This window comes from Cnephaeus nilssonii (assembly GCF_951640355.1).
Source record: "Cnephaeus nilssonii genome assembly, chromosome: X".
NCBI classification, from domain to species: domain Eukaryota; kingdom Metazoa; phylum Chordata; class Mammalia; order Chiroptera; family Vespertilionidae; genus Cnephaeus; species Cnephaeus nilssonii.
Window position 1 is genome coordinate 74276942 of NC_137071.1, and position 144179 is coordinate 74421120.

The 144179-nt window shown below is 40.7% G+C and overlaps 1 protein-coding gene across 1 annotated transcript; it reads left to right on the plus strand.

Annotated features, from left to right (window-relative positions):
- Positions 1 to 17731: 17731 nt before the first annotated feature.
- On the plus strand, positions 17732 to 104010 carry DNAAF6 (dynein axonemal assembly factor 6; the record flags this gene model as incomplete). The annotated part of the gene is made up of 7 exons (XM_079764924.1): positions 17732 to 17804; positions 37245 to 37415; positions 41308 to 41380; positions 43199 to 43304; positions 45913 to 46009; positions 90222 to 90307; positions 103881 to 104010. The coding sequence occupies exons 2-7, from the start codon at positions 37248 to 37250 to the stop codon at positions 104008 to 104010; spliced, it is 660 nt and encodes a 219-aa protein (XP_079621050.1). The 5' UTR covers positions 17732 to 17804; positions 37245 to 37247.
- Positions 104011 to 144179: the final 40169 nt, after the last annotated feature.

Genomic DNA, 144179 nt, shown 5'->3' on the forward strand with positions numbered 1-144179 from the left:
TTTCTAATGGGAAAAAATGATTTGGGGTTTTTGAACAAAGCACATCCCGAACTGCTGTCAGGAACAAATTAAGTTCGAGAACCGGGTTCCACAGTATTTCTAACATCAAAAATTCATTTGCACACAATTAAAATGGTGTACCCCTAAAATAGGGACCAAATATTCTAGCATCATAATTATTTAAATGCTCCACCTTATCTTGCTATGACCTACAATGCCATATCAAACAATCAAAATTAGTCTTATTAGCACTACTACAAATTATAAATATGTTATTTCTATATTATCCATAATCTAAAAAATATTTTTCCTTGTGGTTATTTCTGAAAGTTCTAAAATTATTATGATGAATATCTAATTTAATAAAATACACTATAAAATAAAATGTATTACTATTTCAATGTTATTTTCCAAGTTCTAAAATATCTGAGACATCTATAATAAAACCAAGTTTGTATGTCTTATAAACCAGAACTATTTATTAACTGCATTTTGCTTTGGCAAGATCCTAAATATCTTCTGATTAATGTTCAATATAGGATAAATGAATTTTACTGAATAATAATTATTTGTTTTTCTTTTTTCCCCCGAATCTTAATTATTTGGGCACTGATAACACATGCAGATGTATGATGTATCTACCAGCCAAACTACCCTTTCCCAACTATGCCATATAACTGACTCATTATTGCATTATTATTTTAATATTCTCTAAAATTTTATACTACTCCAAAGGTATTCTTTCCTGTGCTATTATACCTTCTGATAAATTTCATTTCAGAAGTTTTATTTTTAAAAATGAAAATAGAACATATCAACAGATAGTGAATAAGAATGTATTTGCTAAATACAAGCATTTAATGACTGAATAAAACATTTCAATATAACTCTATTATTACTAAATGCCAATCTATATAGATTACTGGTTCTCAGAAGGTTGTAATTTTTTCCAAAACAAACACTCCTTGGTTCCTAACCTAAAAGTGCAAAACCAGAACCAGCAGTTTGGACTTAATTTCTATCACATTCATCAATGACACTAACCTCCAACAAGAGAAGTGAGTCGTACTTGGATGTGAAGCAATGAAACGAGAATCTCAAAATCAATCTTGAATACTGTGCTTCTCCATTAGAGAGTAAAGTTCGAACCTAGACTGTCTGCCAAGATTGAAAGGAGCAATTGGTTGTGCAGCAATTGTTCCACGATGCCTCAGAGGCAGGAATGAGGGATCATCCTGCAAACGCTGTTGCTTGAGCTTCCTTCCCTGTGGAGAAACTGGTGCTCCCAATCTGAGGTGCACTTGCCCCAATTAGTGAGAGACCTATGGCAGTTCCAGACTGAGTAGCAGCGGTGATATCAGAGCCAAAAGCAAAAGGAGTGAATGCTGTTACCAGGTGTGATGGGGCTATGCTTGCTTCAGCATTAGTAAGGGTTCTGGCACCCAGTCCAAAAGCCCCTGTAATCACTGTAGGTTGTATTCAAGCAGTATTGCCAAAGTTTAATTTTGGTACACTTATTTTAAGTAGACACATTAAATGGCAGTAAAGTTACATAGATCCTGTCAAATTATGTTTTAAATTTTAACAGTATACCTCCATAACCATTTATCCCCCTACATCATCCTCCACCTCCCCTCAACCCCTCTCTGCGCCCCCCCCCGCAACCAGTAAACACCACACTGTTCACTGTTGTCCAGGATGGAGACTTGACTTGGGGTGGTGAACACACAATACAGGGTACAAATGATGTGTTGTGAAACTACACCTGAACCTGTATAATTTTGTTAACCAGTGTCACTCCAATAAATTTAATAAAAAGGAAAAAAATAAATACTAACAGGTTATAAAAATGCTGTTCTATATATTATTTCATCTCAATACAGAACAAAAGATAACCAGATATTAAAACTTCAAGTTATTAGATAACTAAAAGAATAGGGGAGAATTACAGAAAGAATACTCCAGCTTTCATCAGGCTATCAGGTACTACTGAAAGAAATGGCTGGGTCCAACTAGATTTACATAGGAAGGCATTAAAAGAGTGCTCCCTTTAAAATTCTGAGATGCAGGAGGGAAGAATGTATAGTCAAGGTCATTATAATGACAAATAGATAAAGATCTCTCTAGAGAAAGACACTTAATAAGTCAGCAGCCTAATTCCAAGATGATATGTGTCCAAAATTCAGTGAGTACTCCTATGGCTCACATAAAAGGAAGAAAGACCACAAATCAGAATTCAGTGTGCCTTGTGCCTCAAATCTAAGATGGTTTCAATTTATAAGACTGTATTGGAAATGAGTGGTGTAATTTCTAATTGTTGACTTAGAAATAACATGCATCTCTTTATCCTTTCTGTACTCTAAACTGAAAGTTTGTCTTTGAAAGATGACTAGATCTGTATCCACCAAAAGAATCAAAGGGTATTGGTTTTACCCTAGGAAAATCTAGTTGCTACTGGGGCAGAAGCTGAATTTTGTAGTCTGGCACTGTGTACTGAATGACAACAGGCCATTAGATGTACTTGTAACTGGTTGGGATGGAATCCCAAAATTAAACCCTCCTATACCAGATGTAGAGAAGGTAAACCCGTAGCTGAAGTGGTGGTTGTTCCTTTTGTGGACTAAAGTGAACCCACCTGTAGGGGTACCAGTTCCTCCAAAATTAAACCTGTTCATGACCCCAAACCCTAAATGGGGGTAAGAGAGGAATGGAAGAAAAAAAGTTTAGAGATCTCAATGAGACCTCCAAAATGGTGGATCAAGACACATTGGAATCACTCTCTTGTACTCCAAACCCCTAAAAATAACCATTTAAAAGCACTTAATAAAAGTATTTTTTAAATGCCTGGCTGGTGTGGCTCAGTGGTTGAGCATTGACCTCTGAACCAGAAGGTCATGGTTCGATTCCCAGTCAGAGCACATGCCTGGATTGTGGGCTTGATCCCCAGTGGGGGCATACAGGAGACAGCTGGTCGATCTCTCTCTCTCTCTCTCTCTCTCTCTCTCTCTCTCTCTCTCTTCCTCCCTTCTTTCTGAAATCAATAAAAATATTTTTAAAAATATTTTGTAAAAATACAAAGCAGAGTTTTTGAAGAAAGAATATAATTTGTTAGGTGCCAGAAAGAGAGGGCATTTATGTCAATCAACAGAATTGAAGCTATTCTGTCCAAGGGGATGAATTGAATGAGGTGTGTGCCTTAATAAATGGAAATATGCTAAGTTGTGTGTACCATTTGAGGCCACAGGGTGAGGCCACAGGTTCCTAAATCAGCAGAGACCTAGTGAAGCTTAAATCTGGGAAACATCTATAGGACAACAGAAAAAGCAATGGAAACATGCAGGAACCCCAAGCTGGTACAGAAAATATACATAGGTGGCTCAAATTCCATTTACCTTTGTGGGGTGGAAACTTCAAGCTAAGATGCTAACATAAAAATTGGTTAGAAGCTGATGAAACCTTCAGGGCCTAGGCAGTTAACCCACTTCCTAGATCACACATGGTCATAAAAAACCCCAGAAGATCAACTCATACACAAGAATTACAAAACATCTAAGTAAGTAGTCTATAGACCTCCCAAAAAGAATTCTTATCCAAGGAGTTAGAGATAACAAAGCAATATGTATAGCACATTAAAATATATGTTTAATATGTTCAAAGAGCTCAAGAAAGAAAAACCATCCTTAAAGCAAACAAGTGAATATGAAAAAGAACCAAGAAGAAGTCCAAGAAATGGATATCAGTATTAGAAATAACAATGCTCAAGTGATAGATTTAAATAGTAGACTAGACACACTTTTAAAGAGAAAAAAAATCAATCCTATATAATAAAAGGGTAATATGCAAATTGACCCTAACAGCAGAATGACCAGAATGACTGCTGGACCAGTCACTATGAGGCACACTGACCACCTCTTGGTCCCTTTCCCCTTCCAGCAGGCTCTCATCACCTGATGGACACCTGCGGTGGGGGGCAGGGGCGGGGCTGGCGAGCAGGCAGGAACAGCTGACCTCTCCGTCCCTTCCCCTGGCCATCAGGCACCAATCACCCGATGGCAAACAGGGAACGAGGGGTGGGTGGTGGTGGGGGGAGGGGCGGGGCTGGCGTGCATGCAGGAACAGCTGACCTCTCGGTCCCTTCCCCCGGCCGTCAGGCACCAATCACCCGGTGGCAAACAGGGAACAAGGAGTGGGTGGCGGTGGGGGGGGGGTGGCAGGGCTGGCTGTGGGCAGCTGGGGAAGATGGCCCTGATCGCAGGCTAGGCTTAGGAACTGTACCCGTGCATGAATTTCATGCGCCAGGCCTCTAGTAAATTATAAGAGAGAACAGAAGAACCCTGCCAGAACACAAGATAGACAAAATGATAGAAAGAAGAGAGAAATTAAGAGATAAGGCAAAAACAAAAGGTAAGCTTCAATATATATCCAGAATGAATATCAGAAGGAAAAAATAGAATGGCAGAGATAATATTCAAAGAATTAATAAGGGAGTTTTCTAGAACTGAAGAAAAATGAGTCCTCACATTAAAAAAGCCACCAATGCAAGAAGGCAACCCCTCCCCACCACTATATACACATGCATACCTTTTATATACAATACTCTAGGCCCGGTGCATGAAAATTCATGCACTGGAGGGGGGGTCCCTCAACCTGGCCTGCCCCCTCTCACAGTTCGGGAACCCACAGGGGCAGGAGGTGACCCAGCTATCAGGAGAAGGCAATGCCCCCATCACACCTCTGCTGCTGCCACTGCCAGCAGCGTAATCCTCGGCCGGCCCTGGTCACCTGAGCCTCAGGCGGCCCTGGGCGGCTGGGCAGCTGTCATCCGAGGCTTGCCTGTGCCTCAGGCGTTAGCTGGGCAGCTGCCATCCGAGGCTTGCCTGTGCCTTGGGCTGGCCCTGGGCGGCTGGGGGGCTGAGGTGACTGGAGGACTCCAGAGGCAGGCACGCGGAGAGGCCGTGCCATACACCTGCCACCCCAGTGGGGCTGAGGGGACTGGGTTCCACCATCTTGTGGCTGTGGGTGCCACCATCTTGGAGGGCGTGGCAGTCAACTAGCATATTCCCTCCTTATTGGCTGTGGGCACCGCCATCTTTGTGAGGGTGTAATGGTCAATTAGCATATTCCCTCTTTATTATACAGGATATTGAAACCCTAGAATATTAAGTATAAAGAAAAAATCTGAATATTACCAGAGGGAAAAAACACACAACATTTACCTAATAAGGAATAACAACCAGAATGACAGCAGGCTCTTCATTAGCAAAAATAAATGTTAAAAGATGATGGAATAATATCTTTAAAATGTTAAGGAAAAATCATTGTATATTTATAATTCTATCCCAATCAAGATTTATACAATGGGATGTGACTAAAGATCAGTTTTTACACAATAGCTCTGAAAGGCAATTCTAAGAAATCAGTTTCAAAAAACCATTTCTTCCATTTAAGAATCCCATTACTTTAATGCACCAGTAAGAAAAGAAGAAATATCAACCTGTCACAATTCCTTTCTATCACTTAAATTTTTTTATACTTTTGAAAGAGCTCTTTCCAATGTAGACATAGATTTTAACCAAACACGCATACATTAAAAAAAATATTCCAAATCCAATTTTCAATTCAAATTCCTTGAGAATTTCTGTGCTACCAGGCGCATTGTTGATGCAGTATTTCTTCAAAGAAGTTATAAGAGAACTAAATGGCATTTTCACTATCTTTCAAGCCAGCTTTGCAAATTTGTAGACTAGCCTCCTTTTTTCTCCCATTTTAGCATAATCAATAACTAAATCTAATTCACCATCTTCTCCATTTTTGCCCCACAATCATTGGTTTCTAGGAGCTAAAGGTGATCCTTTGTTAGCTCAGGGATTTTTCCCCCAAGCCACCCATTACACAAGTTTTCATTCTAGACATTATGATATTACAGGAACAACTATGATGTCACAACTGTCACCTGGCCAAAAGGGATTGCAAGATCCATCAATTATTAAGACTCATTTTAATTTCAGAGATGTTAAAATATGAGAAACTATACTTCTTAAAATTGAAACACATTATCTTGAGTAGAGTTAGTATCAAGGGTATAAGTGAACACCTTCCCAAGGACAATATTTATCTGAATGTGTTAGTTATGACATACTTGTTAAGTCATACACACATTTTAAAACTTTAAACATGTAAGCTCTAAATGGTGATTTCAAGTGTAATAACTCAATCCTGGAAGGCACAAAAAGGGAGACATTCTGGGTAGAATAACAGTACTTTCTGTATTTAGTCTAATATTCCCAAGGGTAGCACTCTCCTGAGATTATGTTATTATAAACTAGAGGCCTGGTGCACAAACTCAAGCACGGGTGGGGGGTGTCCCTCAGCCCAGCCTGCACCCTCCCCAATCTGGGACCCCTTGAGGGATGTCTGACTGCCCGTTTAAGTCCGATCCCAAAAGGGCAGTTGGACATCCCTCTCACAATCCAGGACTGCTGGCTCCCAACTGCTCGCCTGCCTCTGCCTGATTGCCCCTAACTGTTTCTGCCTGCCAGTCTGATTACCCCCTAACCATTCCCCTGCCAGCCTGATCAATGGCTAACTGCTCCCCGGCTGGCCCGATTGCCCCTAACTGCCCTCCCCTGCCGGCCTGGTCACCCCAAACTGCCCCCAACTGCCCTCCCCTGCTGGCCATCTTGTGGTGGCCATCTTGTGTCCACATGGGGGTAGCCATTTTTGACCACATGGGAGTGGCCATCTTGTGTCTTGGAGTGATGGTCAATTTGCATATTACTCTTTTATTAGACAGGGTTATCCTATCTTATAAAAGCCTAATATGCTAAGTGTCCGGTCATTGGGTTGGCCATTCAACCAATCAAAGTATAAAATGCTAATGATATGCTAAGGCCACTCAACTACTCGCTATGACGTGCACTGACCACCAGGGGGCAGACGCTCTGGTTGGTAAGTTAGCTTGCTGCTGGGGTTCGGCCAATCAGGACTGAGCGAGACTGGCCGGACATGCCCTGGAGCCTTCCCACGGTCCCTCCCTGGCTGGCCAACCGCCCACATCCCTTTCCGGCCCCAATAGTGCACTGGTTGAGTCCCTCGGGCTGGCCTGCACCCTCTCGCAATCCAGCATCCCTCGGGCAATGTTGGAGAGCTGGTTTTGGCCCGATCCCGCAGGCCAGGCTGAGGGACCCCACTGGTGCACGAATTTGTGCACCGGACCTCTAGTCTATGTATATAAAAGCCTAAGCGACCGTTCAACCATTCAGCCAGTAGCTATGATGTGCACTGACCACCAGGGGGCAGACACTCAACACACAGGCATGGAAAGATAGAACAGACTGATGAATCTCAGAGGGAAAGGTGGCGGGGGGAAGGCAGGAAGAGATTAACTGAAGATCTTATATGCATAAGATCCGTGCACGAAACCATGCACCAGTGGGGTCCCTCGGTCTGGCCTGCAGGGATCAGGCCGAAACCGGCAGTCCGACATCCCCCAAGGGGTCCCGGATTGTGAGAGGGTGCAGGCCAGGCCGAGGGACCCCACCAGTGCACAAATTGTGCACTGAGCCTCTAGTATTATAATAATAGTATATTGTTGCATATATTACATAACATATAGTTTAACATACTTTATACTTAATAAATTTATAATATTTTTATATAATATTATAAATATTGGCAGAAAAACTTAGTATTGTCAAACCATGGATTGATACTGTAATAGTAATTGACACTTTGAGATTTAGGCATTGGCATCAATGCAAGCCAAAGGAAAGTCTTCTGGTAGCCATCAAAAGGTGGATTTTTTCCCCCTGTGCCTTTGCATTTATGGACTTCCTATTCTTTTGAAAGCAATTTAAGAAACTCCCTGTTAAATACAACATGAACCTTTAATTTTTTTAACCATATAAATTTGAGAAAATTACTTTTGGACTAAAAATGCATTTACACTAAGAATTTGAAATTAAAGATTCTGTCCATTACATGTCATTTAGATCTTAAATCTTTCATATCCTTATACTTTTTTATAAAAAAAAACAAAACTATTTTGCTTAACCATTTCTGACAGGTATTTAAAAAGTCTCCTATTTTTACCAGGGACTGTCAATTTCTCCTTATAATCCCATTGCTTTTGGCTTTATATATTTCAAGGCTATGTTGTTAGGGCATGAATTCATATTTGATAGTCTCTTGGCAGATTTCCTTCCTTTCATCAGTGTGAAATGTCACTTTTTTACTAAATTTCCTTAAATCACATTTTGTTTGACATTAATATTGCTTCAGCATTTTTCTTTTAGTTGATATGTGCCTTGTGTATTGTTTTCCATCACTTTGTTTTCAACATTTCTGTGTCATTTTATGTATGGTTTTGGTAAATAGCAAAGCTGAAAATTTTTAATCCAATCTAAGATTCTCTTAATGAGTTAGTTTAATTTATCCACATTTATAGTGACTACATGGTACAATAAGACTTATTTCTTTCATTTTATTGTTTTTAATTTGCCGTGTTGCATGTGTATCTTTTATCTCTTTCCGCATTTTTGGATTGCTGGAATTTACTCTATTCTCCTTAGTTTTTCAATGCTTTAAAGCTACATATTCTAATTATATTAATTGATATGAGTTTCTCTTGAACTCTTTCTTTTAAAATAGGAACAAATTCATGTTTTTCTAACAAAGCCTGAAATTAATCAGTATTCCCCTTCTTTTTTTTAACAAACAGGACCTTAGCACACTCTAACTCCCTATGCAGACATAGCATTACTTTATTAAAAATGGAAAACAAACCTATAAACAAATAAAATAAATTTATACTCCCTTTACGTGGCTATGAATAGGAATAACTGTCTCTATTTTTGTTGAGTTCCTCCAGGTAATCTCTATTTCTCTTCAAAATGATCTTTCCTTATCCATGCTGTCTGACTATAGGAGCTTAAAGTTGACAAAACTACAGATTTTTATGTTGACCCCAGCATACAGTTCTATCTTGGATGCCTTAATGCAAGCACACATGTTCAAAGAAAGAAATACTAGATGGTAAAAAGCTTCTGCAGAAAACCCACTACATCCAAAGAAATCATCAGAGCTCACTGAAAAGGCTCCTGGGAATGGGCAGATAGTTGTTCCCTGCCTGTTTATCCAATCTAAATGTGCCTTATTGAATTAGCTAAACAACTGTATAGAAAGAAAATAATCTTTTTAAGAAAGAAAACAATTGAATGAGTACCACTGCCATTAATGTTGCTTCATCATTTTTCTTTTGGTGATCAGACTGTGATAGTCACTTAAATAAATTGGAGTTTCAGTTTCCTCACCTCTAAAATTCTTGCAGTTCAATTAAATAACTAAAATATTTTTAAAATAAGTTTACAAAGGGCCCTTCACATATATTACTTTGTCTAATTTAATTTAATGTAAAATACTGTATGAAAACTTTCCAAAATATAAAGTTGGCATTCTTCTTGCTGTCAATGGAAGATCAACAAATCAGTTATAGATATTTATGTAGCACTCTCTTAGCTGGCACACAGAGTAAACATAAAATGGATTTCAAATTACAATTTTAAAAAATTACTACATATCTCATCAGCATGCAAATTATCTTATCTGTGTACTACCTATCGTAATTTATTATTTCAAGAAGTATTCTGAGTAGTAGGAAATCTGACCTAAATTCAATAAATGATGGCAGGTCATTTTAGTACATACCACTTTACCACTTAAATTCTTGAATCTCTTACATAATATAAAGGAAGAAAGATAAAATGTAACACTTACTAAATCAGAATTCCCTTATTTACCTTCAACAAATCAAAACTGGTTTTTGATCTTCATTCTATAGTTGAGGAAACTGATGCTCTGAAACACTAGTTTCCCAAGGACAAGCAAGTAGTTAAGTGAAGGAACATGACACAATACTTCCATTTTAATATTTGCTTAAGCAACACATTATGAGGAAGATAAATCTGCATCTCAAAAAGCAGAAACAAGGTAACTTCAAGACAGGATCCTTATTCTAAACCATTTCAACATAAATGTTTAGGGGTTTCTGTATCACACAGTATAAATGATTTTGGGGGAATCACTTTGCTACTATTCCCCTACAGATGCAAGCAGTGACTAGCATAGAAGCTCAGCTATATAATTTATTAATTTTTTCCCTACCTTCTTGGAAGCAAGTAGATTTTCCTTAGAGGTAACATTCTCTCTAACCTGCCCAGTTACTTGACAACCATTAGGTTCCATGAATTAACTTCAACTCCTCAAGAACATAATTACTAACTGATTTGGCCTAAAAATTCATGCAATCTGATTAGTCGTGTTATAGAACCATTCTGGTAAATAACAACTTCTGATAACACATATGATTCTTTGATACATTATTAATTATCCAAACTAAGGAGAGAGAAGAGAAGCAAAGGAAAGGTATAAATTCACTGAACAAAAACCCTTGTTCCATCAAGAAAGCCTTCTAGAAATGTTACTAGAGATGTTACTCAAGAAGAAAGTATTAACCTCAAAGTACAGTAGGATCCTTATTTGCACTGATAGTTACAAATGCCAGTTCTGGAATTGAAACTGAATTACTAATGTTTTATTCTAAATGTTTGAGCCCCTAGAGACATATTGACAGAGAGAGGTGAAATTAGCATAGCCATTTTTAAGGAAATTGAAAGGGATCAAACTTAACCATTTTATTTTATGCGAAAATAAAATATAAGGCTACTGAAAATGGTGCATTAGTTTGAGTTCATGTTAAATATCTTAAGCAGTATAACTTACTGATTACCTTTCACATTAAGTGCCTTTCTTCCCCTTTGTACTATAACATGTCAAAGCCATAAGGTCAGAATTTTATTTTAAGGGCTAGAAAAAAAATTTAATTTCCAAAATTAAGACCAACTTTCTAAATATTAGAAGTGTGACATTGCAGAAGACTGTAAATTGTCATGAAACAGGTCTCATTCTCAGTGAATGCCTTTAGCAGTTACAAAATTGGAAATACTAGGGGTGGGACCAAAGGGGAGGGTGGGTAGAAGTACTCAAGAGAGGAGAATTTCATAGATAGAGAGAACAAACTGTTGGTTGCCAAATGGAAGGGGGTTGGGAACTGATTGAAAAAGGTGAAATGATTAAAAATACAAGTTGGCAGTTACAAAATAGTCATGAGGATGTAAAGTACACCATAGGGACTCTATCTATATAAAAGCCTAAGTGACCATCACAACTGAACGGACGACCAAACAGGCTACATGGGGCGACCAGGCCAGCAGGAGGGTTAGTGAGGGGCGACCAAATGACCGAGCAGCAGGCTGCATGGGGCAACCAGGCCAGCAGGGGGGTTAGTGAGGGGCAACCAGGCCAGCAGGGGTGGGCAGTGAGGGGCGACCAGGCTGGCAGGGGGGGTTAGTGAGGGGCAACCAGGCCAGCAGGGGGGGCACCGAGGGGCAACCAGGCCAGCAGAGGGAGGCAGTTAGGGGTGACCAGGGCGGCAGGGGGGGGAAGTTGGGAGTGACCAGGTTGGCAGGGGGGGCAGTAAGGGGTGACCAGGCCAGTGGGGGGGGGCAGTTGGGGGCTATCAGGCAGGCAGGCAGGTGAGCAGTTAGGAACCAGTGGTCCCAGATTGTGAGAGGGATGTCTGACTGCTGGTTTAGGCCCGATCCCCAGGATCGGGCCTAAACCAGCAGTGGGACATCCCCTGACGGGTCCCGGATTAGAGAGGGTGCAGGCTGGGCTAAGGGGACCTCCCCTCCGTGCATGAATTTCATGCACCGGGCCTCTAGTATAATCAATAATATTGTAATAACTATGCATGGTGAAGGTGGTTACTAGATTTATGGGGGGGGGATTGTTTTGTAAGTTATATAAATGTCTATACCAGTATGCTGTACATTTGAATATAATATAATATTTAATGTCAACTGTAATTGAAAAATAAAATAATTTTTAAATCTAAATTTTAAAAAAACACAGAAAATAACAAGTGTAAGCAAGGATATGGAGAAATAGGAATCCTCATACATTTCTGGTGAAAATATAAAATGGAAAAAAAGGAGGGAGAATCTTGGAGGAGCAGAGATAGTGTGTGAGAGAAAAGGAGACTCAAGAGAGAATGGGTGTGGAGGACAGAGAGGCCCAAAGAGAAAGCATGGCTATGTGGAAAGCGGGCAAAGGGACCCAAGACAGCAGACGGGTAGAGAACAGTTAAGTTGAGGGGGAAGTAGAAAGAGAAGAGAGGAAAACTCTAGAGAGAACTAGTCAAAGAAATAACAAACAAAAAGAATAGCATTCAAATGCAAATGACAACCTACCTCAAAGACAAATCCACCTGTAGAAGAATCTTTACCAAAATGTTGGAGAAGTAGAGCAAACAAACAAAACTCTGGAGAATTATGAAGTATAGTATTCATAAAAGCTTTACACAAGCATACATTGCTTGTAATACATTGGTCTGGGCAACAATTTTTAGGATATAACACCAAAAGCAAATGCAATAAAATAAAACAAGGGGGACTATATCAAACCCAAACTCCTTTGCATAGCAAAGGAAACCACCAACAAAATAAAAAGGCAACCTACAAAATTGGAGAAAATATTTGCAAACCAAATATCTGATAAGGAGTTAATATCCAAAAATATAAGGAACTCAATAGCAAAAAAGCAAAGAATCAAATTAAAAAATGGACAGAAGACCTGAATGGACATTTTTTCAAAGAAGATATACAAAAGGCCAACAGGTACATATAAAAAGATGCTCAGCATCACTAATCACCAGGGAAATGCAAATAAAAACCATAAGGACATATCACCTCAGGCCTGGTAAAATTGCTATTATCCAAAAGAAAGAAATGACTAGTGTTGGCAAGGATGTGGAGAAAAGGGAGCCCTTGTCCACTGTTTGGTAAAAATGAAAATCAGTAAAGCCACTATAGAAAATAGTATGGAGATTCCTAAAAAAATTAAAAATATAACTACCTTATGACCCAGCAGTCCCACTTTTGATATTTATCTGAAATGAAATCATTATCCCAAAGAAATATCTGTAACCCATATTCATTGCAGCATTATTCACAATTGTCAGGACGTGGAAACAACCTGAGTGTTGTGGACGAAAGGAGCCACATGCTAACCTGACAAGCTCAGGGGAGGCCTGCGTGGCAGTCTTGCAAGCTCAGAGACCTGGAATAACCACAAAGGATGGTTTGAAAATTAAATATTTAACTACAAACAGGTTATGGTGGGCAGTCATTCCTAGGCTGCTATCTTCCCTGACAAAGATCAACTTGAATCTTCTTTACTGAGCCCATTTGCCTTTTTGCCTCTAAGATAACATATCTGTGAGATGTCTGGGTAACTTGTAACTTCCTTCTTTTGCTGGAGCCCCTGGGGCACAACCAAATGTGGTAGGCGCCAGGACAGATGCCTCAAATTCCTTCATTATCATGTTAACTGTTCCTGTACCCACCTAAGTATGTGTCCATCATTTTACTTTTTGTCCAATCCCAGGGGTTTCCCACCATTTGACTTTATCCAATGAATTTCATGTAGCCCACCTATGTCCCTCCTTTGATGGCAATGCATAAATACAGATGTAACCCACCATTCTTCGTAGCATAATCTCAATTCATTGAGGTTCTGCTTCCCGGCATATGTCGACAGTTTGGCTCAAATAAACTCACTAAAATTCTTTACAGGTTTCAATGGTTTTTTTCGTTAACAGTGTCAAAATGTGGCATATATGGTGGAGATATTATTCAGGCATGAAAATACAGGAAATCTTGTCATTTGCAACAACATGAATGGACTTTGAAGACATTATGTGAATGTACTTTGAGGGCATTATGGGTGAAAGAAGTCAGAGAAAGACAACTATGTTCTTTTTTTATTATTTTTGTTAACAAGACCCCTTTATTTTCATTTATTTATTTTTTAATCCTCACCCAAGTATATTTTCCCATTGATTTTGAGAGAGTGGAAGAGAGAGGGAAAGACAGAGAGAAATATCAATGTAAGAGAAACACATCAATTGGTTGCTTCCTGCAGGAGCCCGGCCAGGGCCCAGGCTAGAGAGGAGCCTGCAACCGAGGTACGTGCCCTTGACCAGAATCGAACCCAGGACCTTTTAGTCTGCAGGCTGACGCTCTATCCGCCGAGCCAAACTGGCTAGGGCTATATTCTTGCTTTCATGTGGAACCTAAAATACTTAAATCACAGAAACAAAGAGTAGAATGGTGGCTGCCAGGGGCTGGGGGAATGGAAAAATGTTGATCAAAGAGTGCAAACATCTCTTTGAGGTGAGAATTAAATGAGATAAATTTGCCATGGTATCTGGCACATAATAAACCTTTATCAAACAATAACTATTATTTATAAACAATAGATAATAAATAGCTAATTTTATAATAATATAATTACATAATATTAAAATAATACAATTCGCTAAATAAGACAAGTTCTGGGGATCTATTGTACAGCAGATGATTATAGTTAACAATACTGTATTATATACTTGAAAGTTGTTAAGAGATTAGATCTTAAATGTTATCACCACACACCAAAAATGTGATGAATGTGTTAGTGTGGTACTTGAATCTGCTATGACTCATATTTTTAAAAGAAATTATTTTGAAAATGTTTATACTTATTAGTTAAAATATACATTCAACCCAAGTCTCATATGTATAATGAATATTGTGGTTGATCACTGTTGCTCCAGCATATACAAACCTACATGGGCAAATTCATATATTCAAGGGTGGCAAAAACTCATAGCTCATGCCAACATCCTTGGCTTTCCTGTTAGGATTCCTCTTGAGTTTTATGGAAGGCGAAAGTTATATAAATGATTTTAAATAGCCAAGACTTCACAGTGTTAATGATAGCATGGAATAACTGGAAATAAATCTTCTATTGTTGGTTTAGTTAGGCCAAGTAAATTATGGTCATCCCACTCTATGAAATGTTAGGCTGCTATTAATAAAAAATATGAAGACTATCAACATATAAAAATTCCTGGAATAGAATCAAATAAAAGGAATAAAATTGTATAAACAAAAAGGGAGATTATGTAAAAATACGGGTACATATAGATAAAATCAGAGAACAGAAATATCAGTTACTAGAGGCCTGGTGCATGACATTTGTGCACTGGGGGTGGGGGGTTGTCCCTCAGCCTGGCCTGCACTGGGCCTAAGCTGTCAGTCAGACATCCCCTGAGGGCTCCTGGACTGCGAGAGGGACAAGGCCGGGCTGAGGGACCCCCCCCCCCCCCCAGCACACAAATTTCGTGCACCGGGCTTCTAGTATATTATAAAATAACTAGTAGCCCTGAACACGAATCTGCACCAGTAGCTCACCAGTAGCTCACTGCCACCCTCCAGTAGCTCTCAGCCCGCTGCCCCGCCCTCCTGTAGCTCCCCTGCCCCCCCTCATAGTTTGCTATCCTGCCCTCTCCTGTAGCTCTCCACCGCCCACTTGTAGCTTGCTGCCCCACGCTCCTGCTGATCCGTGACCTGGTGGTTACGCGATCGGTCATTATGCTTCATGGCGTAACGACTATTTGCATATTACATCTTTATTATATAGGATTAGCTAAACTATATTCCTTTTTCATAACTATATCCCATGGAAACTTTTAGGTGTATTTTACCTTTTAAATCTCTCAAGTTTCATTACTCTAAAGCGAACCTAGCCGTCAAAAGCCAGAAAATCTTTAGCCTCTGCTTCTGGGATAGGCAAAACAGGAAAGCCCTTTTCCTGTTTCAACTTCTGCCCCTAGATCTGACCTGCTAGTCAGAATGGACAAGAATATTAGACTCAATCAAGTGAGATCTATCTTACTGAACCTCTCTAATCTTTGTGTTCCTCAAGCCATAAGTTTCTGTATTTATGAAATTCTCCAAGGAGGTAAAATGCTTGAAGATTTCTCAGATCCAGGACTTATCCCCTACCTTCCTACCTCCTCAACCCTGGAGAATACAGTGCTTAACCATGGTCTCTACCTTGCCAGGGGCAGGCCAAACCTTGAAGAGGTGATTGTATCTCTAAAGATAAAAAGCATGTGTTCCCTAAGAAGAAAACTACTTTGTATTGAATACTTGTGCACCTGACACTGTACCAAGCACTTTATATATGCTATATGAAACACCGCAGACCCACCAAACCAGTTGCTGGAGTTAGCCAAGGAAATATGCATTTATAACATATGTACTAAGTGATTGAGAAAACACACACAAGTTTGAAAAACAATGGCCTAAGGTCAGTGTTTTTCAAACTGTGAATGACAATTTATTAGTGGAAAGAGAGTACATTGCATGTAGTTACGTACTTATTCTGCAAAACAGTTATCAGTTATATATCTGCATTATGTACTGAGTCATAATAAAATTTATTTCTTAACTGTGAGTCACAGCCAAAAGGTCTGAAAAGCACGAGCTAGACATTATGGACTTAGAATAATGCAAATTGGGGGTAGAATAGAAACAAAAAAAAAGCAAGCAAGAAGGAAACAGCATAACATACATAATTTAAGCTCCATAAGTATCATGCAAAATGAAACTGAAGAAACTTAAATTCTGATCATCTATAGGAATAAGGGACAAGAAACCAAAAATAAAAAAAGGAGGGAAGCATAAGGAGTATTATGGAAAAGCCAATAACTTAACTTTAGCGAATAACAAATATTCTACCTCTGTTTGTTGTTTGCTGCTGCTGTTGTTGTTTACCGTGGTAATAACAAGTAGAATAGGCAAATTACGTAAACTTCACTATCCCCTTCGCCAGATAGAGTGTAAGTTAGAAAAGCAATAGCAGAAAGGAGAGCAGTTTATTTAATTCATTATCTAATTCCAAACCCTGGATAACCAAAAGTAGCCATCTGTCAAAACCTTTCTATCTCTCCTTGTTTACAAAACTCAAATGAATGCACGGTCCCTCCAAGGAACACAGCTAATGAGTTCCGAATAATGCAAACATTTACTGAGCCATCTCTTTTTTTTTCTCTTTGTTTAAAACCAAACCACGGAATCTGTGGGAACCTAGGGTCACAACCTGTACCTCTAAGTGAAGTGAAGACTCAAATTGTCAAGCCGGCGAGGCTTGTGCGTTATCTCATCTGTAAGGCGGGGAAAGCTGGGCACCAGGTCCCGCGATGTCCCCGGGAGTGGGAGCCACCGGGAGCTCCAGCTGGTGCCTAACAGGCCACACGTGGCGGCCGATGGGATGCTCCCCCTTCGGCTGCAGACCCAGAAAACTTGCCCACAACAGCGGGGGGGAAAGCGCGATCCCGCTCTAAGTGCAGAACGCTGAGCCTGGACAGAACTCACCTCTGTCGTTGGGCAGAGAGGGGGCGTGGGAAGCGCGTATAGGCGGCAGCAAAACCTCCAACCCCCGCACCACTGAGCCCACACTTCCGCTCCCACTGCTCCGGAATTGTCAGATCTGGAATTCATGTAAGGGGAAAGCTTATGAAGAGCGAGCCTGTAGCAGGATGGCCAGGACAAACGAGAACCCCGCAAACAAAGTTCATGGCTTGCGCGGCTGCCGATCACTATCAGGGCCCCATAGTAACTAGGTAACGGACAGAGAGGCGGGCTGGGACCTACTTGGGCAGGAAAGAGCCGGACCGCACAGTGGACAAACTCCCGCTGGCGTGAAGCTGACAGGACAGGGGCTAACTCCTGGACATAGTTAAGTGAAAAGGGCAGCCATTGAACCTGACTGGCGCGCGCTCGGATTGGTTGATTTTGATATTGTTTCTAAGAAGATTCTTCTATGATTGGTCAGGAAAGTCAAGCGGGAACCCGGAGGTGAGGGGTGGAAAGGGGGTGGGAACAAAGTTGTTACCCAGGCAACAGAGGTACACAGAGCTCTGAGCGATTTTCGGAGCCTAGCCAGCGACCCGAAAACTGACCCAGGTGAGGAACCCATACATTACGTGGGGGAAATAAGGGATCCTCAGATTCCGTAGCTATTAGAGAAAGTAGGGAGGACTCTAGATACTTACAACGCTGAGAAATAATAATAAAACACCCACAAGTCGCAGATAGAAAAGAACCTAAATTCCCCTGCCCAAGACACTCTAAGCAAGAAGCTTTAACAAAACTCAGTTGATCAGGGTGTGAGTTAGAGTTTTATCATACAGAGGATGGGTGCTGATCGAATGTCAGAAAGCCAAAATGAACAAGTGTAGGTTGCCCAACGGCTTTTACTCCACTCTCACACTCCAAAGATTGTTAACACGAATTTGAGAGTGAAAACTACCTTTCCTTGTGGGTAGATTTGGGTGCTCCAAGTCAAAGTAGCCGCTGTACCTTGTTTTACACGGATAAACATGATTTATCCTGGACCAGTACGCTTAGGATGGAATATATTTTTTAGGGGGTATAACAATTGGCCTGTACCACTTGTTACTTGGACAATGTCCTGTGCACTAGAACGTGAACGCTGTGGGCCTGAGGGTTCCCAACGGACCTTGGTCAGATAAGATCCCTTGAAGAGTGAGAAACAGTCAGTCCACACTTAGTGGACTGGAGCGTAGTGTATAAAGACAATTTGTACCTACCAAACCTGCTACTCAAACAAGGAGTAATTGGGAAAGTACGTCGCTGTAATCAGGTGATAAAACTTATCAAAAAATGAAATATGAGTGAGGGGAGAGAATGGAATTTGACCAGAAGTAAGGGTCATTTCTCCTAAGAGTTTTCTGTTGTGAAAAGGATTCAGGACAGAGACTTTTTCCTAAACAAATGAAGAAAACAGGCCTCTTGACTTGAGGGAAAATTTTCAAACTACTGAAGGTAAATTTTCTGTCTCAGTTCTTTTTTTTAGATAGAGGTAGAGTATGAGAATGAGACAGAAAGACAGAAAAAAGTTACTGACAAGTGTGTTAAGTTTAGCTAAAATAAAGAATAAATAGACAGGGGAAATATTAAATTAAAAGAGGCTCATTAGTTTACTTTTAGGTTTATGAAAAATTCCATATACTTTCAAAAACCATCTTCCATTAAATATATTTTAAATTTGTAATGAAACTATGTTAAGTTCCCATAGTACTTCATGACTTGGTACATCATTGGATGGCAATGAAAGTTAGAGACCTAAAAAAGGAAATCATTCTTGGTTTTGTAAAAATAAAGTCAAAATGAATTATTTTTAATGAGCATGGAATTATTGATGTGTATAGTTGTCAAAAAATGTAAAAAAGGGGGAAACAATTAGCCCATACATTATAATTTAATTCAGACATAGGCAGAGATTGTTTACTTTTGCGTTTTCAGAAGAATTTTAATAAAGGTATTGCTAAATAAGGCATTATGGAAATAAAGTTGCAAAAGGAATGCCAAATTTATTTAGGAGAATAAATGGATTTTGACTACTTTGAAATCATTCAGCTATAAATAGTATTTTATGAAGGGGTATGGGTTTACCTATTAAACAAGTTCCCAAAGAATACTATTTGGTGATTCTTTATTATTCTGATTTTATTTACTATATATAGTTAAATTAATAAAATACCATTACTTTCTGAATAGTCTAAAAATCACAGTTTTAACTAATTTTATCTAGACTTCTCTCCAATTAGTTCAAGTAAAAAATCCACCCCTATTGACAATTTGAATGGAGGCAAATAAAATAGAAAACAAGACCCCAGCCCTCACAAGCAGGTTATTGATATTGCTTCAATACCATGGGTCTGGAGCTATCCTGGTTGATCTTGTTTAGTCCCTGGGTTTTGGTAATGACCTGGTTTTCTCTTTAGTTCATTGTGACTAGTACAAAGAGAGGTCCCCCAATCATACCTCTATCTATGAAGGCCGTAAGGGCTCAGGTTGGTGTGAGAAAATCAAAGATTTTGTCTAGAATATGCTGCCATGGAATTGGCCTAGCAAAGGAGAGTGAGAGAAATAAAAATAAAGGGCTTAGAAATGTATTTTATCAATAACCAAATCTCAAATAAAAGATTTAACAATATATTTTGTTTTCAATGAAACTCCTACTTAAGTTTTTCTTAAATTTTTTCTTAGACTATTTCAATGGCAATGCCAGATTCCCAAACATAAGCATTGTGGCTCTAGAATACATTTTTATCCCTACACTATAGTACCTGAGTAGTCTAGGAAAAAGGAAGAATGTATTTCAAGGTACAAGAGCAGAAGATTATAGGATATATTTAATAAGCAGTTCAGTTTTTAACAGAATACAGATTACATGTAAGAGAATTATAGGAGGGAAGGGCAGAAAATTAGGTTGGGATTATATCCTGAAGGACTTTGATTTCCAGGCTCAAGATGAAATTAATGTGTATCAAATTTACAAATAACAGATAGCCCTACAAATAACACTGCATAGTTAATAAAAAGGCATCTTGCTTTAGTTTTTTCCAATGTTATCTGTTTTCGTCAAATGAACTTTAACATATTTTTAATAAATGTTAGTAAATTATTCATAATTTGTTAGACTTCTACAAAAGCTGTTACAATATTTATTTACTTTTTTATTCTTTATTGTTTAAAGTATTACATATAGTATTACATATGTATCCTTTTTCCCCATTGGCCACCCCATCCCCCAGCACATGCCCCCCACCCCCTAGTGTCTGAGTACATTGGTTATACTTATACTAGTATGCATGCATACAAGTCCTTTGGTTGATCTCTTACTCCCCACCCCACCCTCTTCTACCTTCCCTCTGAAGTTTGAAGGTCTGTTAAATACTTCTCTGTCTCTGGATGTATTTTTGTTCATCAGTTTAAGTAGTTCATTATATTCCACAAATGAGTGAGATTATGTGATATTTATATTTCTCTGACTGACTTATTTCGCTTAGCATAATGCTCTCCAGGTCCATCCATGCTGTAGCAAATGATAGGAGTTCCTCCCTTTTTACAGCAGCATAGTATTCCATTGTGTAGATATACCACAGTTTTTTAATCCACTCATCTGCTGATGGGCACTTAGGCTGTTTCCAAATCTTGGCTATTGTAAATTGTGCTGCTAGGAACATAGGGGTGCCTATGTCCTTTCTGATTGGTGTTTCTGGTTTCTTGGGATATATCCTATTAGTGGGATTACTGGGTCAAATGGGAGTTCCATTTTTAATATTTTGAGGAAACTCCATACTGTTTTCCACCAAGTCTGCATTTCCACCAGCAGTGCACGAAAGTTCCGTTTTCTCCAAATCCTTGACAGCATTTGTCAGTTTGTTGATTTGTTGATGATAGCCATTCTGACAGGTGTGAGATGGTATCTCATTGTCCTTTTGATTTGCATCTCTCGGATGATTAGTGACTTTGAACATGTTTTCATATGTCTCTTGGCTTTCTGAATGTCCACTTTCGAAAAGTGTCTATTTAAGTCCTTTGCCCATTTTTTGATTGGATTGTTTATCTTCCCTTTGTTAAGATATATGAGTTCCCTATAAATTTTGGAGATTAGACCCTTGTTGGATATAACATTAGCAAATACGTTCTCACATGCAATGGGCTTTCTTGTTGTTTTGTTGATGGTTTCTTTTGCTGTGCAGAAGCTTTTTATTTTGATGTAGTACCATTTGTTTATTTTCTCCTTAGTTACCATTGCCCTAGGAGCTGTATCAGTAAAGATATTAGTATGACATATGTCTGATATTTTGCTGCCTATAGATTCTTCTAAGATTTTTATGGTTTCCCCTGGTACGTTTAAGTCCTTCACCCACTTTGAGTTTATTTTTGTGTATGGTGTAAGTTGGTGGTCCAGTTTCATTTTTTTGCATGTATCTGTCCAATTTTCCCTACACCATTTATTGAAGAGACTGTCTTGACTCCATTGTATGCTCTTGTCTCCTTTGTCAAATATTAATTGAGCCTAATGGCTTGGGTTGATTTCTGGGTTCTCTGTTCTGTTCCATTGGTCTATATGTCTGTTCTTGTCCCAGTCCCAGGCAGTTTTGAGAACAGTGGCTTTGTAATATAGCTTGATACCTAGTATTTTGATCCCTCCAACTTTGTTCTTCTTTCTCAAGATTGCTGTGGCTATTTGGGGTATTTTTTTATTCTATATGAATTTTTGGAGAGTTTTCTTTGGGTAGTATGGATATTTTAATGATGTTGATTCTACCAATCCATGAACACGGTATATTCTTCCATTTGTTTGTCTTCCTCTATCTCTTTTTTCAACGTCCTGTAGTTTTCTGAGTATAGATCTTTTACCTCCTTAAGTTTATTCCTAGGTATCTTAAGTTGTTGTTTTTTTTTGTTTTTTTGTTTTTTGTTTTTTTTTGTACAATGGAAAATAGGAGTGTTTTTGCTGTTTCTCTTCCTGTAAGTTCATTATTGGTGTATAAAAAAGCCATAGATTTATGGGTGTTAATTTTGTATCTTGCTACATTGTTGAATTCATTTATTAAATCTATTGGTTTTTTTGATTGAGTGTTTAGGTTTTCAGTGTATATAATCATGTCATTTACGAATAGTGACAGTTTTACTTCTTCTTTTCCAATTTAGATGCCTTTTATTTCTTCTTGTTGTCTGATTGCTATGGCTAGCACTTCCAGTACTATGTCGAAGAGGAGTGGTGAAAGTGGGCATGCTTGTCTTGTTCATGTTCTTAGGGGAAATGATTCTAGTTTTTGCCCATTGAGTATGATGTTGGCTGTAGGTTTGTCATACAATCTTTTTTTTATATATACAATCTTTATTTCCATTTAAATTAGAATATTTTTTCAAAAATTCACATTATTTTTCTTTTAATGTTTAGAAGTATTTAGTTATTGACAAAATATTCATGATTCTTTTGTTTCTCAAAAAACAATATCAACAAACTTGTCATGATTTATTATTTTGTGTTTACAGATTATTATTACAATTCATTTAATACAATTTCTTTTTGCTAAAGTGCCAATTATACTTTTACTCCAATTTAGCTTAGTATGAATCTATGCTATTTTATGCCAGCATAACTTGGATTTGAAGAAGTCCAATTTATAATATGCTTCAGATACATAGCGTGTTACTATAAATTATTGTGAAAGATTTGTTTAACAAATACACTCAAACATATACATCCCAAGGAGTGGCATCACCTTCGAAGCAGTCACTTTGAAAAGCTATCCACTTATTCCAATGCTCTTGTTATTGCTCAAATTACTTTGGAAACTACTCTTTTAGAATTGCCTTGGGGCCTGTAGCACATTCTTTTGAATATCCTCATAGTAAAAATTTTCATATTTTGAAAGTAGATGTGATATATAGATGTATCTAGAAATTACTTGGAGACAAATCTGATTTGTAATCAGACTGCGTGAAACCATAATGATACCCATTTTTTTGGTGGTACATCTAAAGGCAATTCCAAGATATTTTGAGCATTGATGGCATAATTTACATCAATGTATATAACCTTCCAAGGTGACTACTTTTTAATATAACATTTGTATGAATTAAATCATGCTTCATTCAGTATTCATTGACTCTTGACTACCTGCCAGATCAAGTTATTGAAGAAATTTAGCCTACAGGTATAGCTTCCCACTGCCCGTGCTGCCCGGCCTCTCACAAATGATAGGCCAGAGCTCCTTTCAGCGTGGGAATTTAGAATTAATCTGCTTTCCCTAAATCCAGTATCCAGTGTGTCCACTGAAGCACAGGCTTTTTTTATTACCTGTACTGTGACTGTCCAGGTGACATGATAAAGCCTCTGATGCAGTGCCTGGTTCGTTTTCTCTTTTCCAGCTGTGACTTTGAGCCCTATCCTATTCTAAACCTTCATCTAGCTGCTAACTACCCCACAGTCCTCAAGAACTGGACCCTGCCTCCTATACCCCCACCTATGGGCCAGGGTCCTAATACACCCTAAGTGGGTCTCCCTTTCACCTCTACTATTCAATGTTTCTACTGTGAAACACTGCTCACATCCCATAACTCTCCCTGGCCATGTTCCTGCCTAACAGACGAGGATGCATGAATAGCAGTTCTGATTGCTATCTCAGACACTACGTTTGGGAATTCTGAATACCCTTCTTCCAGGTTAGCTCTACTGGTTTCAGTTTATTCCCCTCTCACCAGCCCACTATTGATCTCTCACAAGTCTCATCATCAAGTATCTGTGGGTGCTGGCACCATGTGCCACACAATAATGATATTTTTACATAACTTTTCATAATTTAGCAAACTCACATATGTTGCAGAAAATGGCATCACAACAATTTTATAGGGTAAGTAATATTGAAATAATGAAACAATTTCTTGCTATATTTGTTTTTTAAAGTCTCACTGTACAATCTCAACTCAAAATACTAATTATTGCATCTGATATTGGATCCATTTTCCCCTTTCATTGTCAAAGGTAGAAAATATTTCAAACTTTTTGCTTTTAATGTTAAGTAAATATTTAATGAACAAGTAATCAACTAGGACTTTTAAAATATAAACAGGAGCCTTTTCATTTAATTTGTGTCAATTATTCATTTCTATAGCAGACTACCAGACCATACTGTGAGAGAAGATAGTTTTATCACCTCTTATTCCACCTTTTCCAAATTAATTAGTTTCCAATGTAATGTTTTATTAGTAACTTATTCAACATTGTTATTAGAAGTGATATTATGCCTAGAAAAATTAAAATTTTAAAGGACCAATAATAGCTAACATATGTTGAGTGCTTAATAAGTGCCAGGCACTGTACCAAGCTCTTTTACATGTATTAAGCTACTTAATCCTTGTAACAACCTAATGATGTAGCATTATTATTACTCTCATTTTAAAGATAAGGAAAATGAGGTATTGAGAGTTTAAATGATATGCCAAAAGCCACAGAGTTAGAAAGTAAATGATAGATAACAAATCTAGGCAGCATGACTGCAGAGCCCTTACTCTTTTTTTTTTTTTCAGTTAAATGCCTGTTTATTTTTTTTATTTATTTTTTTAAATTTCTTTATTGATTAAGGTGTCACATATTTGTCCTCATCCCTCCATTCCCATCCCACACCCCTCCCCACAGATGTCCCAACCCCCTGTTGAACTTAACCATTGGTTAGGCTCATATGCATGCACACAAGTCCTTTGGTTGATCTCTCCCCCCTCCCCCCACCCTCCCCTATCCTCCCTCTGAGGCCCGATAGTCCGATCGATGCCTTCTTGTTTCTGGTTCTGTTCTTTTTCATCAGTCTATGTTGTTCATCATTTCCCCTAGATGAGCGAGATCATGTGTCACTAGAGATATACTTATATGAACTGAATGTGAGATGAGCAATAATAGTATGCTGACAGGCAAATGAATCAGTCTGTAGTGAGTTTCTTTCTGGACCAACAGTTCTTTTGAGACCCAATATCAATGTCCACTAGTTCCTTATGTGTACATGTCGGCACTGACCCCTCAGCTCTGGATGGTGGACAAATGGTGGTAATGCAGGTTCGATTCCCTCTGGTTGGGTCTCGGCCGGACCCAGGGGCACGGCTTCATCCGGACCCAGGGGCACGTGGCCTCACCCGGACCCAGGGGCGCATGGCCTCACCTGGACCCGGGAGCGCGCGGCTTCCCCCGGGCCCGGGACCCAGCCTCACCCGGATCCAGGGGCACACGGCCTCACCCGGACCCGGGATCCAGCTTCACCTGGACCCAGGGGTGCGTGGCCTCACCCGGACCCAGGGGCGCGTGGCCTCTCCCAGACCCAGGGTCGCGGGGCCTCACCCGGATCCAGGGGCCCATGGCCTCACCCGGACCCGGGACCCAGCCTCACCCAGATCCAGGGGCGTGTGGCCTCACCCGGACCCGGGATCTAGCTTCCCCTGGACCCAGGGGCGGGTGGCCTCTCCCAGACCCAGGGTCGCGTGGCCTCACCCGGATCCAGGGGCCCACGGCCTCACCCGGACCCGGGACCCAGCCTCACCCGGATCCAGGGGCACATGGCCTCGCCCAGACCCGGGATTCAGCTTCACCCGGACCCAGGGGAGCATGGCCTCACCAGGACCCAGGGGCGCGCGGCCTCTCCCGGGCCCGGGACCCAGCTTCACCCGGATCCATGGGTACACGGCCTCGCCCGGACCCGGGATCTAGCTTCCCCCGGACCCAGGGGCGCGTGGCCTCAGCCGAACCCATGGACGTGTGGCCTCTCCCAGACCCAGGGTTGCGTCAGAGCCCTTACTCTTAACCACTATGATGTACTGTCTCTATGCTGGATGTACAGTGCAATTTAACATTTGTTTCATATCCTTGACATCTCCTATCATCATTAAAATCAGTTTTCTATTTAAAAAATAAAATTAAAATAATGTTAAAAATAATAAGACAGAAGGTTTGAAAACACCATCCTCATGCACATTGATTGTCCAGGGGCACACAGGTACACATTTGTGAATCCCTTTTGTATTCCTATTCTAGGCACAATGCAAATATTTTAGTTGGTAATTTAGTAAGAGCACTAAAGTAATGTTTTCTGTGAATTAATTTTAATAAAAAAATGTTTAAAAATATCAGTAGAAGTATAGAAAAGATTACTATTATATTTATGCCTAAATCACTAACAATAGGACTAATTCTTCAGTCTTTATTCAGGTTAGTCATTAAAGTCTGACACTTCCAAGATTTTTAAAGATCCTAACACCCTACTTTAAACATAACTATAGAGATTATTTAAGAGACTGATGTCTGGTTGGTAGGATTATAGGTATTTGTGATTTACTTATTTATACTTTTAATGTATTATTTCTTAAAATTTTCACAATAGACAGTATCATTATTATAATCAGAAAAACTGTTTTGTGTGAACTTTTACTAAAGTCACCGAACCAACCCATTTGAGTTCTCCAATGGCAATATAATGCTAGGTATCATATACGGTTAATTAAAAATTAAAGCAGAAAGTATAGGACTATCTGAGTTAAAAGTTTGAAATAAGTTCCTTAAGTCATACCCTGTGGAAAACATTATTTTCAGTTCCCTAAGTGGAATATACAGCCTAGACAGCATACATGAGACAGATAAAAAGGTAGCTTACACAACTATATTTCTAAATAATGACATACATTCTATATGACACTGACTTCACTTTGTCTGGAGGTAGGACTAAAAAATTCTTTTTTTTTAACCAACTCCACAAGCAATTCTTTTTTTAAAAAAATTTTATTGGGGTGACATTAGTCTACATGATCATATAGGTTTCATGTGTGGATTACTAACTTACAAAATCTGTATATAGGACCATGTGCCCACCACCCAAAGTCAAATCTTCTTCTGTCACCTCATATTAGGACCCCTTTCTTCCCCCACTTCCTCCCTCTGGCAACCACCACACTGTTGTTTGGGTACATAAGTTTCCGTTTTACATTCCACATATGAGTTAAATCATATAGTTCTTTCTTAGCTTTCTCTATTTGACTTATTTCACTTTGCATAATGTTCTCAAGGTCCATCCATGTTGTTGTAAATGATGCTATTTCATCCTTTATTATGGCCGTGTAGTACTCCATTGTGTATATATACCACATCTTCTTTATCCAGTCCTCTATCATAGGGCACTTTGGCTGTTTCCAACTCTTGGTCACCATGAATAATGCTGCAATGAACATAGGGGTGCATGTATCTTTGCGTATAAATGATTCCGAGTTTTTTGGGTATATACCCAGGAATGGGATTGTTGGGTAGTATGGTAACTCTATTTTTAATTTTTTGAGGAACCACCAGACTGCTTTCCATAGTGGTTGTACCAGCCTACATTCCCACCAGCAGTGAATGAGGGTTCCCCTTTTTCCACAACCTCTCCAACACTTCTTGTTGCTTGTCTTGTTGATAATGGCCACTCTAACTGGTGTAAGGTGGTATCTCATTGTAGTTTTTCTGTGCATTTCCCTGATTGTCAGTGAGGTTGAACATCTTTTCATATATCTGTTTGTATGTCTTCTTGGGAGAGGTGTATTTTCAGGTCCTCTGCCCACTTTTTGATTGGATTGTTTATTTGTTTGGTGTTGAGTTTTATGAGTTCTTTATATATTTTGGAAATTAAACCTTTGTCGTAGCTACTGTTTGCAAATATCATCTCCCATCTGGTTGGCTGCCTGTTTGTTTTGTTGTCCATTTCTTTTGCTGTGCAGAAGCTCTTCAGTTTGATATAGTCCCATTCATTTATTTTTGCCTTTACCTCCCTTGCCTTTGGGGTCAAGTTCATAAAATATTCTCTTCCACTCAGGTCTATAAGTTTGGTACCTATATTTTTTTCTATGTGACTTACAGTTTAGGTATCATATACGGTTAATTTTTAATTAACCGTATATGATACCTAGCATTATATTGCCATTGGAGAACTCAACTTTTATGTCTAAGTCTTTGATCCATTTTGAATTAATTTTTGTACCTGGGTACAAACTGCAGTCCAGTTTTATTTATTTGCATGTGGCTTTCCAGTTTTCCCAGCACCATTTATTGAAGAGACTATCTTTACTCCAATGTGCATTTCTGGCTCCTTTGTGGAAAATTATCTGTCCATATATGTGTGGTTTTATAGCTGGGATCTCTATTCTGTTCCATTGATCTGTGTATCTGTTTCTCTGCCAATAGCTCTGTAGTATATTTTGAAGTCAGGTAGTGTGATACCGCCAGCCTTGTTCTTTTTTTTTCAGGATTCCTTTGGCTATTCTGGGTCTTTTGTGGTTCCATACAAATCTGATGATTTCTTGTTCTATTTATTTAAAAACTGACATTGGAATTTTGATGGGGATTGCATTAAATCTGTATATTGCTTTGGGTAAAATGGCCATTTTGACTATGTTGATTCTTCCAATCCATAAACACGGGATATTTTTCCATTTCGTTGCATCTTTTTCAATCTCTTTTAATAATGTTTTGTAATTTTCAGTATATAGGTCTTTCACATAGTTTGTTAAGTTTAGTCCTAGGTATTTTATTCTTTTATTCAATTGCAAAAGGAATTATTTTCTCCATTTCTTTTTATGAAGTTTTGTTGGTATATAGGAAGGCAATGGATTTTTGTACATTTATTTTGTATCCTGCAACTTGACTGTATTTGTTTATTGTTTCCAGTAGTTTTTTGTAGAGTCTTTAGGGTTTTCTATATACAGCATCTTGTCATCTACAAAAAGTGACAGTTTGACTTCTTCCTTCCCTATTTGGATTCCTTTTATTTCTTTCTCTTGCTTTATTGCTCTGGCTAGTTCTTCCAGTACTATCTATATATATAAAGCCAGTGACCGAAGAGATCAACTGAAGGACTTGTATGCATGCATATAAGCATAACCAATGGATGCAAGACATTGGGGGGTAAGGGAAAGTATGGGAGTGGGGTGGGGGGCAATAGGGGGATATAGACACATGTAATACCTTAATCAATAAAATAATTGAAAAAATAAATAAATAAAAGGAGTTTGTAGCCCTTGGGCAGGGGGTGGGGGGGAAGCCAGTGACCATAATGGCCATAATGACTGGTTGCTATGACGCCCACTGTGGCCAGCGAACCAGCAAATCGGGGTGGGGCCAGCCTACCATCCTCACGGCCCCTCCCGCCTGCTGGCCTGCCCCGGATCAGACTCTCCCACTCTGATTAACAGCTGGCTGTTGACCAAATGTCCCCTCCCTTCCCCCTGGCCAGCCTTGCCCCAGATCAGCCTGCCCCACCACAATAGGCCCACAGCCCCTTCCCCAGGCCGGCCTGCCCCTGATTGCACCCCCCCCATCCCAATAGGGGGCGGACTGGGAAGCCAACCTCCTGCAGCCCCTCCCCCTGGCCTCCCCACCCCTGATCGAACCCCCCACCCCAATAGGGGGTGGGACTGGCCAGCCAACCTCCTGCAGCCCCTCCCCCCACCTGGTCCCACCTCATCAGGGGCAGGGCTGGCCAGCCAACCACCCACAGCCCCTATCCCAGGCCGCTGGCCCCCGATCAGCACCCCCCCACCCCATTCACGGGTGGAGCCAGTCAGCCCACCGCCCACAGCACCTCCCCATGGCTAGACCCACCCCCAATTGGCCCCTCAACCCCAATTGGGGGTGGGGCCTTCCGGCCAATCGCCCACGGCCCCTTCCCCCAGCTGGCCTGGCTCTGATTGACCCCGTTTGGGGAGGGACAGCTGGCCAACCTCCCACCATCTCCTCCAACTGACAGGCCCAGCCCCAATCCGTCCTGATTGGTCCCACCCCATCAGGCAGGTCGGACCCACCCATGCATGAATTCATGTGCTGGGCCTCTAGTGTTGAATAAGAGTGGTGAGAGTGGACATCCTTGTCTTGTTCCTGATCTTAGGGGAAAGGAAAAGCTTTCAGTTTTTCACCATTGAGTGTGATATTGGCCGAGGGTTTATCATATACTAGAAGCCCGGTGCATGAAATTTGTGCACGGTGGGGGGTTGTCCCTCAGCCCAGCCTGTACCCTCTCCAATCTGGGACTCCTGGAGGGATGTCCGACTGCCCATTTAGGCCTGATCCTGGTGGGATCGGGCCTAAACGGGCAGTCGGACATCCCTCTCACAATCCAGGACTGCTGGCTCCCAACTGCTTGCCTGCCTGCCTTCCTGATTGCCCCTAACCGCTTCTGCCTGCCAGCCTGATCACCCCCTAACCACTCTGCTGCCAGCCTGGTTGATGCTTAACTGCTCCCCTGCCAGCCTGTTTGCCCCCAACTTCCCTCCTCTGCCAGCCTGGTCACCCCTAACTGCCCTCTCCTGCAGGGTTGATCACCTCCAACTGCCCTCCCTTGCAAGCCTGGTCCCTCTCAACTGCCCTGCCTTGCAGGCCGGGTGCCTCCCAACTGCCCTCTCCTGCTGGCCATCTTGTAGTGGCCATCTTGTGTCCACATGGGGGCAGGATCTTTGACCACATGGGGGCAGCTATATTGTGTGTTGCAGTGATGATCAATCTGTATATTACTCTTTTATTAGATAGGATAGAGGCCTGGTGCACGGGTGGGGGCCAGCTGGTTTGCCCTGAAGGGTGTCCCGGATCAGGGTGGGGTTCCCTTGGGGCGTGGAGCGGCCTGAGCGAGGGGCCTGTGGTGGTTTGCAGGCCAGCCACGCCCCCTGGCGACCCAAGCGGAGGCCCTGGTATCTGGAATTTATTTTCCTTCTACAATTGAAACTTTGTAGCCTGGAGCGGAGCCAAGCCTGCTGCTCCCTCCGGGCGGCAGCCATTTCTGTGGCAGTTAATTCACCTTCTACAATTGAAACTTTGTAGCCTTAAGCAGGTGGGCCCGGCCAGGGTGTGCGGAAAGCTTTGCTTCCCCTGTTGCCGCCGGCAACCCTGGCCTGCTCTCTCAAGCTCCATTCTGCCGCCATTTGTTTGAATTTGTTTACCTTCTATAATTGAAACTTTGTAGCTTGAGTGGAGGCTTAGGCCTGCAACGGCTATGGAAAGCTTGGCTTGCTCTGTTACCTGGGAAACCTTGCTCTCTGTGGCTGTAGCCATCTTGGATTGGGGTTAATTTGCATGCTTGCCCTGATTGGCTGATGGGTGTGGCTTGGTTGGTGGGCATGGCTTATGTAGCAGAGTGATGGTTAATTTGCATATTACCATTTTATTAGAGAGGATGGCCTTTACTAAGTTGAGGTACTTTCCTTCTATTCCTATTTGACAAGATCATATGATTTTTATCCTTTCTTTTGTTAATGTGATGTATTACTTGATTGATTTGCTAATGTTGAACTATCCTTGTGCCCCTGGAATGAATCCCGCTTGATCATGATGTATTGTTTTTTGGATGTACAGTTGTATTTGATTAGCTAGTATTTTCGTTAGGATTTTTGCGTCTGTATTTATCAGGGATATTGGTTTGTAGTTTTATTTTTTTGTGTTACCTTTGCCAGGTTTTGGTATTACGGTTTTATTGGCCTCGTAGAATGTGTTAGGAATTATTGCCTCTTCAATTTTTTGGAAGACTTTGCAAAGAATAGGCTTTAATTCTTCCTTGAACATTTGGTAGAATTCACTTGTGAAGCCATCTGGTCCTGGACTTTTGTTTTTTGGGAGGTTTTTGATGGTTGTTTCAATTTCTTCACTGCTGATCTGTCTATTTAAATTTTCCAATTCTTCATAATTTAGTCTAGGAAGGTTATATATTTCTAGGAAATTATCCATTTCTTCTAGATTATTGAATTTGATGGCATAAAGTCTTTCATAATATTCTAGTATGATCCTTTGTATATATGTGATGTCTGTGGCGATTTCTCCTCTCTTATTTCTGATTTTGTTTATATGGGTCTTTTTGCTTTTTTCATTAATGAGTCTAGCCAGGGATTTGTCAACTGTAGTAATCTTTTCAAAGAAACAGCTCTTTGTTTTATTAATTTTTTCTAACGTCTTTTTGCTCTCTATTTCATTTAATTCTGCTCTGATTTTTGTTATTTCATTTCTTCTGCTAACTTTGGGTTGCTTTTGTTCTTCTTTCTCTAGTCTTTTTAGGTGTTATGTTAGGTTGTTTACTTGGAATTTCTCTTGTTTCTTGAGATAGGCCTGTAATGATATAAACTTCCCTCTTATTACAGTTTTTGCTGCATCCCAGAGGTTTTTATATGTTATCATTCTCATTTGTCTCTATATATCTTTTGATCTCATCTTTTATTTCTTCTTTGACCCAGTAATTTTTAGTAGTATGTTGTTTAATCTCCATGTATTTGTAGTTTTTAAAAATTTTTACCTACTTTTTTACAGTTGATTTATAATTTCTTGGCATCATGGTCAGAAAATATACTTGGAATAATTTCAATCTTTTTTAATTTGTTGATGCTTGTTCTTGTGACCCAACATATGGTCTATCTTTCAGAATGTTCCATGTGCACTGGAGAACAATGCATAATCTGATGTTCTGGGATGAAATGTTCTGTAAATGTCAATTATATCCATTTGGTCTAGTGTTTCATTTAAGGCCAATATTTATTGACTTTTTGTTTGGTGATCTGTCTAGAGCTGTCAATAGAGTATTAAGGTCTCCAACTATAATTGTGTTTTGATCTGTTTCTCCCTTTTGTTCTGTGAGTAGCTGTTTAATATATTTAGGTGCTCCCTGGTTGGGCGCATATATATTAAGAAGTGTTATGTTTTCTTGATGTAGTGTTCCCTTTATCATTATGAAGTGTCCATCTTTGGCTCTTGTTATCTTGAGATTTATTTTATCAGATATAAATATGGCTACACCTGCTTTTTTTGTGGATGTTATTTGCTTGGAGAGTCATTTTCCACCCTTTTACTTTGAATCTACCTTTGTCTCTGCTGTTTAGATGTGTCTCTTGTAAGCCACATATGGTTGGGTTTTGTTTTTTGATCCACTCTGCTACTCTGTGCCTCTTTACCGGTGAATTTAGACCATTTCCATTTACGGTAATTATTGATGTATGAGGATTTCCTATAGCCATTTTATCTTTTGTTTTCTGGTAACTCTGTGCCTCCATTGGTTCTCTTCCTTTATGCTTCTATCTGTTGTTTTTGTTTGGTGGTATTCCATACATCTTTTTTCTGTTTCCTCTTTTTTTTTTAACTATATATCTTATTTGGGGAATTTCTGTGCATGGTTGCCATTAGTTTTATAAAAAGTGAAGTTGCATATATACCATAATGTGTTTTTTTCCCTTTTGAGTACATCTGATCTTCATCTTCCTTTGCCTGTCCATACCTGTTCCTCTTCCCCTTGTATGTTTTTTTAAAAATATATATTTTATTGATTTTTTACAGAGAGGAAGAGAGAGGGATAGAGAGTTAGAAACATCGATGAGAGAGAAACATCAATCATCTGCCTCCTGCACACCCCCTACAGGGGATGTGCCCGCAACCAAGGTACATGCCCTTGACCGGAATTGAACCTGGGGCCTTTCAGTCCGCAGGCCGATGCTCTATCCACTGAGCCAAACTAGTTTCGGCTCCCCTTGTATGTTTTTATTGTCACAAATTATCCCTGTTTATGCTGCAAGTTTTTGGCAATCCTATTGGTAGTGTTATGACCTTGTTCTTCGTTTCAGGTAAAATAACTCCTTTGAGTATTTCCTGCAATGGAGGTTTTCTAGTGATAAAATCCCTCAGTTTCTGTATGTCTGGGAATGTTCTTATTTCTCCTTCATATTTAAAGGATAATTTTGCTGGATATAATATGAGTGGTGGTAATTTCTCTCAGGCGTTTGAATATTTGGTTCCACTCTCTTCTTGCTTGTAGAGTTTCTGCTGAGAAGTCGGGTGAAATTATGATGGGTTTTCCTTTGTTGGTCACTTTCTTCTTTTCCCTGGATGCTTTGAGGATTTTTTCGTTGTCACTAATTTTTGACAGCTTCATTACCAAGTGCTTTGGAGAGGGCCTCTTTGGATTGAGGTAACTAAGTGTTCTGTTTGTTTCTTGGATTCGAGGAGCTAGTTCTTTACATAGATTTGGGAAGTTCTCATTCACTATTTGTTTTAATAGACTCTCCATTCCATACTCTTTCTCTTCCTCCTCTGCTATACCTATGATTCTGATGTTATTTTTTTTAATGGAATCAGAGGGGTCTCATAGGGCTATTTCGTATTTCTTTATTCTCAGGTCTTTCTCTTCTTCCCTCTGCATCATTTCTTGATTCCTATCTTCAATATCACCACTTATTTCCTCTAACTGGTTGGTTCTGTTTTCTATGTTCATCAGTTCACTCTTAATTTCTTTAATTTCCTGCTTCATTTCCAGGATTTCTGCTTGATTTTGTTAAAATTTCCATTTCTTTGGAGAAATACTCATTTTGTTCATTGATTTGTTTTCTGAGTGAGCTGAATTGCCTGTCAGTATTTTCTTGCATCTCATTGAGTATTTTCAGAACTGCAATCTTGAAATCTCTGTCATTCAGCGACATAATTCTGTTTGTTCCAGCCTGTTTTCTGGGGGTTTTTCATTTTCTTTCTGGTCATCGTTGTTGTTGTGGTTGTTCATGGCTTTTGTTCTTTTCCCATTTATCTCTGAGGAGGTCTTTCTACTCTGTTCCAGTAGATGGTGCTGAATTGCAAGATTTTTTTTTTTTCCTCAGTGGCCTCACAGTTTTGAGCCTCTGTGGCTTCTGTAGGGTGGTACTGCCTCTGCTGTTTGGGGGTGAGGTTTGTTTTTCCCTCACAGTAAGAGCAGTCCCTGACCTCCAAGGGTCTAGCCCAAGCACCCCTCCTGGGGTTCAGTCACAGAGGGAAACTGTGTTTCTACTGCAACAGCTCTAGGCCTACAGACAATACACTCCTGGAAACAATCCAAGGGCAACAGGAGGAGAGACCTGGGAGTCTAATCTGTGGCAGGGCTCTGCTATCTACTTTCTTTGCCTGAAAGCCACAGCCAGGCCCTGCCATGGGGAGCGACCCTGTAGGGAGGGAGTCTGCTGACTCTCCTAGCTTAAGCATGCAACTCAGATCCCATTCACAACGTGCCCCCAAGATTCAGACATTCTCTCTTACTGTTTGTGTGTGCGACCACACAGTGCCACCAGTCCAGTGGCTATTCCACTTGTTGGGTTAGCTCTGTTGGTCTAGACCAGCTGAGGAAAATGCCTGCGACTGCTGCCTCCAGTTCCCAGCTGTGCTGCAGACATACTGCTGTGCTGTTTGGCTTCCCTACCTTCTCTTGCCTCCCCACTTATTCCAAGGAGCCCACCTTAGTTGTTCCAGTGTACAGGTCTCTCAGGCATGCATCTGTGTTGAGCAGGGACTTCGTTGTTGAATTATAGGTGGTTGCTTTGTTGAAATGTTAGGGGGAGAGGATAGATGCGCCCTTACATCGCCATTCCTCTGACCTCACTTCCGCAAGTAATTCTTAAGCACACTAAAACCAGAGAACCACTCTACTGGTGCTCAATAAATGCTTGTTAAATTGAGCATGAAGTTTTAGTAAAGTTTTACTTGCCACCCCCAGTCTGAAGGAGTTTACAATGATTTTCAAGGAAGAATAAGAAATAATGGAGTGACCCAGGGAAAGAAGGAAGATGTGACAGTAAAAAAAACTTCATCTATAATAATCCTATCTAATAAAGAGGGAATATGCTAATTGACCTTCATGCCATCACAAAGATGGTGGCACCCACAGCCAATAAGGAGGGAATATGCTAATTGACTGCCCCGCCCTCAAAGATGGCAGTGCCCACAGCCACAAGATGGCAATGCCCAGTCTCCTCAGCCCCCCAGCCACCTAGGGCTGGCCCGAGGTGCAGACAAGCCTCGGATGGTGGCTGCCCAGATGCCCAGGGCCTCCTGAGGCTCAGGTAACCAGGGCCGGCCGAAGCTTGTGCTGCCGGCAGTGGCAGCAGCAGAGGTGTGATGGGGGTGTCACCTTCCCCTGATCACCAGGTCACCTCCCACCCGTGAGGTCTCCCAGACTGTGAGAGGGGCAGGCTGGGCTGAGGGACCCTCCCTCCAGTGCATGAGTTTTCATGCACTGGGCCTCTAGTAAAAGCATAATATGCAAATCGACCAAATGACCAAACAGCAGAATGACTGTCCGGACAACCTTCTGGATGACCATGCTATGACACACACTGGCTCCAGGCCAGCCAAAGTGGGTGAGATGCAATTGGTTGGGTAGCCCTGCATTCACCCCATGATCGCCCCGCAGAAGGAGGCCCAGGCTACCCTCTGCGGGGTGAATGATGGGGGGACTTTGTGATCGATCGCCCTGTAGAGGAAGGCCCAGACCACTGGCCAGCGGGGCGATCGATGGGGGTGGGGGGCCTCCATGATCACCCCAAAGAGGGAGGCCAGGCCACCCTCTGTGTGGCCCCGGCAGGGTGGACAGGGCCTCCCTCTGCTGGGTGATCCATCGTGGAGCCCTGCGGATGGATCACCCCAAAGAGGGAGGCCCAGGCTACCCAGCTAGTGGTGCTGCGGTGAGTGGGCGGGGCTTCTAATCTATCCACCCACAGAGGGAGGCCCAGGCCACTGGTTATTGACGCTGTTGCAGGTGTGCGAGGCCAGCTAACAGAGGGAGACCCAGGCCAGGCAAGGGATCACACCCCAGGCCTGTCGCCCACAGAGGGAGGCGACTGGTGGTGAGGGAGGGGAGGGGCAGCACAGCACAGATGGCAAGCAGTGGCAGTGGCGGGGGTGGGGCCAGAGCAGTGACAGTGGTGGAGGCAGGGCCAGCTGCTGGCAGCCAGGGGAAGGAGAGCCCCGATGGGCCCTGATCGCTGGCCAGGCCTAGGGACCCTACCCGAGGGGTCTTGGATTGAGAGAGGGCACAGGTCGGGCTGAGGAACACCCCTGCCCCTGCAAGAATTTTGTGCACCGGGCCTCTAGTGTGTTAAATAAAATAGAAAACTAAAATACCTCTTTCTGATTATTTTCTTCTTCAGAATATGGAATTGGACAATATGGAACCTGAATATGTAGAAACTGAAAATATGGAAACGGAAACTATGGAATCAGAAAATATGGAAACTGAAACTCTTTCTTCAGTTTCAACTCTGCATGCCCTCTCTAAACTACTTTATCCTGAAGAAGAGGATGATTTTGAGTCTGAACAGGTGGTTGTATACTTACAGATGAATTAGTTTTGTTCACAATATGCTGTGAAACTGTATTTGAACAACTTGTTCCAACCTTGCTGTGGGAGTAAGGCTATGTCATCTGATACATTTGCAGGAAGTTGCAGGGTTGATTATGTATGAGAGTTAAACCTCTAGTACATTTCTAGCAAACATAATTACATTTTTTCTAAGCTACCTGAATGCTAAATAGGAAAATTGTTCAGTAACTATGGTAGCAATAGCTACATTTCAAAATGTTTGTCATTTATATTTATGGCCAAAGAATGCTTGACAACCATTATACAGTGTGATAGTTAGGATTTTTAAACCTATACAGTATTTCTATAAAATAAATAATTTCAACTATACAGTATTAATTATGCCACCCAAATCCAATCCACTTATTCTTTTTCATTTGTCTATAGATGAAAGGAGAACAGAAAATATTTTGAGCCAAATAAGGGGACGAACTAGCTGCAGCCTACTAAAATTGGCCTCTGGGTACATGCTCATATAAAGTGGTGGAATGTAATTAGGTAGTTGAATAGAATTTGGGGTCAGGACAGGTGACCCCAGGGAAGCTTGCAGCAACAAGATGGGCTTTATTTTGGATAGGAAATTTCCATGAGCTGATCTTTAGCCATACCACAGTCAATGCCAATATAGCCAGTATAATAAAAATATTTTGTGTATTCCCCCTTTTCCTACTCCTTAGATATCAGCAAACCTTGGCAATCAGACTGCCTAAGTCAAACAAAATTTGGTGCAGAAACCTCATACTATAGCAGAATATATCACTTTGCTTTCACTTATTTTAATAAAGTTTTTCATTATTATAACCAGTTTACCGTGAGCAACCCATCTCCCATAAAAATGCATATCAGTTTGCTCCTCCAAAAATTCTTTTTTGCCATAGTGTAGAAAAACAAGTATAACCTGAAGAGACAGCAAATTTAGTGGATTTAGCTTCCACTCTTCAGAAAGAGCTTAGGTGGAACACAGCAGAATAATATAAGGCATGCAAAGGAACCAGGATAGTTGAGTAAGGGAAAAGTCTTAGGTGAGGCCAAAAATAAAGAAAAATAGGGATGTTAATAACACCTCGAATATATGCAATAAATAATACATAGGAGAAAAAGTTAGGAGCATGTGTCAATTAAGCTGGGAAGGCAAGCTCATTTTTGCTACCTTAATTGAAATAGAATAATACATGCTGGGAAAGGTGGGGTTATGTCAGATACAAAAGTATACTAAGTATTTTAGAAACATTACTCTTACATAAAAGGAAGTGGAACTTGTATTTGGAACAGATTCAGAGATGAGGAATTACCCTGGTAACAAAGCCCCTTTGATGTTTAAGTATGGTCATGTTTATCTAGAGGTGTTTCTCAGGTAAAGATGAGTGCTTATGAGAATAGAGAAATTAAGACCATTTTACCAAATTGTACAATTTATAGGAGAAAATTACTATAATAATGTGTGAGTCTGTATATCTGGGTTATAAGCAATTCTGAGATAATTGGTCATTCAGACACCTCCGTACAGATATCAGAGGATATAGAATTGGATTATCAGAACAATGGGAGAATAATGAATGTTTTTAATGAACTATTAAATTTTGCAGGAGATAAATGGTTTTTTATTTTTCACATGCATTAATCTTAGGAACTGTGGAATGATGACAAGAGTGATGTGTTTTTGAAAATATACTCTCTGAAAACAGCATTAAAACTGTTGCATACACATTGTTTCATTTATACTACCCCCCACTAGAAGAATCTGGGAGATTGGAAAGAGATTACGACTGTTGTTTGTTTTTAAACTTACAAGGGGACCATAAAACGTGTGGGAAATACTGTTCACTATTCTTAACAAACATTGTAACAAAAATGTTCTAACTCTCTAACATATTGCAAAGTGGAATGAATTGCAATGATAAAATTGCTCAGATAATTGGATATGGATTCACAGTGAAGGCTGAAATGATATTCTTATAGAAAGGAGTTGCCAGATGGTTTTTAATGTTTTTATTACCTGATATATCTTTTCACTTGAAATTTTTATTTTTAATCATTTATTTTCATTAAGTTAATAAACTGAAACTCCCCTATGTTCTAGTATACTGACCCAATCATCACTCTCCATGGACGGCATACCAATTTTTGTCAGAAATGTTCAAGTTTTTATTTCTACAGATTTTAATTTTTCATGGAAGGAGGCACTCAACAAAATAAGAGGTCCTCATGTTCCAAGAAATGCTTTAACCTGATTGACTATTAGTATTTTAGTGATTAATAATTTAAGAAAAGCACTACAAGTCTATATGACCTTAGTGCTTAAAAAGGAAAAAAAGTACAGAATATTGTCTTGGGATTCTCATATTAAAATGCCTGTAACACTTTAACTACATACTTAGCACTTTTGAAGCACCTTTTGGAAAGGAATAGTCACTGTCTCAGAAACTGTTGACATGTTATAAATTAATTTTTGATGTATAGCTGTTGGAATAATTTAGCATAAAAAGACCCAGGTGAGCTTTTCCACCAGCTTTCAAGGACAGACTTTATTTATCTTGCCCAAACAGCACATTATAACTTTCATACATGTCTTAAATCTTGGGATATTAGTATGGGGACCTGAGAAAGAAGAGCTAGAGATGCTTGTTTACCAAGATCCAAGAAGATAAGAATTTTTTTGACTGGAGTGAATTGGAACGTGGAATCTGACATAAACAAGAACAATTAGTGAAAAAAAAAGTGTGTGTGTGTGGGGGCGGGTAGTTTCTTGAAATATCAGAGAACCCCTGAGAGGAACAAATGAAGTGGTTGCCACTATAATGATGGCATAGTATGTGTTATACTTATTTGAAAAAGGAAAGCTGTTCTTATACTGGTGCATCAGAGGCAGTCCTATTGGAGTATATATACTTGTGTAGAATATGGCAAAATAAACTTGAACTTGTATGAAGACTGTAATGGTTCAGCATATAATTGACCCTATTAATTTGGGATTGCTGTTTAAATCCACTAGTTCAGCATCATGAAGTGGTGGGATGAAGTAGTGTTTCATACCCACAGTGGAGAGAAGTAAAAGCTGAAATCAGGACTTTTGAATGAGTCATTTGATGTCTATATACTTAGACTCTATTTAGTGGTTTGTTTTTATTTCTATAAAACTTTCCCAGCCCTGGTCAGGTTGTTCAGTTGGTTTGAACATTGTTCCATGCAACAAAAGGTTGCGGGTTCGATTCCTGGTTAGGACATATGTATACCTAGATTTTAGGTTCCATCCCTGTTCAGGGCCTGTACGGAAGACAGCCAATTGATGCTTCTCTCTCACATCCATGTTTCTCTCTCTCTTTCTCTCTCTCTCTCTCTCTCTCTCTCTCTCTCTCTCCCTCCCTCCCTCCCTCCCTCCCTCCCTTCTTCCCTCCCTTTCTTTCTAAAATCAATAAACATACCCTGCGGTGAGTATTAAAAAAAAACATTTTCCCATACTTCTATCCCCCATCTAACTGTGACCAGACACTGTCAAAATCCAAAAGTGTCGATGCTCTTATACTAACACTTGTTTCTAACCTTCAAAGAGATGACTGTGGCTCATTCCACTGTCCCCAGGAATCCATAATTCACTGGGCTGGAACTAGGGATTTAGTCTAATCAAAGATCAATTCTGCCTTAGAGTCTATTAAACCAAACGCTTTTTGAAAGAAAAGGAAAACACATTAAAAAAATACTTGACATCTGGCTCTCTGCTGTATAACAACTATGGGTAATTAAACTGGAAAGATCTATGAAATTTTAGGTGGGAAGCTTATCAATTTAAAGTATTACTGGTCACATATGTTAGACAAGTAGTACAAAAAGTTGGACTTTTTCTTCTCTCACAGTCTAATTGTTTATCTACAATTGGAGCCATGGGTCCTGGGGATATTGGACCACCAAAAACAGAAGTGCATAAAGGTAAGTTATTTAATAAAGTATATAGGCCAAAATAATTAGTACAATCTTTTCTTTGGGGACAAAAGTATAGGGGGAGTAATACTAACACTAACACTTACTAATGATGACCTCAAATAATTATAGAAATGATGAAATCATTTACATATAAAGATGCTGATTATTCTACTATTGCAGGTAAGTTGTTTTTATAGTTATGGAAATTAATTTACCTTGAATTATTTACATGTTTTGACATATTTCCTGAGATAGGAAACCTCAAAGTGATGTATGGTTAAATAACTTATAACTTAGGATCTAGTTACCAAGATGCTTAGTTTTTTTCACCTTCTATCCTGCTATATTCTGGCAATGTCACAGAATTTATTCATTATTTTATTCAATAAATATTTATTGAGTGTCTATTATGTACCAGGCAGTTTGATCATCTCTGAGACTACAATAGAAATCAAAATAGAAAAGATCTCTGCCCCCATTAAGCTGATAGTCTTTTGCAAAACAATAAAACAAAATAACTACACAATTTTATCTTATATTTAAATGTTTATAAATTAAACCCATGCGGTAACTTATACAGTCACAGGTCCAATAAACTGGAATAAATATTTTTGGATATATTACCAGCATTTTAGACTATACATTTTCACAGAGCTGAACATTTTATACATCTTAAAAACTATAGAAAGCTTTAATTTAGCTAAAACTATAGAAAGCTCTCACCAATTTAGCTAATTGTAAATGATTTTATCTGAAAAAAATTATTTAAAATAATGGATAAAAACGAGGTCTGAGGGGATGATTTTAAAATTTCAGTTATTTTTGCTCAATGTACTCAAGAGTCTATTTACCTCATTATATATATGAAATTAGACTTTCAAAGCCCATGCTAGACAGAAACAGATAATTCAATAAATTAGCAGAATTAAAAAACTGACAATGAGGTGCATTTGGGGGAGATGCTTAAAAGGACTCCAAATAATGTTGTGTTCCAAACCTGGCTCTCTATTTCTGCCCTAATAGTTGGAAAAAACATAAGCTGGGTTTTGTGTGCCTATTTACTTTTAAACTTTTAAAGATATGTAGAAACTCATGCACATTCTCAGTTCTACTTAAGGATAACTGATAGAGATTTTCTTTACAGCCCATGTCTACATGAGGAAACTACTGTATTAAAAATGAACATTTTAAGTTTTTTTAATGGATGGTATATTTAAAAAATTATGTCAAACTTGAAATATGTATCAAAGGGCTTTTATACTAGTATAGTAAAACACAATGCATGATAAGACATTTGTATCTAAATCAAATTAATTGTTTGATTTGTTCTTTTATATAAAATATTTTACATGTGATTCTATTTGTTTCAGGAAAAATATATAGTATTTATTTGCATATAATTATATTATATACAATGTCATTTTATACATTATATATTATGTTATTAGATGTGTGTGTATATATATATATACACACAGTATATGAAAGAGAGAAGGAAGGAGGGAGAGAGAGGGAGGGAGGGAGGGAGAGACTAGATACATAGATATAATGCTATCATTCATTATCTCTAGGTAATTGGATTATAGATTATTTTCTTTTATTTAGTTAAATGTCTTTTCCAATTTTTTACAATTATTGTTATGATTCTACGATGTATCAGTTGCATGTTGATTAAACTATTTAATCAGTTGTTATTAATTTAGTTTTTTTAACCAAAATAGAAAATGTTTTACTTCAATGATCCCAAACTAAGTGTAAAGAACAGGAGTAATTTTGAGGAGAAAATGAGCAACAGCTTCAGCTTTATCTTCCCTTTTTTTACAGTCATCCCTCAAACCAGTGATGAAACTAGCGAGGACATCTGGAATCCAGAAGAAGTTCCAGAAGGAGCAGAGCATGCTGACATGTGGGATGTTAGAGAAATACCAGAGTAAGTCAAATGAAGCCAGGAATGTGTTCAAGGGTTTAAACTAGATGTGTCATCTGATATCATTCTATTTTTGACAAGATTCATAAAGTGACTTCTACCACATAAAAGATAAAACTACAGTGGCACACAGCAGGCATGTATAATTGGTTATTTTTCCTTCTAAAGCAGAAAAAAACCCCAATAAAACATAAGACCTTCCTCTTGCTTATTATCTAACAAAAAATGAAAAACCCAGTCATTTCCATTATAAATGTATATTAAATGTCCATTATTTGTATAATGTAGAATTAAGAAAATAGTGTGTTCAATTATAAGCATTCATAAAAACTAAATTATTATACCATGTTTATATGTGAAAGACCTGCTTTTAGTTACTAGGTGTTCCACATTGATTATGACTATAAAACTGTGTCCAATGCTTCAAAAAAATCCTGTGCTTCTATCTTTTAAGTCAGTTCTGAAAATAGAATCAGTAGGAGACTGCAGATAATTAATTGGAAAAAAGTTCTCAGCTTTTAAATAAACAATGTCAAAAATTTGTAAACCTCATAAAAAAACAACAACAAACAAACAAAAAAACCCTTCAGTCTGCATCTTAAGAATGAAGAGAGTAGCCCTAGCCAGTTTGGCTTAGTGGATAGAGCATCGGCCTGCGGACCAAAGGATCCCGGGTTCAATTCTGGTCAAGGCAGGCAACCAATCGATGTGTTTTTCTCACATCGATATTTCTCTCTGTCTTTCCCTCTCTCTTCCACTCTTTCTGAAAAGCAATGGAAAAATACCTTCCAATGAGGATTTTAAAAAAAGAAAAGAAAAAAATGAAGAGAGTAAATCTCAGGTTTATACAGAACACACACACATCCATATGAAAGGTAAGAATTAACTCACTCATTTGTTATATTGTCTAATAAATGTCAATCGTCCATATGTGGCAAGCTCCAAATTAGAGTAAACTCTCACTTTCCCTGATGTTTGATGTTCTGTAGAAAGAACATCCATGAAAGCTTTATGGGAATACTAGTAAGTCACTCATTCAAGATATGAAGAAAATGGCTTTTAAGGTTTTTAAAAAGTATGCATTTTCAATCTTATGCAATTATATTTCAAATGTCCCAATGGGTAAAGAGGAAAATGAGTAAAGAATGTGGACAGGCGGTTCACAAAAGAAGAATGACTAGTAGCCAAATAAAAAATTTAAGGGCCTGATCTAAGTCACTGACCTCAGGGAAAAGCATTAGGGTCTTTGAGAGATTTTTTAAGGCAGATTTGATATTTTGATTAGATATAATGAATGAGAGGAAAGTGTAAAAAATGATGCTAAGGTTACTATCTTGAGTGACTGGGTTATGAATAGTGGGCTCATTAATTGTAATTGGGAATGTATGTGGAAGGGAAGCAATGAGTTTGTTTTTGGATGTGTGAACAGTGAGGTGCCTTTGAGACATCCAGGCAAATACATATAGTAAGAAGTTGGAAAACTGCTTCTGGAGATGAGAAGAGCAGCAGCTAGAGCAAATCTATTTGGGAATCATGGACATATGGGTCAATACTTTCCTATTTAGTTTTATCCTGGCCTAATCTTTGTAAATGCCTGATAGATGTTATAGTCTATTAAGAAAAAAAATGACCCATATCAAATGGCTACTTATTGTCACTCCTGTTTCAACTCAGAGAAATCCCTTTTTCATTCCTGGGCATCAAAAGTTCAATGTAATCTTTTAGTCTTCCTGTCCAGAGATTTACCGTTTCTTCATTAGGATAGAATTAAATACAAAAGATCATTTGTAAATGTTTGCTTACTTCATTCCATCTAAAATGATGGGGTACATTATGGCTGGGTGCTTCTATAAAACATCCTATCTCTAAGGGCCCAAGTTTGGGCCCAAGGAAAAATTTGTGAATTGACATGCGTGAGTTGAAATACAGGAAAATTTTTCATTGAACTAAGAATTCTATATGACTTTATTCAAAACATCATAGTGTAGATGTGTTGACTACATTATCAGTGTTTCTATTGTAGAATTTTAGAGGTGGAAAAGATAGAAATAATTTAATTCAAATCCACCCCTTCTATAAATTGTAAAAATGTAGAAGCAGAGACTCCATGAGTTTGTGACTTTACCAAGGTCACACAGTTAATGACAGAAATGGTATTAAACCTGGATTGTTGAACTCTACTTTGTGGCTTATATTTAGCAGAGGAAAGTTTCTGTCTATTCATCATACTGGGTTATGGGCCCACTATTTTTCTGAGCCACTGTTTTCCTGGAAAGAACCTTCCTTTTTTCTTCTACTTTGAATTTTATTAGACTCTTATTAGAAATTCCCTCAATCCATTTTATATGTATAGATCTAAAACAGTTAAGCTTTATTTTAGAAAAGAAGTATATATATGATATAAATTCTGCTTTCCAGTGTTAGGCATTTTTAACAGAATTTCTAGACTTCTATTCCTTTATGTTCTGCTATATGCCTGAAAAACTGCAAGCATTTTATTTAGTCCTTTTATGTTTTTGTAATGGCATGGTCTCATAAGTTTCTAGTTTTTTGCTCTATGACAGGAAATTTCTCTTTCATTTGAACCTCTGTATCAATGACTTTTTTTCAGGTATGATATTATATACAAACAGCAGGTGGGAACTGAGGATGTATTCCTAGGACTTATGAAAAAAGACTCTTCAACAGCGTGTTGTGAGGATCTAGTGGTAAGCTTTTCCCCACTTCCCCATTTTCCTTATGATCTTTATAGCTAAATTGACTGCTTGTTGCATACATAACACTGTAGGCAAGGCTGTAAACTCTTTTTTTTTCTTAAATATATTTTATTGATTTTTTACAGAGAGGAAGAGAGAGGGATAGAGAGTTAGAAACATCGATGAGAGAGAAACATCGATCAGCTGCCTCTTGCACACCCCCCACTGGGGATGTGCCCGCAACCAAGGTACATGCCCTTGACCGGAATCGAACCTGGGACCCTTCAGTCCACAGGCCGACGCTCTATCCACTGAGCCAAACCGGTTTCGGCTGTAAACTCTTTAAAAATAGTGGTTGCTATACTTCAAGTACTAAGGGAATAATCGGATAGACAGTTTAAATTCAGTAAACATGTTCAAAATAAACTAACCTTACACAGGTGGGTAAGATTTACAAATAAACGTAATATAATCATGACATAATACTCTATTTCTAGTTCTATTAAAACTGCCCAATGTGATTTAACTGAATTTCTTTAATCCTTCTTCTATCTCATGTATGCCATCTGATTGGTTAATAATGTCTCATGAGTTGACAGTCAATGAGAATGAAATATTTCCTTTCCTGAATCCGTCTTCTCTCTTATGTCTGTGTTTCTTTTAATGACTCAGCTTGCATTGGGAAATTTAAAAAGGGATTTTTTTTTCTTAATATTTGGAACTTCTGATTTAAAACTTTAAAAAGACATCTAAAGTGTAACTTGGCTTCCTAATCTGAATGACACTACACCATATTGGAGAGCATCTTTTGCCAAGCCGCTGTTCTTATGTAATTACAATAACAACGCCGACAATATGAATTAAAACCACCTTATTTTTGTTTATTTGAGCCTCATAATGATCTTGTTGAAAGGTCTAGGTATAACTAAGAGTGCAGAATGCAACTCATTTTAATAATATACACTAGCAATTTTGGTGCTGAGAATGTATTTTTTGAGATCTGGGGCTGTGCATCTTTTTCTCTCCTTCTCTTACAATACTGTATATTATAGAGTACTGAGGTGCCCATAGGAGATGCTTAATATATTTTCCCCTTAACCAAATGATAAATGGAATCACTCTTTTGCACAAACTTCAGGTTTTCTCTTATTAGTAAGATCAAGTAACAAAATGTGAATAGTGATTTTAAGTACCTCAGATTTTTCAAACTTGAATGAGTTAAGGTTTCAAGTGATCTTGAAATACATAACCCCCAGAGTTTGTTTGTTTGTTAATCCTCACATGAGGATATTTTTCCCCATTGATTTTTTTAAAAATATATTTTATTGATTTTTTACAGAGAGGAAGAGAGAGGGATAGAGAGTTAGAAACATCGATGAGAGAGAAACATGGATCAGCTGCCTCCTGCACACCCCCCACTGGGGATGCGCCTGCAACCAAGGCACATGCCCTTGACCGGAATCGAACCTGGGACCCTTCAGTCCGCAGGCCGACGCTCTATCCACTGAGCCAAACCGGTTTTGGCTCCCATTGATTTTTTTTTAAAAGAGTGGAAGGGAGGGGGAAGAGACAAAGAGAGAGAAACATCGATGTGAGAGAGAAACATCGATATGAGAGAGACCACATCAATTGGTTGCCACCAGCGTGCGCCCTGACCAGGGCCAGAGATGGAGCCTGCAACCAAGGTACTTGCCCTTGACTGGAATCTGTGACCTTCAGTCCACTGGCCTAAGCTCTTACCACTGAACCAAATCAGCTAGGGCTAGCTCCCAGGATTTTAGCAGTAATATTCAAACTCTTCTCCTTAAATTACTATAAAATTATGTTTTTTTATTTCTAGTATTAAGGATTGATTTAAACTCTAGAGAAATTCTAGGCCCTAAATAAATAAAACTGTTGTAGGACTTTTCATTTCTCTTATGCAAATTGCTACGAGTATTAATAATAAAGGTATACTGAATGACAAATCTTGGAAACTAAATCACACCTCAGAATAGGAATATACAATTTATCTAAAACACAAGTATATACAAAAAAATACTTGATCCCTCTCTCTAATAAATATATAATGTCTCATTTTATTATTAACAATTAAACTCAATGTTGACAATTGTATGTCTACTGGAAGTTAAAGGGTTTGGATAAGGAATGAACACCACTGAATGACAGCAGCAAATGAAACATTTGTTGGCGCTATGGCACTTTACCACATTATACTATTCTGTTACTCCTTTCTTTTTAATCATATATTCAATCTTTGAAGACTTAGTGAATACTGCTATATACCAGGCACTATTCTTTGTACTAGGGATACAGAGATAAGTAAGAAACAGTTAATTACCCTCAAGGAATTTCCAGTAAAGGAGATGGATACCTAACAAATCATTGCATCAGTACATATTTAGAGGCATATATCAGGTGCATGATGACATAAAGCAGAAAGGGAACAATTCTCTTTAAGTAGATAGGATTTCTATGGTGGACAACATTCCAAGAAGGATCTTCCAAGCAGAGGTAAAAGCACATGGAATGGTAACCAGGCATGAAATAGCATGGCCTATTAGAGTAAGCAGTGAATATAAAAAAAAGAAAAAGCCCTCATTTGTAGCTTTAATTTTGAATTTTATCCTGTAGGCATATCAATTATGACATCCACCATCATTGCTTAACCCCACTGGTAAGACTCAGACTAAAGAGGTTGTTGACCCCATCTCAAGTATTTCTTGCGCAAATTTATAAGCTTATTATTTCTGTTGATAATATGGCATTTTCTCAAATCTAAGACATCATCAAATTGTAACTGTGCCATTTATTTAATAACAAAGGAAAATAGATATGCTATATTTAATGTATGCATTGATTATGCGATGCATCCTAATATCAGAAACATTAAAATGTAGGGAAACTTGCAACTTAGAATTGACTAAATATGTTACTTAGATCCTGGATCTGGTTTATATGTACAAGGAGTGATTGGGGGTTAAAAATTCACAAGGACCACCCTGTCCTTTACCCTCCCCAAATTCCAAATAAGAAGTAAGATTTATGAGTCCTAAATCAAAGCACTTGTCTTAAACAAAATTCTGCATTAGTAATATGTATGTCTTCAGCAAACCTTTCATTCTTGTCTTCTAACTCCATTATACAAATTTTGCCTGTTGCTCTAATCCCATTTGTAGCTATCAAATTTCCCTCACCTTAATCTATATTTAGGCATTTTATTTTTAAATAAAAATTATATATATTTAAAGTGTACAATATGATGATTTAATATACATATACATAGTGAAATGATTACTATAGTCAAGCTAATTAATGTGTCATCTCACATAGTTACCGTGTGTGTGTATGTGTGTGTGTGTGTGTGTGTGTGTGTGTGTAGTGAGAGCACATGAAATCTACTCTATTAGCAAATTTCCAGTATTCAATATAGTATTATTAACTCCAGTCATCATGCTGTACATTAATTTTAGAGCTAGAGCTAAGCCAGTTTTTGTTTTGCCTTGTTTTTAGCTGCTAACCCCTTTCTTCAAGTAAAATTCAATGAGAAAGTCCAACATATAAAACACATAAAAGCATCCCCACCTTGGTTAAAAGGATACTATTATCCACGAGGCAGCTCTTAGGAGAAAAAAACTGGGGCTCCTTGGAACACGAAAGATGAGAACCTAACCTTTCTTCCATATATTACAGTTCATTTGAGAAAATAAGGACAAGCTTACAAGGTATCAAATATTCATATAAATTAATGGAAAAACAAGCAAGCTAGAGGGCTTTTTCCTCCTAAGTGACATGTCTATGTTTTTCTTTAAACCTTATGAGTAGAATGCCTCTGTCTTATTTTATTTTATTTTATATTTTATTTTATTTTGTCTTCTATACTCTCCATCCCTCTCTACAAGGTTCTGATTAAATGGGTTTGATATTTATCCTTGACTATATATCCTTGCATACATATTCATGATTGTTTGCTATATTTTTAAAATTCTACAAATACTTATTGAGCACTTACTATAGGCTAGATAATAGATAGAGTTGAAAAAAATCAATGTTTCTACTTCTCTCAAGGAGCATTCTCTCAATAGATCAAACAGTCCATAAGCAGCAGCACAGACCTTCATAAATCCATCCAATAAGGAAACAATAAGATCAAATGGATATAGATTACTTACACAGACAGCATAAGTAAGATCAGCATGGTGTCAGCTCCTGATATTCCTTTGCCCCACAGGACAAAATCAAGCTAAAGGGGCCTGTGGGTACTCTGTTGCTGAAGAGTTCACTGTAGACTGCAGCTAAGCTGTTTTATAGTCTGCATCTATACCCAAGGGGAAGGAGATAGAAAGTCCTATGCCTTACTGGAACCAGGAAATAGGGTGAGAATCTGCCTTGTATTAGCCTTCTGCAAGATAGGAAGCCTCCCACAAGGTAGAAAGACAGATAAGAAAAACAGCCTTGAGGCAACTCCTCACAAGACTGCCTATCTTCCCACAGTCTGTGAGGATCACAGGATGTTCTGCCAAGACCTGGGGCAGACCACAATTGAGCCTTGCCTACATGACCTATGTAAATAGTGCAAGGTCACCAGAATATCAGAGTGGAGACATTTTTGTGCATTTACAGTCTATGAATAAAAGTTTTTTTTCCTGATTGTTTTCACATAATATAATAACAATAGCAAAGAATTTATATAATGCTTACTAAGTGCCAGACATTTCTCTAAGAACTCTGTGCATAGTAACTCACTAATCCCCACACCAAAACTCTATGAAATCATTGCTAGTATCCCCATTTTACTAACGAGGTTACTGAAGCACAAATAAGTAACTTGCTTAAGGTCACACATTTAGAATCTGGCAGAACTACAATTTGAACCCAGACCATTTGAATTTGATAGAAGAATGTGCAAAGTGATATGGGCACAAAGGAGAAGAAGAGCAAGCTCACTTCATAATACAGATGGCATTTGACCTGGACATTTGAAGGACATAACCGTTTGTCAGAGTGGAAAAGTTGTCTAAGCAGAGTGAGCAGCTTGAGCAAAGTATAGGTCTATGAAAGTATATGATGTTTTTTGAGAACTATTTGTGATTTTTTGGAACCTTAGAATGCATGGAGTTATAAAGTATAAAACAGAAAAGGCCACTTAAAGTTAGCTATAAAAGCCCTTGAATATCATACCATGTGCTGTGAATTGAACTGTGCCCCTCCCCGACCATTCACTAACCCCTGGTGTGATGGTATTCTGAAATAGTCTTTGGGAGGTAATTAGGTTTAGATAAGGTCACAAGGGTGGAGCTTTCAGCATTATATCAGTGCCTTTATATGAAGAGACACCAGAGAGCTTGCTCTGCTTGATATCTCTCCCTGTCTCGTGAGCACACAGTGAGAAGGTGGCCGTCTCCATTCCAAGGAGAGAGCTCTCACCAGAAACTACCATGCTGGCATATGCTCAGACTTCCAGTCTATATTATTTTGTTATGGTAGCCTGAGCATACTAAGACACCATGAAATTTGGACTTTATCTTGTGGGCATTAGAATTACTAAATGTTTTAAAGGAGACAAGTTGAATGATTAGATGCACATTTCAGAACAACTCTAGTGGCAGATTATGGTTAAGAATTTGGTGATTATTGTCAGAGATGAGTGTGAGTTTGGAAGACTGATGGTAGGAAAACAAGTTGATAGATAATTGCAATAGTTCAGGTGAGAGAAATAAGAGAAGTAAGACTATAGCAATGGGGATAGAAAAGAATGGATGGCTTCAGTAGAAATTTTGGAGGTAGTATTGATATGATTTAGAAAGTGGTGAAATGTGATTTCTAAAGGAGAAACAAGAGTTAGATTTCTAGCTTTAGTGACTAGGTGAATGGTGATGGCATTAATCAACATATGGGAATGATAAAGTGTTTTATCTTTGGGTGGTAATCTTAAAGATGGTTTTTATTTCCTTTAGCTCATCTGAGTTTTCCACATATTTTACAATTACCATCAATTACTTTTGAAATGAGAGTAAATAAAGTGTGTTTTTATTTGTGTTGTGGAGATCAGTTATGCAATGCAAAAGAAAGAACACAAAGTTCTAAGAGAAAATACTAAGCTTGAGTTATATTGAGTTTCAACTGCCTGTAGGAAATCTTGTTGGAAGTATGTAGTAGTCTGTTAGTATTATAAATCTATGAGGAACTCAAAGACAGGAACTAGAGATACTGACTTTCAGAGTGTGTTTGCTCTCTCCAGAGGTTGGAATATATCCACAGAGTGATGGCTTTGCATTGGGCTTGGAATGAAGTATAACTGATTTTAGGTAGTGTGTGTATGCTTGGAGAGGGGGAGTTGTTGATAGGGATACTAGGGAACTTTCAGAAATGGGACTGATTTGAAACAGAATGTGTGGCCCTTGGGAAGGGGTCAACAATCAGAGACAGACTTCAAACAGAGGCATTGTAAATTCTCACTGAAAATGGCCAGTTCCAGACCAGGAATTGAAAACCAAGGGAATTGAATAAATGAAGTGAGGTTGGGATTGTGACATGGCTTTAGAGATACACTAGGGGAAGCTAAAATACTGTCATAGAAACAAGCTAGGGAAACAAAGAATGGGAACCTGCCTACCTCTGAGAAACAGGGTTGCCAGTTGGAGATTGTGGAAAAAGGAGCTTTAGATATCAAAGATATGTAGGGAGATAGCCTGACTTCCCCATATGACTATTTTTTTTACCGGAAAGGGGATGGGTGCAATGGGGAAGTAGGTCAGTGGATTCCCATTTTTATACATGGGTACTGAACATCAGACTATCTCTAAAATAAAATAAAAATGAATGGGGCTAGGGTTATTGATATTCTGCCAAATGACCCATTGTTTGTTCTAGGAGAGGGGAAAAGCTGCCTGCAGGTAGTTTGATACTCTTTTTGAGCTGCAATGGATACATGATATTTTGGTGCTTCTACTTTAATTGATTAGCGGACACTTTGATGTGTCCTAAGAAATAAGACATTAAGCTGTGTGATTTTTTGTTTTTTGTTTTTTCATCATCACCTCCTCACGGGGATATAATCCTTACTCCATCTCTAAATCTCACTGAGAATAGGGTGAAAGTCAAGGATGGATTAGGAATCTGTCACCATCTGCCAGACACAATCAAGAGTCACATGTTTATCACACATATTCATCTCAGAAAGGGCTGTCAATCATTCTGAGCAAAGTGTCAGCCCATCCTCTGAGAACTCACTTGCTCTTGAATGATATTCTCATTAAATTCTGGTTAAAGCAGTCATATTCATTTACTTTTAATGAATAAATAGATTTGGCATCTTGATAATAGAATGGATTTCTTTCCTAAAGAATGAACACTTTTTTCGAGGCTTTCTGATACTGAATTTTGGGTTGTGTGTTAAGGAACTATTTATCTATTCTGATTTATTAACAGTCATAAGCAAGAATGAATGATGAATTTGATAAAATGCCTTCTTTTTTATTTATTTTATCTTCATTGTTGAAAGTATTACAGATGACCCCTTTCTGCCCATTGAACCCTTATAGCCCGCCCCCCCCCCCACACACACGGATCAAATGCCTTCTCAACATTTGTGGAGATCACATGATTATTTAGTTTTGATATATTGGTAAGTTATGTTACATTTCTTTTTTTTTCCTTTTTTTCCCCTTTTTTTTTGAAATTTCTTTATTGATTAAGGTGTCACATATTTGTCCTCATCCCCCATTCCCATCCCACACCCCTCCCCACGGATGCCCCAACACCCTGTTGAACTTAACCATTGGTTAGGCTCATATGCATGCACACAAGACCTTTGGTTGATCTCTCCCCCCTCCCCCCACCCTCCCCTATCCTCCCACTGAGGCCCGATAGTCCGATCGATGCCTCCTTGTTTCTGGTTCTGTTGTTGTTCATCAGTCTATGTTGTTCATCATTTCCCCTAGATGAGCGAGATCATGTGTCACTAGAGATATACTTATAAGAACTGAATGTGAGACGAGCAATAATAGTTATGCTGTCAGACAAATGAATCAGTCTGTAGTGAGTTTCTTTCTGGACCAACAGTTCTTTTGAGACCCAATATCAATGTCCACCAGTTCCTTATGAGTACATGTCGGCACTGACCCCTCAGCTCTGGATGGTGGACAAATGGAGGTAATGCAGGTCCGACTCCCACTGGTTTGGTCTCGGCCGGACCCAGGGGCACGGCTTCATCCGGACCAAGGGGCATGTGGCCTCACCCGGACCCAGTGGGTGCACGGCCTCACTCGGACCCAGGGGCGCGTGGCTTCACCCGGACCCAGGACCCAGCCTCACCCGGATCCAGGGGCAAACGGCCTCACCCGGACCCGGGATCCAGCTTCACCCAGACCCAGGGGTGCGTGGCCTAACCCAGACACAGGGGCGCGTGGCCTCTCCTAGACCCAGGGTCGCGTGGCCTCACCCAGACCCGGGACCCAGCCTCACCCAGATCCAGGGGCACACGGCCTCACCCGGACCCAGGATCTAGCATCACCCAGACCCAGGGTCGCGTGGCCTCACCCGGACCCGGGACCCAGCCTCACCCAGATCCAGGGGCACACGGCCTCACCCGGACCCGGGATGTAGCATCACCCAGACCCAGGGGCGTGTGGCCTTACCCGGACCCAGGGGCGCGTGGCCTCACCTGGACCCGGGATCTAGCTTCCCCCGGACCCAGGGGCGCGTGGCCTCACCCGGACCCAGGGGCCCATGGCCTCTCCCAGACCCAGGGTCGCGTGGCCTCACCCGGATCCAGGGCACACAGTCTCACCCGGACCCGGGATCTAGCTTCCCCCGGACCCAGGGGCCCGTGGCCTCTCCCAGACCCAGGGTTGCGGGGCCTCACCCGGATCCAGGGGCCCAGGGCCTCAACCAGACCCGGAACCCAGCCTCACCCTTATCCGGGGGCACACGTCCTCGCCCAGACCCAGGATTCAGCTTCACCCGGACCCAGGGGCACATGGCCTCACCCGGACCCAGGGGCGCGTGGCCTCTCCCGGGCCCGGGACCCAGCCTCACCCGGATCCAGGGGCACACGGCCTCGCCCGGACACGGGATCTAGCTTCCCCCGGACCCAGGGGCACGTGGCCTCACCCGGACCCAGGGGCACGTGGCCTCTCCCAGACCCCGGGTCGTGTGGCCTCACCCGGATCCAGGGGCCCACGGCCTCAAACGGACTCAGGACCCAGCCTCACCCGGATCCAGGGGCACACGGCCTCGCCCAGACCCAGGTTTCAGCTTCACCCGGACCCAGGGGCGCATGGCCTCACCCGGACCCAGGGGCGCGTGACCTCTCCCGGGCCCGGGACCCAGCCTCACCCGGATCCAGGGGCACACGGCCTCGCCCGGACCTGGGATCTAGCTTCCCCCGGACCCAGGGGTGCGTGGCCTTTCCCAGACCCAGGCTCGCGTGGCCTCAATCGGATCCAGGGGCCCACGGCCTCACCCGGACCCGGGTCCCAGCCTCACCCGGATCCAGGGGCACACGGCCTCGCCCAGACCCAGGATTCAGCTTCACCGGGACCCAGGGGCGCATGGCCTCACCCGGACCCAGGGGCACGTGGCCTCTCCCGGGCCTGGGACCCAGCCTCACCTGGATCCAGGGAAACACAGCCTCACCCGGACCCAGGATCCAGCTTCACCCGGACCCAGGGGCGCGTAGCCTCACCCGGGCCCGGGACCCAGCCTCACCCAGATCCAGGGGCACACGGCCTCACCCAGACCCAGGATCTAGCTTCCCCCGGACCCAGGGGCGCAGGGCCTCACCCGGACCCAGGGGCGCGTGGCCTCACCCAGACCCGGGATCTAGCTTCCCCCGGACCCAGGGGCGCATGGCCTCACCCGGACCCAGGGGCGCGTGGCCTCTCCCGGGCCTGGGACCCAGCCTCACCCGGATCCAGGGGCACACGGCCTCGCCCGGAACCGGGATCTAGCTTCCCCCGGACCCAGGGGCACGTGGCATCACCCGGACCCAGGGGCGCGTGGCCTCTCCCAGACCCAGGGTCGCGTGTCCTCACCCGAATCCAGGGGCCCATGGCCTCACCCAGACCCGGGACCCAGCCTCACCCGGATCCAGGGGCACACGGCCTCGCCCAGACCCAGGATTCAGCTTCACCTGGACCCAGGGGCACGTGGCCTCTCCCGGGCCCGGGACCCAGCCTCACCCAGATCCAGGGGCACACGGCCTCGCCTGGACCCGGGATCTAGCTTCTCCCGGACTCTGGGGCACGTGGCCTCACCCGGACCCAGGGGCGCGTGGCCTCTCCCAGACCCAGGGTCGCATGGCCTCACCCAGATCCAGGGGCCCACGGCCTCGCCCGAACCCGGGACCCAGCCTCACCCAGATCCAGGGTCGTGTGGCCTCACCCAGACCCAGGGGCGTGTCGCCTCATCCAGGCCCAGGGACACGTGGCCTCTCCCAGACCCTGGGGCACGTGATCTCACCCGGACCCAAGGGCGCAAGGCCTCACCCGGACCCGGGACACAGCCTCTCCCGGATCCAGGGGCATACGGCCTCACCCTGACCCGGGATACAGCTTCACCTGGACCCAGGGGCACGTGGCATCACCCGGACCCACGGGCGCGTGGCCTCTCCCAGACCCAGGGTCGCGTGGCCTCACCCGGATCCAGGGGCCCACGGCCTCACCCGGACTCGGGACCCAGCCCCACCCGGATCCAGGGGCACACAGCCTCACCCGGACCCGGGATCCAGCTTCACCCAGACCCAGGGTTGCGTAGCCTCACCCGGGCCTGGGACCCAGCCTCACCCGGATCCAGGGGCACACGGCCTCGCCCAGACCCAGGATTCAGCTTCACCTGGACCCAGGGGCGCGTGGCCTCTCCCGGGCCCGGGACCCAGCCTCACCCAGATCCAGGGGCACACGGCCTCGCCTGGACCCGGGATCTAGCTTCTCCCGGACTCTGGGGCACGTGGCCTCACCCGGACCCAGGGGCGCGTGGCCTCTCCCAGACCCAGGGTCGCATGGCCTCACCCAGATCCAGGGGCCCACGGCCTCACCCAGACCCGGGACCCAGCCTCACCCAGATCCAGGGGCGTGTGGCCTCACCCAGACCCAGGGGCGTGTGGCCTCACCCAGGCCCAGGGGCGCGTGGCCTCTCCCAGACCCTGGGGCGCGTGGCCTCACCCGGACCCAAGGGCGCAAGGCCTCACCCGGACCCGCGACACAGCCTCTCCCGGATCCAGGGGCATACGGCCTCACCCTGACCCGGGATACAGCTTCACCCGGACCCAGGGGCATGTGGCATCACCCGGACCCAGGGGCGCGTGGCCTCTCCCAGACCCAGGGTCGCTTGGCCTCACCCGGATCCAGGGGCCCACGGCCTCACCCGGACTCGGGACCCAGCCTCACCCGGATCCAGGGGCACACAGCCTCACCCGGACCCGGGATCCAGCTTCACCCAGACCCAGGGTTGCGTAGCCTCACCCGGGACCGGGACCCAGCCTCACCCAGATCCAGGGGCACACGGCCTCACCCAGACCCGGGATCTAGCTTCCCCCGGACCCAGGTGCGCCTGGCCTCTCCCAGACCCAGGGTTGCATGGCCTCACTCGGATCCAGGGGCGCACGGCCTCACCCAGACCCGGGTCCCAGCCTCACCCGGATCCAGGGGCACACGGCCTCGCCCAGACCCAGGATTCAGCTTCACCCGGACCCAGGGGCGCATGGCCTCACCCGGACCCAGGGGCACGTGGCCTCTCCCGGGCCCGGGACCCAGCCTCACCCGGATCCAGGGGCACACGGCCTCACCCAGACTCGGGACCCAGCCTAACCCGGATCCAGGGGCACACGGCCTCACCCGGACCCGGGATCCAGCTTCACCCGGATCCAGGGGCACGTAGCCTCACCCGGATCCGGGACCCAGCTTCACCCAGATCCAGGGGCACACGGCCTCACCCAGACCCGGGATCTAGCTTCCCCGGACCCAGGGGCGCATGACTTCACCCGGACCCAGGGTCGCGTGGCCTCTCCCAGACCCAGGGTCGCGTGGCCTCACCCGGATCCAGGGGCCCACGGCCTCGCCCAGACCCGGGACCCAGCCTCACCCGGATCCAGGGGCACACGGCCTCGCCCAGACCCAGGTTTCAGTTTCACCCGGACCCAGGGGCGCATGGCCTCACCCAGACCCAGGGGCACGTGGCCTCTCCCGGGCCCAGGACCCAGCCTCACCCAGATCCTGGGGCACACGGCCTCACCTGGACCCGGGATCTAGCTTCTCCCGGACTCAGGGGCACGTGGCCTCACCCGGACCCAGGGGCGCGTGGCCTCTCCCAGACCCAGGGTCGCGTGGCCTCACCCGGATCCAGGGTCCCACGGCCTCGCCCGGACCCGGGACCCAGCCTCACCCAGATCCAGGGGCGTGTGGCCTCACCCAGACCCAGGGGTGTGTGGCCTCACCCAGGCCCAGGGGCGCGTGGCCTCTACCTGACCCTGGGGCGCGTGGCCTCACCCGGACCCAAGGGTGCAAGGCCTCACCCGGACCCGGGACACAGCCTCTCCCGGATCCAGGGGCATACGGCCTCACCCAGACCCGGGATACAGCTTCACCCGGACCCAGGGTCATGTGGCCTCACCCGGACCCAGGGGCGCGTGGCCTCTCCCAGATCCTGGGGCGCGTGGCCTCACCCAGACCCAAGGGCGCAAGGCCTCACCCGGACCCGGGACACAGCCTCTCCCGGATCCAGGGGCATACGGCCTCACCCGGACCCGGGATACAGCTTCACCCGGACCCAGGGGCATGTGGCCTCACCCGGACCCAGGGTCGCGTGGCCTCTCCCGGGTCCAGGGTAGCACGGCCCCACCCGGACCCAGGTACCAGCCTCACCCGGATCTAGGGGCGAATAGCCTCACCCGGATCCAGGGGGGCGGCCCCACCCGGACCCGGGACCCAGCCTCACCCAGACCCATGGGCGTGCGGCCTTACCTGGATCCAGGGGCATGTGGCCTCACCCGGACCTGGGACCCAGCCTCACCCTGACCCAGTCCCAGCCTCACCCGGACCCAGGGGCGCGCGGCTTCACCCGGATCCGGGACCCAGCGGGGTTTCGTCTTCTTGATCCCAATTCCTGTTGGTCAATTCCCTCTCAGCAATTCCTTTGGCCATTTTCTCAGAGCTCCAGGGCAGCTGCCGCAGAACTCGTTGGGCGGCGGGCTCGGCGAAGCTCTGGTGTGCCCATTGCGCGGCGGCGGGCTGGTCCGGGGTGGCTGCATCAGCCCTTGGATCTGCAGCGGTGGCTGGTCGCCGAGCGTGCACACCTGGCCGCTTCCGGGGCGTTGAGATTCTTGAAGGACTCGGAGGTCAGCAAGCGCGGAGTCTCCCACCCCATGTCTCCCAGGGGCTCGTCTGTCCGTGCTTGGCAGCGAGTGGAGCCTTTCCCTCAGCTGGAGACCGCCGGGGGAACTGCGCCGAGCATGTTCCAGGCCGCCATTGTGTCGCCTGAGCCGTAGTTCTTAAAGTGTGGTCTTTGGGTCACCGGCATCAGCTTCATCCCGCGTACCCCTCTCTTTTATTCTAGTTGTAGAGCATCTGCTCAGTCAGCCCTCCGGTGGTTCTCGATGGTGTCTGCTCTGCTCTCCTGTCGTAGTCTCAAAATTGTTGTGGTAGGCAACAATCAGGCTTCTGCCCTTTGCCTCCATTTTGGTCCTTCTTTGTATAGTTAAGTCTTGATTGTTGTTGGTGTCACTGGGAGGAATTGTCCTCCAGGCCAATTGGCCGTGCGGACCCTCTGTGTCTATAAAGGAAGAGTTGCTGTGCGGGAGACACGTTTATGGGCCGGGTCTTGGTGCAGCAAGGCTTTGGCGCTCACTGAGTCTGCGTCTTGAATGTGTCCCTTATGCGAGTGGTTGAAATCTGGTGTCATCTCACACCGACCACTAGATGCCCTCGTTTCTGGGTCTCCAATGGAGTGTAGGTCAGCTACTGCCTGAGGCCTCTCAGCAGGAATTACAGCATCCCTTATATTCGTGACCTGTTTCGGTGTCTTCCCCTTTTGGCTGCCTCCCTATCGCTCAGCTTCCCCAATCTCCCTAGGTGGTCGCTCTTGATACCCCCCTTTGTGGGCTGAGTGCAAAGTCTTGGTGTTGTTAAGCCTTGATTGCTGTTGGTACACTGGGAGGATGTGACCTCCAGTCCAATTGGCTGTGAGGATCAGCTGTGTCTATGCCGGGAGACAGCCTTATTCAACTAGACTTGCAAAATTGTAAAAGCCTCTGTGCTCAGCTTGGATGGGGCGGAGTTACAGGGCGGAGCCTACAGCCTTGGCTTCCCATCAGCCCCGCCCTATGAGGTTCCTGTGTCTCAGTGTCCCTCTGTACCCCCAGCAAACACCTCTGAGAGAAAAGCGCCCTGGAGTTTCGCCCGCTGCCAAACAGTCTATGAATTGATGAATCTGGATTCCCAGATTCTCGCCCGGAACTGGGTTTCCATGTAGTCGGAACTGGGGCTCATCGCAGTCTGGCGCTTTTGTCTCCTTCCCACCAGGGCAATCCAGCGGCACAGTCAACAGACCATCCTCTGCGCACAATCCCGTGCGCACCTCCGGTGCTCTGCCTTTCGACACTTCTCTGCATTTCTGCCTTACAGCCCAGTTTTCCCCAGTATGAGCCTGGCTTCCCCGGGTCTTTCCCAGAACTGGGGTTCAGTGCAGTTGGAACTGGGGTTCAGCATGGTCCGGAGCTTTTGTCTCCTTCCCGCTAGGGCAATCCAGCGGCACAGGCAACAGTCCCTCCTCTGCGCACATTCCCATGCGTGGCTCCGGCACAACTCTTCTGTGCCTCCGCCCCACAGCCCAGACTCCCCCAGCATAAGTCCGGCTTCCCAGGGTTTCGCCCGGAACTGGGGTTCAGTGCAGTCAGAGCTGGGGTTCAGCACAATCTGGAGCTTTTATCTCTTTCCCGCCAGAGAACGCCAGCCAGGCCGTCAGCCGCCCCTTCCTCTCCGGCTTCGTCCTCCCCGCACGCGCGCGGGCTTGTGTCTCCGCCTGTGTCTCCATACCTCAGGCTTTTATGGCTTCTCTGATTTTCCTTGTGGTTTTCTCTTTCCTTCTAGTTGTGGGCATTTCAGTCAGCCAGCTTTCCTGTGGTTCTGGATGATGTCCGTTTTGACTTTTAGTTGTATTTTTGAAATTGTTGTGCCAGGCTGTAGGTTAGGTGTTTAACCTATGCCGCCATCTTGGTTTCTCATAAGGTGATATGTTACATTTCTTAATATTAAAGAATCCCTGCATTTACCCATTTATTCATTTACTCAACAAATATTTATTGAGTGCCTACAATATGGCAGGTATTGTTCTAAGCACTGAAGATACTGTAGTAAACAAAAGACAAGTATTACTGCCCTCACAGAGCATAACTTCTAGTGGGAGAGATAAATGAACAAAATAAATGCATAAATTTTATTGTACTTTGGAAGGTGATAAATGCTATGAAGAAGGAGAGAGCCAGGGGAATTAAAAAGGAGTACTAGGGTTGGTAGTGGCAGCAATTTTAAATAGTGTGGTCAGGGACAGTCTCACTGAGAAGACAATATTTGTGCAAAGACTTGAAGAAGATGAAGAAGTAAGGCTAAGATGTTGGAAAGGTTATCTAAGTGGATATTTAAATCATGGAGATTTAAGACAGAAGTAAATGTTAAAAATATCAATGAAGAACAAAACTATTAGAAAAATTAGGGTAAGTGTGTGACCTAGGAATTTTAAATAATTGCACAAGGAAGGTGATTGATGGTATGGTGTGAAGACATGAGATTTGTTTTAAAAAGCTGGAGGGAAGGGTCAGGCCCAGTGATATAAAGGGAATGGGAGGGAAAAAACAGGCACCGATTGAGAAGACTATAAGGGAATCAGTGTCACTAAAGGAAATCTAGATTTCATTTAGACTAAGAAGTTGAAGAGAATATTCAAGGAAGGCTTATGCGATAAGGGATAATGTACCACGTGTTCCAGAGTACTTAATTCAAGGGGTAGGAGATGGAAACAAAATAAGAGATATGAAGATCCGATGGTAATTATTAGGTGATAGATAAGGAGGGACATGGGAATCTGAGGCTTCTTGTGTTTATTGATAAACAGACATAAAAATATAACTTTAGTTCTGGTAGTCTGAAGTTAGTGGTGATGAGGTTGTGAGTGCTTCGGGGTGAACTATCTAGAGCAGTGGTCTGCAAACCACAGCTCACGAGCCACATGTGGCTCTTTGACCCCTTGAGTGTGGCTCTTCCACAAAATACCACGTACCCTAATTAAGTTAATAACAATGTACCTACCTATATAGTTTAAGTTTAAAAAATTTGACTCTCAAAAGAAATTTCAATCGTTGTACTGTTGATATTTGGTTCTGTTGACTAATGAGTTTGCCGACCACTGATCTAGAGTATGATGTTGTGAGTGCTTAAAAGTGAACTATCTAGAGTCATTAAATTAAATAAGAATATCTGCCAAATTGTCAGCCCTAACCCTTCTGTATTCCTTAATATTCACTTAAATTTCAGTACATAGCATAGACTGGCCAAGTTACATATAAGATATGTTTAATTTATTCTTCTGTCCTGGTAGTCAGGAAGTGACAGTTCAAAAGGAAACCTAAAATTGATGACCTCTTCAGAACACTTGCTATTTGACCTTATCATTTCAATTTTTACATATATTATAATATGATCATAGACACTTATCTGAGGAACTGGGGAGCCTGTATTAATCTCTTTCAGATGATAGGAATATGATATCTTCAGGAAACATTCTGTCATATAAATCTATCATAAAAATAAGACAAGAAAGAGAGAATTTGAAATTCAAAATGATAATCCCACATTAATGACCACCCCTCCCAAAGGCTTTGGTAGATTAAGCCACCTCTGTTATAACACATAGAGGAGAATAAATGAAGGCCCATGAAAACAACTTGTAAGCAATTTGACCTACCTTTACCTATCTCTAGGAAAGCCCCAAAGTGAATTTCCAGAGAGAGAAAGAGAGAGAGAGAGAGAGAGAGAGAGAGAGAGAGAGACTAAGTGAGTAGTTTTGACTGAAGATAAACTGAAAATGGGAAAAGGGACCTCACAAGCCTTAAATTGGTAAACTTTTTTCCTGTCACTTGTTATTCACAAGGCTAGAAGACAGAGGTTTGAACTAGTTAGTGATGGATACTGTGGTAGCCTGCCTACAAAATGGCCCTCAAAGCTTCTCAACTCCTGCTCTAGCCGGTTTGGCTCAGTGGATAGAGTGTTGGCCTTCAGACTTAAGGGTCTCGGGTTGGATTCCGCTCAAGGGCATGATGTGTCTCTCTCACATCGATGTTTCTCTCTGTGTGTCTCTCCCCTTCCTTTCCACTCTCTCTAAAAATCAATGGAAAAATAATCTCTGGTGAAGATTAACAACAACAAAGAAGATTCTCAACTCCCGATATTCTTCCCTTTGTGTAGTCCCTTTCACATCAAATAGGGCTGCCCTTTATAATCAATGGGCTATTACAGAAATAAAAGAATATAAGTTATGAGGCTATGTTTAAAAAGGCATTGCTTCTGCTTTGCTTTTTTTTTTTTGTATCATTCACTCTGGGGGAAAAAAAACCCACAGTTTTTGTGTCATAAGGACATTCAAGCAGCCCTAAGTCTTATGGAGAAGTCCAGGTGGTAAATAACTGACACCTCCTACCAACAGCCATGTAAGTAAGCTATTTTGGATGCAGAACCTCTTGCCCTAATAAAGCCTTCAAATGTCTATAGCAGTAGCCAATATCTTGACTAAAACCTCATAATAGACCGTAAGTCAGAACTACCTAGCTATGCCATTCCCAAATTCCTAACCCATGGAGAGTGTGAGAGACAATAAATGTTTACTGCTGTTTTGAGTCATAAATTGGGCGTGAGGGTGGAATTTGTTTTGATTATGTAACAATAAATAACTAATAACTAATAAATAACTTATAGGTGACAGAACCAGAATTAAAAACCAAGTTTGACTCCAAATGTTGAGCTCCAAAAAGGTTGCAAGTTTCCCAATGAAATTTTTACCAGTTTTTCTTAGCTTACCTATTAAAATAAATTATTCTTTGAAATTAATTCAATTTACATCCTATCTAAAGAGAGAAACATTAATACCTTTAATTGCTTGGTCAGTGACATACTGTATTTACTAATGTTGAAAAAGTTTAGTCATGGGTATAATCAGAAGTCAATAAATAATCATGTCTATTTTTAAGGTGTTCATTAAAAATATCTCTAAAATAGTCTGATTCAAGTTTCAAGAGGAGTTTTTCTATTAAGATTCTTCATTCTTATGAGATATTAATATGTACCATTCCATATAATTTGTTCCCTCTCCTGTCCTGCATCTGAAGCCATTTTAGTGTACAATTCTTATTTCTTTAAGAGGAAAAATGAGTAGTTTTTGAATAAACCTTCACTAGAGTTGAAATGATTTCAAGAACCACTTTGAAGCTCTACCCAAAAGCTGAATCTCAATTTCACAGAAGTCATAATTATTTTCCTCCTTCAAATGTCATTTCAACCTGAGCAAATAATATTTTCCCTTGAAAGAGCTAAACATTTCATAATAAAGAAACAGATATTTGTATCTCTTGTTCCAGGGGACATGAGTCATCCTGCAACTAAAGAGCATCTCAACTTGACTATCAGATCTGAATGTTATTGCAATAAAAATGTGTCTTTGTCCAATAGAATACTCATTTATTTTGAGGTAGAGTGCCTATATTTACCTCTTTGAGAAATGTTTCATTTCTCTCAGTTAAAGCATATCTAATTATGAAGATTTGAATTTTCAAAATATAAAGTAGAGGTAATTCTTTGTTTAATGAAAATATTAACCAGAAAGGATATATATATATATATATATATATATATATATATATATATATATATAATGTTGGCCATAGGTTTGTCATACATGGCCTTTATTAAGTTGAGGTATGTTGTCTCTATTCCCACTTTGCTGAGACTTTTTTTTTTATCATAAATGGGTGCTGGATTTTGTCAAATGCTTTTTCTGCATCTATTGATATGATTATGTGATTTTTATTCTTCATTTTGTTTATATGATGTATCACGTTTAATGATCTGTGGATATTGTACCACTTTGCATCACCAAAATAAATCCCACTTGATCATGGTATATGATCTTTTCAATGTATTACTGCATTCGGTTTGCTAATATTTTGTTGAGGATTTTAGCATCTATGTTCATCAGGATATTGCCCTAGATTTTTCTTTCTTTGTAGTGTCTTTATCTGATTTTGGAATTAGGGTAATGCTAACCTTGTAAAAAGAGCTTGAAAGTCTTACCTCCTCTTGAATTTTTTTGAATAGTTTGAGAAGGATAGGTGTTAGTTCTTTTAATGTTTGGTAAAATTCAGCTGTGAAGCCATCCTGTCCAGGACGTTTGTTTGCTGAGAGCTTTTTTTATTATTGCTTTGATTTTATTAGTTGTAATCGGTCTATTCAGATTTTTTAATTCTTCCTGATTCAATTTTGGAAGATTGTATGTTTCTAGGAATTTATCCATTTTGTCCGTATTGTTTAATTTGTTGGCACATAGTTGTTCATAATATTTTCTTACATTCCCTTGTATTTCTTTTGAGTCAGTTGTTACTTCTCCTCTTTCATTTCTGATATTATTTATTTTGGTCTTCTCTCTTTTTTTCTTGATATGTCTGGTTAAAGGTTTGTCCATCATGTTTACCTTTAAAAAGAACTATCTCTTGGTTCCAATGATCTCTTGTATTGTTTTTTTAGACTCTGTTTTATTTATTTCTGCTATGATCTTTATTATTTCATTTCTTCTACTCTCCTTGGGCTTTGTTTATTGTTCTTTTTCTAGTTCCTTTAAGTGTAAATTTAGATTGTTTGAGATTTTTCTTGTTTGAGGTAGACCTGTAATGCTATGTATTTCCCTCTTGTGACTACTTTCACTGTGTTAACATCTATGTTTTCAACCCTAGATTTTGGGTTGTTGTGTTCTCATTTTCATTTGTTTCAAGGTATCATTTGATTTCTTCCTTTACCTCATTATAAACCCATTCATTCTTTTTTATTTTATTTTTTAATCTTTACTGTTGAGAGTATTACAGATGTCCCCCCTTTTTACCCATATAGCCCCCCTCCAACCGGTTCCCACCCCACTCCACCCAGGCCTTCAGCACTATATTATCTATGTTCATAGCTAATGCACATATTCATGTAAATTATTTGGTTAATCTCTTCCTACCCCCTCATCCTCTTCCCTCTGAGATTCGTCAGTCTGTTCTATGTTTTCATGCCTATGATTCTATTTTATTCACCAGTTTATTTTGTTCATTATATTGTTTGTTTATTTTGATTTTTAGATTAAATTGTTGACATATGTATTTACTGCCATTTTATTGTTCATATTGTTTTATCTTTTTCTTCTTTTTCCTCTTCTTAAAGAATACCCTTCAGAATTTCATGTAATACTGGTTTGGTGGTGATGAACTCCTTCAGCTTTTTCTTGTCTGTGAAGCTCTCTATCTGACCTTCAATTGTAAATGAGAGCTTTGCTGGGTAGAATAATCTTGGCTGTAGGTCCTTGCTATTCATCACTTTCAACATTTCTTGCCACTCTCTTCTGGCCTGCAGAGTTTCTGTTGATAAATCAGGTGACAGTCATATGGATGCTCTCTTGTAGGTAACTGACTGTTTTTTCTTGCTGCTTTTAATATTCTCTTTTTGTCTTTAATTTTTGCCATTCTAATTATGATGTATCTTGGTGTGGGCCTTTTTGGGTTCCTCTTTTTGTTTTGGACTATCTGTGCTTCCTGGTCTTGTGAGCCTATTTCTTTCAACAGGTAGGGGAAGTTTTCTGTCATGATTTCTTCAAGTAGGTTTTCAATATCTTGCTCTGTCTCTTCTCCTTCCCGCATAATGCGAATGTTGGTATGCTTGAAGTTGTCCAAGAGGCTCCTTACACTATCTTCATATTTATGGATTCTTTTTTCTCTTTTGCTTTTCTGATTGGGTGTTTTTTGCTTCCTCATATCCAAATTTGCTTCTCAGAATCCTCTACTCTACTGTTGAATCCCTGTAAATTATTCTTTATTTCCATTAGTGTATGCTTAATTTCTGACTGGTCCTTTTTCATGTCTTTGACATTCTCAAGAAGATCCTTGAAAGTCTCACTAAGTCCCTTGAAACTCTCATAAATATCCTTGAGTAACTTTATAACCATTGTTTTGAACTCTGTATCCCATAATTTGCTTGCTTCCCTTTCTTTCATTTGTGACATGTTTCTTTGTCTTCACATTTTGGCTGCTTCCCTGTATTTGTTTCTATGTATTAGGTAGAGCTCCTATGTCTCCTGGAATTGGTAAAGTGGCCTTGGGTAGTAAGTATCCTGTAGGGCTCAGTGGCTCAGCCTCTCCAGTCACCTGAGTGGGGCACTCTAGGTGTGCCCCTGTTTGGGCTGTGTGCACAATCTTGTTGTAGTTAAGCCTTGATTGCTGTTGGCATCACTGGGAGGAATTGATCTCCAGGTCAATTGGCTGTGAGTACCAGCTGCAACTACAGTTGGAGAGCTGCTGTTTAGGAAACACCCCTATGGAGCAGGACTTGCTTCAGTGGGGCTTTAGTGCTCATTGAGTTTGCCTCTTGAGTGTATCCCTTGTGGATGTGTAGAGTTGTAATCTGGTATGGTATGAAACTGTCCACTGGATGCACTGACTCTAGGGCCTCCAGGGAGGTGCAAAGTCTGCCACTGCCTGGGGTCACCCAGCAGTAGCTACAGAGAGATCTGCAGATGGCTTCTATTTGTATTGGGCTTAGAAGTGCCCAGGTGAGGCCCAACTGTGAAGCAAGGCAGACTGGTGCTAGTGCTTGGTCTTGAGTCTTTTGTTGATAGGTTTGGGGCATGCTGACACCATCTGTAGCTTGTTTGAGAGATTTTAGGAAAGTCTGAAGCCTGAGTTAGGACAGGCCATTCATATGGAAAAGCTGATACAAACAGCTTGGGTAGGGCTGAAAAATGGATGGGGTAGGGTCTCAGGGAATCACCAGGGTGGAGCAAACAGTGTGAGACAGGCTGATGGAGACTCAGATATGGTTGGTTACAAGGGAGATCCCAGTATAGAAACAATGACCCCTGCAAGCACCCCATCTGGGAGAATTCTGGCCCTGACTTCCTGCCCTGAAGCCAGACAATACAGTTCTTCCCCATATGTATCTGGGTCCCTCAGAAGGATAGAATCTGAGTAAATTTGTGCACTGGCCCTTTAAAAGGAACACCTGGGTCTCCAGCTGCCTCCAGGTCACTCAACCACAATCCCTGCTGGATTTTACAACCTGAAGTTATGGGGACTTTCCTTCCCAGCTCTGGAATCCTGGGCTTGGGGTCTGGTGTGGGGCTTGGACCCCTTGATCTTCAGGGCAGCTTCTGCAGAGACAATCTCCCTCCTGATAAAAAACAAAAAACCAGCACACATGGGTGTTGGACCAGCCAATTCTATGCCTCCAGCCCTTCTACCAGTCTCAGTGTGCTTTCTTCTTTACTTCTCTAGTTGTAGGCCTTCCATTCAGTCAGCTTTCAGGTGGTTCTGAATGATGATTGTTCTGTATTTTTTTTAAATTTCTTTATTGATTAAGGTATTACATATGTGTCCTCATCCCCCCATGAACCCCCAACCCCCCCCCCACTCATGCCCTCACCCCCCTGATGTCTGTGTCTATTGGTTAGGCTTATAGGCATGCATACAAGTCCTTCGGTTGATCTCTCTGCCTTAACCCCCACCCACCCCTACCTGCCCTCTGAGGTTTGACAGTCTGATCAATGCTTCTCTGTCTCTGGATCTGTCCCAGTTCATCAGTTTATGTTGTTCATTATATTCCATAAATGAGTGAGATCATGTGGTATTTTTATTCCACTGACTGTCTTATTTCATTTAGCATAATGCTCTCCAGTTCCATCCATGATGCTGCAAATGGTACGAAGTCCTTCTTTTTAAAGCAGCGTAGTATTCCATTGTGTAGATGTACCACAGTTTTTTTCTATAAGTTTAATATAGTTTATTTATTTATTTATTTTTATTAAGGTATTATATGTGTACATATCTTACCATTGCCCCCCACCCCACTCCCATACATGCCCTCACCCCCCAGAGTTTTGTGTCCATTGGTTATGCTTATATGATTGCATACAAGTCCTTCGGTTGATCTCTTATCTCCCCCACATCTCCCTAACTTTCCTGCTGTAATTTGACAGTCTGTTTGATGCTTTACTGCCTCTGGATCTATCTTTTTGTTCAACAGCTTATAATTTTCTTTATTATCCATAGATGAGTGAGATCATGTGGTATTTTTCTTTTATGGACTGGCTTATTTCACTTAGCATAATGTTCTCCAATTCCATCCAGGTTGCTGCAAATGGTAAGAATTCCCTTTTTTATGGCAGCATAGTATTCCATTGTGTAGATGTACCATAGTTTTCTGATCCAGTCATCTGCTGAGCGGCACCTAGGCTGTTTCCAAATCTTTGCTATTGTAAATTGTGCTGCTATGAACATAGGGGTGCATATATCCTTTCTGATTGGTGTTTCTAGTTTCTTGGGATATATTCCTAGAAGTGGGATCACTGGGTCAAATAGGAGTTCCATTTTTATTTTTATTTTTAATTTTTTCCATTTTTTATTAAGGTATTATATGTGTACATATCGTATCATTGCCCCCTCACCCCACTCCCATACATGCCCTCACTCCCCAGTGTTTTGCGACCATTTGTTATGCTTATATGCATGCATACAAGTCCTTCGGTTGATCTCTTATCTCCCCCACCTCTCCCTAAACTTCCCTCTGTAATTTGACAGTATGTTTGATGCTTTACTGTCTCTGTATCTATCTTTTTGTTCATCAGTTTATAATGTTCTGTATTATCCATAAATGAGTGAGATCATGGGGTATTTTTCTTTCAATGACTGGCTTATTTCACTGAGCGTAATGTTCTCCAGTTCCATCCAGGTTGCTGCAAATGGTAAGAATTCCTTCTTTTTTATTACAGCATAGTATTCCATTGTGTAGATGTACCACAGTTTTCTGATCCAGTCATCCGCTGACGGGCACCTAGGCTGTTTCCAAATCTTAGCTATTGTAAATTGTGCTGCTATGAACATAGGGGCGCATATATCCTTTCTGATTGGTGTTTCCAGTTTCTTAGGATATATTCCTAGGAGTGGGATTACTGGGTCAAATGGGAGTTCCATTTTTAGTTTTTTGAGGAAACTCCATACTGTTCTCCACAGTGGCTGCACCAGTCTGCATTCCCACCAGCAATGCATGAGGGTTCCTTTTTCTCCGCATCCTCGCCAACACTTGTCGTTTGTTGATTTGTTGATGATAGCCATTCTGACAGGTGTGAGATGGTACCGCATTGTCGTTTTGATTTGCATCTCTCACATAATTAGTGACTTTGAACATGTTTTCATGTGTCTCTTGGCCTTCCTTCTGTCTACTTTTGAAAAGATTCTATTTAGGTCCGTTGCCCATTTTTTTATTAGATCATTTATCTTCCTTTTATTAAATAGTATACGTTGCCTGTAGATGTTGGATATTAAACCTTTATCAGTGATAACATTTGCAAATATGTTCTCCCATACAGTGGGGTTTCTTGTTGTTTTGTTGATGGTTTCTTTTGCTGTAAAAAAGGTTTTTATTTTGATGTAGTCCCATTTGTTTATTTTCTCTTTAGCTTCCCTTGCCCTAGGCGCAGTATCAGTGAAGAAGTTCTTTTGGCATATGTTTGAGATTTTGCTGCCTGTCAATTTCTCTAGTATTTTTATGGTTTCCTGTCTTATGTTTAAGTCCTGTATCCATTTTGAGTTTATTTTTGTGTATGGTGTAAGTTGGTGATCTAGTTTCATTTTTTGCATGTATCTGTCCAATTTTCCTAACACAATTTATTCAAGAGACTGTCTTGACTCCATTGTATGTTCATGCCTCCTTTGTCAAATATTAATTGAGCATAGTGGTTTGGGTCAATATCTGGATTCTCTATTCTATTTCATTGGTATATATGTCTGTTCTTGTGCCAGTACCATGCTGTTTTGAGAACAGTGGCTTTGTAATACAGCTTGAAATCTGGTATTGAGATCCCTCCTACTTTATTCTTCTTTCTCAGGATTACTGTGGCTATTCAGGGTCTTTTTTTATTCCAGATGAATTTTTGGAGAGTTCTTTCTAGGTCTTTGAAATATGCTGTTGGTATTTTAATGGGGAGTTCATTGAATCTATAGATTGCTTTGGGTAGTATGGACATTTTAATGATGTTAATTCTACCAATCCATGAACATTGTATGTTCTTACATCTGTTTATGTCTTCCTCTATCTCTTTTTTCAGTGTCCTGTAGTTTTCTGAGCATAGGTCTTTTACGTCTTTGGTTAAGTTTATTCCTAGGTATCTTAATTTTTTTGGTGTGATGGTAAATGGGATTGCTTTTTTAGTCTCTTTCTGTAAGTTCACTATTGTTGTATAGAAAGGCCATAGATTTCTTGGCGTTAATTTTGTATCCTGCTACATTGCCGAATTCATTTATTAAGTCCATTAGTTTTTTGATGGAGTCTCTTGGGTTTTTTATGTAAAATATCATGTCATCTGCAAATAAGGATAGCTTTACTTCTTCTTTTCCAATTCGGATGCCTTTTATTTCTTCTTCTTGTCTAATTGCAATGGCTGATACTGCCAGTACTATGTCAAACAGGAGTGGTGAGAGTGGGCATCCCTGTCTTGTTCCTGTTCTTAGAGGAAATGGTTTTAGTTTTTGTCCATTGAGTATGATGTTTGCTGTGGGTTTATCATATATTGCTTTTATTATGTTGAGGTAAGAGCCTTCTATTCCCACCTTGTTGAGAGTTTTTTATCAAAAAAGGGTGTTGGATTCTGTCAAATGCTTTTTCTGCATCAATTGATATGACTATGTGATTTTTATCTCTCAATTTGTTTATGTGAGGTATCACGTTTATTGATTTGCAGATATTGTACCATCCTTGCATTCCTGGGATAAATAGTACTTGGTCGTGGTGTATGATCTTTCTGATGTACTGCTGGAGCCGATTTGCTAGAATTTTGTTGAGGATTTTGGCATCTATGTTCAGGAGGGATATTGGCCTGTAATTCTCTTTCATTGTGTTGTCTTTATCTGGTTTTGGTATTAGGGTGATGCTGGCTCCATAGAAGGAGCTTGGAAGTGTTCCTTCCTCTTGAATTTTTTGGAATAGTATGAGGAGGATAGGTTTTAGTTCTTCCTTGAATATTTGGTAAAACTCTCGTGTGAAGCCATCAGACCCCGGGCTTTTGTTTGCCGGAAACTTTTTGATGCCTGCTTCAATTTCGTCCATAGTTACCGGCCTATTGAGCTGTTTAGATTCTTCCTGATTTTTGGAAGGTTATATTTTTCTAGGAATATGTCCATTTCCTTCAGGTTGTCCAGTTTGTTGGAATAGAGTTTTTTTGTAGTATTTTGTAACAATCCTTTGTATCTCAGCGGGGTCTGTTGTTATTTCACCTCTTTCATTTCTGATTTTGTTTATTTGGGTCCTCTCTCTTTGCTTCTTGGTGAGCCTGGGTAGAGGTTCATCAATCTTGTTTATCCTTTCAAAGAACCAGCTCTTGGTTTTGTTGATCTCTTGTATTGTTTCTTTGGTCTCCATGTCATTTATCTCCACTCTGATCTTTGTTATTTCCTTCCTTCTGCTTACACTGGGCTTTTCTTGCTGCTCTTTTTCTAACTCTTTGAGTTGTAGGGTTAGGTAATTTATTACCATTGTTTCTTGTTTTTTGCTATAGGCTTGTAGAGCTATGAACTTCCCTCTCAAGACTGCTTTCGCTGTGTCCCATAGATTTTGGATTGTTGTGTTTTCATTGTCATTTGTTGCCATGATGTTTTTTATTTCTTCCTTGATCTCTCTGGTGACCCAGTCCTTGTTTAATAGCATGCTCTTTAGTCTCCATGTGTTTGATTTCTTTGGATTGTATTTATTGTAGTTGATTTCCAGTTTTATGCAACTGTGATATGAGAAGATGCTTGATATAATTTCTATCTTCTTGAATTTGAAGAGACTTTGCCTGTGACCCAGCATAAGGTCTATCTTTGAAAATGTCCCATGTACACTTGAGAAGAATGTATATTCTGTGGCTTTGTGGTGAAATGTTCTGAAGATGTCAATTAATTCAATCTGGTCTAGTGAGTCATTTAGGATTGATGTTTCTTTGCTGATATTTTGTTTAGAGGATTTGTCCAATGGTGATAGTGGGGTATTAAAGTCTCATACTATGATTGTATTGCTGTCAATCTCTCCTTTGATATCTTCCAGGAGTTTTTTTAAGTATTTGTGTGCTCCTGTATTGGGTGCATATATCTTTACCAGAGGTATTTCTTCTTGTTGGATTGCTCCCTTTAGTATTATGAAGTGGCCTTCGTTATCTCTTGTTATGTCCTTCACTTTGAGATATAATTTGTCAGATATAAGTATTGCTACCCCAGCTTTTTTTTTCATTTTCATTTGCCTGGAAAACCTTTTTCCATCACTTCATTGTCCGTCTGTATGTGTCTTTTTTTCTGAGGTGGGTTTCCTGTAGACAGCAGATATATGGGCTTTGTTTTCTTATCCAATCTCTTACCCTGTGTCTTTTGATTGGGGCATTCAATCCATTTACATTTAAAGTTATTATTGATAGGTACTTATTTGTCACCATTTTAATTCTATACCCCTGTGTTCTTTCTTTGCTTCCTATTTCTTTTTTTACAGCAGACCCTTTAGCATTTCTTGCATTGCTGGTTTGGTGGTGATAAACTCCCTTAGTCCTTTTTTGTCTGTGAAGCTCCTGATTTCACCTTCAGTTTTGATTGATAGCGTTGCTGGGTACAATATTCTTGAATTGAGACCCTTCCTTTGCATGACTTTGTATATTTCATTACATTCCCTTCTGGCCTGATGAGTTTCTGTTGAGAAATCAGTCGCTAGTCTGATGGGGGTTCCATTGTATGTAACTTTCTGTCTCTCTCTGGCCGCTTTCAAGATTCTTACTTTGTCATTGGTGTTTGCCAATGTAATTATAATGTGCCTTGGCGTCGGTCTTTTGGGGTTCATTTTGCTTGGGATTCTGTGAGCTTCTTGGATTTCTGTGGGTTTTTACTTCCCTATATCAGGGAAGTTTTCTGTTATTATTTCTTCAAACAGGTTTTCTATTCCTCGCTCAGTTTCTTTTCCTTCTGGAATCCCTATTATTCGGATGTTGTTTTGTTTCGTGTTATCCCGAAGTTCCCTTAGGCTCTCCTCTTGCTTTCTAATTTTTTTCTAGAAGCTGTTCTACTTGTGTATTTTTTTCCATCTTGTCATCTAGCTCACTTATGTGGTCCTCTGCTTCTTCTAGATTACTCTTGATATTTTCTATTGAGTTCTTTATAGCAGCGATGTCATTTTTCATTTCTTCTTGGTTCTTCTTCATTTCCTCTTGGTTCTTACTCATATTGTCGAATTTGTCTTCCATTCTTTTCAGCCACCTTATGACCATTTCTCTGAATTCTTTCTCTGATAGGTTGCTTGCCTCTAATTCGTTTACTTCCTTTGCTGGTGATGCCTGCTTTTCTTTCCTATGGGGGCTGTTTCTTTGTCTCCCCATGGTCTCTCTTCTCTGGATGTCTGGTTATGTAGTTTTCTCTCCTATGGTGATTTAAAGGTACAAAATACAACACAACCAGGTACAACACACGAGGCACTGAACAGAGTTGTATTCACGATATTAATAACCTCCAATAAAGGTGACCACCAGAGAAAGACAAATTAGGGGATAGGAGAGGAAGAAGAAGAGTAAAAAGAAAGAACATAAAAAGGAGTGTGAAAATGAACTTGGGAAAAGAGAAGAAGAAAAAGAAAAAAAAGTAAGAGAGACAAGGACGATACTAAGAGAGAAAGGGGGAACAAACTATATATATGGGGAGTAAACTCCAATCGAACAACCACTAATCCCAGCAAATGCCAGCAACATGAACCTGGAGATTAATACAAACTACAACACCAACTAATATCAAGTGAGGTAAGGGAAAACAGAAGTAAAAAACAAACAAAAACAAAGCAAACAAAAGAAGCAAACAAACAAGAAAAAAGAATAAGCAAAACAATCTCATAAAAAAGCATAAAAATTCAATCTAATCAACATTCAAGCAAACAACAACAAAAGGCCAGAGAGAAAAACAATTTTTAAATTTTTTTTAAGTTATGGTAGCGTAGAGAGAGGTGTGTATGGACTTGGAGCAGGGGGTTGGAAATTAGATATATAACTAGGGTGAAATTTTAGCAGAGGGTAAACCGAAAGAGTAGGGGAAATCTAAAGCCAGAAAGGGTTAAGATAAACAGGAGACCAAAAGGGAAAAGGTTAGGAAGACAGTGATGGCATGAAGTTAGCTTTGAGATAGGGTAAAACGATGCTAAAGGAAAGATGCAAATAGAATGTAGGACACTAATCCCAAAATAAAACAAAGAGAAAATCAAATGACACTTAAAAAAAAAAGTAAAATAATAGTAATAATAATGCTGATTGAAAATAAAATGTAATAATTAAAAAGTTGAAAATCGAGTGAGGAAAAAGAAAAAAATTAGTTTCTTAAGTAAAAGATGCAAAAATGAAAATAAATAATTAAAATAAAAAAATAATTAATTAAAATAAAAAATAAGAAGAATAAAATGTGCAGTAGTGGTGGTCATTCACTTCCTCTATTGTTCTGTTTGGTACGTCTGTTTCCCAGTCTGGGCTGTATTGCAGTTCCCTTCATCCCACTGCTCCTCAGTGTTGTAAGCCAGTCCTGATTTTTAAGCCGATGGTTTCTTAATTTCTCGTATTTATTTTTGATTACACCAGAGACAATTTGTGTTTTAGCCCCTGGGTGGCAGTGTTTCTGAATTGACTTCTGGGCCTCTCTAGCTTTTTTTTTTAATCTATGGCACTCACTAGTGGTTTGTGGAGGTGTGCGCCTCAGAGCTTCCTCTCCAAGGTCACCCCCAGCTCTGCTCCCCAGGTTCCGGAAAAACCACTTCCCCCTGCAGTCTCTCAGGGTATTCCCCAACTGGGTTTTCCTATGTATTGGGATTAGTAATCAGAATCAGAAAAAGCCCAAGTGTGCGGACAGTGGGTCTGCATGCAAGACTAAGCAGCCTGCACTCCTTTGAAATTCTTAGTCCGACCCTCCTCGTCAGATCAAAATGGGTTGCTTTTTAGAGATCTCTTCTGTTAGAAGCTCAGAGGACCCCCTTCCACATTCACGGATCACGGCAGCTCCAATAGCCGCGGGCTTTTCTAGGCACAGAATTCCCCGGTCCTGCAGTTCCCGCCGCTCGTGTGTTTCCCTCTCTCACTGCCGGGACGATAAACCTCACCTTATCCCAGGTGAAATCTGACCTTTCCTTGGTGCAGTGAAGAGTTCCTTTGAATCTGCGTGTTTGCGCCAATTGGAGACCGGTGTTCTGATGCTCACAGCTGTTCAGTGTTTGCCGTTGTTGCGGAAAGTCAGGCTTCCAATAAAATCCTCTTTCCCTGGCAAGATGGCGTGGTTTCCCCCTCTGAGCTCCGGGAGGGGACTCTGCAGCTGTGGGTGCTGCACTGTCAGGGGAACCCTGCCTACCACTCCCCCACCTTCTCGTGGAGTTTAGTTGTCCCTTAGCTTGCCAACAGACAATCCCCGTGCGAACCTCAGCTGTTCTTACTCTCCACCCCAGGACTAGGCTCAGAACACATCTCTATTCTGCCGCCATTTTCTCTGTCTCTCTGGGTCTTGTTTTCTTATCCAATCCATTACCCTGTGTCTTCTGATTGGGGCATTTAATCCATTTACATTTAAAGTTATTATTGATAGGTACTTATTTGTTGCCATTCTTATTCTTTACCCCTGTGTTCCTTCTTCGCTTCCTATATTCTTTTTTACAGCAGACCCTTTAGCATTTCTTGCATTGCTGGTTTAGTGGTGATAAATTCCCTTAGTCCTTTTTTGTCTGTGAAGCTCCTGATTTCACCTTCAATTTTGATTGATAGCCTTGCTGGGTACAATATTCTTGGATTCAGACCCTTCCTTTGCATGACTTTGTATATTTCATTCCATTCCCTTCTGGCCTGATGAGTTTCTTGAGAAATCAGTTGCTAGTATTATGGGGGTTTCTTTGTATGTAACTTTCTGTCTCTCTCTGGCTGCTTTCAAGATTCTTACTTTGTCATTGGTGTTTGCCAATGTAATTATAATGTACCTTGGCGTCGGTCTTTTGGGGTTCATTTTGCTTGGAACTCTGTGAGCTTCTTGGATTTGTGTGGGTTTTTTCTTCCCTATATCAGGCAAGTTTTCTGTCATTATTTCTTCAAACAGGTTTATTATTCCTTGCTCATTTTCTTTTCCATCTGGAACCCATATTATGCGGATGTTGTTTTGTTTCGTGTTTTCCGAAAGTTCCCTTAGGCTCTCCTCCTGCTTTTTCATTTTATTTTTCTAGAAGCTGCTCTATTTGGGTATTTTTTCCCACTTTGTCTTCTAGTGCACTGATGTGGTCCTCTGCTTCTTCTAGTCTACTCTTGATGCTTTCTATGGAGTTCTTTACAGCAGCGATGTCATTTTTCATTTCTTCTTGGTTCTTCTTCATTTCCTCTTGGTTGTTACTCATATTGTCGAATTTGTCTTCCATTCTTTTCAGCCACCTTATAACCATTTCTCTGAATTCTTTCTCTGACAGTTTGCTAGCCTCTATTTCATTTACTTCATTTTCTGGTGATGCCTGCTTTTCTTTCATATGCGGGCTCTTTCTTTGTCTCCCCAAGGTCTCTCTTCTCTGGATGTCTGGTTATGTAGTTTTCTCTCTTCTGCGTTGATTTAGAGGCACAAAATACAACACAACCAGGTACAAAACACAAGGCACTGAACAGAAATGCATTCACGCTATTAATAAACCCCAATAAAGGTGACCACCAGAGAAAGGCAAATTAGGGGATAGGAGAGAAGGTAGAAGAGGAAAAAGAGAAAAAAAAGGAGTGTCAAAATGTAATTGGGAAAAGGAAAGAAAATGTAAGAGAGAAAAGAAAGAGACTAAGAAAGAAAAGGGGGACAAACTATATATATGGGGAGAAAACTCCAAGAGAACTGCCTCTAATCCCAGCAAATGCCAGCAACAAGTACCTGGAGATTTATACAAACCACAAACAACAACTAATACCAAGTGAGGCGAGGGAAAACAGAAGCAAAAAAAAAAAAAAAAAGCAAAGGAAACAAACGAAAAAAAGAATAAGCAAAACAATCTCACAAAAAAGCATAAAGAATCTATATAGTCAACATTTAAGCAAACAACAGCATACAGACAGAGAGAAAAACAATTTTTTGGATAGTTAAGACAGAGAAGAGAGAGGTGTGTATGGACTTGAAGCAGGGGATTGGAAATTAGATATATAAGTATGGTGCAATTTTAACAGGGGGTAAACAGAAAGAATAGGGAAGATCTAAAGCAGGAAAAGGGTAAGAGAAACAGGTCACCAAAGGGGGAAAGGTTAGGAAGAGAGTGATGGTGTAAAGGTAGAATTGAGATAGAGTAAAACAATGCAAAAGGAAAGATGAAAATAAAATGTACTACACTAATCCCAAAGTAAAATAAAGTGAAAATAAAATGACACGTAAAAAAATAAAAAGGTAAAATAGTAGTAGTAATAATACTGATTGAAAATAAAAATATAATAATTAAAAAGGTAAAATCAAGTAAGGAAAAAAGAAAAAAATGGTTTCTTAAATAAAAGATGAAGAACATAAAAATAAAAAATAAAAAATAAAAAGTAAAAAAATAAAATGTGCCATAGTGAAGGTCATTCACTTCTTCTATTGTTCTGTTTGGCACGCCTGTTTCCCAGTCAGGACAATATTGCAGTTCCCTGCATTCCACTGCTCCTCAGTGTTGTAAGCCAGTCCTGATTTTTAAGCAGGCGGTTTCTTCATTTCTCGTATTCCTTTATTTTTTATTACACAAGAGTCAATTTGTGATTCAGCCCCTGGGTGGCAGTGTTTCTGGATTGACTTCTGGGTCTATATATGGCCTCTATAGGCTGTGTTTAGAGCCTCCTTTCCCTGTGGCATTCAATACCGGTTTGTAGGGGTGGGCTGCCTCACAGCTGGCTCTCTAAAGGTCACTTCCCGCCCCAGGTTCCAGAAAAACAAATTTCCCCTGCAGTCTCCCAGGGTGTCCCCAACTGGGTGATCCTATGTATTGGCCTTAGTAATCAGAAGCAAGGATTTGAAGAGGAAAAAGCCCAAGTGTGCGAACAACGGGGCTGCAGGCAAGTCTGTGTATCCTCCTTTTCCCCTTGGGTCTAAGCAGCTGGCACACTTTTAAGATTTTTAGGCTTTCCATTTGTGTCAGAACAAAATGCGTTGCTTTTTAGAGATCCCTTCTGTTAGCAGCTCTGAGGACCCCTTTTCACATTCACAGATCACGCCAGCCCCAACAGCCACGGATTTTTCTAGGCACAGACTTTCCCCGGTCCTCCAGCTCCCACAGTGCACATGTTTCTCTCTCCCACTGGGACCAGAGATCTCACCTTATCCCAGGTGAAATCTGACCTTTCCGTGGTGGAGTGTAGACCTCCTCTGAAACCACGTGTTTGCACCAATTGGGGACCTGTGTTCTGGAGTGCGCCGCTGTTCGGTGGTTGCCACAGTTGTAACTTTTCAAGCTTCTGATAAGATCCATTTTCCCCTTCAAGATGGCGTGCTCTCCTCGTCCGAGCCAGTTGCTCTGAGAAGGAACCCAGCCGCAGTGGGAGCTGCCCGGTCAGGGGAACCCCGTCCAGCAGTCCCCTACCTTCTCCTGGAGTTTAGCTGTCTCTTAAATCACCAAAAAAATACTCCCCATGCGACCCTCAGCTGTTCTTTCTTTCTGCTTCGGGACAAGGCTTGGGACCTGTCTATCTATTACGCTGCCATTTTTTCAATCCCCCAGGAGTTCCATTTTTAGTTTTTTGAGAAAACTCCATACTGTTCTCCACAGTGGCTGCACCAGTCTGCATTCCAACCAGCAGTGTACAAGGGTTCCTTTTTCTCCGCATCCTCGCCAGCACTTGTCATTTGTTGATTTGTTGATGATAACCATTCTGACAGGTGTGAGATGGTACCGCATTGTCGTTTTGATTTGCATCTCTGGGATGATTAGTGACTTTGAGCATGTTTTCATATGTCTTTTGGCCTTCCTTATGTCCTCTTTCAAAAAGTATCTATTTAGGTGCGTTGCCCATTTTTTGATTGGGTTGTTTAGCTTGCTTTTGTTAAGTTGTATGAGTTCCCCGTAAATGTTGGAGATTAAACCCTTATCAGAAATAACATTGGCAAATATGTTCTCCCATGCAGTGGGTTTTCTTATTGTTTTGTTGATGATTTCTTTTGCTGTGCAGAAGCTTTTTTTTTTGATGTAGTCCCATTTGTTTATTTTCTCTTAAGTTTATTTTGCCCTAAGAGCTGTATTGGTGAAGATATTGCTTTGGCCTATGTCTGAAATTTCGCTGCCTGTGGATTCCTCTAGTATTTTTGTGGTTTACTGTCTTATGTTTAAGTCCTTGATCCATTTTGAGTTTATTTTTGTGTATGGTGTACGTTGGTGGTCTAGATTCATTTTTTTTTGCCTGTATCTGTCCAGTTTTCCCAACACCATTTATTGAAGAGACTGTCTTTACTCCATTGTATGCTCTTGCCTCCTTTGTCAAATATTAATTGAGCATAGTGATTTGGGTCGATTTCTGAGTTCTCTATTCTATTCTATTGGTTTATAGGTCTGTTCTTATGCCAGTACCAGGTAGTTTTGAGAACAGTGGCTTTGTAATACAGCTTGATATCTGATATTGAGATCCCTCCTATGTTTCTCTTCTTTCTCAGGATTGCTGCAGATATTCGAGGTCTTTTTTTATTCCAGATGAATTTTTGTAGAGTTCGTTCCATGTCTGTTAAATATGCCATTGGTATTTTAATGGGGAGTGCATTGAATCTATAGATTGCTTTGGATAGTATGGACATTTTAATGATGTTGATTCTACCAATCCATGAACACGGTATGCTCTTCCATCTATTTATGTCTTCCTCTATCTCTTTTTTCAATGTTCTGTAGTTTTCTGAGTAGAGGTCTTTTACCTCCTTAGTTAAGTTTATTCCTAGATATCTTAATTTTTTGGGGGGCGATGGTAAATGGGATTTTTTTCTTAGTCTCTCTTTCTGTAAGTTCACTGTTGGTGTATAGAAATGCCATAGATTTCTTGGCATTAGTTTTGTATCCTGCTACATTGCCAAATTCATTTATTATGTCTAATAATTTTTTGATGGAGTCTTTAGGGTTTTCTATGTACAGTATCATGTCGTCTGCAAATAATGACAAATTTACTTCCTCTTCTCCAATTTAGATGCCCTTTATTTCTTTTTCTTGTCTGATTGTTGTGGTAGCACTTCCAGTACTATGTTGAACGGTAGTGGTGAAAGCGGGCATCCCTGTCTTGTTCCTGTTCTTATTGGAAATAGTTTTAGTTTTTGCCCATTGAGTATGATGTTGGCTGTAGGTTTGTCACATAAGGCTTATATTACGTTGAGATATGATCCCTCTATTCCCACTTTTCTGAGCATTTTTATCAGAAAAGGGTGTTGGATTTTGTCAAATGCCTTTTCTGCATCAATTGATATGATTATGTGATTTTTGTCTCTCGCTTTATGTGATGTATCACATTTATTGATTTGTGAATATTGTACCAGCCTTGCATTCCTGGAATAAATCCCACTTGGTCATGGTGTATGATTTTTCTAATGTAATGCTGGATCTGGTTTGCTAGAATTTTGTTTGGGGTTTTAGCATCTATGTTCATCATGGTTATTGGCCTGTAATTCTCTTTCTTAGTGGTATCTTTATCTCGTTTTGACATTAGGGTAATGCTGGCTTCATAGAAAGAGTTTGGAAGTGTGCTTTCCTCTTGAATTTTTTGGAATAGTCTGAGAAGGATTGGTTTTAGTTCTTCTTTGAATGTTTGGTAAAACTCTCCTGTGAAGACATCTGGCCCATGGCTTTTGTTTTTTGGAAGCTTCTTGATTACTGTTTCAATTTCATCAGTAGTTATGGGCCTATTCAGGTTTTTTTTAATCTTCCTGATTGAGTTTTGGATGCTTGTATTTTTCTAGGAATGTGTCCATTTCATCGAGGTTGTCCAGTTTTTTGGAGTAGAGTTGCTCATAGTATTTTTTTTTTACAATCCTTTGTATATCTGTGGGGTCAGTTGTTACATTACTTCTTTCATTTCTGACATTGTTTATTTGGGCCCTCTCTCTTTGTTTCTTGGTGAGCCTTGCTAGAGGTTCATCAATCTTGTTTATACTTTCAAAGAACCAACTCTTGGTTTCATTGATCTTATGTATTGTGTTTTTTTGTCTCTATATCATTTATTTCTGCTCTGATCTTTATTATCTCCTTCCTTCTGGTTACTGTAGGCTTTTCTTGTTGCTCTCTTTCTAGTTCTTTAAGTTGCAAGATTAGATAATTTATTACCATTTTTTCTTGTTTTTTGAGGTAGGCCTGTAGAGCTATGAACTTCCCTCTCAGGATTGCTTTCATTGTGTCCCATAGATTTTGGATTGTTGTGTTTTCATTGTCATTTGTTTCCAGGATGCTTTTAATTTCTTCTTTGATCTCTTTGGTAACCCAATCATTGTTTAATGACATGCTATTTAGCCTCCAAGTGTTTGATTTTTTTTCATTGTTTTTATTGTAGTTCATTTCTAGTTTCATGCCATTATGGTCTGAGAAGATGCTTGTTATGATTTCTATTTTCTTGAATTTGAAGAGACTTTGCCTGTGTTCTAATATGTGGTCTATCTTTGAAAATGTCCTGTGTTCACTTGAGAAGAATGTATATTCTGTAGCTTTGGGGTGAAATGTTCTGAAGATGTCAATTAAGTCCATCTGATCTAGTGAGTCATTTAGGATTGCTGTTTCTTTGCTGATTTTTTGTTTAGAGGATTTGTCCAGTGGTGTCAGTGGGATATTAAAGTCCCTTACTATGGACTGTATTGCTATCCATCTCTCCCTTGATATCTTCCAGAAGTTGTTTTATGTATTTGGGTGCTCCTGTATTGGGTGCATATATATTTACCAGGGTTATATCCTCTTGTTGAATTGCTCCCTTTAGTATTATGTAGTGACCTTCCTTATCTCTTGTTATGGCCTTTACTTTGAGGTCTATTTTGTCAGATATAACTATCGCAACCCCAGCTTTTTTCTCCTTTCCATTTGCCTGAAAAATGTTTTTCCATTTCTTCACTCTCAGTCTGTGTTAATCCTTTGTTCTAAGGTGGGTCTCTTGCAGACAGCAAATATATGGGTCATGTTTTCTTATCCATTCATCTACCCTATGTCTTGATTCATGTATTTAATCCATTTACACTTAATGTTATTATTGATAAGTACTTGTTTGTTGTCATTTTTATTCTTAATGTTTGTGTTTCTTCTTGCCTTTCTGTTTCTTCTTTTTACAGCAGTTCCTTTAGCATTTCTTGCATTGCTGGCTTGGTAGTAATAAACTCTCTTAGCCCTTTTTTGTCTGTGAAGCTCCTGATTCCACCTTCAATTTTGAATGATAGCCTTGCTGGGTGTAGTATTCTTGGATTCAGTCCCTTGCTTTGCTTCACTTTGTATATTTCATTCCATTCCCTTCTCGCCTGGTGTATTTCTGTTGAGAAATCTGTTGATATTCTAATAGGAGATCTCTTGTAGGTGACTTTCTGTCTCTCTCTGTCAGCCTTTAAGATTCTTACTTTGTCGTTGGTGTTTGCCAATTTAATTATGGTGTGTCTTGGTGTCGGTCTTTGGAGTTCATCATCTTTGGGACTCCATGTGTTTCTTGGACTGGCAAGAAACACATGGAGTTTTTTTGCCAATATCAGGGAAGTTTTGTGTCATTATTTCTTCAAACAGATTTTCTATTCCTTGCTTCTCTTCTTTTCCTTCTGGTACCCCTATTATGCGAAAGTTGTTTTGTTTTGTGTTGTCCCAAAGCTCTCTTAGGCCCCCCTCTTGCTTTTTAAGTCTTATTTCCAGTTGCTGCTGTGTTTGTGTGTTTTTTCCTACCTTGTCGTCTAATTCGCTGATGCGGTCCTCAACCTATTCTAGTCTACTGTTTAAGTCTTCCATTGTGTTTTTTATTGCAGTGATGTTGTTCTTCATCTCCTCTTGGTTCCTTTTCATGTTGGTGACATTCTCATTCAGCTCCTTATAATTCTCATTGATTTGTGTGTACTTGTCATTGAGTTGTGTGTATTTGTCACCCAGCCGTTTGAGCATCCTTATAACCATTACTCTGAATTCTTTCTGTGATATGTTGCTAGCTTCAATTTCATTTAACTCCCTTTCTGGTGATTTCTCTTTTTCTTTCCAATGGGGATTGCTTTTTTGTCTTCCCATGTTTTGCTGTAATGTTGTTTTTGTTTGTTTGTTTGTTTTAAATATATTTTATTGATTTTTCACTGAGAGAAAGGGAGAGGGATAGAGAGCTAGAAACATCGATGAGAGAGATACATCGACCAGCTGCCTCCTGCACACCCCCCACCGGGGATGTGCTCGCAACCAATGTACATGCCCTTGACCGGAATCGAACCTGGGTCCTTTCAGCCCGCAGACCGATGCTCTATCCACTGAGCCAAACCGGTTTCAGCTGCTGTAATGTTTTAATTGTAGATCCGATTGCTTTGCTACCCAGGTTCTTTTGGGGATGGTGGTACTGGTGTGATCTTTCAGGTCTCCTGGGCTTGGTAATCTAGTGTAGCTCCCTACTTGAGCTACTGGGGTTCTCTTGATGTATGCCTGTGAGTTGGAAAGGCGCAACTGCAGTGTCTAGAAGTCAGCATCCATGGAGGGGGGTGTCCTAATTTTTGCTGTCTTGCGCCCTTGGTTGAAATCACATGTGCCCAGCGGGGACTCACAGTGGCACTCAGGAACCTTCTGTTGGGGTGATGGGGCTCAGGAGGCCTGTGCTCTGGAAAGGCGTGACTGTGGTGTCCAGAGTTCTGTAGTTGTGGGGTGGGCAGGCTCACCTTTTGCTGCTGCTCCCATGGTTGGATACACGTGCCTCCAGTGGTGGCTCACAGGGGCACCCATGGTACATTTGCCAGCAGGGTGTACCGATGCACTCTGAAGGGCCCTGGCGCTGAAGCCATGGGATTGCAGTGTCTATGAGCAGGAATCCCAGAAGAGCAAATTTAGTGTTTCTATAGCCCAGCAGTGTGTCCCTGTATAAGTATGTGCCCAGCAGGGGCTCACAGAGGAGCCCAAGGGCTGCCTGTGGAATGGTGGACTTAGTAGGCCTTTGTTCTGGACAAGTGTGCAACTGTAGTGTCCAGAATTCTGTAGCTGTGGGGTGGGAAGACTCAGTTTTTGCTGCTGCACCTGTAGTGGATAGGTGCACGCTCCCAGTGGTGGCTCACAGGGGCACCCCTGGCGCGTTTGCCAATGAGACGCACTCAAGCACTCTGAAGGGCCCTAGAACTAAAGCTGCATAATTAAGGCGTATGTGGGCAGGTATCCAGGATGTGTGAATTCAGAATTTCTACTGCCAGGGTAGTGTGTCCCTGTTTGTTCAAGATCGCACCCAAGGAGGGCTCACAGCAGCTCCCACGAGCACCCTGTGGATAGATGGGCTCAGGGTGCCTGCCCATTGGAAATGCACAACTGTGGCAGTGCCTTTGCCGGTGCAAAGATCTGATGCACTTGAGGGGCCCTGGTGCTGAAGTTGCACAGATGGGGTGTTGCTGTGGGAGCAGTGCACCTTTGGAGGTGGAGGTCTCAGGGTCCGCGGGTCTGTGGGTGGGGGAGCAGGATTTTGGCTGGAGTGGCGGCTGGGTCATGGGTAGTGTCCAAGGCCTGTCTGTGTGGTGATGCTGATGAGTTCCGAGAAAAGGCCGCTCTCCAAAAACACACAATCTTGAGATTCTGGAGGCCTCTGAGAGGTTCAGTTTTATGTCAGTTTGATGGCACCACAGAATGCCCACACTCTACCACAGATTTTTTTTATCCATTCATCTATTGATGGGCACTTGGGCTGTTTCAGATCTTAGCTATTATAAATTGTGCTGCTATGTACACAGGGGTACATATGTTCTTTCTGATTGGTGTTTCAGGCTTATTAGGATAGATTGGTAGAAGTGCGATCACTGGGTCAAATGGAAGTTCTATTTTTAATTTTTTGAGGAAACTCCACACTGGTTTCCACAGTGGCTGTACCAGTCTACATTCCCACCAACAGTGTACCGGGGTTCCTTTTCCTCCACATCCCCACCAGCACTTGTTATTTGTTGATTTATTGATAGCAGCCACTCTGACAGGTGTGAGGTGATACTTCATTGTTGTTCTAATTTGCATTTCTCTGATTATTAGTGACATTGAGCATTTTTCCATATGTCTCTTGGCCATCTGTATGTCGCTTTGGAGAAGTGTCTATTTAAGTCATCTGCCTATTGTTTGATTGCATTGTTTGTTTTCCTTTTGTAGATTTGTATGAGTACATTATATATTTTGGATATTAACCCCTTATCAGATGTATCAAATTGGCAAATATGTTCTCCCATACATTGTATTCCATTTTCATTTTGATGCTGATTTCTTTTCTGTGCAGAAGCTTTTTATTTTGACGTAGTCCCATTTGGTTATTTTTTCCTTTGTTTCTCTTGTGCCAGGCATTGTATCAGCGAAAAATTTGCTACATGAGATATCTGACACTTTGCTGCCTATGTTTTCTTCAAGATTTTTTATGGTTTCACGAGTTACATTTAAATCTTTTATCCATTTTGAGTTTATTCTTGTGTACAGTATAAGTTGGTGAAACCTAACACTCATTTTTGATAAAAACCCTCAACAAAGTGGGAATAGAAGGATCATACCTCAACATAATAAAGGCCATATATGACAAACCTACAGTCAACATCATATGCAATGGGCAAGAACTAAAACCATTTTCCCTAAAAACTGGAACAAGACAGGGTTGTCCACTTTCACCACTTTTATTCAACTTAGTACTGGATGTGCTAGCAACAGCAATCAAATTAGAAGAAAAATTAATAAAAGACATCCAAATTGGAAAGGAGGTTGTAAAACTATCAGTATTCACTGACAACAAGATATTGTACCTAGAAAACCCTAAAGACTCCAGCAAAAAATACTAGATTTAATAAAAGATTTTGGCAATGTAGCAGGATACAAAATTAACACCTAGAAATCAATGGCATTTTTATTCACCAATAATAAACTTTCAGAAAGAGAAACTAAAAAATGAGCCCATTTACCATTGCAACAAAAAATTAAGATACTTAAGAATTAACTTAACCAAGGAGGTAAAAGGCCTATACTCAGAAAGCTATAGAACATTGAAAAAGATAATCATCAAACCAAAGGTAATCTGTACTCATTTAACAGTCACTTCTCTTTTCTCTCTTTGTTTATAGAAGAGGATATAAACAAGTGGAAGAATATGCCATGTTCATGAATTGGTAGAACCCACATAATTAAAATATCCATACTACCCAAAGCAATATAAAGATTCAATGCAATCTCTATTAAAATACCAATGGCATACTTCACAGATCTAGAACAAACTGTCCAAAATTTATATGTAACCCAAAAAGACCTCGAATAGCTGCAGCAATCCTGAGAAAGAAGAACAAAGTTGGAGGGATCACAAGACCAGATATCAAGCTATACTACAAAGCCACTATACTCAAAACAGCCTGGTACTGGCATAAGAACAGGCACATAGATCAATGGAACAGAACAGAGAACCCAGAATTCTACCCAAGCCATTATGCTTAATTAATATTTGACAAAGGAGGCAAGAGTATACAATGGAGTAAAGACAGTCTCTTCAATAAATGCTGCTGGGATAATTGGACAGTTATATGTAAAACCTACAGCTTTTATCCTTTCCATTCTAGCTCTGAAATCACCAGATGTCCAATATTTCAAGTCTTTTAGCTCATTTTAGATAAGGCTTCATAATTTACCTAAAACTTAGGTTGTTTTTTTTCTTTGTCTTTGGAAACCATATCCCATGTCATCTCAAATAGATGATAGATAGATACATAGAGAGATAGATAGATAGATAGATAGATAGATAGATAGATGATAGATAGATAGATAGATAGATAGATAATAAACTTCTATCAAAAGGAGAGTAAGTTAGAGAGATGAGATTTTGTGATAAAATACACATAAAATTTGCCATTAGTGACATTTAGTACATTAACAGTGTTGTGCAACCAGCACCAATATATAATTCAAGAAAATATTCATCAACACAAAGGTAATCCATACTCATTTAGCACTCACTTCTCTTTGCTCCCTCTCCAGGCTCCCACAAATACTCATCTGGTTTCAGTCTCTATGGATATTCTGGATAGTTCACATAAAATTTCCTATAATAAGTGGCTTTTTGTGCCTGAATTCTTTCACTTAGCTTAATATTCTTAATGTTCATCCATGTAATAGTACTTTGTTCCTTTTTTAAAATATATTTTATTGATTTCTGATAGGAAGGGAGAGGGAGAGATAGAAACATCAATGATGAGCGAGAATAATTGATTGGCTGCCTCCTGCACCCCCCTACTGGGGGTTGAACCCACAACTCAGGCATGTGCCTTTGATTGGAATCAAACCCGGGAAGCTCCAGTCCGCAGGCCAACACTCTATCCACTGAGCCAAACTGACTATGGTAGTACTTCATTCCTTTTTATGACTGAACTAGAGGCCAGGTGCACGAAATTCATGTATGGGGGGGTGTCCCTCAGCCCAGCCTGCACACTCTCCAATCTGGGACCCCTCGAGGGATGTCTGACTTCCCGTTTAGGCCTGATCCTGGTGGCTCGCCTGCCTGCCTGCCTGATTGCCCCTAACTGCTTCTGCCTGCCAGCCTGATCACCCCCGTAACCACTCCCCTGCCAACCTGATTAATGCCTAACTGCTCCCCTGCCAGCCTGATAGCCCCTAACTTCCTTCCCCTGCCGGCCTGGTCACCCCTAACTGTCCTCCCCTGCAGGCCTGGTCGCCCCCAACTGCCCTCCCCTGTAGGCCCAGTCACCTCTAACTGCCCTCCCTTGCCAGCTTGATCACCCCTAACTGCCCTCCCCTGCCGGCCTGGTTGAGCCCAACTGCCCTCCCTTGCAGGCCTGGTCCCTCTCAACTGCCCTCCCCTGCTGGCCTGATCGCCCACAGCTGCCCTCCCCTGCTGGCCATCTTGTGTCCACATGGGGGCGGCCATCTTTGACCACATGGGGACAGCCATTTTGTGTGTTGGAATGACTGTCAATTTGCATATTAGGCTTTTATTATATAGGATAATATTCCATTCTATGTATATACCACATTTTGGTTTTCCATTCATCAGTTGATATTTATTTGGTTGGTTTTTGTCTTTTGGCTTTATTTGGTTGGTTTTCGTCTTTTGGCTATTGTGAATACTGCTTCTATGAACAAAAATGTTATGTACATGTTTTTGTGTGAGCACGTGTTTTTAATGTTCTTGGGTATATACTCAGGAGTGGAATTGCTAGGTCATGTGATAAGTGAGATGAGGTATTTTCAAGTAAAATCTTACCAAACTAATAAATATTCTCATTTTATGGGTAGGGGACATATTATTATTTCTCTTCTGTTATGCTAACAACTTCTCTGGACTCCTACACTTCTCTAGGAAATGTGGTATGGAAGTTTATACCAGGAAACTACCAGATGGCATCATCAACCTATACCTAACACAAGAAATATCTACTTTTTAATACAAAGGGCCCACTGATATAAAGGCAGTTGAAGGTCTCTAACTTTAGCAGGTGCACTGAAATGCAACTTCAGACAATGAAGGTTACAGGCAAGTAACCAAAGTGTTTCCATATAGGTTTGGAGTCAGATAGATCTTAATCAAATTACAAACCCTATCCCTTGGGCCACTCACTACACTTCACTTTATTCCAGTTTCTCCATCTGTAAAATAGGGGTAATAAACACAGTTTTTCAAGATTGTTATGAGGAAATGGCATAACTTGGCATATACTAGAAGTTGACACTTAATAAATATTAGTTCTTATTTCCTTATATTTTCTTATACTCTTCAAATTAACTGATTTTCAAGACAACAGTATTTTTCTTCTCATTTTTCCCTTCAGGTTAAAATTAAACTGCCAAATACAAACTCTTCTGAAATTAAAATTAATGTCCAGGAAATGATCCTTGACCTTCGTACTCCTGATAAGTGAGTAAAACTTAGAATTAAAATAACTTATTATAATATGAATGAATCCTCAGTCAATATTTTTAAATGTACAAAGCAATTTTGTATCATTCCTAAAGTCTGAAGAAAAGTTAAAAATCCAGCTAATCATTCAGATCCTTGATCTACATAATATAGATATAACTGTATTTAGAAATACCTAGATTTTTTTCTACCATGCATTTGTACATTTGGAGTAGGTTGATATCACCAAAATATAGTCTTTGACATTCAGATATAATCTGTTAGGAAAAATAGCTAGAGGTGAAAATGCCTTAAGTTGTAAATCTTGCATGTGTTGTGTGGTATTTTTTGTGCAGTGATAGCATAAGAGAAGCAAAATTTTTAAATATTTTGGATATGGTGGGGGCTCTAAAATTAAATTTTATTATATTCATCTAAAATCAATAAAAATTCCTTTAAAAAATTCTTACCAGAGGATATGTTTAGAGAGAGGAGGAGGAGGAGGAGAGAGAAACATTGATCAGTTGCCTCCAATGCACACCCTGACCAGGGAATTGAACCTGCAACCTGGGTGTATGCCCTGACAGGGAACTGAAACCACAACCTTTTGGTGTACCAGATGACACTCCAACCAACTGAGAGCTACCTGGCCAAAGCAACACAAATTCTTCTCATCAATTAATTAAAACAAAAATTCCAACAGCTAATTTATCACTAGATCCTCAAATTATGTGAATACATTTAAAAATAATACAGGTGATATGGGATGATTCAATTAAATACTTTGACATTTTCTTTTTTGTTGTTTTTTGTTCTTTTAAATATACTAGTATTGTTATTGTTGATAGTATTACAGATATCCCCAATTTTGCCTCCCCTTTCCCTCTGATATTTTCAAAGATAGTCTTGTTATTAGAGGCCCAGTGCATGACATTCGTGCACTTGGGGGGGGGGGTGTCCCTCAGCCTGGCCTGCGCCCTCTCACAGTCTGGGAGCCCTTGGGGGATGTCTGACTGACGGCTTAGGCCTGCTCCCCATGAAAGGCTCCTGCCACCACCGCTGTGCTCACCAGCCATGAGCCAAGATTGTGGCTGAGTGGCACTCCACCTGTGGGAGTGCACTGACCAACAGGGGGCAGCTCCTACATTGAGTGTCTGCCCTTGATGCTCAGTGCGCGTCATGGCAACCAGTCGTTCCACATTCAATTTGCATATTACCCTTTTATTATATAAGATGTTCAAATCACGTTCCCAAAATTGAGTACAAACAGTAAAAGTGACATAAAATTTTTATCCTGAGACCCATATGAATCAGTCCTATTTCTCAAAATTTGCTCTATAAAGAAAGAGTCTATGGAACTTGGTGTATGCTAGATAAAATGTCTAAATATCTCACTGCTTTGTTCACTTTTAATCTGGATGTGAGCACACTTTGGTTGATTGCAGTGATTCTTTCACTATAACTCATCAACATTTCAAATTGTGCATGAGGAGCAATCAGCTTCTGGCATAATCTCTTTCTTCCATTATCAGTACCTATACTTCTCCTTTGCTGATCTTAGAGCTTCAAAAATATATAAAGTAGATCCCTCACACAAAGGATATATATATATTTATATAAATATAAATATATATATATATATATATATATATATATATATATATATATATCACAATGTATATACATAACCTTGATTTCTATAGTAGATGCAGATGCATTTAACACAAAATGATCTAGAGATGAATACATATAAAATATTTTCTCATTACTTATATAGTAATTTAAAAAATGTATCCTCATGATCATTTCATATTATAAAAATTAGATTCACTATCCCTACCATTACTTCAGGGAGAATAGTAATTTTTTCATTGCATATTATACACACATTTATTCTGGCACCCAACCTTTCCAAGGAAAGTTAGTTAAATGGACAATCAATCTTCCATGATATTTGCATGCTTGTTGAAAGCACACACACATCTGCACACCATGAGTTAATTTCCGTTCCCCTAGCAGTTCTTACTGTCTCCATCAATCTTTAGGCAGCTTCTCTGGCTATGCTGTCATTCTAGATATCTATCAGAGCCCACTAAATGAAAGACTCATATAGAGATACTTTTCCACATAGAATATGGGCTGTATTAGGTCATTTGGATCATGCTATATTTATATATTAAACCAGAGACCTGATGCACGAAATTCATGCAAGGCACTCAGGCCGAGGCAGAGGTGGCCGCCATGGTGGCAGGGCTGAGGCAGTCACCTCTGCCTCGGGCCCCACCCACCTCGGCAGCCTGGGCCTCTGCCACCTTTGCATCAACCCCTGCCGACGTGGCTTCATCTGGAAGGTCATCCAGAAGGACATCTGGAAGGACGTCTGGTCTAATTAGCATATTGTGCTTTTATTATTATAGATGATCAGTGCAGACAGGTACTGTCTCATAAGGAAAAATATTGTGGTAGAAGACAAAAGATAGAATTAAGGTTTTTATCTCTTAAGCACTGGAGTTTTCTTTGGAGCTATGCTATTATCTAAATTTGTATTATTGGAAATGAGTCTTGTTTTAATAGTTTATTTATATTCACATATACTTTCTTTAGTTTCTGAGTTTGACACCCTGTAAAACTATGTTTACCTGCTTCAAGAAAGATAAGAGAGGACATTCAGATTTGTTCATATATCTATAAGGCAGAGAACAATTGAATTCATTTTCACTGAACTGACTGCTAATATCTGTCAGATGATAATCAATTACATTGAAATTATTAATAATACCCAGATATTTAGCATTATGCAACCAAAAGAAATAATGAAGTTTACTGAATTGCTCATTAAAAAAAAACCTGGTTGTTTTGGCATGTAGATTCTCAACATGAAATAGATGGAAAGGAGTAAATATAGAGGAATTGGATAATTTCCCAGGATCTCCTGACTTTGTCTACATATGAGGTTTCATTATTTATTTATTTTTAATTTAAATTCTTTATTGTTTAAAGTATTACATGAGTCTCCTTTTTCCTCCATTGACCTCTCCCCAGCCATTCCCACACCCCCAGCACATGTCCTCACCCCCCTACTGCCTGTGTCCATTGGTTATGCTCATATGAATGCATACAAATCTTTTAGTTGATCTCTTACTTTCTTACCCCCCACTTTCCCTCATAGATTGGACAGTCTGTTCGATGCTTCTATGTCTCTAGATCTATTTTTGTTCATTAGTTTATGTTGTTCATTATATTTCACAAATGAGTGAGACCATGTAATATTTATCTTTCTCTGACTGGCTTATTTCACTTAGCATAATGCTCTGCAGTTCCATCCATGCTGTTGCAAATGATAAGAATTCCTTTGTTTTTATAGCAGCATAGTATTTCAGTGTGTAGATGTATCAGAGTTTTTTTTATTTTTTAAATAAATCTTTATTGTTCAGATTATTACATATATTCCTCTTTTCCCCCATAGCTCCCCTCCACCTGATTCCCCACCCCACCCCATGCCTCTACCCCCCGCCACTGTCTTCATCCATAGGTGTAAGATTTTTGTCCAATCCCTTCCCTAACCCCTTACACCCCCTTTCCACTGAGAATTGTCTGTCCACTCCCCCTCTATGCTCCTGATCCCATCATATTCATCATTTTATTCTGTTCATCAGATCTTCTATTCACTTAATTTTTATCTTTACCTTTTTCTTCTTCCTCCTCTTCTTAAAGAATACCTTTCAGCATTTCATATGATACTGGTTTGGTGTTGATGAACTCCTTTAGTTTTTTCTTGTCTGTGAAGCTCCTTATCTGACCTTCACTTCTAAATGATAGCTTTGCTGGGTAGAGTAATCTTGGTTGTAGGTTCTTGCTGTTCATCACTTCGAATATTTCTTGCCACTCACGTCTGGCATGCATAGTTTCTGTTGAGAAATCAGCTGACAGTCGTATGGGTATTTGCTTGTAGGTAACTAACTGTTTTTCTCTTGCTGCTTTCAAGATTCTCTCTTTGTCTTTTGCCCTTGGCATTTTGATTATGATGTGTCTTGGTATGGTCCTCTTTGGATTCCTTTTGTTTGGGGTTCTGTGCGCTTCCTGGACTTGTAAGTCTATTTCTTTCACCAGGTAAGGAAAGTTTTCTGTCATATTTCTTTTAATAGGTTCTCAATATTTTGCTCTCTCTCTTCTGGCACCCCAAAAATTCGTATGTTGGTACGCTTAAAGTTGTCCCATAGGCTCCTTACCCTATCTTCATATTTTTGGATTCCCTTTTCTTTTTGTTTTTCTGGTTGGGTTTCTTTTGCTTCCTCATGTTTCAAATCTTTGGTTTGATTCTTGGGGTCCTCTGATCTACTGTTGAATTTCTGTATATTCTTTATTTCAGACAGTGTATGCTTTATTTCTGTCTGGTCCTTTTCCATTTTTTTGACATTCTCATTAAGATCTTTAAAGGTCTCACTAAGTTCCTCAGAGGTTTTTAGCAGATTCTTGAGTAACCTTATAAATGTGGTTTTGAACTCTATGTCCAGTCTTCTGCTTTCCTTCATTTCTTTCATTTGTGATCTGCCTCTTTGTTTCTGCATTTTAGCTGCTTCCCTGAGTTGATGGAGTGGCTTTGTGTGCGAGGTGTCCTTTGAGCCCAGTGGCTCTGGCTCCCCAGTTACCTGAGGTGGACACTCTTGATGCACCCCTTAATGGGCTGCACAGACTTGTTGTAGTTAAGCTTTGATTGTTGTTGTTATCACTGGGCGGAGTTGACCTCCAGGCCAATTGGCTGTGAGGATCAGCTGTGTCTACACTGGGAGAGCTCCTGTGCTCAGTTTGGATGGGGCGGGGTCTCAGGGCAGAGCCAGCAGCCTTGGTTTCCCAGTTTAGATCTCAGTGTCCCACGGGAATGGCTGCATGCACCTCTGAGAGAAAGCTGCTCTAGAGTTTTGCCCGCTGCCAGACAGTCCAGTTTCTCCCCGAATGAGTGTGGGTACCCAGAGTTTCACCCGGAACTGGTGTACGTGTAGTTGGGAGGCTTTGTTTCCCTCCGGAATGAGAAAGGCAGCCATGCATTCAACTTCCTGAGGCCTCTCCACGCGCACGCCTCCTCACCTGTCTTCCAGAGTTCCTCTGGGTCTCCGTGCCCCGTGGCAACGGCTGCACGCACCTCCAGAACTGGAGTATGGTGCAGTCAGGAGGCCTTGTTTCCCTCCAGAATGATCAAGGCAGCCGCGTATCCAGCCACCCAGCCTTTCCTCTTGCGCGTACATCTCTGCGCATCTTCCGCAGTTCCCCTGGGTCTCGGTGCCCCACAGCTATGGCTGTACGCACCTCTGAGAGAAAGCTGCTCTTGAGCCCTGCCTGCTGCCAGACAGTCCAGTTTCTCCCCATATGTGTCTGGGTTCCCCGAGTCTCTCCTGGGACTGGATTTCAGCGCTATGGGGAGCCTCTGTTTCGCTCAGGTTTGAGAAAGCCATCCACGTATTCAGCTGCCTGGCCCTTCCTCTCGCGTGCGCACGTCTCTGTGTCTCCACAGTTCTGCGCTCTGCTGCTCCTGCATCTCAGTGTCCTTTTTTTTCTTTTTCTTTCCAGTTGTCAAATTTCCACTCAGCCGGCTTTCCGGTGGTTGTGGATGATGTCTGCTTTGTCTTTTAGTTGTAGTTTTGAAATTGTTGTGCTAGGCATCAGTATAGGTGTTCGTCTATGCCGCCATATTGGTTTTCCTCCCAGAGTTTTCTAATCCATTCATCTGCTGATGGGCACTTAAGCTGTTTCCAAATCTTAGCTAATGTAAATTGTGCCGCTATGAACATAGGGGTACATATATCCTTTCTGATTGGTGTTTCTAGTTTCTTGGGATATATTTCCTAGAAGTAGAATTACTGGGTCAAATGGAAGTTCCATTTTTAATTTTTTGAGGAAACTCCATACTGTTTTCCACAGTGGCTGCACCAGTCTGCATTCCAGCCAACAGTGCATGAGGGTTCCTTTTTATTCTGCATCCTCATCTGCACTTGTTTGTTGATTTGTTGATGATAGCCATTCTGACAGGTGTGAGATGGTACCACATTGTCATTTTGATTTGCATTTCTCGGAGGATTAGTGACTTTGAGCATGTTTTCATATGTCTCTTGGCCTTCTGTATGTTTTCTTTTGAAAAGTATCTATTAGGTCCATTGCCCATTTTTTGATTGGGTTGTTTTTCTTCCTTTTGTTAAGTTGTATGAGTTCACTGTAAATTTTGGAGAATTAAACCCTTATTAGAGATAACATTGGCAAGTATGTTCTCCCATACAGTGGGCTTTCTTATTGTTTTGTTGATGGTTTCTTTTGCCGTGCAGAAGCTTTTTATTTTGATGTAGTCCCATTTGTGTATTTTCTCTTCAGTTTCTATTGCACTAGGCGCTGTATTGGTGAAGATATTGCTTCGGCATATGTCTGAGATTTTGCTGCCTGTGGATCCTCTAATATTTTTGTTTTCCCGTCTTACATTTAAGCCCTTTATCCATTTTGAGTTTATTTTTGTGTATGGTATAGTTTCATTTTTTCCCTTGTACCTGTCCAATTTTCCCAGCACCATTTATTGAAGAGACTGTCTTGACTCCATTGTATGCTCTTAACTTCTTTGTCAAATATTAATTGAACATAATGGCTTGGGTTGATTTCTGGGTTCTATGTTCTGTTCAATTTGTCTATATGTCTGTTGTTGTGCCAGTCCCAGGCAGTTTTGAGAACAGTGGCTTTGTAATATAGCTTGATATCTGGTATTGTGATCCCTCCTACTTTTTTCTTCTTTCTCAGGATTGCTGTCGCTATTTGGGATCATTTTTTAATTAGTATTCCAGATGAATTTTTGGAGAGTTTGTTCTAGGTCTTTGAAATATGCCATTTGTATTTTAATGGAGATTGCACTGAATCGATAGATTGCTTTGGGTAGTATGGACATTTTAATGATGTTGATTCTACCAATCCATGAACACAGTATATTCTTCCATTTGTTTATGTCTTCCTCTATCACCTTTTTCAGTGTCCTGAAATTTTCAGAGTACAGGTCTTTTACCTTCTTGGTTAAGTTTATTCCTAGGTATCTTAATTTTTTGTTGTTGCAATGATTAACAGGATTTTTTTCTTAGTTTCTCTTTCTGTGAGTTCATTATTGGTGTATAAAAAAGCTATAGATTTCTGGGTGCTAATTTTGTATCCTGCTACATTGCCAAATTCATTTATTAGGTCTAGTAGTTTTTTGGTTGAGTCTTTAGGGTTTTCTATGTACAATATCATGTCATCTGCAACTAGTGCCACTTTTACTTCTTCTTTTCCAATTTGGATGCCTTTTATTTCTTCTTCTTGTCCCATCATTATGGCCAGAACTTCCAGTACTATGTTGAACAGGAGTGGTGAAAGTGGTCATCCCTGTCTTATTCCTGTTCTTGGGGGAAATGGTTTTAGTTTTTGCCCATTGAGTATGATGTTGACTGTAGGTTTGTCATATAAGTCTTTTATTATGTTGAGGTATCATCCCTTTATTCCCACTTTGCTAAGAGTTTTTATCAGGAAAGGGTGTTGGATTTTGTCAAATGCCTTTTCTAAATCAAATGATATGATTATGTGATTTTTGTATCTCAATTTGTTTATGTGATGAATCACGTTTATTGAATTGTGGATATTGTACCAGCCTTGCATCCCTGGAATAAAACCCACTTGATTATGGTGTATTATCTTTCTAATGTAATGATGAATCCAATTTGCTAGAATTTTTTTGAGGATTTTAGCATCTTTGTTCATCAGGGATATTGGCCTGTAATTCTCTTTCTTATCTGTTTTTGGGATTAAGGTAATGCTAGCTTCATAGAAAGAGCTTGGAAGTGAGCTTTCCTCTTGAATTTTTTGGGGTAGTCTGAGAAAGATAGGTTTTAGTTCTTCTTTGAATGCTTAGTAAAACTCCCCTGTGAAGCTGTCCAGTCCAGGGCTTTGGTTTGCTGGAAGTTTTTTGATTACTGTTTCAATTTCATCAGTAGTTATCAGCCTATTCAGGTTTTCTGTATTCTTTCTGATTGAGTTTTAGAAGCTGTATTTTTCTAGGAATATGTCCATTTCATCAAGGTTGTTCAGTTTTTTGGAATAGAGTTGTTCATAGTATTTTTTTCACTCACTTTTTTCTTTTTTAAAATTTAATAAATCTTTATTGTTCAGATGATTACAATTGTTCCTCTTTTCCCCCCCATAGTTCCCCTCCACCCAGTTCCCACCCCACCCTCTGCCCTTACTCCCCCCCACCACTGTCCTGTCCTCATTCATAGGTGTACGATTTCTATTCCTGTACCCCCCACACCCCTTTCCCCCCCAAGAATTGTCAGTCCACTCCCTTTCTATGCCCCTGATTCTATTCTATTCACCAGTTTTTTCTGTTCATCAGATTTTTTATTCACTTTTTTTTTAGATTCACTTGTTGATAGATATGTATTTGTTGTTCATAATTTTTACCTTTACCTTTTTCTTCTTCTTCCTCTTCTTAAAGGATACCTTTCAGAATTTCATATAATACTGGTTTGGCTGTCATGAACTCCTTTAGCTTTTTCTTATCTGTGAAGCTCTTTATCTGACCTTCAATTCTGAATGATAGCTTTGCTGGGTAGAGTAATCTTGGTTGTAGGTTCTTGCTATTCATCACTTTGAATATTTCTTGCCACTCCCGTCTGGCCTGCATAGTTTCTGTTGAGAAATCAGCTGACAGTCGTATGGGTGCTCCCTTGTAGGTAACTAACTGTTTTTCTCTTGCTGCTTTTAATATTCTCTCTTTGTCTTTTGCTCTTGTCATTTTAATTATGATGTGTCTTGGTGTGGTCCTCTTTGGATTCCTTTTATTTGGGATTCTGTGCACTTCCTGGACTTGTAAGTCTATTTTTTTCACCAGGTGGGGGAAGTTTTCAGTCATTATTTCTTCAAATAGGTTTTCAGTATCTTGCTCTCTCTCTTCTTCTGGCACCCCCATAATTCTGATGTTGATATGCTTGAGGTTGTCCCAGAGGCTCCTTATACTATCTTCAAATTTTTGGATTCTTTTTTCTTTTTGCTTTTCCATTTGAGTGTTTTTTGCTTCTTTGTATTTCAAATCTTTGGCTTGATTCTTGCGGTCCTCTAGTCTGCTGTTAGGTCTCTGTATAATATTTTTTATTTCAGTCAGTGTATGTTTAATTTCTAGTTGGTCCTTTTTCATATCCTCGAGGGTCTCGCTAAATTTATCAGCCTTTTCTAGGAAATTCTTGAAAAACATTATAAACATGGTTTGAACTTTATATCCAGTTGTTTGATTTCCTCCATTTCTTTCATTCTCTCCCAGAACTGGAGTTCAGCATAGTCGGGAGCTTCTGTCTCCCTCCCGCTTGAGAAAGCCAGCCACACACTCAGCCACCAGTCCTCTCCACGCTCGCGTCTCCCTACCTCTGCCTTCCAGCTCCTTTGAGTCTCAGTGTGCTTTTCGCTTGCCTTCTAGTTGTAGAATTTCCACTCAGCCAGCTTTCCTGTGGTTCTGGATGATGTCCGTTTTGTCTGTTACTTATAGTTTTGAAATTGTTTTGCAAGGCAGCAATGTAGGTGTTTACCTATGCTGCCATCTTGGTTTCTCTCCTAACAATGCTTTTTATGTCTGTGGGGTCGGTTGTTACTTCACCTTTTTCATTTCTGATTTTATTTTATTTGGGTCCTCTCTCTTTGTTTCTTGGTGAGCCTGGCTAGAGATTCATTAACCCTTTGTACTCGCTTGCTTTTTCGATTCCTTTATTCTACTGCTAACCATGTCAATTCACACTCGACATCCGAGTGCAAATAGTTAATCTTGTTTATCCTTTCAAAGAACCAGCTCTTGGTTTTATTGATCTTTTGTATTGTTTTTGTTTGTTTGTTTTTGTGGTTTTGTTTTGTTTTTTGTTTTTTTGTTTTTTGGTCTCTGTGTCATTTATTTTCACTCTGATCTTTATTATTTCCTTCCTTCTGCTTACTCTGGTATTTTCTTGCTGCTCATTTTCTAATTCTTTAAGTTGCAGGGTTAGATAATTTGTTGCCATTTTTTCTTGATTTTTGAGGTAGGCCTATAGAGCTATGAACTTCCTTCTCAGGACTGCTTTCATTGTGTCTAATTTTGGATTGTTGTGTTTTCATTGTCATTTGTTTCCAGGATGCTTTTTATTTCTTCTTAGATCTCTTTGGTAACCCAATCATTGTTTAATAGCATGCTATTTAGCCTCCAACTGTTTGACTTTTTTTGTTGTTTTTATTGTAGTTGATTTCTAATTTTATGCCATTATGGTCTGAGAAGATGCTTGACATGATTTCAATCTTCTTGAATTTGAAGAGACTTTGCCTGTGTCCTAATATGTCATCTATCTTTGAAAATGTCCTGTGTTCACTTGAGAAGAATGTATATTCCGTAACTTTGGGGTGAAATGTTCTGTAGATGTCAATTAAGTCCATATGATCTAGTGAGTCATTTAGGATTGCTGTTTCTTTGCTGATTTTTTTGTTTAGAGGATTTATCCAGTGTTGTGAATGGGGTATTAAATTCCCCTACTATAATTGTATTGCTGTCAATCTCTCCCTTGATATCTTCCAGACGTGTTTTTTTTTTCTTAATGTATTTGGGTGCTCCTGTATTGGATGAATATATGTTTAACAGTTATATCCTCTTGTTGAATTGCTTCCTTTAGTAGTATATAGTGGCCCTCCTTATCTCTTGTTACTGCCTTCACTTTGAGGTCTTTTTTGTCAGATATTAAGTATGGCTACCACTCATTATTTTTTTAAGTGAATTCTAAGAATATCATAATCAAATTCCTTGAACATGATAATAAAGACACATTCTAAAGACAAGTATAAGTTAATTTTAGTTGAGTGCTGCTTTAGATTATTTTCACCTTTTCTGTGCTCCTTTAATTCAGCTTGTTAGTTGATGTTCCATGACATCAATACCTAAAAAGTTTTTTTAAATAGAATAGTGAATTGCAGCTCAGTAGCTATTTCTGCACTTTCTTTGAAAATTGTTATATCTTATCTCCAATAAGAAACCTTAAAAAAGCCATGTCTTGCCTTAGCCAGTTTGGCTCAGTGTATAGAGCGTCGGCTTGTGGACTGAAGGGTCCTGGGTTCTATTCCAGTCAAGGGCATGTGCCTCAGTTGCAGGCTCCTCAGCCCAGGCCCTGGTCAGGGCGCATGCAGGAGGCAACCGATGGATGTATTTCTCTCACATCAATATTTCTCTCTGTCTTTCCCTCTCTCTTCCACTCTCTCTAAAAACCAATGGAAAAATATCCTTGGGTGAGGATTAAAAATAAAAAAGGCCATGTCTGTGTTTTACACAGATATATAAATCAAAGCATTTATTAACTACATAAAATAAAAATTGCATTATGTAAGTATGCACAGAGCAAGATTGTCCTTTATGTATATCTCTTGCAAGCAACATCATCTTGAATTCTCAATTATAAATGTGAGCATGCAAGTCTCTAATGTTCACTGTATAGATTTTTTTTTTCACATATTATTGCCTGCCTTTAAATAATTCCTAATGAAAATTGGCACTGGATAAATATTTGATCAGTGTCTAAACTTTAGCTTCTTAAAATACAAATATATTATCAATGTAAATGCAGAGGGATTTGGGTTTAAATGTTTGTTCACATTTTATAGTACTAATCTATAGTAGTTATTCAAATGTCACTTTGTGGTGACCAGTTTGCTTTTCACTCGTTTATTTATTCACTCAACAAATATTTATAAACTCTTCTGCTAGACACTGGGGGGACACCAAGATAAGATACATTAAGTATTTGGAAAAATTTTTCTTTGTTTAAATATAAATCTCAGTTCAGATATCAGACAGTAAAACAGATTATAAAAAAAAATATTTTCATTCTCCTAAGAGTTTAAATAAGTTACACAGTTTGTATTATTCAAAATTGTAGTATGTAAAACCATACTACTAAGGACTAGACAGAAATGCAAGGATGGATGGATCATTCCAATGGCCACTAACTGTCTTTTTAAAATTTATTTCTCTCTGGAGAGAGAAGTGTATATTGTCATTGGAACTCATTCTTCAGCTAATTTATAGTTGTCTTTTAGTGCAGTGAAGCTACTACCACTAAACTTTGCTTTCTTTTTAAAGTGAATATGTTATAATTTGTAGAATAAGGGATAAAGCAAATCTAACTGTAGTACAACTTACATTGTTAACAACTTTAAAAAGATGGACTCTAAATGTTTCTGTACCTACTTTTTTGAGATATCAAATATTAAAGGCTACAGTAAAATATCTCATGATTTCATTAGTTAAGGTGAAAGGAGGTGGTTCTCCTATCCTAGATATCTGGAATAAAATAAAAGTCACATAAAATTTCTTCTTCAGCTTCTGTAGATGTGTCATAAATACTTTTAATGAGTCCAGTGTCCTGAATTTAGGTCTGCAAATTAGTAAAGAAGCAATTGATTTTCAAGGTTTTTGTTTTTAAATACTAGTTCTTTTCTTTTTTTTTTTTAATCCTCACCTGAGGATATTTTTCCATTGATTTTTAGAGAGAGTGGAAGAGCGAGGGAAAGATAGAAATATCAATGTAAGAGAAACACAGAAATTGGTTGTCTTCTGCATGCGCCCCAACCAGGGCCCAGGCTGGGGAGAAGCCTGCAACTGAGGTATTTGCCCTGGACTAGAATTGATCCTGGGACCTTTCGGTCCACAGGCTGACACTCTAACCACTGAGCAAAACCAGATAGGGCCAAGTACTAATTCTTTATACAAGTATTCAATAAGTACCCCTAAAAATATCAAAATTCCTAATGTTTTAGGTCTTATACCTTGTAAAAGAGCTTTTCTGTCCACTATTTTATAGAGATACTTAATCCTCTATTGAGAATGTGAGGTAACAAGTGTTTCATGCATTTAATTTTCTTCAGATACCAGCATGTACCAACCCCATGCATAATTTACATTCATATCACTATGACAGAATTATGGATGTCATATCCCAGCAATGCATCTAAAGCATGAAGCTATCTAGCAACAAGCCACCCACTGCAAAATGAACCCAGCAATCCCTCACTGGGACTTTTTGTTAATGCATAGTAGAAAGAACCAGAAACAAGCAGAGAGAAGAACTCTCATTGATCTGTTATTGAAATCATTCCAGGCCTTAGAGACTCAGCCTAAGGTTGTGTTAGCAGAATTCTTGTGGAACCATTCCAATTTTCAGATTTGTGTCAGCTAGCCACATTCCATGCACACACAAGTATGGCTGTCAACAAATCTATCCAACCAACTTAAAGGTGGCAATGGTTCTATTTTTATGTTTATATCATGCAAAATAAAGTCAATTTAGAAAAAAAGAGGGGGGAATCAAAACCACTGCTTGGGTTTTGAAGGCAAAAAAAACTGTCATACTATTTGTCTTATTTAGGCATACTTTTGATCCAGTACTTGTACTGTCTAAATATAAGTGTGTGTTTTTTGTTTGTTTGTTTCTAATGTTCTAATGGTATAACTTGCTTTCCTCATTGCCTTCTTAAAAGTGATGTCTTCTTTATATCACTTTAGGAAGCTGATTCTATGTTTTTGTTTTGTTTTGTTTAGGAAATTGTTGCTGAACTTTCCCCATCCTGTGGATTGCAACAGTGCCAAAGCTTTCTATATCCTGGAAACTGAAACTCTTGAAGTCACTGTAACTTTGAAAAGAGAGTTGGATTTTGTTAATTTCTTCTGAAACTGCATGAGTAAGGGAGAAACATGATAAAATAGTCCTGATTTTAAAAAAAATTAAAAAATGGTTAATGTTTTCTCTTTTCTCTTTATTATTCCAACATACTTCAGGAAGGGCCTTAATACAATTATACGAATACTAGAGGCCCAGTGCACAAAATTTGTACACTGGTAGGGTCCCTAACGGCTGGTGGTAGCCAGCCGGGTACTTCCTCCCTTCCCCAGCCACCTGCCGCTGGCCAGGTCCTCCCTCCCTTCCTCCAGCCGGCCCTGCCCCCTGGTCGAACTCCCAGAAGAATTCCAGGTGGAGGAAACAATTTGCATACTATGCTTTTATTATATAGGATTCTGATCATTTACAGTCATTTCTGTTACTCTGATAGAAAATATAGCTTTCTCATACTAATAAGCTATTCCATTTTTATAGAGATAGCTGGAGAGAATTTATAGGTTAACCATTAGACTACTACATGGTCAATTAAATAATTGAGCTAAGACCATGAAATGGATGGTCTACTTATTTCAGTAGTCTTAAGAACTTAAGCCAGTTAATTATACCATGATACAATCAATTGCATAGAAATTGGCCTTATTACCAGAAAAGTGTATTTGGTTGTCTTTTCATTGATCTGATTAAATGATTTAGTGTTCTCTGTTTAGGTGCTCATTAGTGTTCTGGAATGCTATATAATAAAAGCCTAATATCCTAAGTGTCCACTCATCTGGTTGGCCATTCAACCAATCAAAGCAAATGATATGCTAAGGCCGCTCAACTGCTCTCTATGACTTGCACTGACCACCAGGGGGCAGACACTCTGACTGGTAGGTTAGCTTGCTGCTGGGGTCCAGCCCATAGGGACTGAGCGAGATGGGCTGGACATGCCCTGGAACCCTCCCACAGTCCCTCCTCAGCTGGCTAACCTCCTGCATCCCTCCCTGGCCCCAGTAGTGCACTGGTAGTGTCCCTCAGCCTGGCCTGCACCATCTTGCAATCTGGGCTGAGGGACCTCGCCCCGAGTGCACGAATTTCGTGCACTGGGCCTCTAGTATACAAATAACAAAGGATCATAAATAGTTAATGTACCATGCTAACCACATGTTTTACTTGAATCAGAAATACTCTTGAGCACACAGTATTATTTGGCTTCATCAGTCCTGCTGTCCATGTTTGGATCTAATTAGACTAAAATATTTTTTACTTTATGCACTAATAATTATTAGCAATACCTTTTAGGATACCATGTTTTTCTTTAGCAATTGAAATCCTTGAAATTTCAAGGAATATAAAGAAAAGTGTGATGCATTTACAAATCTTATTCTTTCATTTCTATCTTCATTCTTAATTGGACATACCTATTTTTATGAATTATGCCAATGCCCCCTACCTCTTCTCTATTGCATTGCATAAGTTTATTTCAGAATTATTTATGAATAAATTATATTTTAAAGCTTGTGTGACTTGGCCTCACACATTATCATAGAACTGTGGTGTTACCTGGGAGTATATTTTGAAAAGAGATGAATAACTGAAAGATATTTATTCCTTCTATGTGAACTATTAAGGAACTAAATACTCAAGCAGATATATTCCACATTTAATTATATAGATAACTACCAAGCATCTAGTTTGTAACTAGATAAAATCAAAGGAGAAGGCTGAGATTTTAGAAAAAATGGTTGTGTTAAAACACTTAGCTCTTGTAGAGAATTTGACATAGAAATTACCACCATGAGTTTCTTCTGTGGAGGTTGAGTTGAGAGTGGCTCAGTTGGTTGGAGTGTCATCATACACCAAAAGATTTGTGGGTTCAGTTCCAGGTCAGGGCACATCCCTAGGTTGTGGGTTTGATACCCTCAGTCAGGTGCATATCAATGTCTCTCTCTCTCTCTCCCTTGTTCTCTCTCTAAAATCAGGTTTTTTAAATATAAAAAAAACATTTTAAAAAAGAGTTGAGGGTGGGATTAACTGAAAGGATGCTAGTATCTGAATTTAAATCCATGATGTTGCAGGATTAAAAGAGCCTCCTATTTTGCTTTCTTAGCATCTTTTTTTAAAGGATGTACTTCAAGAATTTAAGATTACACCCTAAAATATAAAGTCTTGAACAAGCCTAAGCAGTAACTAATATTTTTCTTCTCTAGAGAAGCAATAAGTGGGAAAATGTATATTTTTCCTATATTTTTCTTAATTACAGAAACCATTATTACTCAAGCTGAGTGAATGTGTATAAGTTGTCCCTGAAAGTGAAGATAGAACATATCCAGGCCAGCTTGAATTGGGCTTTGGTTATGTGATACTGTATCAATTATATAATGAAACAGAGCTTCAAGACAATGGAATGTGATGTGCTAATTTATACCCATCTACAAATCATCCTAGCTCACTGTCTTTGCGTTATTGGCCTCAGAAGTAACAACTTTGATGTCATTGTTTTGTCTTTAAGCTAATTCATGGGATTTTTTTTCCTTTATGAAGGAATAGTCTGCTAAAGCAAATGTAGGAAAAGAGAAGGCAAAGGAAATTTATCTTGTCAGCATTTTTCAATGAATGTTAGCTCTTAACAGAATTGGAAGTTAAAACCACAATTGTGGCATATCATTAGCCTTCTCCTTTTTACCTCACTTTTTGGTTCCATAATTTCCAGTAAAATTTGTGAAGATTCAATAATTTATTCATTCACTCATTTATGGATTCTTTCAACAAATATCCACTCAGCACTATGTTAGGAACTGGCAATATAGAAATAGCAAACTAGATATGGTCTGTCCTCACAGAGCAAACAGTTAAGCAAGGCCCTAGTTGGTTTGGCTCAGTGGATAGAGCGTTAGCCTGCAGACTGAAGGGTCCCGGGTTTGATTCTGGTCAAGGGCATGTACTTAGGTTGCAGGCTCGATCCCCTGCTCTGGTTGGGACCAGTACGGGAGGCAACCAATCAATGTATCTCTCTCATGTTGATGTTTCTCTCTCTCTGTCTACCCTTCATTCCACTCTCTCTACTAAATATCCTCAGGTGAGGATGAGGAACAACAACAAAAACCAGTTAAGCAAGGGAGACAAGCAATAACCAAGTAAGCACATAATCATATATTTTCAAGATTATTGTTACTGCAGTGAAGGAAAAAAATAGGTACGTTAAGAATATCTATCAGAGAAACCAAGGGAGAACAGAAAAAAAAACTTCCCTAAGGATTTAACACATTGGCTGAAACATGAAGAATACCTAGGACTTAGCCAGGCAAAGAGAGTGTTGGGGGAAGGAGAACAGTAGGGCTTCTAGGTACCAGGGGTAGCAATATGAATAACCAGACTGGCAAAAACTTGGACAGTTTAAGGAAATGAAAGCCAGTGTGGTTGGAGTAGAGTGAACCTGGGGAGTGTGAGTGGAGGTTAAGTCTGGAAGTGTAGTCTGGAGCAATGTCATGTAGAACATTGCAGGCTAACATTTGGAAATTTGGATTTTATTCTTAGTGCTTTAGGGAAAAGAGTGTCTTGGGAGTCAAGAATGGAAATGGGGAGACCAGTTAGGAGACTACTGCAACAGCCCAGGCAAAATATTATTGTACATGTTATCTTAAATAAAATGCATTGTTAATTGTTTTCTAATTAAGAAAAAGTGCATGCTTTCATACTCCAAGCAGGAAGTTCTAACAATACAGAAAAGCTCTTTAAAAATAAAGCAAAGCCCTGGCTGGTGTAGCTCAGTTGGTTGGACATCCTCCAGTGCACCAAAAGGTTGCCGATTCTATTCTCCGTCAAGGCACATGCCTGGGTTGTGGGCTTGATCCCTGCTTGGGGGCATGCAGGAGGCAGCCAATCCATGTTTCGCTCTCACACAGATGTTTATCTCTCTTCCTTTCCCTTCCTCTCTCTCTAAAAATCAATAAACACTCTTTAAAAAAAATAAAAATAAAGCAAAACTAAAAATCATTAAGACAAGAAACTCTTACCATTTTTAATGGTTCTTTCCAACCTTTTTTCCTCCAATGGATAACATAGATACGATTTTTCTCCAAATAGGATGATATTACACCTACTGATTTTATAACCTACTTTCTTTTAATTTCCAGTGTATTCTTTTTATTATCTTTTTGTTTCTGGGACTTCTAATTTTATTGCATTATGATAAATTAATGTGCTAAATGATCTATGTATATTTTTAAAGAATGGGTTTTTATAGTTATTGGGCACAGAATTCTATACACAGGATGGGACAAAAGTAGGTTTGCAGTCGTTTATATGGAAAACAAAACAATAATTAATAATTAATAATACAAAAATAAACTGTTTTGCATGCTCCCAACTGTAAACCTACTTTTACCTCACCCATCAATTCAAGTTTTTTTATAAAAATTGTATCATGCTAATCTACATTCTTAATTTTTGTCTGCCTTCCCTATCAACATGGAGAGGTGTATTAAAATTTACCACTGATGATAGATTTATTAGTATCACCTTATAATTCTCTCAATTTTTGCTTTATATAAGTTGAGGCAGTATATTTAGTTGCAAACAGATTTAGAATTGCTGTATCTTTCTGGTGTACTGCTCCCTTTATCAGTATGCTGTGACACAATTTATCCCTAAAATATTTGTTGTTTTAAAGCAGGGGTGGGGAATGTTCTGTCCACAGGCTATATAAGGCCCATGAAATCATTTGGTCGGGCCCTGCCAAGGCATTAGGGGTGAGTTAATTAAATGCTTGACCAAATACTTACAGCAGGCTAATTTTTTTTTCAGTAAGGACATCTTTAATGTTTGCACATAATAATAATAATGAACAATCAGAAAGAGAAAACAAGAAGAAAAATCCCATTTCAAATTTCATCAAAAAGGATAAAATAACTAGAAGAAATAAATTTAACCAAAAAGATGTTTACACTGAAGACTATAGTACAGTGATAAAATAAATCTAGGAATACACAAATAAATGAAAAGATATTACACGGTAATGGACTGAAAGAATTAATAGTTAAATGTTTTCCATCCAACTACTAACCAGGCCAGACTCTGCTTAGCTTTTGAGATCAGACGAGATTGGGCATATTTAAGGTGGTATGGCAGAAGCCATATAAATGTACCAATATGATTTTAGCAGGCGAATTTTTAAGTTGATAATTTTGTATGGTTCGTGAATGATGTTATAAATATCCAAATGGCCCTTGGCAGAAAAAGGGTTCCCACCCCTGTTTTAAAGTATCATTGGCTTAACATTAACATAGCTACATCAACTTTGGCTAGTATTTGCCTACCACATATTTTCCCATCACTTTCCATGTCCTTAAGTTATAGGTTATGACTTTTATAAACAGAAATTAGTTAAATTTTGGATTTTTAAATACAACCAATATTGTGCCTTTAACTCACAAGTTTTTAGTCCAGTCACCTTTATGGTGCTTAATAATATATTTAGATTTATTTATATCTCCTTATTATAGGATTTTTCTTTTATCCTGTCCTTTTCTATGCTTTTTTTCCCTTCTTGCTTTTTTTTTTTTTGATTAGTCAACTTTTAAATTATTTTATTCCTACTAGTTTGAAAGTTATACATTATGTTTTTTGTTTTGGGCTTTTTAAAAAAAATGTCTAAAGTTTTTCATTATTTCTATTGATTTTTCATTATTTCATTATTCCTTTAAAATAATTCAATAACTTAGAAAGTTTTAACCAAACCATGCCCTTCCATTGTTGTTTTTATACCCTTAAATCATTCATCATCCTCATTATTGATTTTTACAATCAATGCTTATTTACATCTACCCAAGTGTTTAATATCTTTGCTCACCATTATTTTTCCCACATGAGTGCTTCCTTGCTGAAATACATACTTAAGTATTTCTTTCAGCAAGGGTTTGTGAGTTCTTGATTCTTCTAGTTCATTTCTAGTTCATTTCTGGAAATGTTTTTACTGCCTTCACTGTGTGTGTGTGTGTGTGTGTGTGTGTGTGTGTGTGTGTGTGTGTTAATCAGCCAAGGGTGTGAGGATGACAGGGCACTGCACAAAATATGTAATGCTTCACAAATTTGTATGTCATCCTTGCTAATCTTCTCTGTATCATTCCAATTTTAGTATATGTGCTGCCGAAGCAAGCACTTATTGCCTTCACTCTTACATAATAATTAAGCTGAGTTTAGAAAAATTGGTTAACAGATATTTTCCCTCAGAACTTTGAAGGTATAATTTACCTACTAGAGGCCCGGTGCACAAAATTCGTGCACGGAGGGGGGGCGTGTCCCTCAGCCCAGCTTGCACCCTCTCCAATCTGGGACCCCTCGAGGAATGTCCGAATGCCTGTTTAGGCCTGATCCGGGACCACTCGAGGGATGTCGGACAGCCCTCTAACAATCCAGGACTGCTGGCTCCCAACTGATCACCTGCCTGTCTTCCTGATTGCCCCTAACTGCTTCTGCCTGCCAGCCTGATCACCCCCTAACCACTCCACTGCCAGGCTTATTGATGCCTAACTGCTCCCCAGCCAGCCTGTTTGCCCCCAACTTCCCTCCTCTGCTGGCCTGGTCAGCCCTAACTGCCCTCCCCTGCAGGGTTGATCGCCTCCAACTGCCCTTCCTTGCAGGCCTGGTGCCTCCCAACTGCCCTCCCCTGCTGGCCATCTTGTGGTGACCATCTTGTGTCCACATGGGGGCAGGATCTTTGACCACATGGGGACAGCTATATTGTGTGTTGCAGTGATGGTCAATCTGCATATTACTCTTTTATTAGATAGGATAGAGGCCTGGTGCATGGGTGGGGGCTGACTGGTTTGCCCTGAAGGGTGGGGGTTCCCTTGGGGTGTGGTGCGGCCTGAGCGAGGGGCCTGTGGTGGTTTGCAGGCTGGCCACGCCCCCTGGCGACCCAAGAGGAGGCCCTGGTATCTGGAATTTATTTACCTTCTACAATTGAAACTTTGTAGCCTGGAGCAAAGTCAAGCCTGCTGCTCGCTCTGCTGCCAGCAGCGATTTCTGTTGGAGTTAATTCACCTTCTATAATTGAAACTTTGTAGCCTTGAGTGGAGGCTTAGGCCGGCAACAGGAGGCACAGAAAGCTTGGCTTCTTTTGTTACCGCGGAAAGCCTCCCGCTCTCAGTGGCTGTAGCCATCTTGGTTGGGTTATTTGCATATTTGCCCCTGATTGGCTGGTGGGCGTGGCTTAGGCACAGAGAATGTGTGGTCAATTTGCATATTACTCTATTATTAGGTAGGATTTTCTGGCCTATATTTTGTAATTTAAAAGTCTGTTGTCCATCTCATTGTTGTTCCTTTGAGGGTAATCTGTCTTTCTAGTAGTTTTAAAGGTTTTTCTCTTTGTTTTTGTTGTTCTGCAGTTTGACTAATAGGTCTGAATATAGATTTAATTTTATTTTACTTGCCAATTATGCTTTTTAAATCTTTCATCAATATTGGGAAATCATCAGCCATTATGTCCTTGAATATTTCCTTTTTCCCATTTTTCTTTTGGAACTCTTCTTAGATAAAGGTTGGATCTTTCTATACTCCCTATCTTCTTAAAAATATTTTTATTGGAGAACAACCAAGATGGCAGCATAGGTCAACACCTGAAATTGTTGCCAGGCACAACCATATCAAAACTACAACTAAAAGACAAAACTAATAACATCCAGAACCACAGATGGCTGGCTGAGTGGAAATTCTACAACTAGAAAGGAAGAGAAAAGCGCATTGAGTCCAGTAGGAGGTGCGGGGGTGTGGAAGTGTGGAGGTACAGAGGTGCACACGAAAGGGGCTGGCAACTGGGTACGCTGGTGTCTTTTTCAATTGGGAGGGAGATACAAGCTTCTAACTGCTCCGAACTCCAGTTCCAGGTGAGACTCTGGGGACCCAAACTCATATGGGGAGAAACTGGAGTGTCTGGCATTGGACCGGAACATGAGGGCGACTTTCTCTCAGAGGTGCTTGCAGAGATCATTGTTCCTGCATGGTGTCGCAGAACACAGAGACAAGGGACCTCTTCCAGGCAGGGCTGACTGGCAGCCATTGCTGTTTGCTCCGCCCTGGTGATTCCCTGAGACCCTGCCCCACCCAATTTACAACCCCACCCAAGCTTTCCCAGAGGCTTTTGCATATGAATGGACTGGCCTTTTGCAATCTAAAATTACCTAACAAAGTGCATATGGGTTAGAGATCCCCAGAGCCTCCAAAAGAAGGCCCAAGGCTCCACAGCATCTTGCATTGCTTCACAGCAGGGCCTCATTTGGGAACCACCAAACCCCAAACAATTGGAGAAATCTGCAGATCTCTCTGTAGCTCCTGCTGGGTGGCCTCAGGCAGTGGCTGACTTTGCACCTCCTTGGAGATCCAAGAGCCAGTGTACCCAGTGGTCAGAGTGAGACCATCCAGATTACAACTCTTCACATCCATAAGAAACACACTCAGGGGGAAGACTCAGTGAGCGCCATAGCCCCACTGAAGCAAGTCCTGCCCCATAAGGGTGTCTCCAGCACAGAAGTTCTCCCATTGTAGACAAAACTGATCTTCACAGCCAATTGGCCTGGAGGTCAATTCCTCCCAGTGATACCATCAACAATCAAGGCTTAACTACAACAAGACTGTACACACAGCCCACAAAGGGGTGCACCAAGAGTGTCCACCTCAGGTAACTGGGGAGGCTGAGCCACTGGGTCCTATAGGACACCTACCACACAAAGCCACTCTATCACCAGAGGGAAGCAGCCAGAATGCATGGACAAAGAAACAGGTCACAAATGAAATAAATGGAGGAAAGCAAATGACTTGATATAGAGTTCAAAACCACAGTTATAAGGTTACTCAAGAATCTTCTAGAAACCTCCAAGAAATTTAGTAAGACACTCAAGGATATGAAAAAGGACCAATTAGAAATTAAGCATACACTGACTGAAATAAAGGATAATATACAGAGATCCAACAGCAGACTAGAGGATCCCAAGAATCAAGTCAAAGATTTGGAATACGAAGAAGCAAAAAACACCAAAAGCAAAAAGAGAAAAGAATTTAGAAATATGAAGATAGTGCAAGGAGCCTCTCGGACAACTTCAAGTGTACCAACATCCGAATTATAGGGGTGCCAGAAGAAGAGAGAGAACAAGATATTGAAAACCTATTTGAAGAAATAATGACAGAAAACTTCCCCCACCTGGTGAAAGAAATAGACCTACAAGTCCAGGAAGTGTAGAGAACCCCAAACAAAAGGAATCCAAAGAGGACCACACCAAGACACATCATAATTAAAATGACAAGAGCAAAAGACAAAGAGAGAATATTAAAAGTAGCAAGAGAAAAAAATAGTTACCTACAAGGGAGTACCCATAGGACTGTCAGCTGATTTCTCAACAGAAACTGTGCAGGCCAGAAGGGAGTGGCAAGAAATATTCAAAGTGATGAATAGCAAGAACCTACAACCAAGATTACTCTACCCAGCAAAGATATCATTCAGAATTGAAGGTCAGATAAAGAGCTTCACAGATAAGAAAAAGCTAAAGGAGTTCATCACTGCCAAACCAGTATTATATGAAATGCTGAAAGGTATTCTTTAAGAAGAGGAAGAAGAAGAAAAAGATAAAGATAAAAATTATGAACAACAAAGTGACAACAAATACATATCTATCAACAAGTGAATCTAAAAATCAAGTGAATAAAAAATTTGACAAACAAAATAAACTGGTGAATAGAATAGAATCAGGGGCATAGAAAGGGAGTGGACTAACAGTACTCAAGGGGAAGGGGGTGTGGGAGTGTGGGAAGAGACTGGACAAAAATTGTACACCTATGGACGAAGACAGTGGGGGGTAGGGGAAGGGGGTGCGGTGGGAACTGGGTGGAGGGGAGCTATGGGGGGAAAAGAGGAACAATTGTAATAATCTGAACAGTAAAGATTTATTTTTAAAAATGTATATTTTTATTGATTTCAAAGAGGAAGGGAGAGGAGGAGAGGCTGGGGAAACATCAATGGGGAAAAAATGGAGATATATGTACTACTATATGTAATACTTTAAACAATAAAATAAAATTAATTTTTTAAAAAAGAAAAAGAAACATCAATGATGAGAGAGACTCATAGATCAGCTGCCTCCTGAACGCCTCTTACTAGGGATCAAGCCCGCAACCCAGACATGTGCTCTGACCATGAATCAAACTGTGACCTCCTAGTACATGGGTCAATATTCAACCACTGAGTCACACAGTTGGGCTCCTCCATATCTTTTACCCTGTCATATTTTCCATCATTATTTGTTCTTAAATCTATTTAATTTTCTCAAAACTATATCCCAGCTCAATGGTTCTCAGTATTCTTTTTTTGAAAATTTAACTTTATAGTTGAAAGTATTACAGATGGCCCCCTTTTTTCCCCATTGACCCTCTCCACCCTGCACCCGCTCCTCCACCAGGCCTTCACCACACTATAAGTTCTTTGATTAATATCTCCCCACCCTCACCTTCCCTTTGAAATTCATCAACCTGTTCCATGCTTCTATATCTCTGGATCTATTTTTTAATCGGTTTATTTTGTTCTTTAGATTCCACATATAAATGAGATTATGTGATACCTGTCTTTCTCTGTCTGCCTTATTTTGCTTAGCAAAATTCTCTCCAGGTCCCTCCATGCTGTATCAAAGGGTAAAAGAGCCTTCTTTCTTACAGAAGCATAGTATTCCATGGTGTAAATGTACATCAGCAGTTTTATCCATTCATCTATTGATGGGCACTTGGGCTGGTTCCAGATCTTAGCTATTTTAAATTGTGCTGCTATGAACATAAGGATGCATACATTATTTCTGATTGATGTTTGGGTCTCTTAGTATATATTCCTATAAGTGGGCACACTGGGCCAAATGGCTGTTCCATTTTTAATTTTTTTGAGGAAACTCCATATTGCTTTCTATAGTGGTTGTACCAGTCTGCTTTCCAACCCACAGTATACTAGGGTTCCCTTTTTTTTTTACACCCTCGCCAAGACTTGTCATTTGTTGATTTGCTGAGGGTAGCCATTCTGACAGGTATGAGGCAATATCTCATTGTAATTTTAATTTGCATCTCCCTAGTGATCAGTGACTTTGAGCAGTTTTTCATATGTCTCTTGGCCATCTGTATGTTTGCTTTGGAGAAGTGTCTATTTAGGTCCTTTGCCCATTTTTTTTAACTGGGTTGTTTGTCTTCTTTTTCTTAAGTTGTATGAGTTACTTATATATTTTGGAAATTAATTCCTTGTCAGATGTATCATTGGAAAATATTTTCTCACATACAGTAGGCTCCCTTTTCATTTTGTTGATGGTTTCTTTTGTCCAGTCTCTTCCCGTACTCTCCACACCCCTTTCCCCCCCGAGAATTGTCAGTCCACACTCTTTCTATGCCCCTGATTCTATTATATTCACCAGTTTATTCTGTTCATCAGATATCTGAGATTTTGCTGCCTATAGTTTCTTCTGGAATTTTTATGGTTCCACAACTTACCTTTAACTTTTTATCCATTTTGAGTTTATTCTTGTATATAGTGTAAGTTGGTGGTCTGATTTCATTTTTGTATGTGTACTTGTCCAATTTTCCCAGCACCATTTATTGAAGAGCCTCTCTTTACTCCATTGTATGCTCTTGCCTCCTTTGTCAAATATTAATTAAGCATAATGGCCTGGGTTGATTTCTGGGTTCTCTGTTCTGTTCTATTGATCTATGTGCCTGTTCTTGTGCCAGTACAAGATTACAGTGGCTTTGTAGTATAACTTTGTGTCCATCTTTGTTCTTCTTTGTCAAGATTGCTGCCACTACTCGTGTTTTTTGTTGTTTGTTTGTTTGTTTTTTAGGTCCCATATCAATTTTTGGAGTATTTGTTCTAGATCTGTGAAATATGACATTGGTATTTTAATAGGGATTGCACTGAATCTGTAGATTGCTTTGGGTAGTATGGACATTTTAATGATGTTAATTCTACCAAACATGAACATGATATTTTCTTCCACTTGTTTATATCTTCCTCTATCACTTTTTTCAACATCCTGTAGTTTTCTGAATATAGGTCTTTTACCTCCATGGTTAAGTTCATTCCTGTCTTAATTTTTTTGTTGCAATGGTAAGTGGGATTGTTTGTTTAGTTTCTTTTTCTGGTGTATAAAAATGCCTTTGATTTCTGGGTGTTAATTATGTATTCTGCTACATTGCCCAATTCATTTATTACATCTAGTAGTTTTTGGTGGAGTCTTTAGGGTTTTCTATGTACAATATCATGTCTTCTGCAAATAATGACAGTTTTACTTTCTCTTTTTACATTTTGTTGCATTTTATTTCTTTTTATTGTCTGGTAGCTGTGGCTAGGACTTCCAGTACTATGTTTAACAAGAGTGGTGAAAATGAGCATCCCTATTTTGCTCCTGTTCTTAGGGGAAATGATTTCAGTTTTTTCCCATTGAGTATGATGTTGGCTCTAGGTTTGTCATATATGGCCTTTATTATGTTGAGGTATAATCCCTTTATTCCCACTTTGCTGAGAGTTTTTATCAAAAATGGATGTTGGGAAAGGTAATGGAGCAAGACTGGAGGCAAGAAATATATTTTAGAGAAACCAAGATGGCGGCATAGGTAAAGACCTACACTGCTGCCTTGCACAACAATTTCAAAACTACAACTGAAAGACAAAATGGACATCATCCAGAACCACAGGAAAGCTGGCTGAGTGGAAATTCTACAACTAGAAGGAAAGAGAAAAGCACACTGAGACTTACAGGAGCTGTGGAAGGCAGAGGTACAGAGGCACGCACACGCAGAGAGGACTGACTGCTGAGTGAGCAGCTGGCTTTCTCACGCAGGAGGGAGATGCAAGCTCCCGACTGCTCTGAACTCCAGTTCCAGGTGAGACTCTGGGGACCCAGACTCATATGGGGAGAAGCTGGACTGTTTGGCAGTGGGCGAAACTCGAGGTCGGCTTTCTCTCAGAGGTGCTTACAGCAATTACCATGGGATACTGAGAACCAGGGGCCTCTTAGGGCAGGGCTGATGGGAAGCCCATTGTAATGAAGTGAACAATAAAGATTTCTTTAAAAAAATGGATGTTGGATTTCTGTCAGATGCATTTTCTGCATCTATTGATATGATCATGTGATTTCTGTCTCAATTCCTTTATGTGATATATCACTTTTATTTATTTGCAAATATTGTACCAGTCTTGCATTCATCAGGGATATTGGTCTGTAATTCTCTTTCTTTGTAGTGTCTTTATCTGGTTTTGGAATTTAGAGTAATGCTGGCCTTGGAAAAAGAGCTTGGAAGTATTCCGTCCTCTTGGATTTTTTTTTTTTTTTGAATAGTTTGAAGAGAATAGATGTTAGTTGTTCTTAGAAAGTTTTGTAAAACTCCCCTGTGAAGCCATCTGAATGAGGTCTTTTGTTTGTTGGGAGTTTTTTTTTTTTAATCTTTATTGTTGAGAGTATTAAAGATATCCCCCTTTTTCCTTCCATTGCCTCCCTCCACCTGGTTCCCGTCCACCCCAGGCCTTCACCAACCTATTTTCTGTGTCCACAGGTAATATATATATGCATATAAGTTCTGTGGTTAATATCTTTCCACCCCTCTCTCTGCCTTCCCTCAGAGATTTGTCTGTCTGTTCCATGTTTCCATATCTCTGGTTCTATATTATTCATCTGTTTATTTTTTAATATATTTTTATTGATTTCAGAGAGGGAGAGAGAGATAGACTCATCAATGATGAGAGAGAATCATTGATCGCTAGCCTCCTGCCCACCCCACACTGGGGATCGAGCCTACAACCCGGGCATATATGCCCTGACTGGAAATTGAACCATAACCTCCTGGTTCATAGCGCAGTGCTCAACCACTGAGCTATGCTGGCCAGGCTATTCATCAGTGTGTTTCTTGATGAGTCTGGTTAAAGGTTCATCTAGCTATGTGGACACCTTTCTCAGTTCTGGTGCTCTAGGCCGGGTAGTCCAGCTTTGGATTTAGACCCCAGAGTTCTCAGTGGGAACCTCCCACAGCTGAGATAGCCCTCTGAAATTTCAGCTGCTGCCTTTGGTAGCCTGACCAGTCCTCTTGCACCTCTGCACTTCCTACCAGTCTCTATACAGTTTCCATTTTACATCCTTGGTTATCAGAGTTCTTTCCAGCTAGTCTTCAGTTGTTTATTCAGGATGGTTTTTCTATGGTTTAGTTATAATTCCAATTTGGTCCTGGCAGAGTGTCAGTGTAGCTTCCACTTAATTTGCCATCATCTTGGAAAGATTCTCAATATTTTAATCTTGCTGGTGATTATGTCTACTGACTCTCACTCATGGTAAATAATTTATTCTTGTAGGGGTTTTGTGGAGGGTTTTTTTGCAATATATTTTTAATGGGCCTTGAGAAAAATTCTGTGAAAACTTTTTGTGGTCTATGTTGTGGGAGCATCCCTGCAATGCAACTTTTCTTTGCTTCTTCCAATGGCTTCAGAGTAAAGGTTGCCCAGATATGCAGGTAAATTAAAACCTAAAACTCACGTGAGTTCCAGATCTGTGCTATAATTCTCCAAGGAACTGTTTTCTTCCATCTAGGAATTAGAGAGAGATAAACTTTCTTGATGTGCCACAGATGCTGAGATTTTTTCTAGTCCAAACTTTTATGAAGAGTACAGCCTTCCAGTGGAAGTTTATGATGGAATCCTTAGGCCCAAGACCTTATCTCCTATCCCTGTGATTCTTAAAATTTGAAACTCCCTTCCCAGGGTAACCACAACTTCCACTCACAATATTAAAACTCTGGTTTTCAGTTTCCTCTTTATTTCTGGCATCTGGGAAATGTCTTTTAATTTTTATGAGTTCAGTTATGCCATTAAAAGAATGTTTGTATATATGCTCTTTCAGTTATAGAAGTTTGCATCAAAAGGTTTTTTAGTTAATTTAGTTGGGCGTATTAGTAGAAATTGGTAGAAACTTTGCTTTCTTCACTTCGCAGAAAATATTTTTAATATCTTCGCAATTCAACATAATTGCTGTAAATTGAATTTCATAGAAATCATATTCCAGGTCAGGGAAAAGTGTATTGGAGAGTGCCCTTGAAATCAACAACTGTGAGAGGAAGGAAAGGAAACCAAAGTGGAGGAAGGGAAAAGCTGAGCTGTAATGCAGTCACAAGACTGGAGTAGACCACACAGGGAACTCTGACTCTGTAATAACTTCCAAGAATTTTCCCCAGTTGGAGCAAAGGGACTGAATCTTTCCTCAGCATTGACTGCATATTGAATGCAAGCTGCACCTTGGAATGATATGTAACCCTTGATATTTGTCACTCTCTTTAGCAGAGGGCAGTTCCCAGAGGCAGCTGACAGCTGAGGGCTATCTCCCAATGGCCCTCCCAACAGCTAGAGGAATAATTTCTTTTGTCTTGATATAGATGTACATAATCGTGTCCATTACAATAATTTTTAATGGTTTCAGGGAATCTCATTTATATATAATTTACTAACTCTAAATAATAATAATGTACTGGCTAGTTCTAATTTTTTTCTTTGCTAATAATACTGATAAGGGCATTATTATTGTTCACATCTCATATTTTTTCCTTAGGTTAAATTTCTAAAAGGGAAATTGCTAGATATACACATTTTAAATATTTTGATAAGTCTAGCCAATTTGCCTATTAAAAACTTGTAGAAGTGTATAGTTCCTTTTCATTTTTAATCCTCACCCAAGAATATTTTTCCATTGATTTTTAGAGAGTGGAAGAGAGAGGAAAAGACAGAGAGAAATACTGATGTGAGAGAAACACATCGATTGGTTGCCTTCTGCACAAGCCCTAATCAGGGCCTGGGCTGGGGAGGAGCCTGCAACCAAGGTACGTGCCCTTGATTGGAATTGAACCCGGGACCCTTCGGTCCTCAGATCAATGCTCTATCCACTGAGCCAAACTGGCTGGGGCTAGTATAGACACACTAATGAGGTTGAACAATTGTTCATACATGTATTGGCCACTTGTGTTAATGTTTTGAAGATTTTTTCTTTTGATCATTTTCTTTTAAAATTTTAAATATTTTCATATTGACTTACAAAAGTTTCTTATATATTAAGAATATCAAATTTTGTTAACTGTAATGTATTTTACAGATATTTCCCCTAGGATGTACTTTTTTCTCTTCATTTTGTTTATAGTATTCATTCAGATATTAGAAAACAACCAAAACTGTGTTACTTCTATTTATCAAGGGATTCTCCTCTGTCTTTTATGTATTTATTTTCTTAAATTGTTATTGTCGAAAATATTACATATGGCCTCTTTTCCTCCCATCAACCTCTTCTAACCTGACTCTACCTTCCGCCCCAGGGCTTAACCCTACTGTCTGTGTCTATGGGTTATGCATATATGCATGCAAATTCTTTGGTTGATCTCTTCCCACCCACCTACCCTCCCCTGTCTTCCTGCTGAGATTCCACAGTCTGTTCCATGTTTCTATGTCTCTGGATCTATTTTGTCCATGAGTTTATTTTGTTCATTAGAGTATACATATGAGTAAAATCATGTGATACTTGTCTTTCTCTGACTGGCTTATTTCACTTAGCATAATACTCTCCAGATCCCTCCTTGCTGTCTAAAATAGTAAGAGATCCTTGTTTTTTTAAGGTTGCATAGTATTCCATGGTGTAAATTTACCACAACATTTTTATCCACTCATCTACTGATGGGCACTTGGGCTGTTTCTAAATCTTAGCTATTGTAAATTGTGCTGCTATGAACATAGGGGTACATATATTCTTTCTGATTGGTGTTTCTGGTATATATATATATATATATATATATGTGTTTATTTACTAGAGGCCTTGTGCACGAAATTCGTGCACGGGGAAGGAAGGTCCCTCAGCCTGGCCTGCACCCTCTTCCAATCCGGGACCCCTCGGGATGTCCAACCACCCACAGGGATTGGGCCTATACTGGCAGTTGGACATCCCTTTCGCAATCCAGGACCACTGGCTCCTAACCACTCTGCCTGCCTGCCTGATCTCCCCTAACCACTGGCCCCCCTGCTTGATGGCCCCTAACTGTTTGTCTGCCTGCCAGATCACCCCTAACCACTCTGCCTGCCTGCCTGATCACCCCTAACCACCTCTGCCTCGGACCCTGCTGCGGCAGCTTCATCCAGAAGGACGTCTGGAAGGTCGTTCGACTGTCTGGTCTAATTAACATATTATGCTTTTATTATTATAGATTTTTCTTTATTGATTAAGATATTACATATGTGTCCTTATTCCCCCATTAATTCCCATCCCCCCCCACTCATGCCCTCACCCCCCTGGTGTCTGGGTCCATAGGTTAGGCTTATATGCATGAATACAAGTCCTTTGGTTGATCTCTCCTCCTTACCCCCACCCTCCCCTACTTTCCCTCTGAGGTTTGAGCTTCTGATTGATGCTTCTCTGTCTCTGGATCTGTTTTCGTTCATCAATTTACGTTATCTTACATAATAAAAAGGTAATATTTAAATTACCATCACTCCCCTACGCCCACGATTGGGCCAGGGGAGACACAGGGGGCGGGACTCAGGGTGGCTGGGGTGGTGATTGGGCCTGCAGGACGCTGAGCTCGCGTTGCCAGCGGCAACGCGAGCTCAGCGTCTGCGCCATGGCTGTGCTGCGGCACAGACAGGCCTCTGGGGCAGCGAGCCGGCGTTTTGGAGGTTTGGAGGTGGAGGGGGGTGGGCGGGAGGTGCGGCTCCCCGGGGAGGAGTCTGGCGGCAGTTGGGCTGCAGGAGCACGTGGCGGCGGCCCCAGCCTTCCTGGGCGGGAGGCAAAGGCAAGACCCTGGCCTGGGCTCCGGCCGCAGGAGGACCACGCCCCCGCCCCGCCTCGCCCTAGGGGCCCAGGGACTTCGGAGCTGCCGACCAGCGGACAGACAGCTTACACGTGCATGATTAAATCATGCACTGGGCTTCTAGTTCATTATATTCTACAAATGAGTGAGATCATGTGATATTTATCTTTCTCTGACTGGATTATTTCACTTAGAATAATGCTCTCCAGTTCCATCCATGCCATTGCAAATGATAAGAATTCCTTCTTTTTGAAAGCAGTGTAGTATTCCATTGTGTAGATGTACCATAGTTTTTTAATCCACACATCTGCTGATGGGCACTTAGGCTGTTTCCAGATCTTAGCTAAGGTAAATTGTGCTGCTATGAACATAGGGGTGCATATATCCTTTCTGATTGGTATTTCTAGTTTCTTGGCATATATTCATAGAAGTGGGATCACTGGGTCAAATGGGAGTTCCAGTTTTAGTTTTTTGAAGAAACTTCATACTATTCTGCACAGTGGCTGCACCAGTCTGCATTCCCACCAGAAGTGCGTGAGGGTTCCTTTTTCTCATATCCTTGCCAGCACTTGTCATTTGTTGATTTGTTGATGATAGCCATTCTGACAGGTGTGAGTTGGTACCACATGGTCGTTTTGATTTGCATCTTTCAGATGATTAGTGACTTTGAGCATGTTTTCATATGTCTCTTGGCCTTTCTTCTGTCCTCTTTCGAAAAGTGTCTATTTAGTTCTGATGCCCATTTTTTGATTAGGTTGTTAATCTTCCTTTTGTTAAGTGTGTGAGTTCCCTGTAAATGTTGTAGATTAAACCCTTATCGGTGATAACATTGGCAAATATGTTCTCCCACATAATGGGCTTTCTTGTTATTTTGTAGATGGTTTCTTTTGCTGTACAGAAGCTTTTCATTTTGATGTAGTCCAATTTGTTTATTTTCTGTTTAGTTTCCATTGCCCTAGGAGCTGTATCGGTGAAGATATTGCTTCAGCATTTGTCTGATATTTTGCTGCCTGTGGATTCCTCAAAAATTTTTATGGTTCCCTTCTTATGTTTAAGTCCTTTATCCATTTAGAGTTTATTTGTGTGTATGGTGTAAGTTGGTGGTCTAGTTTCATTTTTTTCATTGTATCTGTCCAATTTTCCCAGCACCATTTATTGAAAAGACTGTCTTGACTCCATTGCATGTTCTTGCCTCCTTTGGCAAATATTAATTGAGCAATATCTGGGTTCTCTGTTCTATTCCATTGATCTCTATGTCTGTTCTTGTGCTGATACCAAGCACTTTTGAGAACAGTGGCTTTGTAATACAGCTTGAAATCTGGTATTAAGATCCCACCTACTTTGTTCTACTTTCTCAGGATTGCTGCAGCTATTTGGGGTCTTTTTTATTCCAGATGAATTTTTGGAGAGTTCATTCTAGGTCTGTGAAATATACCATTGGTATTTTAATGGGGAGTGCATTGAATTTATACATTGCTCTGGGTAGTATGGACATTTTAATTATGTTGATTCTACCAATCCACGAACACAGTATGTTCTTCCATCTGTTTATGTCTTCCTCTATCTCTTATTTCGGTGTCATGTAGTTTTCCGAGTACAGGTCTTTTACCTCCTTAGCTAAGTTTATTCCTAGGTATCTTAATTTTTTTGGTGCAATGGTAAATGGGATTGCTTTTTTAGTCTCTCTTTCTGTAAGTTCACTATTGATGTATAAAAATGTCATAGATTTCTGGGCATTGATTTTTATCCTGATACATTCTGAATTCATTTATTAAGTCTAATATTTTTTGATGGAGTCTTTAGGGATTTTTATGTACAGTATCATGTCATCTGCGAATAATGACAGTTTTAAGTCTTGTTTGCCAATTTGAATAACTTTTATTTATTCTTCTTGTCTTATTGCTATGGTTAGCACTTCCAGTACTATGTCAAACAGGAGTGGTGAAAGTGGGCATCCCTGTCTTGTTCCTGTTCTTAGGGGAAATGGTTTTAGTTTTTGCCCATTGAGTATGATGTTGGCTGTAGGTTTGTCATATAAAGCTTTCATTATGTTGAGGTATGATTTCTCTATTCCCACTTGGCTGAGGGTTTTTATCAATAAAGGGCATTGGATTTTGTCAAATGCTTTTTCTGCATCAATTGATATGACTATGTGACTTTTGTCTCTCATTTTGTTTATGTGATGTATCATGTTTATTGATTTGCGGATATTGTACCATCCTTGCATTCCCGGGATAAATCCTACTTGGTCATAGTGTATGCTCTTTCTGGTGTAATGCTGGATCGGATTTGCTAGAATTTTGTTGAGGATTTTGGCATCTATGTTAGTGAGGGATATTGGCCTGTAATTCTCTTTCATTGTGTTGTTTTTATCTGGTTTTGGTATTAGGGTGATGCTGGCTTCATAGAGTGAGCTTGGAAGTGTTCCTTCCTCTTGAATTTTTTGGGATAGTCTGAGGAGGATAGGTTTTAGTTCTTCCTTGAATGTTTGGTAAAACTCCCCTGTGAAGCCATCTGGCCCCGGGATTTTGTTCACTGAAAGCATTTTGATGACTGCTTCAATTTCATCCATAGTTATTGGCCTATTGAGATTTCTAGGTTCTTCCTAAATGAGTTTTGGAAGGTCTTATTTTTCTAGGAATATGTCCATTTCCTTCAGGTTGTCTAGTTTGTTGGAATAGAGTTGTTCATAGTATTTTTTAACAATCCTTTGTATTTCTGTGTGTCTGTTGTTATTTTGCATCTTTCATTTCTGGTTTTGTTTATTTGGGTCCTCTCTCTTTGCTTCTTGGTGAGCCTGGCTAGAGGTTCATCAATCTTGTTTATCCTTTCAAAGAACCAGCTCTTGGTTTCATTGATCCTTTGTATTTTTTTTTTTTTTGTCTCTATGGCATTTATTTCTGCTCTGATCTTTATTATCTCCTTCCTTCTGCTCACTCTGGGCTTTTCTTGTTGCTCTCTTTCTAATTCTTTAAATTGTAGAGTTAGATGATTTATTACCATTTTTCTTGTTTTCTGAAGCAGACCTGTAGAGCTATAAACTTCCCTCTCAGGACTGCTTTCACTGTGTCCTGTAGATTTGGATTGTTGTGTTTTCATTGTCATTCATTTTCAGGGTGTTTTTCATTTCTTCTTTGATCTCTTTTGTAACCCAATCATTGTTTAATAACATGCTATTCAGCTTCTAAATGTTTACCTTTTTTATTGTTTTTATTGTAGTTGATTTCTAATATTATGCCATTGTGGTCTAAGAAGATGCTTGATATAATTTAAATCTTCTTGAATTTGGAGAAAGTTTTCCTGTGACCCAATATGTGGTCTATCTTTGAAAATGTCCCATGTACACTTGAGAAGAATGTATATTCTGTGGCTTTGGGGTGAAATGTTCTGAAGATGTCAATTAATTCCATCTGATCTAGTGAGTCATTAAGAATTGCTGTTTCTTTGCTGATTTTTGTCTAGAGGATTTATCCAGTGATGTCAGTGGGTATTAAAGTCCCTTACTATGATTGTATTGTTGTTGATCTATCCCTTGATATCTTCCAGAAGTTATTTTATGTATTTGAATGCTCCTGCATTGGGTGCATATATGTTTACCAGGGATGTATCCTCTTGTTGTATCAATCTCTTTAGTATTATGAAGTTGCCTTCCTTATCTCTTGTTATGGCCTTCACCTTGAGGTCTATTTTGTCAGATATAAGTATTGCTACCTCAGATTTTGTTTTTTCATATCCATTTTCCTGAAAGGTATTTTTCCATCCCTTCACTATCAGTCTGTGTGAGTCCCTTGTTCTGAGGTGGGTCTCTTGTAGACAGCATATATATATATATGGGTTATGTTTTTTTAACCATTCAGCCATTCAATGTCTTTTGATTGGAGCATTTAGTCCGTTTACATTTAAAGTTATTATTTATAGGTACTTGTTTGTAGCCATTTTTATTTTTTTGCCTGTGTTCCTTCTTCCCTTTCTATTTCTTCTTTTTACACCAGTCCCTTTAGCATTTCTTGCATTGCTGGCTTGGTGGTGAAAAACTCCCTTAGCCTTTTTTTTTTAACCCTTTGTGTTGTTTTAAATTTTATTGTTTAAGGTTTAATTCCCCCCCCAACACTGACCGCCCCCCAGCCTCCACTACCACCCGGCACTTGCCCTCATCCCCCCCCCTCCAGTGTCTTGAGTCTGTTGGTTGTGCTTATATGCATGCATACAAGTCCTTCGCTTGATCTCTTACCCTGCCAACCCTCCCCTACCTTCCTGGTGTAGTTTGACAGTCTGCTCAATGTTTCTTTCCCTCTATTTTTGTTCAACAGTTTGTAATGTTCTTCATTATCCATAAATGAGTGAGATCATGTGGTATTTATCTTTCACTGACTGGATTATTTCACTTAGCATAATGCTCTCCAGATCCATCCATGCCATTGCAAATAGTAAGAATTGCTTCTTTTTTACAACAGCATAGTATTCCATTGTGTAGATGTACCACAGTTTTCTAATCCATTCATCCGCTGATGGGCATTTAGGCTGTTTTCAAATCTTAGCTATTGTAAATTGCACTGCTATGAACATAGGGGTGCATATTTCTTTTTGGATTGGTGTTTCTTGTTTCTCCGGATATATTCCTAGAAGTGGGGTTACTGGGTCAAATGGCTGTTACATTTTTAATTTTTTGAGGAAACGCCATGCTGTTTTCCACAGTGGTTGCACCAGTCTGCATTCCCACCAGCAGTGCAAAAGGGTTCCTTTTCCTCTGCATCCTCTCCAGCACTTGTCATTTGTTGATTTGTTGATGATAGCCATTCTGACAGGTGTGAGATGGTACCTCATTGTTGTTTTGATTTGCATTTCTCAGATGATTAGTGAATTTGAGCATGTTTTCATGTCTATTGGCTTTCTGAATGTCCTCTTTCAAAAAGTTTCTATTTAGGTCCTCTGCCTAAATAGACACATTTTTATTGGATTATTTATCTTTTTTTGTTAAGTTGTATGAGTTCCTTGTAAATGTTGGAGATTAAACCCTTATCGGAAATAACATTGGCATATATGTTCTCCCATGCAGTGGGTTTTCTTGTTGTTTTGTTGATGGTTTCTTTTGCTGTGCAGAAGCTTTTTATTTTGATGTAGTCCCATTTGTTTATTTTCTCTTCAGTTTCTTTTGCCCTAGGAACTATATTGGTGAAGATATTGCTTTGGCATATGTCTGAGATTTCGCTGCCTGTGGATTCCTCCAATATTTTTATGGTTTCCCATCTTACATTTAAGTCCTTTATCCATTTTGAGTTTATTTTTGTGTATGGTGTAAGTTGGTGGTCTAGTTTCATTTTTTTTGCAAGTATCTGTCCAGTTTTCCCAACACCATTTATTGAAGAGACTGTCTTGTCTCCATTTTATGCTCTTGCCCCCTTTGTCAAATATTAATTGAGCATACTGGCTTGTGTCGATCTCTAGGTTCTCTGTTCTGTTCCACTGGTCTAAATGTCTGTTCTTGTGCCAGTACCAGGCAGTTTTGAGAACAGTGGCTTTGTAGTATAGCTTGATATACGGTATTGTGATCCCTCCAACATTGTTATTCTTTCTCAAGATTGCTGTGGCTATTCGGGGTCTTTTTTTATTCTAGATGAATTTCTGGAGAAGTTGTTCTAGGTCTTTGAAGTATGCTGTTGGTATTTTAATGGGAATTGCATTGAATTTATAGATTGCTTTGGGTAGTATGGGCATTTTAATGATGTTGATTCTACCAATCCATGAACATGGTTTATTCTTCCATTTGTTGATGTCTTCCTCTCTCTCTGTTTTTAGAGTCCTGAAATTTTCTGAGTATAGATCCTCTGTCTCCTTGGTTAAGTTTATTCCTAGATATCTTAATTTTTTGTTGCAATTGTAAATGGGATTTCTTTTTAAATTTCTCTTTCTTTGAGTTCATTATTGGTGTATAGTAAAGTCATAGACTTCTTGGTGTTCATTTTGTGTCCTGCTACATTGCCGAATTCATTTATTAAGTGTAGTAGTTTTTTGATGGATTCTTTGAGGTTTTCTATGTACAATATCATGTCTTCTGCAAATAAGGACAGTTTTACTTCTTCTTTTCCAATTTGGATACATTTTATTTCTTCTTCTTGTCTGATGGCAATGTCTAGTACTTCCAGTACTATGTCGAAGAGGAGTGGTGAGAGTGGGCATCTTTGTCTTGTTCCTGTTCTTAGGGGAAATGGTTTTAGTTTTTGCCCATTGATCATGATGTTGGCTGTTGTTTTGTCATATATGGCTTTTATTATGTTGAGGTATGATCCTTCTATTCCCACCTTGCTGAAAGTTTTTATCAAGAAACGGTGTTAGATTTTTTCAAGTGCTTTTTCTCCATCAATGGATATGATTACATGGTTTTTATCTCTCAGTTTGTTTATGTGGTGTATCACATTTATTGATTTGTGGATGTTGTACCATCCTTGAATCCCTGGGATAAATCCCACTTGGTCGTGCTATATGATCGTTCTAATGTAATGCTGGATTTGATTTGCTAAAATTTTGTTGAGGATTTTGGCGTCTATGCTCATGAGGGATATTGGCCTGTAATTCTCTTTCTTTGTATTGTCTTTATCTGGTTTTGGGATTAGGGTAATCCTGGCTTTGTAGAAAGAGCTTGGAAGTGCTCCTACCTCTTGAATTTTTTTGAATAGTCTGAGGAAGATATGTTTTATTTCTTCTTTGAATGTTTGGTAAAACTCCCCTGTGAAACCATCTAGTCCAGGGCTTTTGTTTGTTGGAATTTTTTTTTATTACTGCTTCAATTTCCTCCATAGTTATTGGCCTATTCAGATTTTTAAGTTCCTCCTGGTTGAGTTTTGGAAAGTCACATTTTTCTAGGAATATGTCCATTTCTTCTAGGTTGACCAGTTTGTTGGAGTAGAGTTGCTCATAGTATTTTTTTTTTTTTTTGCGATTTTTCATATTTCTGTGGGGTCTGTTGTTATTTCACCTCTTTCGTTTCTGATTTTGTTTATTTGGGTCCTCTCTCTTTGCTTCTTGGTGAGCCTGGCTAGAGGTTCATCAATCTTGTTTATCCTTTCAAAGAACCAGCTCTTGGTTTCATTGATCTTTTGTATTGTTTTTTTTTGTGTGTCTCTATGTCATTTATTTCTGCTCTGACCTTTATTATTTCCTTCCTTCCTATCACACTGGCCCTTTCTTGTTGCTCTCTTTCTTATTCTTCAAGTTGCAGAGTTATATGGTTTATTACCAGTTTTTCTTGTTTTTTGAGGTAGATCTGTAATGCTATGAACTTCCCTCTCAGGACTGCTTTCACTGTGTCCCAAAGATTTTGGATTGTTGTGTTTTCATTGTCATTTGTTTCCAGTATGTGTTTTATTTCTTCTTTGATCTATTTGGTAACCCATTCATTGTTTAATTGTGTGCTATTCAGCCTCCACATGTTTGAATTTTTGTGTTTGTTTTTACTGTATTTGATTTCCAATTTTATGACATTGTGATTTGAGAAGATGCTTGATATTATTTCAATCCTCTTGAATTTTTAGAGACTTTGCCTGTGTCCCAATATGTGGTCTATCTTTGAAAACGTCCCATGTGCGCATGAGAGGAATGTATATTCTGTAGTTTTGGGGTGGAATGTTCTAAAGATGTTAATTAAGTCCATCTGATTTAGTGACTCATTTAAGATTGATGTTTCTTTGCTAATTTTTTGTCTAGAGGATTTATCCAGTGATGTTAATGGGGTATTACTGTCTCCTACTACTATTGTGTTTCTGTCAATCTCTCCCCTGATATCTTCCAGAAGTTTTTTTATGTATTTGGGTGCTCCTGCATTGGATGCACAAATGTTTACCAGAGTTATATCCTCTTGTTGTATCAATCCCTTTAGAATTACGAAGTGGCCTTTATTATGTCTTGTTATGGTCTTTACTTTGAGGTCTATTTTGTCAGATATAAGTTTTGCTACCCCAGGTTTTTTTCATTTCCATTTGCCTGATAGATATTTTTCCATCACTTCACTTTCAGTCTGTGTGAGTCCCTTGTTCTGAGGTGGGTCTCCTGTAGACAGCCTATTTATGGGTGATGTTTTCTTATCCATTCACTCACTTGATGTCTTTTGATTGGAGCATTTAAACCATTTACATTTAATGTTATTATTGATAGACTAGAGGCCCAGTGCATGATTGAATCATGCACGTGTAGGGTCCCCTACACGCTTTCGCTTTCGATCACGGGGAGCTGGGTGCCTGTCCGCTGGTGCACCAGGCGCCGGAGGCTTCTGAAAGGCCTGGTGCCTGAGCGGAAAGGCATCCAGCTCCCACGCTTTTGCTTTCGATCGCTGGTGCACCAGGCCTTTCAAAAGCCTCAGGCATGGCGGAGGCTTCTGAAAGGCCTGCAGCCTGAGCAGACAGGCACCCAGCTCCCACGCTTTCCCTTTCGATCGCTGGTGCACCAGGCCTTTCAGAAGCCTACGGCGTGGCGGAGGCTTCTGAAAGGCCTGCTGCCTGAGTGGACAGGCACCCAGCTCCCACACTTTTGCTTTTGATCGCGGGGAGCTGGGTGCCTGTCCGCTGGTGCACCAGGCCTTTCAGAAGCCTCCGGTGCAGCAGAGGCTTCTGAAAGGCCTGCTGCCTGAGCGGACAGGCACCCAGCTCCCACACTTTTGCTTTCGATTGCAAGGAAGCTGAGTGCCTGTCCGCTCAGGCAACAGGCCTTTGGCTTCTGAAAGGCCTGCTGCCTGAGTGGACAGGCACTCAGCTCCCTTGCTTTTGATGGTCCGCGCGGCGGGATGTCAGCTCGCTGCCCCAGAGGCCCCTTCTGTGCCATAGCACAGCCATGGCGCAGACGCTGAGCTCGTGTCGCTACTGGCCACGTAGTTCAGCCTCCCGCTGGCCCAATCAGCTACCCCGGCCACCCCGAGTCCCGCCCCCCCGCACCTCCTGGCCAGTCATGGGAATAGCGAAGGTATGGTCAATTTGCATATTCGTCTATTATTAGGTAGGATATTTGTTTATAGCCATTTCTGTATTTTATGCCTGTGTTCCTTCCTCCCTTTCTATTTCTTCTTTTTACAGCATTCCCTTTAACATTTCTTGCATTGCTGGCTTGGTAGTGATAAACTCTCTTAGCCTTTGTTTTTGTCTGTGAAGCTCCTGATTTCCCCTTCAATTTTGATTGATAGTCTTACTGGATAGAGTATTCTTGGATTCAGTCCTTTGCTTTGCAACACTTTCTATAACTCCTTCCATTCCCTTCCATCTTGATGTGTTTCTGTTGAGAAATCATTTGATAATCTGATTGGGGATCCTTTGTAGGTAACTCTCTGTCTCTCTCTTGCAGCCTTTAAGATTCTCTCTTTGTCGCTAACATTTGCCATTATAATTATGACATGTCTTGGTGTGGGTCTTTTGGGATTCATCTTGCTTGGGACTTTCTGTACTTGTGTAACTTTTTTCTTCCCCATATCCGGGAAGTTTTCTGTCATTATTTCTTCAAATACATTTTATAATCCTTGCTGCTCTTCTTGTCCTTCTGGCAGCCTTATTATACGTATGTTACTTCATTTTGCATTGTCCCAAAGCTCCCTTAGGCTCTCCTCCTGCTTTTTAATTTTTTTCTCCAGTTGCTGTTCAGATTGAGCTTGTTTCTCTACCTTATCTTCTAACTCACTAATTCGGTCCTCTTCTTCTTCTAGTCTACTGTTGAAACTTTCCATGGTGTTTTTGATTGTAGCTATATCACTTTTGATTTCTTCATGATTTTTGCATAGGTTGTTGATTTTCTCATCCATCCAGTGTATGAACTGTATGACCATTATTCTGAATTCTTTTTGTCATGTTGCATGCTTCCATTTCACTAGTTTCCTTACTTGGCGACTCCTCATTTTCTTTCCTCTGGGGATTGTGTCATCTCCCAATTCTGACTATCACCAGAAGGTTGAAACGTCAAGTTGCATGGGCCTGGGCTGTGTACAGTCGGAGCTTAACACCACCTGAGTGTCACTGAAGAGCTCCAGTACCAAGGCGTGTGGCTCCTGTGGGTGGGTGGGAATCACGCTCGCTTAGGATCAGAGTCACCTGTGCTCAGCGTGGCCTTGTGCACACACCTAGAATCAGGGACTCCGCCTGCACCACTCTGTAACAGAGACCCCGCTGGCATGTGTCAAAAATCAGAGTCCCCTAGTGCGTGCCACAAGTCAGAATTCCCCTGTGTCTGCACCAAGAATCGAGTATCAGAGTCTCTGTTGCTTGGTGCGGCCTCGCGCTGAGAATCAGGATCCCTGTGTGTGCATGCACTAAGAATTGTTGTCACTGGCTCTTAGTGGGAATGCACTGGGAATCAGGGATCCCAGGCGCACATGATAAGAAACAGAGTCAAGTCACTGGTGCCCAGTGCTGCCTCTCACCCGGAGAATCAGGGTCCCGATCAGTTTGGGGACCAGGTTGCACAGTAGCACTGTGTTGGCAGGAGGTCCACTCCTGCGCTGTGGAAAACAGACTTCTGTGTGCGCTTACCCAGAATCGAAGTCAGGTGGCAGTGCCTCCCTGCGTGGGTGTAGGGCTTGGTAGCCCCATTGCATTGCGGGGAACAGATTCCCAGTGTCCTTGTGCTCCCAGGCTCAAATTCCTGTAGCAGTGCTGTGGCCCTGTGTGAGGGGCGGGTCTAGCAGCTCCTATGGTGCTGCCACAAGCCTGCAGGGAAGGGGATGGGCTCTATTACTCACAGAAATCTGCAGCTCCCTTAGCCTTTTTTTTTTTTTTTTTGTCTGTGAAGCTCCTTATTTCCCCTTCAATATTGAATGATAGCCTTGTTGGATAGAGTATTTTTGGATTCAGTCCCTTGCTTTGAATCACTTTGTGTAAACTGCCTCCATTCCTTTCTGGTCTGATGTGTTTCTGTTGAGAAATCATTTGATAATCTAATGGGAGATCCCTTGTACGTAACTTTTTGTCTCTCTCTTGCAGTCTTTAAGATTCTTTGTCCTGAACATTTGCCATCATAATTAGGATGTGTCTTGGTGTGGGTCTTTTTGGGTTTATCTTCCTTGGGACTCTTGTGCTTTTGTGACTTTTTTCTTCCCCACATCAGGGAAGTTTTCTGACATTATTTCTTTAAATAGGTTTTCTAACCCTTGTTCCTCTTCTTGTCGTTCTGGCACCCCTATTATTTGTATGTTCCTTCATTTCATTTTGTCCCAAAGCTCCCTTAGGCTCTCCTGTGTTTTAATTTTTTCTCCAATTGCAGTTCAGTTTAAGTGTGTTTTTCTTCCCTGTCTTGCTAATTTGCTTATTCGATCTTCTGCTTCTCCTAGTCTACTGTTGAAACTTTCCAGGGTGTTTTTTATTGCAGCTATATCATTCTTTATTTCTTTTTGATTCTTACATAAGTTGTTGATTTTCTCATCCATCCAGTTTTTGAAATGTATGACCCTTATTCTGAATTCTTTTTCTAACATATTGCATGCTTCGATTTCACTTAGCTGCTTTTCTGGTGATTCCTCATTTTCTTTCCTTTGGGGGTTTCTTTGTCTCCCCATTTTTGCTCTCACCAAAGGATCTAGGTGTCGAATCATGCAGGGGCTGCTCCTCAGGCAGCAGTGGCTTCTCAGGCGGTGGCTGCTCCTCAGGTGATAGCAGCATCTGCTGCTTCTCAGTTGGCAGTGGCTCCTCTGGTGGGCACTGCTCGCAGCAGTGGTGGCTCCTCTGGCTGGTAGGGGCATGCTGCTCATGCAGCTGCTGCTCCTGGGATGGGGCAGGCTGCTCACGAGGCTGCTGCTCCTTGGATGGGTGCGGGCTGCATGCAGGTGCTTCTCCTCAGGTGGGGGCGGACTGTGCAGGGCTGCCGCTCCATGGATGTGGACATGCTGCTCGTGCAGTTACTGCTCCTCAGGCTGGGGTGGGCTACTTAAGGCTGCGACTCCTCAGATGTGGGCAGGCCACTCTCAGGGCTGCTGCTCCTCAGATGTGTTCAGGCCCCATGAGGCTGCCATTCCTTGGCCTGGGGTGGACTGCTTGTGGAACTGCTGCTCCTCGGATGGTGGCGGGCTGCTCATGTGGCTGCTGCTTGAATGGTCATGGTCCCCTGAGCTAAAGCGTTGGGCCAGTCAGAGGGGAGCATGCCTTAGTTCTCAGGAGCCCACACCCAGGGTGGCTGGAGTTTTGGTAACCGTGGGACCTCAGCCAAGGCAGCAGGTCCCTCGCGGGGGTGGCCGTAGAGTCCCAGGTGTTATCTGAAGGCACCATGGGTGGAGGTGAGGCTGGGCTCCCAGTCACCTTCAAAAAGGTGCAGCCTCTGTGGAAGAGCCGGCCACTCTGGGATTGTTTGCAACCACAGCAGAGGCTGCCCGGTTAGGTGAGCCCAGTCAGCCTGCCCCCAAAGGTCCTACAGGATCTAACTGTGCCTCACTCACACACCCACACACCCCACATGTCCACACACTCCTCTTTTGCTACCTCACTTACTCACGCTCCCTCCCTCACTGCCACTTTCTTCCTGGCTCTGTAGTTGGGTCTGGAGTGTTATTGACCCATTTGTGGATGGAGTCTCCTCTCTGGGTGTCTGGTTATATGGCTTGCTCTCTACCACATTGGCTAAACAGGATAATATTCACCTCAACAAGACATGACACAAAGGTAACAAACGAAGAATGTACTCACGACACCAATAACCCCAATATAAGTGACCACCAGAGAAAAGAGAACCAGGGGAGAGAAAAGAGAGCGCAAATGATATCGAAGAGAGAAAAAATGGTATGAGAGAAAATAAAAGGAAGAAAAAGGAATACACACACACACAGACACACACACACACACACACACACATATATATATATATATATATATATATATATATATATATATATAGAGAGAGAGAGAGAGAGAGAGAGAGAGAGAGAGAGAACACCAGAGAACAAACAGATAAACCAAAGCATACAAACAGCCAATACCCAGTAAAGAGGGTGGGGGCAGAATCTTATATACAGAAAGTAAGGTTAAGAATTGGATGAATATGGGGAGGACCTCAGTTCCATACAGAGGAAGTAGAAAGAGGATGAGTGGATAAGAAGAAAGAGCAATTGAAGAAAAAAATAACAAAAAATTAAAAAAATATATTTTAAAAATAGGATAAAATAAAAGAAATTAGAATGATGAAAAATTAATGCAAAAAGAAATAGAAAATAAAGAAACACATGAAAAATGGAAACAAAGAAAAAAGAGTTAACAAAGTAATAAAATAAAATAAAAATGAAAAAGTGAAGTGTCGTTCCTTTCTGCTGATTAAGATCCCACTCTTCTGTACTGTCTGCAGCTTCTTAGTTTCCTGTTGCTGAGACTGAAGGCCTCTCTTTAGGCCAGTCCCTGAGGGCTCTTAGGGACTATTCAGATTTATTTTTAATCCTTTTTTGCCACTCAGAGTGTAGTCTTGGTGTGGATGTATTGGTTGCCTGGAGACTGCAGGAAGGGACTATCTCTTCAGGAGAAAATGGCTGCCTAGGTCCAGAACATCAGGTATGACTCAGCGCTAGACTTGTGGCCACCTCTCCCAGACCCTCTCCTCTCCCCAACCTTTCCCCAGACTCCACAAGTCCGTACCTCCAACTGCACCTCAGCCACGGGTGAGTGTTTGTATTTGAAAGGTCCTATGAACTAGGTTCAGCGTAGAAAAGCAAAGACCACAAAGAAGGGAAAGAGTTGCGCCTCTGCGATTCCCTCTTCTCCCGGCATGGAGCGGCCTGGACAGCCATTCAGACTGCCCCCTCTGGGCTCAGTCTCTCATGACTGTGGACCCAGATCTAGAATCCCCTGCCACCAGCAGTCCTATGGACCTCTTTTCCCCAGTCAGAGGCTATGCTATGCCTGTCCCCAGGGACATGGTCTCGGTGCTGTGTGGTTTCCCTCTGACCCTCTGGGCTTGGAGGTCTCACAGTTCTCTGCAGCCCAGATCCCTGATTTTACCATTCTCCAGGTGTCATCTGCCCTTCCTGGCTACGAATTATCTCACCAGCTTTGTCTACTTCACCAATTTGGCATGGATGTTATTCTATTTAGTTGCTCATTCTATCTGCTCCAGGACAAGGCTCAGAACATGTCCTTTTATTCCGCCTCCATTTTGTCTCCTCTCTCTGGTGGTTTTAAGGTTTTATTTTCTACTCTTAATTATATCCATCCATCTGGAATTTATTTTAGAACAATTAATTTTCAGCCCCCTAATACTAGACTTGAGCATTATAAATATGTCTAAAAAAGCCACTGTCACACTGTGGCTTCTTCCATTTAATTTTACGATGAAATCATCCATAAATTATGCTGTTAGAAGAGCAGTTGATTATTTATAATATAAAGTAACAGAATTTGAGAGTAATGCACTTTTAGTCAAGTCTCTGACAAGAGAATTTTAAATGTTTCTATTTGACTTTAATATACATTTTGCATATGTGAATATGTCTTACACTGAATTTATACCAGTACAAATTTAAGAAGCCTCATTATGAACATTCTACTACAAAGAAACTAGACAGCAACCTGTTTTCCTCATTCTGCCAATCTATTTCATTTTTTTGTTTATTTCTTAATCTATGCAGTAGAAGACTATATCACCTTTCAACCTAAGCAATGTTTTTATTTTAATATACTGTCTGAATATTCTCACATTCAGGAGTGCAGATAGGGGGAGCAGATAGGTAGCAATGATAAAAATAATCTTTTTGTTTACAAACTTAACTTTGTGGACAACTCAGAATATACTGAAAGGCAAGGCCAAGGTTAGCATAGATTCTTAATGCAAATAAGAAGAAGGCACCCTCCACAAACAGAATAATTACAAAAAGACATACCCTATAGAGGCTAATTAGAAGAGGCACTAAAACAGCACCTATACTGAATTTTGGCCTCAACTTTCTCCCACTTGCTCAGATGCCATTGGCCTTACACAACTTCAGGTCGTTCCCTGCAGTCTCTCTTTTTTTTTTTTACAATCTATACTGCACGACAGACTTTAAAAGTCAGTTGAGGAATATGAGTAAAGTTTGTAGTGTATTTAATAGTATTGTACCTATGGTAATTTTTCAGTTTTGATAATTGGATTATGGTTATGTAAGATATTAATATCAGAGAAAGCTAGTTGAACCATGAGAACTCTCTGAACAATTTTTGCCACTTCTTGTGAGTCTAAAATTATTTCAAAATAAAGTGTTTGTAAAAGTCAGTAGAGGATTATGATTATAGCAATACTGGATATAATACAGGATTATGATTATAGCAATACTGCTCTGTCTTCCTTTACAGCTTGGAACTCTATTTTTTGGTATCCTCACCTATGGTGTGTTTCAAATTTGCTGCACCAAGGAGGGAATCTGTTAATGACAACTGGTTTGATTTCCCAAATACAACCTGTTTAACATAAATATGAAAAGAAACAATGAACTCAATTTCAATAAGGTTGAAAAATGAACTTCTATGCTAGACACTGTAGAGGTAGTTTACAGATGTATGCAGCAAAAGAACCTACAGTTTAGTTTGAAAAAAAAAATGAGTAGCATACAAAACAAAAAGAAAACAAATAAGACAATATGTAAATGTTAAATTGTGTATGCCGGATGTTAGAGAAAATGGAGGAGTAAAGACCACTGAAAAATCTCTTCTCAATAAAAACAATGAGAAAAATAGCAAAAACTCTTATGAATTAACTTTCTCAGAACTCTGAAAATTAGCCTAAAGCTTGCAACAATCCAGAGAGTGTTTATTCAAGAAAAATGGCTGAATCTGAATAAAAAATTTTGTGGGATTTTAACTTACCCTATTTTCACCTCTACCCTCTCCCTAACTCTACAGTAACTTTGAAAACCAGTGGGTTGCAACCATTGGAGAGAATAAAATGAGGTTTGAGCTTGTGATAGTTAATTTTATGTGTCAAACTTACTGGATCACAGGGTATCCAGACATTTGGCTAAGCATTATTTCTGAGTGTGTTTTGGGATGAAATTACCATTTGAGTCTCTGGGCTCAGGCTTGCGCTCTCCAATGTGGGAGGGAATTATCTAATCTACTAGAGGCCCAGTGCATGATTTAATCATGCACCTGGTGCACCAGCGGGCTGTCCGCAGGTGCCCCAGGCCTTCCGAAAGCCTCCGGCGCTGCGGAGGCTTTCGAAAGGCCTTGCGCCGGAGCAGACAGGCGGCCAGGTCCCCCGCTTTGGCCTTTGATCGCGGGGGACCTGTCCGGCTGGCTGTCCGCAGGCGCCCCAGGCCTTCCGAAAGCCTCCTGCGCTGCGGAGGCTTTCGAAAGGCCTTGCGCCGGAGCAGACAGGCGGCCAGGTCCCCCGCTTTGGCCTTTGATCGCGGGGGACCTGTCCGGCTGGCTGTCCGCAGGCGCCCCAGGCCTTCCGAAAGCCTCCGGCGCTGCGGAGGCTTTCGAAAGGCCTTGCGCCGGAGCAGACAGGCGGCCAGGTCCCCCGCTTTGGCCTTTGATCGCGGGGGACCTGTCCGGCTGTCCGCAGGCGCCCCAGGCCTTCCGAAAGCCTCCGGCAGCCATGGTACAGACGCTGAGCTCCCGGCGCCAGAGGCGCCGGTCCTTCTGGCCCAATCAGCTACCCCGGCCACCCTGAGTCCCGCCCCCTGCGCCTCCTGCTGGCCCAATCGTGGGCGTAGCGGAGTGATGGTAATTTACATATTACCATTTTATTATGTAGGATTGAGGGTCTACATAGGAAAAAAAAGTGAAGGAAGAGTAGGCAATCAAAATATGATTGTATTTCTTTGTTGTATATACTAAAACTGCTGAATTGTACACTGTAAAAAAGTAAATTTTACAGTATGTAAATTATAACAATTAAAAATCATTTAAAAATAAACCATATAAAAAATTTATGTGCTACAGATGCTAAATTTTATAGGCTTTTTTTAAACCTATAGAGCAGAGGTGGGGAATGTCCCACCACCGGGCCTGATATAGCCTGCGAAGTCATTTGGTCTGGCCCTGCCGAGGCATTAGGGCTAAGTTAATTAAACGTTTGACCAAATATAGCAGGCTAATTTTTAAGTTGATAATTTTGTATGGCCTGCTAATGATGTTATAAATATCCAAATGGCCCTTGGCAGAAAAAAGGTTCCCCACCTCTGCTATAGAGGAATAGGAATCAAAGAAAGCTTCCTACAAATGTGTCTTGATCTGCTTTGGGGGCACTCCAGGTAAGTGAAGGCCCAGAATGAGAAATTAATATGTCAAATTTGAATGAATAACAGTATGGAAACTGATCTGACTAAATTGGATGATTGCTTTAGGGATTAACAGAGAATAAATCTAGCTAGGTAGGTGAAGAAAAAATTAAAAAGGAGCTGAAAGTCAGCAGAGAAGTTTACTTTTGATCCAGTAAATCCAGATTCTTATCAGATAATTGACTTGAGAGGAGAGATTATATGTAACCTAGTAATTAAATAGCATTAAGCTCTAGAGTTAGATAGACCTAGGGCTGAATTGTGGCACATACTATTTTCATCACAACTATTATACCTTTACTAATTCACACATTTGAAGTTGTTTAATACCTTTGAGTCTTGATATGGCAAGGCATCATTGCCATTTTCATTAACTGTGCTAGCATTCTCCCACCTACTGCTTGTTCTAAATTTTCTTCTTTTTTTAAGCCTAGAATGAGTTAGCAACAAGACCCTGGCAAAGCTTGGTAACCTGATTCTCAGTTACATTAAAGTGCTTAGAAAATTGTATTGTTTTGAAATAGCTTGACTTGAACTGAACTAAATTTAAAAAAATGAACTAAACGTGAATTTAACTGTTATTAATTTTCTAGGAAATAATGTAAGCAAAATTATGTTATTTCAAAGTATTGAGAAATTAACTTTGTGAATACTTTAGCAAGTGTTTTAATGGCAAGAATGACTGAGGTAATGCATAATAGTTGAAACAAACAATAAATTACCCAAAAAGCTTAAAAGGAAAATCTGAAAAATCAGTTGTTCAAAGGGACTTTGAAGAGCTACTACATATTCCTTGTAATCTAGAAGACCAGGCACATGTGTAGGGCCATGTACATACTCAGGAATGACCTGAGAAAGCTACAAACTTTCACCTGTGACTGACTTTGCGATTCTGTGCAAGCAGGAAGTGTTGTTTAACACAGAGTTGTAAACTGCCTAACTGAGAGTCCAAAGTGTACACAACATGCTTACATAGCCCATTGGCAAGGACTGGGAGATTTTTAGTTCTAGGCATTCAAAGAAATATCAATCTAATTATTAACTGCCCTCTAAATTAACTGATCAGAGACTTCACTGGCCACATATGACAAAGAATATTGAATTAGTTTTAAAAATTCACTGAATAAGCAAAAAGCAACAAAACCCAGCAAAAACAGCAAGCACTAGGGAAAGGAAAAAACAATTTCCAGGGTTGTCAAATTATATTATTTAAAATACCTGGTATTTGATGAAAAATTGAGACATAAAAAAAATATTATGGCCATAACACAGAAAAAAAGTAATACAAATGTCCATGAAGCAACACAAACATTGGAATTACTACATATAGACTTTTGTTGAATTTTTAAAAATATTATTTTAATGTATAATAACATTTATAATACCAGTCTTATAAGAGGCATGCAAGTTTCATATATTTTTTGTTTCAAGTTACCTTTTTTATCATTTAATTAGAGTTTGCATTCAATATTATTCTGTGTTAGTTTCAGATGTACAGAAAAGTGGTTAGAAAATCAAGTACTTTACAGAGTGGTCCCCTCGATGCTTCAAGTACTCACCTGACTCCATACATAGTTATCATGTTACTATAGACTACTAGTATATTCCCTATGCTGTAATCTGCATCTTTGTGACTATTCTGTAACTACCAATTTGTATTGCTTAATCTCTTCACCCAGACACCCAAACCCCCTGCCCTCTGACAACTGTCAGTCTGTTCTTTGTATCTATGATTCTGTTTATATTTTGTGTGTTTATTTTGTTATTTAAATTCCATATATGCTGGAAGCTAATTCCAGCATCCTATCTAATAAAAGAGAAACATGCAAATGGACCATACCTCCGCTACACCCATGAGCCACACCCACCAACCAATCAGGAGCAAGTATGCAAATTAACCCAACCATGATGGTGGTGGCCATGGAGCTGGAGCGAGCAGGAGGCTTGGGTTGCCCCTGGCGATGGAGGAAGCCAAGCTTCCTGCCTGCCCTGGCTGGCCCAGGCCTCTGCTCAAGGCTACAAAGTTTCAATTATAGAAGATCAATAAATCCCAAATACTGCTTCCAGCCGGCCCTGGCCTCCGCTCAAGGAGGCACTGAAAAAAAAAAAGCAAAAAAGGAGGGGCTGGGAGCTTGGGTCGCCAGAGGCCGTGGCCAGCCTGCAAACAGCCATCAGCCCCTCATGCAGGCTGGCCAGGCACCCCAGCGGGACCCCCCACACTGAAGGGGGTGTGGCCAGCCTGCAAACAGCCATCAGCCCCTCACCCAGGCTGGCCAGGCACCCCAGCGGGGACCCCCACCCTGAAGGGGGTGTGGCCAGCCTGAAAATGGCCCTCAGCCTCTCACCCAGACTGGCCAGGCACCCTAGCAGAACCCCCACCCTGATCCGGGGAAACCCTTCAGGGAAAACCAGCCGGCCCCCACCTGTGCACCAGGCCTCAATCTATGCTAACAAAAGGGTATTATGCTAATTAGACTGGGAGACCTTCCAGGAGACCTTCTGGATATTCTTCTGGACAAAGCCATGGTGGTGGGGCCGAGGTAGAGGTGGTTAGAGGGCAAGAGGGGAGGGCAGTTGTGGGTGATCAGGCCAGGATGGGACAGCAGTTGTGGGTGATCAGGCTGGTGGGGGGCGGGGCCATTGGGGGTGAGCAGACCAGCAGGGGGGCCAGTTGGGGGTGAGCAGGCCATCAGTGGGGGTCAGTTGGAGGTGATCAGGACAGCGGGGGGGCAGTTTAGAGGGAGCAGGCCAGCAGGGGGGCAGTTGGGGGCAAACAGGCCAATGGGGAGGGAAGGTGGGGGCAAGCAGGCCAGCAGAGGGTACAGTTGGGGGTGAGCAGGCTGGCAGGGGAGGCAGTTGGGGGCGAGCGCACTGGCACGGGTGGCAATTGGGGGTGATCAGGCTGGTGGCGGGGGCATTTGGGAGTGAGCAGGCTGGCGGTAGGGGGCAATTGGAGGCGAGCAGGCCAGCAGGCAGAGTGGTTAGGGGCAATCAGGCAGGCAGGCAGGCAGGTGAGCAGTTAGGAGCCAGCAGTCCCGGATTGTGAGAGGGATGTCCGACTGCCAGTTTAGGCCCGATCCCTGTAAATCAGCAGTAGGACATCCTTCGAGGGGTCCCAGATTGGAGAGGGTACAGGCCGGGCTGAGGAACACCATTCCCCCCCCCCCCCCCCCGTGCACAAATTTCGAGCACCAGGCCACTAGTGTCATAATAAATGAAAGAAGTCCTCAAAAGGTTGATGAGCTTCTATATTCAGCAGGGCTGAATCATATTATTGCCTGCTGGAATAGCCAAAAGCATTTCCCCAAACCTGAAAATCTGCATATATTATTGCCTGCTACTGGAACAGCCAAGAGCAGTTCCTCCAACCTGACAATGCCTACTGTATACCAAACCTTGCCTTTGATATGTATATCTGCTTTGCTTTAGGAAAATTTGTGTTAATAAAAAGCTAGGGGTCCAGAGATTCAGGGAACTTGGTTACTGAAGCTAGGTATCCTCTGGCTCCCCAAAATGCCTTCCAAATTTATATTTCATGTCTAGTCTCTTTATTAATTTACACGCAGCCCCTTCTCCAGATTCCTGAACCCTTCTAGATGCTAGAGAAACACCCCGGCACATATATAAATGATATTATATGGTATTTTCTTTCTCTGATTAGACATAGACTTTTAATCAGCTATTTAAAATATGTCCAAAGTCCTAAAGGAAACTATGTCTAAAAAAGTAAAGTATATTATGAGAACAATGTCTCATTAAACCGACAATATGGAAGAGATAGAAAGTATAAAAATAAACTAAATGGAAATATTGGAGTTTAAAAGTACATTAACTGAAATGAAAATTTCACTAGATGTGCTCAGCAGCATATATGAACAGAAGAGTCAATGAACATGATAATAAATCAATTGAAATTATCAAGTCTGAGGAACAGCACGAAAAAAGAATATAACCTTAAGGACCTGTAAGATATCATGAAGTATACCAACATAAATATAGTGTGAGCCCCAGAAGAAAATAGAATGATAAAAAGAGGCAGAAAGAATATTTGAAGAAATATGACTGAAAACTTCCAAATTTGATGAAAACATTACATATAAAAGAGACTTAATAAAATCAAAATAGGACAAACTAAGAGATCCACAGAGAGAGAGAGAGAGAGAGAGAGACATCGATTAGCTGTCTCCTGCATGCCCCCCACTGGGGATTGAGCCAGCAACAGGGCATGTACTCTGACCTGGAATTGAACCGTGACCCCTTGGCTCATAGGTCGATGCTTAACCACTGAACCACACCAGTTGACCATCAACCTATAAAATTTCCAAAACAGACAAATCCATAGACACAGAAAGCAGAGTAGTGGTTGCCAGGAGCTGGGGAAAAGTGGAATGAGCCGTGACTGCTAAGGTTTGTGTGTGTGTGTGTGTGTGTGTGTGTGTGTGTGTGTGTGTGTGTGTGATGAAAATGTTCTATAATTAGATATTGGTGATGGTTGCACAATATTGTGAATGTTCTAAAAAGACATTGATTTATACACTTAACATGGTTATTTTATATTTCTATGAATTTGCTTATTCTAGATATTGCATATAAGTGAAATCATACCACATCTGTCCTTTTGTGTCTGAATTATTTCACTTAGCATGATGTCTTCAAGGTTTGTTCATGTTGTAGCATGTGTCTAATCTCCATTCTGGATGAAAGGATTTTATTCTTTTTTATGGTTGAATAATATTCTACTGTATGTATAAACCACAATTTATTCATTTATTGATGTACATTTGAGTTGTTTCTACCCTTTGGCTATTGCAAATAGTGCTGCTATGAACATTTGCATGCAAGTATTTGAGTTTCTGTTTTCAGTTCTTTGGGGCATATACCTAGGAGTAGAATTGCAGAGTTATATGACAATTCTATGTTGAAGTGTTTGAGAAACTGCTAAACTATTTTCTCCAACAGCTACACCATTTTACATTCCCATCAGCAATGTATGAAGGTTCCAATTTCTCCACATCACTGTCCAAATATACCACAAATCATTAATAGTGTCTATATAGAAAATATGCCTTCATGTAGGTAGTTGGCTCTCTTCACCCCAGCTTATTTGTACACACTTCAACTATGAAATGTAAGGCGAAGAAACTAAAATGTATTTCAAGTAGCAGTGACAACTAAGCAGAAAATCTTTGCAAGAATTGGAGAT